The following is a 144179-nucleotide window of genomic DNA, read 5'->3' on the forward strand; positions in this document are numbered from 1 at the left end:
AATGCTTGAAGTTTATAACTAATTCAAAGAAGAAATTACTTTCAGGCAACCTCAAGTTTTTTAGAAGCATCGTTTCCATGTAAATACCTGGGATAATAGGCTAATTACAATAGTTTTTATTTATTCATTGAAACTATTTCCCCAAAACAGTCTCTTAAACTATATGTTCACATTCTATCATCTAGTTTCCTTAAAAGTAAAACAAGTGGTTTTTTAAAAATATTCAATAATTTAGATTTGTCACTAACTATGCTACTACCCAATTAATGAGGTTTGCCAACAGCAGATTCACTGGTGATGAAGCAACACCATCAGATAAAAATGTCAAAAGCTCAATGGTAAATCTCAACATCAAGCAATTCCAGGTTTTATAGAGTTGTTTGAAAAGAAAAAGCACCTAGTGGGTTTTATTTAAACCAGCTGCTGCAGAGCCCCCTTGCAGACTACAGCACAGCAGGGGAGCCATAGCCTTGTAAAGCAATTCTTTGATGGAACCCTGTGCCTTTAGCGGGTGAAGGAGCAAACACATAAAAAGTTACCACCCTGTGATGACTTGCTGCAAGGGCTTTCTTGTCTGACCACTGATGTTTCCATTGCCTGTTTCACTCTGCAAACTCTGACATCTTTTTATCTTAATAATTACAAGTACTAAGTGGCATCTCTTATGGATATTATGTGGCTGGGTTCCTCCCTCCAATTATGGTTCTGCCTCTGCTTCAGCCAGAAGTCCTCCCTATCTATCTACTTCACATGGAACTGTTCGAAAAAGAATTGGAAAAACATGTCTTTAGTGTTTTTCCTAGTAATCAGTGTGATGATTTTAGTTTTTGTGTTTGGCTCTTTGATGTGATTGTATGTAACATTACCCTTTAGGATAGAGATCCAGTGAATGAGTTTTTCTACAAATAGTCATTCATACCAATTTTTCTTTCTTCACAAAATTTTTATTCTAAAAGGAAATTTACAAACCAAAGACTGAGGAGAATTACTGACTGGGACACTGGTGAAATTAGAGGAGTGTGAATGGGCCAGGCTTACACAGAGCTGATCAGTTGTGTCTATGCCCAAATTAGCTCTAGCATCTGCTAAACAACTGAACAAGGCAATTTAGTTGTTTATGCTTGGCTTAAACTCTTTTCTGTTGTTAGACCCCTACACTGATCCAGAGAAGCCATGGTTCTCTTTCTTTAGTAACAATATTTCCATGTCTCCTGCAGGGTGTGGAGGAAGCAATAGCTGCTGTTCTTGTACATTTTCAGGCAGGTCTCTCATTTTCATTTACCCCATCCCCTTTATCCCTCCTGACCCTTTGTGGTAAGTGATGCTTCTAATTCTTTAGGCCTTTCCAGAATGCTATGGAGAAGATAATCATCTCGTTGTCATAGTTTCTCTCTCTGCAGCCTCTTAGATTTGAAAATTTTCATTTTGTTAAGTGAGGTGCTTATTCCACATCCATTTCCATGTTCATATGTTTTAGCTTACAGATATTATCCAGAATATGTGTTTAGAGTAGGTGTTTCTGTGTCTTTTTCTGTGTTGGCTGTGGGTGATTTTCCACAAGGAAAGGGAATTGAAACCTGAAGTTGAGCATTCTATCTTAGAAACACCTGAAGTTAAGTGAAACAGGAATTAAGGGAATGGGATTCCAGGAAAAGTTTTTCAAAGCCACTGGAAGGTGTATTTGTGGTAAGCAGAATATTGTCATGTCCATATTATTATTTATGTATTATTTTAAAATTTATTTCAAGTTTTTATTTTAATTCCAGTTAACATATAGCATTATATTTATCTCAGGTGTACAATAGGTAATTAAAAACTTCTATACATCACCCTGTGCTCTTCACAAGTGCTCTCCTAATCTCTATTTAAATGCATTCCCTTCCCCCAATCATCGATTTGTTCACTATAATTAAGAGTATGTTTCTTCCTTTGTCTCTTTCCCTCTTTCATTTTTTTCCTTTTGCTTGTTTGTTTTGTTTCTTAAATTCCATGTATGAGTAAAATCATATGGTATTCGCCTTTCTCTGACTGCCTTATCTCACTTAGCCTTATATACTGTAGCTCCATGTTGTTGCAAATGATAAGAGTTCATTCTTTTTGGTGGCTGAATAATATTCCATTGTGTATATATACAATATCTTCTTTACCCATTCATTAGTTGATGAACACTTGGGCTGCTTTCATATCTTGGCTATTGTAATAATGTAATAATGCTGCTATAAACATAGGGGTGCATGTATCCTTTTGAATTAGTGTTTTTGTATTCCTTGTGTAAATACCTACTAGTGCAATTGCTGGATCATAAGGTAGTTCTCTTTTTAGCTTTTTGAGAAGCATCCATACTGTTTTCCACAGTGTCTGCACCAGTTTGCATTCCTACCAACAGTGCAAGAGTTACCATTTTCTCCACAGCCTCACCAACACTTGTTTCTTGATTTTTTTATTTTTGCCATTTGACAGGTATGAGGTGATATCTCATTGTAGTTTTTTATTGTATTTCCCTGATGATAAGTGATGATGAGCATCTTTTCATGTGCCTGTTGGCTGTTATTCATTCCCATATTAATCCCCAGAATATAATACCTTACATGGCAAAAGATACTTTGCAGATATAATTAAGTTAAGGATCTTCAGATGAGGGGATTATCCTAGGTTAGTCAGGTGGGTCTAATTGAATCACAAGACAGTTAAAAGGTAAAGAAGGGAATGTCAGAAAGAATCAAGATTTGAAGAAAGCACACATCTGGCTTTGAAGATGGAGGAATGTGCAATAAACTTGGCCTCTAGAAGTCAGAAAAGCCAAGGAAACAGATTCTTCCTTAAGCCTCCAGAAGAAATGTGCCCTACTAACCCATTTTGAACATTTGACATTCAGAAATTGTAAGACAATAAGTTTGTGTTGTTTTAAGCCACTAAATATGTAGTAATCCTTCATGGCAGCATTAGAATACTAATACAATATATATATTAGTATACCAGACACCAGTCTTAATTTAAATTAATTTCTTAATTTAAATTTTACCCTGAATGACAGTAATGACCACAGAGAGATTTTAAGCAGAGAGATTTCACAATTAGCTTTGCACTTTAAGTTTTCCAGTCCAACAAAAATTGGGACGGGGAACAAATTAGAAGGGCCAAAACTAGAAGTAAGTAAGTTGATTTGGAGAGTATCTCCATAATCCAGTTAATTAATGCTATGTTTATTAGCTAAAATAGCCAATGAAATGGAGAAAAAGTGATAAGCCTAAAGACACATTAACAAAATAGAACAACTGATTAAGTCTAGAATAACTAAATAAAAACCAGAATTCTAAAGGACTCACAAATTCTGTGATTGGGAGGATCTTTTATTTTTCTGGAAGATAAAAAGTAGAGAAGAGGGTTTAGATTTGGTAAAGATACAAGCTTGATTTTAGATATTCTGTTTTTGAGGTGCCTATAAGGTTTACAAGTGAAAAAGATATTCAATAGCAGATGGATATATGAGAAATGGATTAGGTTTTTCAATGCTCAAAGATAGAAAATAAGTAACAAGTGGGAAGGAATTATCATGAATTATTTAGAGAAGCTTCCCATTTCTTTTAACCACACTTATATCCATGACTTTTACTAATATTTATAAACCAATGATTCTAAATTTATAGCTCTAGTTTTAGTTCTTATAATCTAATCTGCACGAGATCCCTCCTTCACTATTTTTGGACACTACCTTGACATTTAAAGGCCTATTAAATCTCATCTTTCATCATCCTGTTTAAGAGAACTACCACTCCTTGGTTTCCAAGCCAGAAATCTCATGTCCTCTTCAACAACTCCTTCTTTCTCACTCATATCAAATTCATGACCAATTTCTGTCCATTTTACTTCTCCAGTGTCTCTGAAGCCCTCTGCTCTATCACCACTGCCATTTCTTTGGCTCAGACTCTGATAGCAACCTTTTACTCATTAATGCATCCTCTTTTCTCCAATCTGTCCACTGCGCTAGCACAGAAGAGACAAGATAGTAAGTATCATTGCTTCAACATGGCTTCCTGCATAAGGTCTACACAAAGCCCCTGTAAAGTAGGAAAAAAAAATCTTGCCTTCTTTCCTTTTATCAGGGTGCAAATTTCCTTGCAGGAACCCAACCATTCCAAACACTTTATTGGCCAGAACCAGGTCACTTGTTCAATCCTTCACCATTCATTAACCTAGGGAAATGTTTAGCTTAGACTACTTATGCTTAATCTTATGAACTTAGCTTGTGACCTACCAAATAAAGTCAGGCTTATTTAATGGAGGAAAGGTGTGTGGATAAGGATCACGGTTTACAGACAACCAATATCTCCTGCATCCAGAAATCAAGAAATAATAAGGTGGTAGATTTCTTCCAGATTTAAAAATAAGTAAATAAAGAGAAACATGTAAATACAAAGGTTAAACAATGATATGCATCTCTTTATTTTTAGGAAGGTTCTTTCAATCCTCATTCTGGAAAAGTTTTTATACTGCTGAAAAATATGTGTATTGAATTCCCCGTAAGTATATTTGCATAAAAATGTAAGGAATGGATCAGGATAGTAATACATTTTTATGTTTAAGCATGTGAAAGCACAGGTGCACACATAGGGGTTGGATCTAAGCTCACCTAAATAGACACCACACAGTTCATCTCATGTCATTCATCCAAAGATCCTGCAAATAGTTATTTGATCTCTGTATGTCTAGTCATTCTTTTCATATTCATTTTAAAAGCTTAACCTAACACATTCTGTGTTTATGTCTGTGAATACTGCTACCATCTGCCCATTTAGGGGCAGCGCAGCAATTATAAAAAATGGTCATTGGTGTCTCAATAAAGGATAGATGGGGCCAAATGAAGAGAAGAGATTATCACAGACTTTTAAAACCAGGGGCTTCAAAATGCATTGTTTGTATGACACATTTTGAATGTCAGTAGCTTCTGTGTTATGGTTTCTTTACTTGGCCCTAAGCTGGAGCTCATTTCTGTTTTTCAGTAATGTATTGTCTTGTTAATTATTTTACTTTCATGTAAAGCATCGAACATTTTAGATATCCTCGCACATACATTGTAATAAATAATAATACCTATTACACCAAAAGGCTTAAGTTTCTTAAAGTAAGTTAACAGTACCATCTACCAAATGTCCATTACTCACATTTTTCTTCATGTACATTCCTCTTGGGTCTGTCTATTCTAGAATTTGTGCTGATAATGAGCTTTTGAATACTGATTCTATATGACACAAGGTCATATTTGAAAGCTTTTTATCAAAATAACTGAAGATGTGATCTTAAATACACCTCATCAATACAGCTGTCTCTAATCTCTGGGGATAAATAGTGACAAATGAGGCTTAGTTTTTGACTTGTTTAGCTGCTGCTGAAACAGAGTAGCTGTTTTAATGGAGCTTTTAAGTGGATAATAGGCATGCAGTAAACATTCTGAGGTATGATAATGAGCTCTATGTATGGATGCAGGACTATATTTTTCACTGTGTTTCTGCACAAGAAAGTGTTTGCAATTTATAAAAGAATCAGAAGTCTATTTACATGGCCACTGGGATGTGTGCTAAATTTCCTTATGCATTTAAATATCCCTATTTTCACACCCACTACAACCATTATTTAGTTTGCAGATTCATTAAACTGTATAATGTGTTCTTATTAACTGCCAAAGAAATCATGTCAAATTAGGTGTGGATTTTTATTACTTTAAAAAAATAGCACGCAATAATGCAACATGCTCAAAATGTCTGAATGACAAAATGGGTATGAGAAGAAAAAACTTTGCATAAAAATCTTTCATCCTAGCCTTCAAATTAATGTATTTAATGTTAATGTACTCCAATTACAGAAAAGTACTTGCTGTGATTTCAGGATAGGTTTGATGAAACCAAATCTAGATTCTCTAATTGCTGAACTCATAAATGATTACGACCAGAATACAGGAGCCATGGAATCCTGACAAAGAAGTAGAAACTCTTGCTCTTGCAAATCTAAAATGTAGTTGGTATAAAGGAAAGATTAGCAGAGGTAAAAGTAAAAGCTATGGTTGAGTGCTCAGACAATAAAATATTCTGATTTCCTAATAAAATCAACAATTGGTTTCCTGAAAATAAGATGATATGAAAACACATACAAGAACAAAAAATTTTATAAGACCTCATATTTCCCATTATATGTACCCTACTGAAGATGAGAGTATGGTTTTGGGGAAACAGCATGGAGTTTGGTGCAGACAATTCTTCCTACATATAACACTTCCTAGCTATGTGGTTGTGAGCAGATTACATATCACCCTTATTCTCAGTTTTCTTCTTATTAAAATGTGGCAGAGTGTGTACTTCTAACTCAAATGATCAGGTGACTTCTGTTTATAACCCTGTGGAGTCAAGATATTCTGAAGGGCCTTCTAAATACTAAACAAATAGGTATTGTATGTATGTATTTGTGTGTGTATGTATGTATATGCTTTTTAAAGCATTACTGGATTATAAGAAATAAAAAAAATTTAATAGCCACCTCTTAATTTTTTTAAATGGAAAACCAAAAGGTCTGATTGCCCCAGTACAAATTCCAGCATCAGAGCTGCTAAACCAGCTACAAAACATTAGCAAATCTAACAATATATGAAATATCCATAAAAATACATAAAAAGGATACATTTTGTACAATTAAGTGACCATATTAACAGACTAAATAAAAAAAAAAACCTATGCAATTATCTCAATAGATGTAGAAAAATCATTTGCCAAACTTTATCATTCAACAAAAAAACTAGGAATGGAAAGGATTTTCCTTAACAGAATAAACAACATCAAAATATAAACCTATAGCTACCATCCTACTTAATGGTGAGAGACTGAATGCTTTTCCTCTAAGATTGAGAAAGCAAGGATGTATCTTATTACCCCTGATCAACATGGAACTATAAGTACTGACTAGCACAATAAAGCAAAGAGAAGTAAGACTAGTAGATTGAATAGAAAAATTGTATTCACAGAGGACATGTTTGTTTATTTAAAAAATTCCAAAGAATCTACAAAAATAGCTCCAATAACTGAGTGAGTTTAACAAGGTCATAGGATACAAAGTTTATATATAGATGTCAATCATATTTCAAAATACCAGCAATGATGGGCAGGTATAGGATAGACACTCCCATTCCAAAAGGAAGAAAGGAGTGACAGGTTTCAACTAAGTCCAAAACCCAGCAAAGCAAACTCCATTCAGCCTTACAGATCAAAAATAATCCTCTTTGGTTTGAAGCTCTGACTTCCAGACCCACTGGAGTGGCAACAAGAATTTGGTTGGAAGCTATCTGGCCTGTTGAGGTGGTCACCAGGATGATATCTGGATCATCCTTGGGGTCCTTCTTCTCTTTTCTTGAAGGACAAGTTCACACACAAAGCCAAATAGCTTTATGGTCCAGTCCTGTAGGGTCTAAGAAGCCCAGCAACCTTCCTTCATTTCATCCCACTTTCTCTGTTCTCCTAAATTCAAACTGGCAGTATCTTCTGGTGTAATCATTCCCTATTCTTTGCCGCCTTTGAGATGGCTAATAAGATCTGTGGTTTATGCTCAAACTTAAACCTCCTTACAAAAAGGACAACCTTGGTGTTCTCATTTTTTGCGATATGGACAGGCTGAGAATTTTACAAGGCTCCAAGTTCTGATTTCTTTATTGCTAAACAATTCCATCTTCGATTTATCTCTCTCCTGTCATATTTTAACATAAGTAGTCAGGAGGAACCAAGCCACTCCTTCAATATTTTGCTTAGAAATCTCAGCTAAAAATCCGATCTTACTGCTTGCAAGTTCTGTCTTCCAGAAAAGACTAGGACACAAACACAATTCAAACAAGTTCTTTGCTACTTTCTAATGGGGATTATCTTTTCTCCATTGTCCAGTCACATGTCTGAGACCTCATTGGAATGGCCTTTACCATCTGTATTTCCACCAGCATTCTGTATGTGATTATTAATGTATTTTTTAAGAAGATGGAAGCTTTTTTTTTTTAAGATTTTATTTATTTATCAATGAGAGACAGAGAGAAACAGAGAGAGAGAGGCAGAGGGAGAAGCAGGCTCCATGCAGGGAGCCCGATGTGGGACTCAATACCGGATCTCCAGGATCACGCCCTGGGCCAAAGGCAGATGCCAAACCACTGAGCCACCCAGGGATCCCCAGAAGCTTTCTTTACAGTTTTCCTCTTTCTATTCTGAGCCCTCACCAGAATTACTTATAAAAATCTTTTTATAGCAATATTGGATTTTGCTAGCATTGACCTCAAAACTCTACAACCTCTGCCCATTATCCACTTCCAAAGCCACTTCCACATTTGTAGGTATTTGTTAGAGTGGAGAGCCCCCCCCCCCACTCTCAGTACCAATTTCTATCTTAGTTCTAGCTCGCGTCATGGGGTCTCTACTCCTATGACTGAATGCAACCTAATTACTTCCTAAAGGACCCACCTCGAAATCCCATCACATTAGTGATTAGGAAGTCAACATATGAATTTTGAGAGCAGAGGAACATTCAATCCATAGCACTGCCATAGTGCCCTACCATAAAATGTATCAAATTATACTGTTATTGCCTGTTCACTTGTCTGCCTTTCCTATTGGACTGTGGAAGAAGATCTTTGTCATTTTTATGGTTGTATTCCGTGCATCTAGCCCAATGACAGTAGGCCCCAAATAAATATTTGTTGAATGACCAAGGAATTGATACATAGAATAGAAAGATAGTAATCTTTTCTTTTTGTAATGAATATTTTAAATATTTATTAATACCTCCCTCAGGAGTAGCAAATGCAATTTTATCATTTTATATTTTTGAGTGAATTTGCATTTCTTTTCATTAATTTATAGTTTGTTATAACTTTTTCCTGAGAAGCAGAGGGAAGGGAAAAATTACTATTAGCTTATAAATAAGATCATTGAAGCTCAAAGCAGGTAATATCTCTTTCAAAAGTTAATGCTAGCTTTCAGATTGAAATCTCCTAAAAATCAGCATTCAGCACACAAAAAATGATTCTTTCAAATGTTCAGTATTATGATGGTTCTTTCTGTGATGTGGATAGAAAAAGAAAGAGCTCCATATTCCTTATAAAGAATTGTATAACTTAATGTGGAATGTGAATGATGTAATTAGCTAAGATTCATACAGCTATTATTGTTGGGGAAAAAAAAGTGTTCTCATTTTTTTCAAAACATAACCCATAGACACTGAAAATATCATTTTCAATAATTTGTTTTTTCCTTTTTCCCAGTCCAAGATGTAGTGAAGTGTTGATGAACTGGTGAGTAATTGTCTTATCATTCATTCTAAATTCTACACAACGCAGACTGCATAAATTCCAGTCTATTATTCTTACAGTATTTATTTCAGGTTGATGTCAATTTACAGCTACAAGAACATTTAATTGAATCTGTTGAAGAAAGGACGTGAAGCATTTCTGGATATACGAAATTACACTGATATTGGTAAACTGTAAACAATCAACCTGTAGGTGCCTTCAAGATCTAACATAAGAGTAATTAGTTCCATATTATTAATTTCTAATTCTGTCTTCTGTTTGTAGCACTAGAAGCATTAGACCAATATGAAAGAGAGAAAGAAAAAGAAAGAAAAAGAAAGAAAGAAAGAAAGAAAGAAAGAAAGAAAGAAAGAAAGAAAGAAAGAAAGAAGAAATCTCTTGCAATTTCATCTCACCAACAAATCCTTTGTTTTCATATTTTGTGTTTTCTGGATCATGGGAAAACAATTTTATGTGTTTGGAAATATAGTGTAGATTTTAATGTTTTTTTTTTCACTTGACATGATGTTATAGACATTTTTATATGTTGCTATTCTTCACAGTAGTACTTTTTAATGGATGGTTTCTAGCTTACAAATTGATATTCTGTTATTTACTGAACCATTTCTCAGTTTTAGACATTAAACTGCTTTCAGGTTTTTCACTGTTATGAATAAGTCAGCAATGAGTCCTTTTGCATGTGATTTTTACTTTTTCCATAAAATAACACGGTGTCACCAATAGCAACAGCAGGTCAAAAAACTTGAAAATTTTCCAAGTTTTTGCTGTTTTGTTTTCAAAAGATAACTACAGTTTATACTCTCACCAGGGTGCATTAGTGCCCAGTTTCAACACAAACTCACTTGCACATATTTGTTAATAGTTGTAAAAAGAGCATTGGATTTTACTTCTTTAATAAATAGTCATACTAGTTTTGTTTCATATGTGACTGTAGGTGTGAGGATTCATCATCCCCTTCTAGATGTAGCTCCCTGACATAAAGACTCTTAAAACAATGACAAGTTTACAAGGGCAGTTGATAAACCTCTGAGGGGAAAATGATCCCACCCCTAATTTACCCTTTCCCAATGTGTTGGTCCATATTCAACTGTGTTTTTGTTTGTTTGTTTATTTGTTTATTTTTTTTGTTTTTAATATTTTATTTATTTATTCATGAGAGACACAGAGAGAGAGGCAGAGACATAGGCAGAGGGAGAAGCAGGCTCTCTGCAGGGACCCCAATCAATACAGGACTCAATCCCAGGACCCCGGGATCATGACCTGAGCCAAAAGCAAACACTCAACCACTGAGCCACCCAGGCACCCCTCAACTGTGTTTGGTAGGGATTCATTTTTCATTTTATTCTTACCACAAAATCACTAATTCAATATTTTTTGATGTTGGAACATGATCTGTATCATTCTGCATTTCATCTTGTAGAGGAAGTAAGGATTGAGATGAGTTTCTGCATCCTCCATAATTGCATAATAGCATAAATATTTCTATTTGACATATAATCTAAAAAATCGTATCAGTAAAATATGAAGAATTACTGCACTTCAGAGCACCACTGAACTTAGTCATGGTTGTATCCATCTTTAAGGTCACTATTGAAACTTTGATTCTAAGGGATTTTTTTTTAATGTATTAAATGTTGATTTTTGTAAAAATAGCTACTGTCTACCAAGTGCCTACTGTGTGCTGGACATTTCTATATACCTTATATCTAATTTTCCCAGAAATCCTATGAAATAGATATTCATTGTCTCCGTTCTGCTGGTTATAAAACGAGGACTCAGAGATGCTAAGTGTCTTGTCCAGGTCCAGGCAGTAGATGACTAAACTGAATTTCACATCCAGTATTGTCTCTCTAACATCTATGACCTTTCAGTTATATTGAGTCATTTAAAAGGGTAAGTATATTTTATCCTCCAAACACCAATTTTTTATAATAAATTATGCTTTGACATTTGTATATTTTAATTTAAAGTTATGAAATTATAATCCAAGTAATCAAAACACTCAACCAATTTACTATTTTTGCTTATAAAGTAATAACAATTTCTTTCCATTTAAATTTTCATCTGAATGCACTAAAAAACCTAGCATAAATAAAAACCACTCTTGGGGCATTATCTCCCAATGCTTTTTTCTGCCAACTGTACTTTGTGGGTAACAGCCTCATTGGCCATTCTTTGAACATGATTTTCACCTTCTTGCTTTTAGACCTTAGCTCATTTTCAACTGCAAGCCTCCTTCTCTATTAAGGGTGCAATCCAAAGAATATCTTCCTTATAATAGCTTTATTAATCATGTCAATCAAAGTTACTCCTCCCTCTTTGCAGTAACTATACTACTTTGGTCTAAACATCTCTATATTATTTATATCCCATGCAGTGTATGGAAAGAACACGAGCTTTGAAGTTACACAGGTGTGATTCAGTATTCACCTCTAATCTAAATCGTGTCACTTTTTTGAAGATCAGTGTGTAATTGTTAACTATTGCTGGGTAGCAAATGACTCCAAAATTCAGTGGCTTAAAACAATAGCATTTTTCGGGTGCTGGGTGGCTCAGTCGGTTAAACATCTGCCTTCGGCTCAGGTCATGATCCCTGCTCCCCCACCAACGCATGCTCTCTCTCTTTCTCTCTCTGAAATAAATGTATAAAATCTTTAGAATAAAAATACAATAAGCATTTCTGAATGCTTTTTTTTAAGAAAATGAAAACTTTTAAGATTGACTTTTAGCAACTTTTAAATATACAGTATTGTATTATTTATTATAGCTTTATTATTGACTTAAAGTTCTATTTCTCTTAAATCTTGAGTAAGCAAGGTGGTTCTTTTGGGCTTGGCTGGGCTTACTTACATATCTGTAATGAGACTTGTATCAAGGGTGCAGCTTTCTTATCTTGGCTGGGTTCCTTCCCATGTTTGGTAGTTGGCTGGCAAGATGATCTATGATAGCCTCAGGTAGGACAACTGGCTCTTTCCATGTAATTTCTCATCCTCCAGTAAGCTAACCGGAGCTATCTGTGAGAATAGAATGCCAAGAGAAAGCAAGTGAAAGATTTCCTAGAGACTGAGCTCAGAAATGATAGTCAATTCTACTGCACCCTGTTGACCAGAAGCTAATCAAAAGTGAAGTTTAGATTCAAGTCATGGAAGCACTTGATGGGAGGAGCTGCCAAAATCAGCGTAATGGGAATGTCTACATTTCAGAGCTACTGTAAAATAAGATATGATTAAAAAGTACTTGGCAAATGCTTTGAATATATAAATTTGATACATGTTAATTATGTGTTCCTTATACATCTTGGTGCCCCATATCCTATGCATGGTAAGTCTACAAGAAGTACCAAATGAATGGATTATAGAAATATATAATTTAGAGGACTTTCTGAAAAGTTTTAAAAATATTTTAATAAAAATATGCAATTAAATAGACACCTTATTGCCTCAAAATTGGATTTAATTCAAGTTATGTAAAATACATAGCAAAATAAAAACTGGTGCTAAAAGCCAGGACAATTTTAACCATTTTTCTTCAAACTCTGGTTTCTTAATTTATATTTTTATGTCATATAAAAAGTAGGAATTTTAAAAGGAGGTATTTGGTCATTTTCAATATATAATTTGTGCAGGACCATTATTTTTAGCGATAGATTTTCTTTTATGAAAGTGAAATAGAGTATATAAATTCTGCATCGCATGCTGAGAGAAAATCAGTATGGCTACACACTTCTCATGCTTCAAGGATTTTTAGTATAATAGAAATCTACAGGAACATAACACCTTCGAACTTCACTGCCTCAATGTGTCTTAGACAGACATGGTAAGAATGCATTCTTGTAAGTTTTACTTGCTGAAATAAAGCACACATAGGGTTTAGTAGCCAAACAAATGTGCTGACTTTACTTACAATTTTAGAAGCTACCTTTTTTGTCAAAGAGCTTGGAACAATAATCTGAAAAAAACAAATATGTCAATTTTAGAAATGGGTAAATTACAGAAAATTGAAATACCTGTGCTTATATATGTGGTAAAACTCAGAGCCAGAATATGACTCATACAAATGGATAAAATTTCTCTCATTCAATAAGAGGATAAAATCCTCTACAATAATGAAATCCATAATTTCCCTAATTCATCTCCTCTTACAGGTTCAGATGTTTCTACAGAATCCTGAAATTCTAATTCAATGTTTCTAACATTTGATTGGCATCTTATCTTTTATACATGTTAAAGGCAATTTTTATACTCATTAAAAAATATACAAGTTTGAATATGCAATGCTTTTTAAATTAGTGTTTCAAGATTAAGTAGTTAAAAAAAACTCAACAATATTGAATACCATAATAAAAATCATGTGTGTAGCATCTGGTTTTATCATACTTTCACATTATTCCATATTTGCTTTTGTTATAGTTGGGGTTCTCTCTACAATACTTGCATTTCCATGACCTTTGCTCCTTCTCAGAGGTAGTCTCATTAATTCAATATTTATCATTTTTAATTAGGTTTTCTACTCTTTCTATACTTGTATTTATCTCTAAACAATATATATTATAATTTTGCAGAGTTTTAAACTTTATATAAATGGTATCATATTACAGGTATTATTTTGCAAAGTGCTCTGTTTTATTTAACATTATGTTTGTGATCATCATCCGTATTAATATATATTTTGCTCTGTTTTATTTATTTTGACTGCTTTATATTTGTAAGATTCTATTCCATGACAAAATCACACTATTTTTTTCTCCTGCTGATGGACACTTCAATTGTTTCTAATTCTTCCCTTTTTCAACTAGTGCTGCCATAAATCTTGAGCATATTTCCTTTTATACACATATCAGAATTTCTCCTAGAAAAGAAGCTGCTGAGTTGTAGGGAATATACACTTTCAACTTCACTAGATATTACCAATTTACAATTCATTCACTGTTTATTAGAGTTCCCTTTATCCACATTTTTTTTTTTCTAAAGTAAGTTATGTGCTTTCTCATTGTCATGGAACATACTATGATCCTTTTTCCTCTTTGATCTCAGGGTATACTCAACTATGTAACTGTCAGATTCTTTCTTCATCAAGATCATGGATCATATTACACGCGAGAGAGGAACCATATCAGTTCCTCCACCACAATTGCAGCAAGGAAGACATTTCATTCTGTGGGAGGAAGAAATCAGGAATGCTGAGTAGGGGCACCTCTCTCTGATCCCATATGAAGGAAATGTTTGAGTAAAGGACTATCTCCAGGTGAGTCCTCTGCAAATAAGCACACAGATCTCACAGGACAAGACTCTTGGTACTATGTAGCCTGGGAGTCACTAAACATCCTTACCTATCTACCCCCAGGTTCTCCTAGAAAGCCTTATATTGAAAAGCTCATTTTGTCTTGGGAATGAGGCACCTTCGATATGTGTTGTGTTACTGTCCAAGAGTTAGCAACATTTGCAATCTCCCCCTATCCCCCCAAAAGTGATAAACTGATTCTGCCTACTGATCTGATTCCTATGTTCTGTGTAGCATCAAGTTTGCCTGGTTACAGCAAGACATTAACTCCTTCAATTTCTAATTGCCTAATTTACTATAGGAAAAGCAACTGGGAATAAGAGGGAAAGCATTTTCTCAACATAGCCAGAAAGTAGCAAATCCTGAAATGTAACTTGGTCCTGCTTCTAGAAAAATGCTTTTTTTCTATTATACCATTCTTCCAAAATGATTCCCTTTACGTTCTCTAGTTTTTCCTCTGAGTTTTGTGGGTTGGTTTTGTTTTGGCTTGGTCTAGCTTTTATATACATATTTTTTTTTCTTGAGAAAATTGCGTTTATAATGTATTTCTAGAAATAATATTATGTAAACATAAACTTTAGTCTCAGTATTATATAGGTCCTCTGCATGGAATATTCTATCCCCTGTCAACTCTTACAAGCCATAGAATTTCAGAGCAAGAAGGGATCCTCAAAAAGTTGTCTCAACACTCTCAATTTCCAGATACAACAGAGATGAAAAATTAAATATAAAGAGGGTATTGCCCAGTGTTTTCCTGCTCAGAACAGGCAGAGCCACAGTCATAGTATTTTTTTCTGATTGTAACAGTAAAGAATAAAATAAAACTAAACTACAAAATCCTACCAAACAGAGATAACTACTATTAAAATATCATTGTCTGCTTCTTTAATCAAAGTACCCATTAACACAATAGGTAACTAAATTGAATATTAATTTAATACCACAATTATTATTGTAATCCACTTAGGTTTAATTTCATTCTAGACATTTTTTAGATATGTGACCTTAAGCAAATTATTTAATCTTTCTGAGCCTCAGTTTCCCCATCTGTAAATATAGGGGAATAGTTTTGAGGATTAGATGTAATACATGAGAAAACTGAGAACAATATCTGCCAATAATCAGTGCTTGATAAAGCATAACTATTCTAAGTGAAAACACAGACTGTGTGGTTCATTATAATAGGAAAGATACTTTTATATTTCATTGTGTATTCTATTTGGCTATATACACATAGTTCTACATAAGATACTCAATATTTTTTAAAATATGTATGTGTTTCTCTTTCTTTTTTATAAAGTAGACTCCATGCTCAGTGTGGAGCCCAACATGGGGCTTGAACTCCTGACCTTAAGATCAAAAGTTGGATGCTTAACGGACTGAGCTACCCAAGTGCCCTCAGTCTCCCTTTTTTATAAAGGGATCTATCAGATCAATCAGAAATTTGAGCTATGTTAAACATAATTTTATCTTAGGAGTTGGCATCCTACTGGGCCACACCCCAAAAGTAATTATGTCCTGGAACAGACAGTTCAGTGGAAGTATTTCCACCACACACCCAATCACATCTTCATCTTGAGCAGTTAGATTTATGTGTGCATTAAAGGTCAAAAAAAAAGTGACAAGGTCTACAAAATATGACCTTAGCTATAAATAAAAAATTTCTATGTTAATATTAAGAATATGTATATAATAACAAACATATATTTACATTAGGAGAAAATATACCAGGATTTTATCATGTACTTTTCTGAATTCCCAGGATGAATTATGGTACTTTTATAATAAGAAAATTCATAAAAGGAAAATGAAGGGATGTTTTCTCCCTTCTGTGAATTGTTTATATATGAAACATAATACATATTTTTTAATTGAAGACAATGACAAATCTTCAGGTGTCCAACTTAGACTGATTTAAGTACTTTATATCATGAGTTAGGCTGCCTCTTCCTGGCTTTACCTGTGCTGTCCTAACAGCCTTATCTCCTTTTCTTCTTTTGCCTCCAACACTCCATTATCACCTAAAGAAGAAGCTTAACCATATCTTCAGATATAACTTGTTTCTTCTCCTGAATTAAGATCTTATTAATTACTAATAATTGGCCTTGTCTATCTTTGTGACCTACTGTGGCTTTAATATATATATATATTATGAACCTGAAATAATTTTTTGTACCTTTCCAAGGATATGTCTGTACCTTGGGATTACAAATTCTAATTTATCCTTGTTTCCCCAGTATTTAACAGAATAGGTGCTCTGTGAACATTTGTTAAGTAAGAAGAAGAAAGAGGGAGAAAGAAGGAAGGAAAAGATTGATTGTGTTAATTTGGAAACAGACTACTGTAATGGACGATAGAGTTTCTGCCAAGAGAATTGTCTTTAAGAATGGGAAGAATTAGTCCGAAAAGAAACTGGCCCCTTTCCATGTTAAGTTTTTATTTGTATCCATCCTAACCCAGCTATGATTGTGTGTAGGTCCAGGGAGAATGAAAGGAGCTGTGTATCAATTGAAAGTTCTATTTCACTCGACTCAGTAATGATTTGGAACACAAATATTTCTGCTGTGGAATACTTCTTTTTACACCTGAACATAACATACTTCACAAGTGCAGAGGTATTAGCATAGTGGCAGCAGTAATGCTGGCTTATGCCATATGGGATACTGGACATAGTGCCATTAAATAAAGACAAAGCAGTTTTAGAGGCCAGCCCCTGGGAAATCTCCATGATATTAGTGATCCTGGCTATGACATCAGCAAATCTTGAAAATGGCTGGTATTCAGTAAGTAGTGGTGGTAGAGATGACCTGATTCTAAGGCCACTAAGAACAATCTCTGCTTAGGGCACATGTATCTTCCTGGGGCAGTATCTCTGTAGCATTGTTGAGGCTGGTGGCTGTGGATTCTTGAATATTAGTTAAAAGAATTTAATTAGTTAATTTATTCAATTATTTATCATATATTCAGCTAGTGCCTACTGTATGTAAATCATAGACCTAAGTTTTTCAAAGTGCTGGACATACACTAGGGAAGGAAACAAGTGAATTTTCTGTTCTCATGGAGCTGAAATTTTAGGAGGAAGAAGCAGAAAATAAGGAGATGAGCAAATAAGTAATATAATTTCAGGTATATATACTCAGGATAAGAAAGAAAGGAGTCAAGGATGACTTCTAGGTTTTGGAGAATGTTTATGCCATTTGCTGAAATATAGAAGCATAGGGGTTTTAGTGGGCAAAATCAGGTATTTGGTTTTGGACAAGCAAATTTTGAGATGCAGACTCAATAGTAATGGAAATGTTGAGTAAGCAGTTGGATAAGGGAGTCTGAAGCTTGATGGATAAGGGGGATCACAGCAGTGACTCTCCAATGCAGCAAGTCTGGAATTAGGGATAGGAACATTGGTAGTACAGCCTGGAGCAGTAAATACGAGCTGACTGCCGCTGGCCCTCTGGACTGACTTGTAGTCCGTAAATCCCACCTAGAGGCATTCCCATATGTGTTCAAGGACGGTTACTCTGAAAGGAAAGGAGCTGGAATTGGTGGAGAAATTGGTGGGGAGCTTGAAGCAAGTTAGATTTGAGTGCTAGGGAAGCCTGGGTGGCTCAGTGGTTGAGTGCCTGCCTTTGGCTCAGGATCCTGGAGTCCCAGGATCGAGTCCCACATCGGGCTCCCTGCATGGAGCCTGCTTCTCCCTCTGCCTATGTCTCTACCTCTCTCTCTGTTTCTCTCATGAATAAATAAATAAAATATTAAAAAAAAGATTTGAGTGCTAGTGCTGAGGTGATCTCATTGATACCTCCAACCTTAGTAAGGTATGGTATGTTCTGGTAATAAATGTACATGCAGAATGCCATATCCTTGTCCAACCAAGTGTCCCAATGTGATTATACATTTTTACTGTATAATTAATTCACAATTAACATTTATTAATGTCTGCAGATTAGTGATGTTATACTAGTGGAGACAGTATGGGATAATAGGAGGGCACTGGACTTGGAGCCAACGTAATTTTCCTTTAATGAAGAACTTGTTGCCTCAGCTTCTGGGAGTCCTGTTGGCAGACAGTATTCAGCTGTCACCACCTTCAGTGATTGCTTCAGCTGCAGAGAACTGTGTCTGCTAAGTTCATACCCCTTCCTCGGGTAGCCCTCATCCAAAGCAGGAAGATTGCGGGCAGGCCACAGAAAGAGCTAGGCCTGAGAAGCCCCAGCAGTTTTTATACTGGATGTTGGAGTCATCCCAGCCCAGGCATCAAGCATGTGAATGAGACCTGTGAGGTGACCACAGCTCTGGTGATCACATGATTGCATGGTCCCAAGTAAAGATTGACTAGCTGAGCCTAGTCAGTTCTCAGATAAGCAAAATAAATGAGTGCCATTATCTTAAGACACCACTTTAAGGTAGTTTGTTCACAGCTATTAAATAACTGCAACAATAATCATTTTATTTCTTTCAGCCTCAATTTCTCTATATATGATATGGGAATAATTGTGTTAAAACTACCTGGACCTATCTCATGAGCATGTTGCGGAAATAACTTTAATAGTTTATGTAAACTTGCTTTATAAGCTGTAAGAGGCATAGGACATGCAATTTATTGTAATTATCACCATAAATCATCATTAACTTGGAAGACAGTATACAGAATACCAAGAAAGCATGGCTTCTGATTTCAAGGAGCAGTAATACTAGCTTTCAGTTCATTATAATTTATCCTAAGCACATAAAGATTTGTGGTGCTATATATGGAAAAAAGTTTTTTTTACATGTAAATAGAAGGGTCTTAAATGGGAGGAGGGGAAATGAAAATCAAGAAGGGTTTAAAAACAATAAAAGACATTCACTTTTCCTTATCTAACTTTTCTACATAGGTTAAATCAGAAGAATGTTCTCAAGTGCACTTGTAGATGGCACAGATTTGTCCTGCCTAGCTTCAAACTTGACACTTAATTTCCTCCTTCGCACTCACTTAACATAGCCTGTATCCTGTCCTTGTTTTCTTCTCCTATATACTTCAAATGCCTGTTATCTCCAACTAGATACAAGTGTATTTAAGGAAACATTCCAGAGATTTTTCATAGTTATGCTCCAAGAGTAACAATCATAGCACTTTTTAAATAGAAGGTACCTAACAGGTGTTTATAAAATAAATACAAAATCTAAACAGTGCAAATATGACTTGAAAGTCAATAAAGGATCAGTGATTACTTACTACCAAGCTTTTTAAAAATTTCATTGAAAATGAGAATTCAGCTAACAGTTTAACCAGATTTTTTCTTTAGATTTTTTATTTTCTAGATTTCAAGATTTCCCCCGAGGCTTCATGAGTGCAGTCTGCCAATTATTCCAGCCCCTGTGGCTGTCTTGATTTTCCAGGCATCGTTGGGATTGCACTTCGTGAGCCCCCTGTGGTAAATAGTTGTGGAAAATTGTGAGTGTAAATAATGTTATTTTGGGTGGAGCTTTTTAAATTCTGGTTTTAGACCAGTCCAGAGCTCATGTTCCCTCTGGCAGAGATGTGTGAGATTCTTTTTTTTCTTTAAGATTTTATTTATTTATTTTAGAGAGCACCCGCATGCGAGCAAGGGTGGGGGGTAGAGAGAGAATCTCAAGCAGACGCTGCACTGATGAGGCATAGGGCTCAATATCCTGACACTGAGATCATGGCTTGAGCTGAAACCAAGAGTCAGTTGCTTAACTGACTAACCCACCCGGGTACCTCTCAAGTGGTTAAATTGAGAAATTTTACACACACACATACACATTTATTTAATTTCTCTAACTGCTTGAGGCACCCAGGTGCCTGAGAAATATAAGGTTCTAAGGGAGGGACTATTCCAGTAGACTACCTCCCTTAGTGATTATAACAAGCAGCAATACCTCTTCCCTCTGCTGACCTACAACGGATATATAGCATGAACAAGAAATAAGCCATTGCTTTTTAAGCCTTTGAGTATCTTTGTTTTTGTTTTGTTTTGTTTTGTTTTATTTTCCCACACATATCTTCCAGTTATAATCTTACTGATAAAGCCCCTAACACTTAGTGACCAGAACTGATTGATGGGCTTGGCAAAGCTTGAGGACAGCCGCATCGCAGCTTAAGTACAATTTCTCTCCTTTCCAGGTCTTTGTCAGTGGAATATAAATTGGTCTAGTAATTCAGCACTTAATTTGAGGTGCCAACTTGTTACCACAGAGACCAAAAGCCAGCACTTCTAATCACATATACTCTTTAGGCTTTCCAAATTCTATGTTAAATGTTGTTAAAATAGCCTATAGTGTCTCCAGTTATATCTGGAGTTTCCTTAGGGGGTTCCCCAGAGAATACAGAGAGTTCAAGAGATTGCTATGCAGAAAGTTAATTCGGGAGTGCGGTCCAGAACACCTGTGACAAGTGCAGAAAAGAGAAAGGCCCCAGGGAGATGCTGAACTGAGATGTAATCACCAGGTCCCTGCTGACTGTATAGGGAACTGTCTAGATGACCCTTTATATTTGTCTGGTTGAAGCAAAGGGGCTTTGTGTCTGTGCATCAACCAACCATTGGATGTAGCTGATCACAGAAGAGGAGGTATAATTTCCAGCTCGGCAGCTTTCTTCATGGGAGAGCAGTGTCTGAGGAGAGGCTTAGCTGTGTGCTATCACCAGCCACCGCTCCTGGCAGCTGAGGGAAATTCTGCCTCTGTCCTGAAGGGGATTCCATGTGGTACAACACAGCATCCACTACAAGAGTAATATAGATTCCTAATAAAATCTTTGGAGGCTGTACCAGGTTATCACCTATGGAAACCATTGCTTCTTAGTTTTTGCCCACAATGATCTGTCCACCTGAACCGTTGTTTCCCTACATCCAAATGTCAAAAGCATATTACCCTTAAGGATTCAGCTCAAACACCATCTAGGAAAAACCTACCAGGAAATGATGCTGTTTTCAGCCATGATTTCTTCCTTCCTCTTTTGTACTCTCTTGGCACTCTACACCAGACCTGTATTACAAGTTTGCTTTGAATGGGGAAAAGATCCACTAAGTGAATGACTATGAAGCTGCTCCTCAAACCTGAGGCATAGAAAAACTAAGATGGTAGATGGTAGGGGGGGATAACATGAGAAATTCAGATAGGATACTTCAGTGCCTATTTATTTCTCTGGGGTCTCACACCAATGACCCTAAGCCTGGGAGTCCCAGAATATCTGCTGTCCATGTCATGATTTGTAAACTAGGTTCTTCTTTCTTTCACCATATTCTATGAACTGTTTCCCCATTATTCTAAAGCTTCAGTAGAAGGTTGTATAAATGTTCCATTCTTGACTTGGCCTTGTTTCAGAGACTTAAAGGGAGAGCAGGTCACTTCAAGGCCTTTTGTCCCCATTCCCCACCCTGACCCCATGCCCATTCATGGCTGAATCCTGCATGGTGGTTGTGAATGTTAAGTATTGAAGAATTTTGCTGAGGGTGAAGGAAATATCAAAGAAGTAAGAATCTGAGTTCTCAGGTTTTCCTGTTCTTTTTCCAAGCAGAACTCTTCCCTGCAGAGTCAACCTCTGATTATGTTTTAATTTTTATTTTGCAGGGAAGTAATTTCTTTTACATTGAATTAAAATTATTCATACGCATGTTTTATTTCTTCATTAGACCTTAATTTACTTGAGATAAAGAGTAAATTTAGGAAAATCACTAGAAGAGTTAATTTTCCCATTGGCCAAATGAGTGGCTATAATTCTTCAAGGGCTCTTCTGTCTGCAGAACTTACTAATTTTACGTGAGTCCCTAAAATGATAGGATGTCACAATTCTAGAAAGGTTGAGAATACCTTATCTCTGGTTTCCATATTAGTTTGTTGGCAGATATGCTGCCTACATCTTTCTGTTATTGTCAAGTGAAATAACTGCTCTGGAACAGAGGGTGAGAATAACAAAGAAAGTAAAACAAAGAAATTTCACAACAGCCATCATTAGGAACTCAAAGGCAATTTGACCTAAAGCAGCTCTAAATTTTATTTTTTTTTCAAAAGATTTTATTCATTTATTTGACAGAGAGAGCACAAGCAGAGGGAGTGGCAGGCAAAGGGAAAGGGAGAAGAAGTAGCCTCCCCATAGAACAGGGAAGCCCAATGTGGGGCTGGTTCCCAGGACCCTGGGATCATGACCTGAGCAAAAGGCAGAGACCCAACTGACTGAGCCACCCAGCTGCCCTGCAGCTTGAAATTTTAAAAGAGAAACAGAAAATGCAATCTTTTCTCATTTGCTGTTTCTTTAAACAAGTACACTCTACCTCCCCAAAGATTTCCCCCTAAAAAGAAAACACATTGCACAGCTTGACCTGTAATTTAAATCACAATTAAGCTTCCAGTTAGATTTTTGTCATAAATCTGCCATAAATACCCCAGCATTCCGTTAAATTCCCTTACCCTCTTAAACAGCATGACCCCAGTTTTATTTTTCCTAGACATAAAATGTTGAATTTCATGGATTTATGAGTTTCATGAATAAGACTAATCCAATGGCCATTTGTAGAGAAATTCTCACCAGATACTCCTAGATCCCATTAATTAATAAAAAATATTCAAAATAAATATTACTGCAAATACTCTAAGTAGAATGCTGGCAATATTGCTTTGTATAAAAAGATGCCACTGACTGGAACTGTGAGGAACATTTCCTCCTGTTGTCCCTGCTCAGCACTTTGACCTATGCTACATCCAAGCTGCTTTTTACAAATCTACCTTTTATCCTGTCATTTATTCTTAGTGAGATACTACTTCTTCTTCACTTCCCTGAACACAAAGAAGTTGTTAAGATTTTACGTTTGTGACCTAAACCTGGGTACCCACTATAAATCCAAACTTGACTGAGAATGTCCAGCATCTGGTGAAATAGGTCAGCTGGGGTTTCAATGACTTGAGGGCTTCAGTAGTAACATGGAAAAGAAAGTTACCAGAGGCATTAAGACTGCTAGTTATTTCTAGGGCACTATAAGATTACTGCAAGAAGTTATGCTTTGTAATCAATAAAATAAGAACTGATATCCACTGTAGTATAAGCTCCGTGAGGCAGAAATTGTTGTACTCTTCACTGACATTGTAAGCACCCAAGCATTTGTTGAATAAATGGATGGACTTTAGTCCTGGCTTTTCTCTGTGATCAAAGTCTAGTTCTGTGATCCTGCTTCTTCATCTGTAAAATGGAGATAATTGGTTCAGTAGGTTAAGCATCTGACTCTTGATCTCAGCTCAGGTCTTGATCTCAGGGTTGTGAGTTCAAGCCTGGTGTTGGACTCCAAGCTGGGAATGGAGCCTACTTTAAAAAACAAAATAAAAATAAATAATTATTGAGTTACATAAAGTAACTTAGGAAAAGCGTTTGGAACTTGGCACTAGTATACATCAATATTTTAAGCAGTAAAAGTAATAAGATGACAAGCTAAGTCATAAATGAGGTGTTTTTTAAATGAGATTATTTTAAATCATTGAACAGCAATGATGGGCAAAACTGTTTGAAAGTTGCAAACCCTGTTTTTTTCCCCTAAAATGTGAAGGATTAAATTTTTAGGCATAAAAAGCCTTTGTTTTTGGAGAATCATCTGGATACTCAAGTTTATACAAACATTGAGCAATGGTTCTCTGCTAGATTTTAGATATATAGCACCAAGAAAATAAAGAGCTTTCCTTAATATAGTAACATATTTATATTAACGTAGGCAAAATCTGTTTCTCTCAAAAACATGTTTCTTTACTGTGTATGGATCTAGAGTAGTCTATGCCTGTACATTATTGCTTGTCCTTATAGAAGTCAATAAGCATTTTCTTTTTTCCAAGTAGTGACCCATAAAGATTGGGAGAGGAGAACTAGAAATGGCAAAAAAGACTGGCAGACATGATTTTCAATGCCCACTGACAAAAGATATAAAGAGAATTAGATCTGGATTGCTGAAGCTGCAATAAGCTATGCCATGAATGTCCCACAAATGCTGTATTTTGAAGGGGAAAAAAAAACCCCTCAAACTCTTAAAAATGTATTGATGTTACATTATCCTGGTCTGAAGTCCCTTGGGAAATAAAGGTCAGGATCCCACCATTTTGGGTAGGAGTGGGATTTGGGGAAAATAGAGTATAGGAAGAGTGAAGACTGAAGAATAGCCAGAGGGCTGGATATTCCCTATCTGCCACCCAACCGGAGTGGGGTATAAGTGGAGCAGAAGTTAGTGTTTGGAAGATAAGGTCAGAGTTGGAAAGGGAGGAGAGAGAGTGATCAAGGTATACCTGAGTTTCTGTGCATGTTAATGTTTGATGGAGTATGCAGGTAATTACTTAGGAATTTTAAGAAGCATAAAAGTAACAAAACAACAACCAATGTTCATTTGAAAAATCTAAAAAACAGAATGCGTGTTCTCTAGTTTCAAAAGAATGCCCATCTTTATACTATGTTCTATATGTTCTTCTGGTTGTTCCTCAGTTCAGTAAACATTTATGGAGCACAACTCTGTCAAAGAACTGGGATGGATGCTAAGTATACAGACACTAATAAGACAAGACCACTGCTATGAAAGTGCTCACAGTGAGGAGAAACAAGAATATAAATGTATATAATGTATATAATTTATAATGTATATAAATATAATAACATGTAACAGGAGTCTGTGTATGTAATAAAGGAGCACAAAGGAGGGGTAGTAATTATATTGGGCAGCAACTGGGAGCTGGTGATACTTGAATTGTACTCTTTGAACCTGAAACTGCAGCTGTTCCATGGCATAATAGAAGCTTGTTTTTACTTTACAGGTTAAAAAGTAGGATGGGGAAAGTATATGGGGCTGACAGCCTCTGAAGCAAAAAAGCTAGGATGGATATTCTATGGTAGGTTACTCAGCTTTATGATGATCACTTGGTCACTGATGGTATTACACAAAGAGAATATGGCTAGCTGGCATAAAAAAAATGTTTCAATGTTATATCAATGGGAAATAATCACTACCATTAATTTGCTGAGCCTTAAAATATTGAATAATTTGAGGAATATATTATGTATTTCAATAATCTGCATTTTTCAATGTTTCTGCATTTTTCTTTCTAACCTATTCTTTTCCTTTACCTTAATCAGAAAGTAGGAAATGAACTCCCTAAACTTACTCATATTCAACCAGTATTTATTGTCCACTGTGTGCTAAGCCCTGAGGTATGTCACAAAGATATGCCACTATATGAATAAAGCTCAGAAGAAAAATCTGATGAAAGGATTAAGAGATAAAGAAGAGAATAGGAGCAATGTTTCCAGAAATGGATTAGATCTGGGTTTTGAAATAGACATAGAAATAGAAATACACATGCGGAGAGATATGGAGAGGATGGGCATTTCAAGTTTAGCACGTGCAAAGACACAGAGATGAAGAACATCAACATTTCAAGAATGACACAAAGTTCTTTAAAATGGCATACAAAATACTATATTATCTGAGGCTTCTGTGATCTCCTGTTCTAAATCTTGATAATTTTTACATCAAGCATTATGTTTATGTTCTATGCCTTGTGCCATCTACTCTATTTATAATGCCTTTTACTCTTTCTCTGGTTATGTCTTTATACAAATCATCTCCACTCAACTATGGACTCCTTGGGACAGGTCCACATCTTATTCATCTTTATATCCCAACACCTTACACACTTCTTGGCATAAGGTAGGCATTCTATAAATGCCTTCTGAATTCATTCATTCATCTATCCATTAACAAAGTTGGCATGCTATCTTTTGTCATTGGTTGGTTGGTTGGGTGGTTCACAGTAGTGAACAACAACAAAAAAAAAGACAAGGCAATCTAAAGAAGAAACAGGAGATGAGTCTGGGAAAGAAGGCTGAGAATGAATTATGAAAGGCCAGGCATGTCACCTTAAAGAGACTAGAATTAATTCTGTAGGCAGTTTCCACCAAGTATTTATACAGAGTGTAGAGATATCATATTTTTGATATAGAAGCATAAGTATTTTGTAGAACTTTAGAGAGGGTAGAGACTGGTACTAATAAGTATTTGCTGAATTAGGAATTTAAGTCAGAATTCAAAGAATAAGAAATACTTGTGACTAGAGGACTGAAGAAGGATGTCGAAGACTACAGAAAATGTTAATTACAGAAGGGACAGAGTTTGTGAACTAAAAATCTAAGAGTGAAAAGTCTGTTTGAATCTAGTAAGAACTAACAGTAATAAAAGGGAACCCACTGGAAAAAGATCAAGCAGATGTGCATGGATTTGAAATAAAAAAGAAGATACCATCATGACAAAGAGAACAATGAAATGAGAATCACATTGGAGAAAGGGGATCCAGTAATCATCTCCATGAAGGAAGGGGTGTGGCAAAAGAGAAGGAGTAGTTTTAACTATAAACCAATATGGAAGTGATAAAAGTCAAGGATAGCTGAAAACCTGCAATTACAAATAGGAAATAAGACCTTGGATTTTATGAGTATTATGTGAAAATATTTTCTTAAAAGCTAGTTGGTGCTGGACTTCTGTTTTTTAGGAAAAGCTACTTTATATGGAATATAAGAATCTGAAAGCAATGCTTGCCGGTGCAAAACAGAGATCACTGATGTTCTTCATGAAAAGTAAATGAGAATGATGAGGGAGTGGAAGGCAAGCTGAGGACAAAGCACAAGCTGACACCCCACAAACCCCCACCGCCACTCCTAGGTGGGATATATGTGATATTCCTCAGGCATTCCTAGCTGCCCTAAAACTAAGAAAAGGAAAAAACAAAAAACAAATGTTTAACTAATAGAGATCACAGTCCCTCAAGACAGGAGCCTCTATCAGTGTGTAAAAGTCTTAGTGATTTACAAGGAAAAAGCATTCTTATCAATAGCTAACTTTCAGAGACCCTTAGACTCAATTTCTTGGAGTCCTAACAACACCTGCCCATCCATAGAGATGTGGGAAACAAAGGTAGAAGGGAATGTAAATAAAATAAAATTTCCTGGGGATCCCTGGGTGGCTCAGCGGTTTAGCGCCAGCCTTTGGCCCAAGGCCCGATCCTGAAATCCCGGGATCCAGGATGGAGTCCCGCGTTGGGCTCCCGGCAGCCTGCTTCTCCCTCCTCCTGCTTCTCCCTCCTCCTGTGTCTCTGCCTCTCTCTCTCTCTCTCATAAATAAATAAATAATAAATAAATAAATAAATAAATCTTTAAAAAATAAAAAAAATAAAATTTCCTTATAACCTGCAGCCCATTGACAAGGACTTGTGATAGTCAGAGTATAACATCCAGGAAACTCCCAACTGTCTTAATGTTAATGCTTTGCTAGAGGGAAACACAACCTTGACAATGACAAAGCCTCCGATATCTGGTAGGTCCTCTTTAGCATATAAAAGTTCTTTTGAAAACCTCCCTTCTCCCTAACCTCCCCCAACTCCTCAGTATATATAATCAGCCATTCCTTACAATCCTGATGAAGCAACTCCTGCCCACAAGTCCAGTCACAGTGCTTTAATAAAATCACCAATTTGTGCCATAGACATCTCAAGAATTCTTTCTTGGTCATCAGCTCCAGACCTCACCCCACCAACACCAACTCACACGCATTCAAAAACTACGTCATGAAGACCTCCTCTAAAATGATTGACTGAACTTTCCTTTATAAAGTAATACTGGATAAAATATAATAGTATCTTTGAAGAGGCACCTGCACCTCAATATCTATGGCAGCAATGTCTATAATAGCCAAACTATGGGAAGAACCCAGATGTCCATCAACAGATGAATGGATAAAGATGTAGTGTATATACACAATGGAATACAACTCAACATCAAAAAAAAATAAAATAAAAATAAAAAAAATAAAAATAAGGGAAAAAAGAAAAAGAAATCTTGCCATTTGCAATTATGTGGATGGAACTAGAGGGTATTATGCCAAGCAAAATAAGTCAGTCAGAAAAAGACAATTATGATATGATCTCACTCATATGTGGAATTTAAGAAACAAAGCAGAGGATCATAGCAGAAGAGAGGGAAAAATAAAACAAGATGAAATCAGAGAGGGAGACAAACCATAAGAAACTCTTAATCATAGGAAACAAACTGAGGCTCGCTGGAGGGGAGAGGGATGGAGGGATGGGGTAACTGGGTAATAATGGACATTAAAGAGGGCACGGGATGTAATGAGCACTGGGCATTATATAAGACTGATGGATCACTGATCTCTACCTCTGAAAACAATACTACGTTATATGTTGATTGAATTTAAATTACAAAAAAATTGATGTAATAATTATTATATAAACCATATGCCAAGCTCAGTAACAAAAAGCAAAAACATGACAGGAAATTCTCAGTGCCAGAAACAAACTGATAAATTGCAGCCCTCCCACATTTTATACTTGGCTTTAGGGCTCGGGAGCCAGTAGCTGGGTTTCCGTGCACAAGCAGCACAAGGCCCAGCGCCTCAGTGAGGCAGAGGAATAGGAACTAAGCCCTCAGGTAAAACCTCGAGGCTTAAACAACTGCCAGTCACTGGGCCTGGAAAAATTCAACCTACTAGTCTGGGAAAGAGGCAAAGAAGTTTGTTCTTTGCTTGTGGCTTTGCATAGGGGTTAAAAACAAAAGGTACCTGTGAGAAATAAAAACCCCAGGCCTGCAAGATATAAATTTACAATATCTGCATAATTCAGAAACCACAAGCTGAGAAATAATCATTCACAAATGCCCCAGGATATTTAAGAGCCAAAGAACCCTGGCAGAAACAAATACATAACTGTTCTGAAGGGACTCTTTCACAACTCAGGGCATGAGAGACTCCCATTAAACAAAACAACCCCATCCCAGAACAGCACCATGGGAGGATATAAATCACTATGAGTAAAATTCAGCAAATGTTGTAAACAGTAGAGTTGGGAACTCAAAAGCTGGAGTACCTGAAAGAGAAAATAAAGTTATTTTATTAAAGAGGCAAAATAATAGAAATTATGACGAAAGAATACACAAAGAACCAAACAGAACATGTAGTACTGCAGTTTCATCATCGAAATGAAAATGAATGGGTCTAACCAGATCCCATAAGTGAATGAATATAGTCATCTCCTTTTCCATTCCTTATTTTTTTAAGAGATTTTATTTATTTATTCATGAGACACACACACACACACACACACACACACACACACACAGAGGCAGAGACACAGGCAGTGGGAGAAGCAGGCTTCATGCGGGGAGCCCGATGCGGGACTCGATGCCAGGACTCCAGGATCACGCCATGAGCCAAAGGCAGACGCTCAACCACTGAGCCACCCAGGCGTCCCACCATTCCTTATTTTGGATTATGCTCCACTATATTTGTCAAACAGGTTACACTTGGTGTATTCAAAATGAGCTCCTGTGCAATACAATTTTACAATATGAACTTCCGTCATTATGAGTTCATTCCTTTGAACCCCAAATTAATCTCAACAAAATGAATCAACCTTTCCTTACGTCTGCAGGGAAGGTAAAGTCCTTTCATTATTTCTTCTGTCCTAAGTTGCGGGGAGAAAGGAATCATCTAGGTCTCAAGGGCTACTTTAGAAGTCTAAAATTAGAAATATGCACCCAGGGATAGAGGGTTCTTCCCAGTGCCCTGGAAGAGTAGACCAAATCTTTTTCCTAAGTCCTTCCTTATGGCTTTATCAGTATGTTTGTTGGTGCTGCTGCTTTGGACATAGGACTAAAACTTTACCAGCCTGCCAATCTTGAACCTTTCACAAGATCCATGGTGATGAAACAAGAACAGTGCTCTATTTCTATTACATTTACCCTATGGTCTATCCTTACTTCCAGCCCTTTTCTCTCCAAATTAGGGAGGTATTAGTGACTTTGTGCCTTGGTCTTCCCCACTTCCCTATGATCTCAGGAGGGGGCTATAAGTCAGCCATTAGTTGTTTCCTCAAATCCATCCAATTTCACAGAAATTCCTTATGTACCTGGCATGCTGGAAGACTAAAACTGATATAGATCTCTCCCTTAATAAGCAATATTCATTTTAGGAAATAATTGCAATGGAAGTAGGTATGTATATTCTTTTAACAACTCAGAATGCTCATCCAGCAAAAGTGCATTTGCAGTTTTCATCCATCTGACTTAAATATATAAGCTAATTATTAAGGGCAAAGGCTAATAGTGTCCATTTTCACTCCTCAAAAATGTTTATTTTTCACAACCTGGTAAAACCCACTTCAGGGCTTGTTGGCAAATTAAAATGCTCTACTCACAAAGTGATGAAGGGGACATAGTTGAGAGTAAATGTATGTTAAAGTTGAATAGGCCATTTGCAACAACAGGGATGGAGTTAGAGTATTATGCTAAGCGAAGTAAGTCAGAGAATGACAAATACCACATGATCTCGCTTATACGTGGAATTTAAGAAACAAAACAAACCAGCAAAGATTAAAAAAAAGAGAGAGAAAGAGCAACAAATGAAGAAACAGACTCTCTACAGAGAGAGACCAAGAAAGAGACTCTTAACTAGAGGGAAAAAAACTGATGTTTACCAGAAGGGAGGCAGGTGGGGGGACTGGGTTAAATGGGTGATGGGGATTAAGGAGGGGGCTTGTAAGCACTGGGTGTTGTATGGAAGTGTTGAATCATTATATTATACTCCTGAAACTAGTATCACACTGCATGTTAGCGATCCTGGAATTAAAATAAAAAAACTTAATAGAAAATTGAATAGAACCGGGATCCCTGGGTGGCGCAGCGGTTTGGCGCCTGCCTTTGGCCCAGGGCGTGATCCTGGAGACCTGGGATCGAATTCCACGACGGGCTCCCGGTGCATGGAGCCTGCTTCTCCCTCTGCCTGAGTCTCTGCCTCTCTCTCTCTCTCTCTCTGTGACTATCATAAATAAATAAAAATTAAAAAAAAAAAAAAGAAAATTGAATAGAACCAATATAGGAGTTGTAGAATGTAGGGGCTGCAGGATTCAAGATAGACAAAGAGAAATACTTAGCTGTTAAAAGATGTGAGGCTAGTAACCATTGACATTACAGAAGGGGGTGGGATAGGAGTGTAAGTGAGTCTTTAGTAAATAAACCAAACCCCCCCAAAAAAACTTTTTTTGTTCCTTTATAAGTAGGGAAAGGGATCCCTGGGTGGCGCAGCGGTTTGGCGCCTGCCTTTGGCCCAGGGCGCGATCCTGGAGACCCGGGATCGAATCCCACGTCAGGCTCCCGGTGCATGGAGCCTGCTTCTCCCTCTGCCTGTGTCTCTGCCTCTCTCTCTCTCTCTCTCTGTGACTATCATAAATAAATAAAAAAAAAAAAATTAAAAAAAAAAAAGTAGGGAAAGAATTTCAAAACATAGGCCCATTCTTGGTAATTTTTGGTAGTTCCACTGGTGCCCAATGCTGCAAAGCCATTCTGGGCCAAAGAAAGACCTTTCTTTCTTCCTTTTTCTTTTTCTTTCTTTTCTTTTCTTTCTTTTCTTCCTTCCTTCCTTTTTCTTTTCTTTTCTCTTTTTTCTTTCTGACATTTTAAATACGTGGTATAACACAGGGGACCGGGTGCACCGTGTTTTTCTGCATCACCTGGGGACAGTGCCCTCTGAGGCCGTCCTTCCTAAAGGACGGTTATTATCCGTATGCTCACCTCCGGCTGAAGTGGCCAGTTTGGTTAAGAACAGGACACGCTAATAAACACAGACCCCGGGTACGAGCGGTACTGGATTCTGATCACGAAGAGGACCGGTAGGTCACCATCACGAGGACGCGCTGCGGGGCTGGACGCCCAGCCTCTCCGCTCACCTGTAAGAGGAGAACAACGTCACAGGTTTCAGAGATGCTGCAGGATTTTAAAGCCCTGGGAACCCAGCCTGACACACTGAGGCTCAACAAATACTAGCTGTCGGGTTTCCAAAGAAACTCTCGGACATGCTGGCTCTGCCACCGTTTTATAAGTGCAGGGAGCGGAACACCTGTTAGGCCACCCCCTGCTGCCGGCCGCACAGCTCCCGACGACCCCGAGTACCAACCTCCCTCCCCGACGCGAAATTGGAGATGAAAAAGCCCGCCAGGCTGGGGATGCCCGGGGGGCTCAGCGGTTTGGCGCCACCTGCGGCCCAGGGCGTGACCCTGGGGTCTCGGGATCGAATCCCGCATCGGGCTCCCTGCGTGGCGCCTGCTTCTCCCTCTGCCTGTGTCTCTGCCTCTCTCTCTCTCTCTGTGTCTCTCATGAATAAATAAATGAAATTTTAAAAAGATTTTAAGATTTTTAAAAGATTAAAAAAAAAGAAAAAGCCCGCCAGGGTCCGGAGCGCGGAGGGGCGGAGCCAGAACGCGCCCCCCAGGCCTCCCAAACTCCGCTCTTCCCCAGCCCCCCAGAAAGCGCAGCCTCCCAATTTTGATAAATTTGAGCCAAATAATCAGGTAAATTCTGAGGCTTCTGCAGGACGATGAGGACACGGGGAAAGAGGCCGCCCGCCTCCCCGCCTCCACGGCTCTACAACTACCCCGGCGCGAACCAGCGAGTCCCGCCAGGATCGCGGGACTCGGGGGCGGGGCTTCTGGGGGCGGGGCTTCTGGGGGGCGGGGCCTTCTGGGGGCGGGGCCTCCGGGCAGCCCGAGGCCAGATGGGGCCTAAACGGGGGCGGGGCCGGCGAAGCGCGAGGCCCCCAGGCTGCGGTGCGGGGCTGCCCGCGGGATGCCGGACGCCGGGCTCCACACAAGCCGCGTGCTCCTTTAGTCCTCAGGCCCCCGCCGTCGCACCCCCGGAGCTGCCAGTGTCGTGACGCCCTTTCCTACCTCCTGGTCGCTTTTACTGTTGGACGGGAGGGAAAAATGTAACCTCTACGTCAGGCATCTCCTAGGCACCGGCCAATGAACTAGGCAGCGGAGGTGGGGTCCTTTGCTCGCGCCGAAATTCAAAGGTATAAATATTTCCGGCCGGGTTGAGGAGCGCGGGCTGTGCGTCGGAGCCGCTATGTCGGGGTCTGCTTGGTAGCGTCCGAAAGCCCGGCAGAGTGGGCCGGTCTCTGCTTTTGCAACCAGGAGTAGCTTCTAGGGCACCTGAGACCCGGGCGGCTTGGCGCGGCGGGGAGGCGGGTGCGTCCGCGCGGCAGGTGGGGCCTAGTCGGGCAGTCCCGGCTGCCGAGGAGGACGCGTTGTTTCTGTGTGTGCGCGGCGGGGCGGCGGGTGGGGGGGAGACGGGTTCGCGAGAAGCGACCTCAAGCTAATGTTAGTCCTGATGGGTTCCCTGGCGGAGTGGCTCCTTTCTCTCTAGCCCGGGAGGAGGGCAAACAGGTGTTGGTAGAAAGGCCTGGTGGGGCGCGGGGACACGCCGAGTGCGAAACAACCTGGAGGGTATTGACTGACCCCCCCCCCCCCCCCCCGCCCTGGAGTCTGGGGCCGAAGCCGTGGACATCAGCAAAGATCAATAGGAACTTGCATTGCGATGGTCTGGAGAGACGAATAGATACTGTTGAGTGTCATCTTGAAGTACGACGAAGGGAAAAGAGTGAGGGGATGGGGACAGGTCCGTTTTTAAATGGGAAAGTCAAAAAAGAGCCTAGTAAAGGGACATTTGAAGAAAGACGTGAGAGTGAGTCGCGTCAGTATCTGGAAACAGGGCACTACGGGCAGAGGGAGTGGGATGTGGAATGATCCGTTTCTGTTAGAGAATGATAAAGATGGGGAGGTAAGCCTGGGGAAGGAAGTCGGTGACTTCCAGGTTGAACTAATGGTTTAATTCACTTCCAACTGGTTAGATTGGAAAACGTGTCTTTTACATCAGAGGAAAGTAGCTCGGCAAGTGCCGGTTTTCTTTCTCTGGAATCTGTCATTCTTATGTTTTTTAGTCTTTCACGTACATTATGATTACAGATTTCTGTTCCACTTAATGTTCTCTGTTTTGTATAGAGCTGCTTTGCGGCCTGTTTGATTCCCAGCAGAAGTTTTGCCAGTCCTAGTCCCTGGTGACCATGCATGTCAAGTCCATCATTCTTGAAGGATTTAAGTCCTACGCTCAGAGGACTGAAGTCAATGGTTTTGATCCCCTCTTTAATGCCATCACTGGTTTAAATGGTAGTGGGAAATCCAACATATTGGACTCCATCTGCTTTTTGTTGGGCATCTCCAACCTATCTCAGGTAAACTTTCTGATGTACGTGAATCTTAAGTTTGGGGAGTCTCGAGGGAACCCACATTGAACGTAGAGACTATATTGCTAGTATCTCTTCGTTTGCGTTTTGAGCAAGTTTTATGTAAATCATTATACCTCACCGCAGTCCTTTAGAGGTAGATGTTATTACTCCACTTTCTGGTGAGAAAACAGAACTTTTGGGTTGCTTAAGGTTCATTTCCTTAAGATGTTTGGAGCAACACTCAAACTCAGGCATTGTTTAAGGCAGCCTTCTTCCAGAGTCTGGATTCCTACCCATCACTCTGCATCTGAACGGTGAAATTCTTAGATGCTGTCTTCCTAAATCTTTCAAATGAACTTCAGTTAAGAAATTAGTAGAAAACAATTCAATGGAGGGTTGGAAGAGTCCTGTGGAGAAAGGCCCTCATTTTAGGTGGTTTCCCATTTTCCTTTCCTCGCTTCTGAATGCAACTGTCCTCAGCTACTTAACAGATACTACATGGGTGCTTTTCCAACAGCAAGTAACCCATTTTTAATGCCTTTTTGTGCAGTATGGGGTTTTGTAGATGATAAACTTTTCTTTTGTTTTAGGTTCGGGCTTCTAACTTACAAGATTTAGTTTACAAAAACGGGCAGGCTGGTATCACCAAAGCCTCAGTGTCAATCACATTTGATAATTCTGACAAAAAGCAAAGTCCTTTAGGATTTGAGGTTCATGATGAAATAACAGTAACAAGGCAGGTGAGTGGCTACAAAATATTTGGATACTTAAGAACTTATATCTGACCTGTTTTTTTGGCAATATGACTTTACTGGCAAAGTTGATGAGCAAATTGATCAAATAGACTCGACCTCTTAAGAATGTCTTCCTTATTTTAAAAATTTGATCATGCAAATTCCACCATTTACCAAGAGGATTGAAAGGGATCTGGAAACCTGTCAGTCGGTACAGGCACTCAGCTGTGCTTAAATCTTGAACGGTATTTGAGTCTTCTCTGCTGGGATACCTATACTTGGGATCTTGTTACCTTCTGAGGTAATCTACTCTGTTATTGGGCAGGTCTAATTAAAAAGTTATTTCTATAAAGTGAGCCAAAGTATTATCATCAAGTTTTACATATTAAATCTGGTTCTTTGAGATCATAATCCATATTTTAATATTTCGGTTTAATATTGAGGTGTTAAATATTTAAGCTAAATCTTTCTAGGTCTTTCAACTGATAAAATTGTTTCTATTTCCTTCACTTGTCTGATTCCACTGAATACAAATTTGCGCTAGGTTTTTTTTGCCTTTATTTCATGCATGGCGCCTTAAATTGCATTTACGAGGATTAGTCTCCTTAGGACAGGATTAAGCAGAATTGTCACTTCATTTTAAGTGCGATTCTCTTTTCCCCTATATGACATTGGAGAGTTCAAAATACATTATGAATTCATATCCAACTTACTTAAAAATCACCGTAATTTTTAAAATGTGTATTAGCTGTGTTACTACCATTTCTATTTGTAAGAAGGTTTTTGAAACCAGTGCAGGACCAGACCTTTGTCCCTTTATCTTGTTATAGTCATACAATGTTCCTTTGTCAGTTTTATTTTTAAAAATTCTGTTAAGTCCTGTTTACTCTCTATGTTAGCATTATGTAGCTTGTAGATTCTGCTTTCTTTTTTAATAAAAACCTTAAGAAAAAATAAGGCATTGACTAGGTTGGGATAAAATCCTGTTCTGTGTCATTAAGCATCCATCAGATACCTTTTAGGAATTTTCATAAGTCTTCTACTAATCTACCTAAAATTCCTGTCCTCATGCAGTCCATATGCCTTTATTTTCACCAAAATTTTGTTATAGGGATTTTTAAAAAATATTTATGTATACTAGATTTCTTGTTTAAATATATTAATATATGATCTATTAGCTTAATACTCCTGTCAAGAAAAGAAATGAATTAACACTCATCCAGTAGTTTGCTGTGTGCTGGGCATTCTTAAAGGCACTGGGAAATACAGAGAGAAAAATGAGCAACATCTTTTTAAGGACCTCAAAATACTGAGGATGACATGATTATGTCCATTAAGTGACAGTATAAGGGCTATAGTACAGTGTGAACAAGCTGGTGTCTGGTAGAAGTTGTTCTTTGAAGCTCTATGGTTACTCTTTTTCTTTCAAGAATTCAAAAGTCATGTCTTTATTAACTCCTTTTAGAATCTCTCAAGGATTGTTATCAAACTGCTTATCTTTGGGGCATTTGGGTGGCCCAGTCGGTTAAGCATCTGACTATTGATTAGGGGTCGTGATCTCAAAGTTGGGAGATTGAGCCCCCTTGTCGGTCTCCCTGATGGGCATGAGGCCTGCTTAAGAGTCTCTCCCTTTCCTCTTAAAAAAGAACTGCTTGTCTTTAGTTTTTAGTATCTACGTTCTGTTCTTTGGAAATTAAAAAGTGGAGGAAAGAAGGGTTAACCTCTGAGGGTGGAAAAATTACAGAGAATGATCATGTGTAGAATATGAAAGACTCCTAACTCTGAGAAAAGAACTAGGGGTGGTGGAAGGGGAGGTGAGCGGGGGGTGGGGGTGACTGGGTGGTGGGCACTGAGGTGGGCACTTGATGGGATGAGCACTGGGTGTTATTCTGTATGTTGACAAATTGAACACCAATAAAAAATAAATTTATTAAAAGAAAAAAAAAAGAATATCGTTTCACATGTACTTGAAAACAAAGTCAGAAGTGACCTTAGAGATCTAGTCCAATGCAGGGGAGGTTAGGAGGATTGTGCTTGGTTATATAATCCAAAAGTCCTTGGATTAGAAGTCGGTTATCTTGATTCAATCTATAGTCTTTTGACCACCTCCTACTTCCTCCATTATTTACTTAGGATTGGTTTTATTTACCATTTGTTGGACAGAAGAAACAAGTGAAACATATTTGGGAATTTGTCATTTTAGTTCAAGATACGTGTGTTCATTTATATTTTTAAAAATACTTCCCTTTTAGGTGGTTATTGGTGGTAGAAATAAATATTTAATCAATGGAGTAAATGCAAACAATTCCAGAGTACAAGATCTCTTCTGTTCTGTTGGCCTTAATGTAAACAACCCTCACTTTCTCATCATGCAGGTATTTTGTTTATGGTCTTTATATAATAGTTTTGACATCGTTTATTTTAATAGGACAAGTGTTTCATTTTGGCTTTTCCATTTTTTATTTTCTGTTGCACTGGTATTTGGGTACCTGTTAAGAAGTATGTGTTAGTTATGTGTATTGATATATTCTAACATACACATTTGAAGTTTAAAGAATGTCTAGAAGTAATTTTCTTTGACTTATTTTGTTATTACAAGAATAATACATGGTCACTATAAGAATGTATTTATTTATTTTTAAAGATTTTATTTATTTATTAATGAGAGACACAGAGAGAAGCAGAGACACAGAGGGAGAAGCAGGCTCCATGCAGGGAGCGTGATGCGGGACTCGATCCTGGGACTCCAAGATCATGCTCTGGGCTGAAGGCAGGTGCTAAACCGCTGAGCCACCCAGGGATCCCCTATAAGAATTATTTAAAGTATATTGTCATAATGTATTCTTTCAGAGTATTGGGTTGAAGCATTTTATTATTTCAAATATATATTAAATTTTAAGTAATTTCCTTCCTGAGAGACTTACTCAAATGAAAAATAAGTGCTAATATTTTCTTGCCCTTATATTATCTCACTCGACTTATCCGCAAGGTCAATGGCATGATCCTGATGTGACCAAAATAACTTTATTTTTACTACATCACAGCCTTAAAGCTTAAAATTTATTTTAAATGAATCTAAATCCTTGGGATGCCTGCGTGGCTCAGTGGTTGAGCGTCTGCCTTTGATTCCGGGTGATCCCAGATTCCTGGGATGGAGTCCCACTTTAGGCTCCCTGAATGGAGCCTGCTTCTCCTCCCTCTGTCTGTGTTTCTGCCTCTCTCTCTCTGTTTCTATCATGAATAAATAAAATCTTTAAAAAAAATAATCTAAATCCTAAGTAATATGATGCTCTGAGACTTAGGTAGTGGGGTTTTGTCTTGTTTTTTTTTTTTTTTTTGGTAGCGATATTCTGGCATTGAAATAAAAGATTTTACGATTCTTTTTGAGGCTCACAAATGTGCAGTCTATTTCTAGAAATTATCTTGGAGTGTAGCCTTTAAAAAAAGACGTGTTAAACAATTATGCTAAAATTTATATATTTATATACTTATTGGACACTTTTATATCATTAATGTTGCCTCAGAAATACGGTCTGAGTTAATTTCATATTTTTTAATAACCATATCACTGGTAAGTGAAAAGGTAATTGGCAAAATTATGGAATTATAAGGTACCTTTGGTCTCAAATATAATAAAAGAAACATCTTTTCATGTAGATTAAAGAAAGAACTCCTTAAAGATTGGTATATTAGGATGGAACAGCTTCAGTGAAGATAAACATGTATGCCTTTAGGTAGGTGATTAATTTATCATTATAGTAACTGCCATTTTATTTTTCAGGGCCGAATTACCAAAGTATTGAATATGAAACCTCCAGAGGTAAGGATGCTATTTGTGGACAGTAAAAATTATAATTGTGAATAGTGTTTTAATCTTTTAAATCAATTTTTAAAAATTTCTTCCATTAAAATTCTTAGAAACATTATTGATTTAAAAGTGGCTAGTAAAGAATTTTTTTTTTAAAACTATTTGGCAAAAAAATAAAAAAATAAAAAAAAAATAAAACTATTTGGCGCTATACCTCCCTACCCATTTTTTTATTTGTTTGTTTTTTTTTTTAAGATTATATTTATTCTTGAGAGACAGACAGAGAAGCAGAGACATAGGTAGAGGGAGAAGCAGGCTCCTTGGGAGCCTGATGCAGGACTTGATCCTAGGAGTCCTGGGTCACGACCTGAGCCAAAGGCAGATGCTCAACTACTGAGCCACCCAGGTGCCCTACCACTTCACCTTTTTAAAGTTGTATAACATAACCCTTCTGATCCTTTGTTTCTTTATCCATAAATTAGAGTTAGTAGTCCATACCTCATGTCTTTTCTGAGGATTAAATGAGGATGTATAAGAAAATGCCTGGGACATTGGGGCGCAGATATTTTTTTTTTTTTTTTTTTTAATAGAGGTAGAAGTGGCATATTAGTTGGTATGCGATGTAGTGATTAAACATATGTAGATGTTGCAAAATGATCCTTACAAATCTAGTTAACATCCATAACCAGTTACAATTTTCTTTTTCTTAGGATAACTTTTAAGATTTACTCTCCTAGTAACTTTCAAATATATAATACAGTATTATTAATTATGGTCCTCATGCTGTAACATGGTGACTACCATGTATATCCCCAGGACTTTTATAACTGAGAGGTTGTACCTTTTCACCTGGACCTATTTTGCCCACCCACTAACTCCCATCTTTGGTAACCATGAATATGTTCTCTATAAGCTCAGGGTTTTTTTTTTTCTTTTTTTCTTTTTAGATTCCGCATATAGGTTATATGGTATTTGTCTTTCTCTGACTTATTTCACTTAGCATAATGCCCTCAAATTCTATCCACATTGTCACAAATAGCAAAATTGCATTCTTTTTTAAATAGCTTTATTATATGCCATTGTGTATATATGTATATATGTCACATCTTTTTATTCATTTATCTGTCAGTGGACACTTAGGTTGTTTCCATGTCTTGGTATTGTAAATGAGGGTGCTGATACCTTTTCAAGTTAGTACCTTTGTTTTCTTTGGATAAATAGCCAGAATGGAATTGCTGGATTACATGGTAGTTATATTTTTAGTTTTCTGAGGAACCTTCATAGTTTCCTATAATGACTGCACCCAACTTACATTCCTACCTGCCAACAATATGTAAAGGTTTCCCTTTCCCCATAGCATCACCAACACTTGATATTTCTTGTCTTTGTGATAATAGCCATTCCAACAGAGGGAATAGCTCATGGTTTTAATTTGCATTTCCTAGATGATTAGTGATGCTGAGTACCTTTCACATACACATTGGCCATCTGTGTATGTCTTCTGTGAAAAACTGTGTGTTCACATCCTCTCTCCGTTTTTAAATTGAATTGTTTGGTTTTTCTTCTTTTGAGTTGTATATACAAATTCTTCATGTATTTCTATGTTAGACCCGTAGCAGATTTGTGATTTACAACTATTTTCTCCTGCTCATAGGTTACCTTTTCATTTTGTTTATAATTTAATTTGCTTTGCAGAAGGTTTTCAGTTTGATATAGTTTTTGCTTCTGTTGCCTTGGCTTTTGGTGTCAAATCTAAAAAATCCCCACAATGACAAATATCAAGGAGTTTATTAACCAGTGTTCTAAGAATTTTATGTGCCCAATGACTGTATCAAGCAGCCCTTCTCAACCATTGTTCCATGTTAGACTTAAACCCTACAGAAAAAGAGTTGAGTGAAATTAATTCATTACATACAGTGGATTGCTTAGGGTATTAATACTTAATTTTAATTTTTTTCTTGAAACCCCCTTGAAAGAGTTGGTGTGAAGGAATACGTGTTTTGTACAAGAACAAAAGTTACTCTTTTCTGTTGGGAAGAACTAAGAGAAAACTGATAATTGATAACACCAGTCTGTTCTGAACCTGTAGGTTATGCATATCTTCTTTAGATAACATTTTAAGGGGAAACTTCTAATTTGAAACCTAACAAATACATAGAAATCAAAAGTTTTGAGAGAAATAATCCTCTAGAGATAAGACTTGATGATGAATTGAAGCCTCTGAAAAAGAAGTGCTGGCAAAATTGTTCTACTTATAAAATTGTAATTGATGAGTATTTACCTTTTTCAGAGTGGTTTTCACATAAATTACTTTGTGTAATTCTCAACAGTATTGTGACATACTAAGTATCCTATGGATGAAGAAACTGGCATAACAAATTAAGTTACTTGCCCAAGTTCTTAGAGCAAGTGCCATGGTTGGGATGCATATGTTATGTCACACTTCATCCTGTTGTCAGAAAGGATTACTCTAAAGCGACAACTGAATGTTGTTAGCCTTTACTTTTTTTAGATTTTTAGACTTATATTTGAAGGAAAAGAGAGAGGAGTTACTGGCTTCAATTTTATTTTTAAATTTTTATCTTTAGATAATCTCTGTACCCAATGTGGGGCTCAAACCCACAACCCCAAGATCAGCAGTCACATGCTCAGCCAACTGAGCCAGCCAGACATTCCTGGCTTCAATTTTAAAAGAGTTTTTACTCTACATCCTCAGTGTAGCATGAAGTTTGATTTTTAGGTTGGCGTAAAGGCCAGAAAAGTTTCTTGAATGTTAAGGCTATGGGGAATACATGCATTTGTATGTACTTCTTTGATCCATTTGGGGCATTATTTGGTAAGATATTTAGTGAAGTTAAGACCTTAAATGATATACTTAATGTAAACTCAAATGAAGTTCTTTATCTTGGATTCTTAAAACATTAACGTAATTGTCTTTCTAGATTTTGTCCATGATAGAAGAAGCAGCTGGAACCAGGATGTATGAATACAAAAAAATAGCTGCCCAGAAAACTATAGAAAAAAAAGAGGCTAAGCTGAAAGAAATTAAGACGGTAATTAAATTTACATAAAATATTTTTAAATATGAAAGTAATTTTAGAGTTTCTGTACTGCAAAGAGGAAATTCCCTCTCCCAATTTTTCCTTAGACTTCATAGTATTTTCCTTTCAAATTTTTTTAATGGTACTTTACATACTGAAAAATTTGATTTTCCTTTATTTTCCAGATACTTGAAGAAGAGATTACTCCAACCATTCAAAAATTAAAAGAGGTATATACTGTATAGAGGATTGCCAGCTAGAATGTCTCAAAATTGGTGACGGTATTTAAGATCATACAAATAAAGATGAAATGTGTGCCACAGGAATTTTTCTGTAGGATGAAATAAGGAGTTAAAGAGTTGATATTTGATCATCAGCCTTCTGCTTGTAGAAGACATGTTCTGCATATCTATTAATCATAATGATTTCAGAGATCACTGGTGATCCCAGAAAATGATATGCCAATCATTTTGTAATGATTCATAATGATGTAACACTTTGTTGAAGAGAAGTCTAGACTTTCTGAATAATTAGAATTGAGTGGGACATTTCTTGAGGTTATGACATTCATAATACTCCTGCTGGTAGAGTGGATAGTTTCTAGGATAATAGAGGCTATCGCTGTAATTATTGCTATCAAGAGAGTTGGTAAGTGAAGGGAACTGAAACATGTCCAGGATTTTTCTATAATTTTTAAAGTTTCTGACGCCATCAGCGTTTCAGTGAAAAAATGCATTGAGGGCGTATTGATTTTAAAGTTGTCCATTGGGACGCCTGGGTGGCTCAGCAATTGAGTGTCTGCCTTTGGTTCAGGTTGTGATCCCAGAGTCCCAGGATCGAGTCCTGCATCGGGCTTCCTGCATGGAGCCTGCTTCTCCCTCTGCCTGTGTCTCTGCCTCTCTCTATGTCTCTCATGAATAAATAAAGTCTTTAAAAATAAATAAAGTTGTGCATTTAGGAATTCATTAAATGTTCATTAAAATTCAATACTTCTCAAAGTTGTCTTCTGAATCCATATAGTATTATGGATGTTATTGGAAGGACTGAATAGTGATCTTGAAGGTATCCTGTTTATAGGCATGTTTTAGTAGAAAACACTAAATCAGAGTGAATTTATTTTTTTAAAAAGATTTTATTTGAGAAAGAGTGCACACAAGAGCACAAGCAGGGGGAGAGGGATAGAGGAGGAAGCAGACTCCCCACCAAACAGGGATGCCCCGGACCCTGGGATCATGACCTGAGCTGAAGGCAGACCCTCAGACAACTGAGCCACATAGGTGCGCCTAGATCATGAGTTTAAACCTGGGTTTTGGGCAGCCTGGGTGGCTCAGCGGTTTAGCACTACCTTTGGTGCAGGGCGTGATCCTAGAGACCTGGGATCGAGTCCCACGTCAGGCTCCCTGCATGGAGCATGCTTCTCCTTCTGCCTGTGTCTTCTCTGCCTCTCTCTCTGGGTCTTTCATGAATAAATACATAAAATCTTAAAAATAAATAAATAAACCTAGGTTTTACACCCGATTTTGCAAAATTCATTCTGAATCTGACATTAGGTCATTTAACCACACCAAGTTCATTTCTTCATCTGTAAGTTACAGAGATTTTCATTATTACTCTGTCTACGCTAGCAGGTCCTTAATGGAATCAAGTTAGTAATGTGTAAGCATATGTTTATAAATAAGTTACATAATTGATTGTTGGGTAGGTATCTTGATAATACTACTACAAAATACATGTAATAGTGTATTATTGGTGGTTGTATAGGTCATACTGATAAACTACTACCCTCAGTTTATGAACCTTTTATCTACATTTCTTTGTTAATCCCAACTGCCTGATTATATATTAGAAGAAATAGCCACATAGGATTCACTGGTGATGGTATAATGCTATTTGAAAAGCCACTAATGTTTAAGTTTCTATAATCCATGATCACTAACTGAAGATGAAAACTGTTATGGGAAGTTTTATACATGTTGCTATAGTTTGAGTCTTTCTAAATTTGTTGAAAAATATGAAGGTTGAGTTATACTTTATTGGTGATTTCTTTTCCAGGAAAGATCTTCTTACTTGGAGTACCAAAAAATAATGAGGGAAATAGAACATTTGAGTCGCTTATATATTGCTTATCAGTTTTTGCTGGCTGAAGATACAAAAGAACGCTCAGCTGAGGAGTTAAAAGAAATGCAAGATAAAGTTGTAAAGCTTCAAGAAAAATTGTCTGAGAATGACAAAAAAATAAAAGCACTTAGTCATGAAATAGAAGAGTTGGAAAAAGGAAAAGATAAGGTCAGACATACATAAGAAGAGATGATATACTGTAAAAAATTATGTATAGTAACTAAGGTTCGCTGGATGTAGTCTTCCATATTGATTTGTTAATCTTTATGATAAGCTTATAAAAAGTCAGTCTTGAAGTCCTATAAGAAAATGATGGCATGAGTAAATTATAAGTACTTTGATTGATTTGGATGCATTTGATTATAGGAAATTGGAGGTAAACTCCGATCTTTAGAAGATGCTCTTGCAGAAGCTCAGCGAGTTAATACTAAATCTCAAAGTGCCTTTGATCTCAAGAAGAAAAATCTGGCAAGTGAAGAGAACAAACGCACAGAGCTAGAAAAAAATATGATTGAGGTAAGTAAATACGGAGTTCAGTAAATATGAAGTCCATTTCATTAATATTTATTGCTTGTGTGTGCTATGGACCAAGTGCAGTTGTTTGGGCTACAGATAGAGCAGTGGACAAAATGACAGATTGGACCAGTGCCTTTTGGGTCTTCATTCCAATGAGGAAAATGATGATAAAATAGGTGAAATATATAGCGTGTTATATAGTGATAAGTGATTTGGAGAAAATGCAGGGGAGAGTTTTAGGAATATAAAGGAGGTGGGTACAATTAGGGATTTTTAAATTGGGTAACCACTGGAGATCTCATTGAGAGGGTGATATTTCATTAATAAGACCTGAAGGAAGTCCGAGAACCATGAAAATAAATTGGCTCTGGGGTAAGATGTACCAGTAGCAGTTGTCCCAGGTACCTACGGTATTAAAAATAAAAATGCAGGGAGACTAATTGTGGCCAGTTAGCACTAAGTAGGAATACAGAAAGGTAAAAGGAACGCAATCAACATGATTTTATAAGACGTGAAAGACTCTGATCTTTATTCTGAGTGACATGGGAAGCTACTGTAGCTGGCTAAGAAGAGAAGAACAAGATCTTTCATATTTTAATAGTACTTTTATGGTATTTAGAGAATAATATAAAGATAAGGGGAAGAAGCAGGTAATTCAGGTGGTAGGTGCCAATGATAGCTCTAGGATAGCGGTATAAATGGGTGTATTGAGAGAAATTATAGGATCTTATGAGTATTTTTAAGGGTAGGTCCAATAAGGTAGTCCAGACAGATTGGTTGCTGAAAGTGGAAGAAAGATCTGATGGATACTGAAGATTTTTGTCTTTGATAATTGGAAATAGCATTACCATTAGCTTAGTGGAAAATAGGAGTACACTGTGAACATAATAAGCTTAAGGTGCCTGTTAAACTAAGTAGAGATGTTGATTAGGTGGTTGAATATAGGAATATTGAATCTGATCTAGAGAGACAAATCTAAATACAAATGTTGGCATGCCCCAGGGCTTGTGCTCAAACTTCTTTTATATGCACTCATTTCTTAGGTAGTTCCATCCAGCCTGGTAGCCCTAAAATACCATCTGCATGGTGATGTTCAGATCTTTAACTAAACTGGACTCTTTCCCTGAATTCTATATTTATTTGTCCAGCTATTTGATTGACACTTATACATAGAAAGAGTCTAAAACTTAATGTATCCAAAATAAAAATTTTTAAGTTTTCCCTAACTACCCAAACCTTTTTCAGTACTGAATTTTCCCACGTCAGAAAATGGCACCACTATTAACCTAATTGTTGGATCTAGAAATTAGAATCCTCTTGCATTCTCTCTTTTTTCTCAAACTCTGTCAGAAAATTCTCCTGACTTTAAAAGTACATCCTTAATACAGCCACTTTTCATCACCTCCATCACTGCTAACCTGTAGGCCGTCACCTCCCAAGAGGGATGCTGTAATGGAGTCCTTACCACTTGCCCTGCTTTTACTCCTGCTGCTCTACAGTCTGTTCTTCACAGAAACTGAAATATAAATTGGATCACATCGCTCTTGGGCTTAAAGTTCTTTAATGTTTCAATGTCACATATATAATTAAATTCAGCCTTTACCACCTTTACCATGGTCCACAAGACTGTACATGTTAGGACTTCTGGCACCTTTCCACTCGGTCACTTTGCTCCAACCACAGTTCCTCAAACATCCAAGCATATTCTGCAGAGCTTGCGTAGTTGTGTCCCCCTAGCATCAGCATGATCACTCCTTTTATTTCATGTAGGTTTCTGCTCAAAATGTCATCACAAAAAGGCCTTCCGTCATTCTTCTTAAAATAGTAGTTCCCATCACTTTCTGTCCCTTGCTTTATTTTTTACTATGTCTTCCCCTCTAGAATATAGGGTCCCTGAAGACCTGTGTCTTTAATGTCTAGAACAATGCCCAGTAGATGTTAAATATCTAATATTTAATGAATCATGAGCTAAACATGTAGGCCAAAATTTTTGGTCACTTTCATGTAAATAATATAGCTGGATTCCCCGCCCCAGGCTGTTATCTTACCGTATATGGTGTTTTAGTGTATATAACTTAAACGGTATTAAGTATTAGTAATGCCGTTCACACAAGTATTTAATATTTAAATTTTATGGCTTTTGATAGTTTATAAATTTTCATGTACATGTTCTTAGTCCTACAATCTTCACTTTGAAGCCTGGAGTAGAATGGTTATTACTTTTTTAGAGCTCTAGAAAGTTATTTTTTAGTTTCTTCAAATGACTGGTTTGTGCTATTATTTAACTAATTTCTGAATTAGATTGTAGCATGTGGAATAAAAGTATTTCTGGTAGTATAAGGGTACATTTATCCCGAAAACAGAGAGGGTGAATTGAAAAATGGAAATAAAGTTTTAAAGTTAGGATGGTTAAATTATTTTCCTTTTAACCATGCCCACTTCAGAATGCTATGAAATTTGATGACATAAGGGCATAGGTATATAAGAAAAAATGGGAATCTTTCCTAAAACATAATATTTTCCAATCTGAAACTCTTCCTGAAGGATTCTAGAACTTTAGCAGCAAAGGAAAAAGAGGTTAAAAAGATAACAGATGGGCTGAATGCCCTTCAAGAAGCAAGTAATAAAGATGCTGAAGCTTTGGCTGCTGCACAGCAGCACTTCAATGCTGTTTCCGCTGGATTGTCTAGTAATGAAGATGGTGCAGAAGCAACTCTTGCTGGTCAAATGATGGCCTGTAAAAATGACATAAGTAAAGCTCAGACAGAAGCCAAACAGGTAAATATAGACATTAATGATTGTGTGATTGCTCTTTTTTTTTTTTTTTTTTTTCTTAAGAAGCTGCTATGCCTTGACAGTTGTTATAAAATGATGAAAATAATCAGATCGATGTGAAGGAATTTGTTATCTTGCTGCTTTATAGCACCTAATGAAATGAGGTGCTTTATAGCACAATGAAATTCAAATATGTTAACTGCTAAATATTGATGACAATAGTTTGAGATGCTATAACATTAAATACCCTCCTAGATTAGTTGAAATTGTAAATACAATAAATGCTTTATTCTATTTGTAGTATTGTATGAAATATTTGAGGTTAATTAGTTTGTTGTTTTTGCTGTTTTAGTGGCAACATAAAGTCACAGTCTTAAGCTCTAACAGGACAACAAACATCCTGCCCAATTCTGTGCCCCCACACTTAGTCCTTACCTTTCATCCTTGAGGTTATCTCTACCTCCCTCTTAGTCTTTCTAGTCTTCCATTTCCCTACACTGATTTCATAATCTTCAAAGCTTGTCATTCAGGCTTTCAAATTTGTTTAGATAGTTGTACAGCTTTTAAAGTCCTATACATGCAAGAGTTTTGAGGGCAGAAAGAAAAAATATATTTTTTCACACATTATCTTTTAAAAGAAGACTCCTCTTTAAAAATACAGATGTTTGTGTCTGTGTTGTATTACTCCTGTTCAACATTTCTGTTATGCATTTGCAACTTTTCCATTCAAAGATGATGGTCACAAGAAATTTGTAAGAGATCAATAACAAAAAAACTTGCTAGTCCTCTCAGATTTTCTGTAACTTACTGTATATTGGGAAAAGTCCACCATTATTCAGTCTTGGATGACACATCCAGTTCGATCTCAGAATATGAGTTCATGCTTTTAAGGAACAGTCCTTAGTTATATAAACTAGCATTTGAATATCAAACTTCTGGCATTGAAATTTCTCTTGTTAGTTTCCTGTTCCAGTTGAATTTTCTTATTGCTCAGTACAGTTTCTCCATTGTTAATTGAACAACACTCAAAAATACACAAATAACAAATGGGCATACGTAAGTGGAAAGGAAGAGAACTAGTGTTCTGATTACTAGATTTCTGTTGTGTTTTTAATTTAACAGCTAATGGCAGTTATTCTTCAATATAATTTTTGAACTCAGTAATGTCATCTTTTGTAAGTATCTAAAAACGGATTTAAATTATAAGTAATGACTTATGTTAAGCATTTATTTGTCTAGACTGAGTTGTTTTCTGAGGAGAAAATACTGGGAAATGATTCATCTCTTGAAATATTAATGCAAGTCACCTAATAGTTACATTTTAAGTCTGATGTTTCTTAAACCAATCTGCATCTATGGTCATTTAATCACTAGCACTATCTGCCTCAAATAGTCTATTAAATTTTCAATAACAGGCTCAGATGAAGTTGAAACATGCCCAACAAGAATTAAAGACTAAACAGGCTGAAGTTAAGAAGATGGATAGTGGCTACAGGAAAGATCAAGAAGCTTTAGAGGCTGTGAAGAAACTTAAAGAAAAACTAGAAGCTGAAATGAAGAAGCTAAATTATGAAGGTTTGCATTTAAACACCTGATATTAAATCATTAGGAGGCAGTGATTGTTGATAGAAACTAAATTAGGGATGTCTGGGTGGCTCAGTGGTTGAGTGTCTGCCTTTGGCTCAGGATGTGATCTCGGAGATCCCGGATCAAGTCCCACATTGGGCTCCCTGCATGGAGTCTGCTTCTCCCTCTGCCTGTGTATGTCTGTCTGCCTGCCTCTCTCCCTCTCTGTCTCTCTGTCTCTCATGAATAAATAAGTAAAATCTTAAAAATATAAATAAATAAATAAATAAATAAATAAATAAATAAATAAATAAATAAATAAATAAATGAAATAGCAAGTAGGAATTTTTTTTGACTCTATTAATGGATGTTAGTATAAGTATAGAACAGTTGATCCCTGAACCTAAGTTTGAACTGCATGAGTCTACTTGAGACTTTTTTTTTTAAATAAATACAACTGGGTATTATAAATGTATTTTCCTTACATTTTTCTTTCTTTCTTTTTTAAATATTTTATTTATTCATGAGAGACAGAGGGAGGCATAGACATAGGCAGAGGGAGAAGCACGCCCCCTGCAAGAAGCCCGATGTGTGGGACTCGATTCCAGACCCAGGGATCACGTCCTGAGCCAAAGGCAGACACTCAAATGCTGAGCCACCCAGGTGTCCCTCCTTACAATTTTCTGTAGCTTACTTAACTGTAATAATACAACATATAACGCATATGACATAGAAAATATGTGTTAACCATTTATCTTATCAGTAAAGCTTCTTGTCGATGTTTGGTTCATTAAGTTTAAGTTTGAGGATCAAAAGTTAAACACAGATTGAGGGATATCTGCTTCAGTTGGTAGAGCATACAGCTCTTGATCTCAAGGTTGTGAGTTCAAAACCTGTTTTGGGCCAGAGACTACTTAAAAAAAAGTTAAACATGGATTTAGAACTTCATTTAGAACTTCTTGGGACACATTCTTCATGTGTCAGTGCCCCAACCTCTCCCCGCAACAACCATCCCATTGTTTAAGGGTCAACTAAGTATAAAACAGCTGTTTTGTTTTGTTTTATTTTATTTTAAATCCCAGTATACTTAACATACAGTGTTATATTAGTTTCATGTGTACAGTGTAGTGATTCAACAATTCTATACATTACTCCGTGTTTATCATAAATGTACTGTTAAACCACTTGTTTCATTTCACCCATCCCCTTATCACCTCCCCATCAGTTTAACTATAGTTAGGAGTGGTTTTTGGGGGATACCTGAGTGGCTCAGTGTTTGGTTTGGCTCAGGGCGTGGTCCCAGAGTGTTGGGGTCAAGTCCTGGATTGGGTTCCCCACAGGAAGCCTGCTTCTCTCTCTGCCTCTCTCTATCTTTCATGAGTAAGTGGATAAAATCTTTTAAAAAAGTGGTTTTTTGGTTTGTCTCTCTTTTTCCTTATTTGTTCTTTTGTTAAATTCCACAGGAGTGAAATCATATGGTAATTGTCTTTTTCTGATTGAATTATTTCACTTAGCATTATACTCACCAGATTCACCAATGTTGCAAATGGAGAGATTTCATTCTTTTTTGTGGCTGAGTAATATTCCATTGTCTGTCTATACTATATGTTCTTTATCCATTCATCTATTGATAGACACATGGACTGCTTCCATAATTTGGCTATTGCAAATAATTCTGCAGTAAACATAGGAGTGTGTATTTTTTTTTTTTTAATTCGTGTTTTCATTCTCTTTGGGTAAATATCCAGTATTGGAATTATTGGATTATATGATAATCCTATTTTTACTTTTTTGAGGAACCTCCATCTTGTTTACCAAATTGTTTACACTATTTTGCATCCCCATCAACAGTGCACAAGTGTTCCTTTTTTCCACATCCTTGCTACCACTTGTTGTCTCTTGGGTTTTTTTATTTTAGTTAGCTATTCTAATAGGTATGAACTAATATCTCATTGTGGTTTTGATTTACATTTGCCTGGTGATGAGTAATGTTGAGCATCTTTTCATGTGTATGTTGGCCATCTGTATGTCTTGCAGAAATGTCTATTTGTCTTCTGCCCGTTTTTAACTGGATTATTTATTTTTTTAGTGTTGAGTTGTAGAAGTTCTTTACATGTTTTGGATACTAACCTTTAATGGATATGTCATTTGCAAATACCTTCTCCCATTCCATAGATTGTCTTAATTTTGGTGGCTGTTTCATTTGTTGTACTGAAGCTTTCTATTTTGACATAGTCCCAATAGTTTATTTTTGCTTTTGTTTCCCTTGCCTTAGAAGATCTATCTAGAAAAATGTTTTTATGGCCAGTATCAGAGAAATTATTGCCTGTGCTTTCTTCTAGGATTTTTTGGTTTTAAAAAAGTCTCACATTATTAGGTCCTTAACCCATTTTGAGTTTATTTTTGTTTATGGTGTAAGAAAGTGTCCAGTTTCATTCTTTTGCAGACAGCTGTCCAGTTTTCCTAGCACCACTTGTTGTAGGGGCTTTTTCCTACTGTATATTCTTTCCAGCTTTGTCAAAGATTAATTGACCGTATAATAATGGGTGTATTTGGGGGTTCTCTTTTATATTTCATTGATCTATGTGTCCACTTTTGTGCCTGTTATGAATACTGCATCTTTATAGTATATCTTAAAATTTATGATTGTAATACCTCCAGTTTAGTTCTTTTTTTTTTTTTTTTTTTTTTTTTTTTCAAGATTGCTTTGGCTATTCAGGGTCTTTTGTGGTTCCATACAAATTTTAGGATGGTTTGTTGTAGTTCTGTGAAAAATGATAGTTATTTTGGTAGAGATTGCATTAAATCTGTAGATTGAGTAGTATGGAGAGTTTAACACTATTTGTTCTTCTAATTCATGAACCTGGAATATCCTCCCATTTGTTTATGTTGTCTACAATTTTATTCATCAGTGTTTTATAGTTTTCAGAGTATAGATCTTTTACTTCCTTGTTAAGTTTATTTCTAGGTGTTCTATCATTTTTTGTGCAATTGTAAATGGAATCTTTTCCTAATTTCTCTTTCTGCTGTCTAATTATTGGCATATAGATCTTTCTGCTGTTTCATTATTGGTGCATAGAAAGGCAGTAGATTTTTGTACATTGATTCTGTATCCTGCAACTTTACTGAATTCACTTATCAGTTTTTAGCAGTTTTTTTGGTGGATCTTTCGGTCTTTTTATACGTAGTATCATACCATCTGGAAATAGTGAAAGTTTTACTTCTTTACTAATTTGGATGCCTTTTATTTCCATTTTGGCTGATCACTGTGGATAGGACTTTAGTACCATTGTTGAATACAATTGGTGAGAGTGAGCATCCTTGTCTTGTTCCTGATCTTAGGGGAAAGCTCCATTTTTTTTTCCCCATTATGATGTTAGCTGTGGTTTATTCCTATAGAGTCTTTATTATGTTGAGGTATATATCCTCTAAACCTAGTTTGTTGAAGGCTTTTATTATGAATGGATATTGTACTTTGTCAAATGCTTTTTATCTATTGAAATGATCTTACGGTTTTTATCCCTTATCTTGTTGATGTGACATATTTTTTTTTTTTTTTTTTTTTTTTTTTTATTCATGATAGGCACACAGTGAGAGGGAGAGAGGCAGAGACACAGGCAGAGGGAGAAGCAGGCTCCATGCACCGGGAGCCTGACGTGGGATTCGATCCCGGATCTCCGGGATCGCGCCCTGGGCCAAAGGCAGGCGCCAAACCGCTGCGCCACCCAGGGATCCCGTTGATGTGACATATTACAATGACTGATTTATGAATGTTTAACCAGGAATAATTCACACTTGGTTGTGGTGAATGATTTCTTTTAATGTATTGTAGGATTTGGTTTGCTAATACCTTGTTGAAGATTTTTGCATCTATGTTCATTAGAGATACTGGCTCTTATTAGTTCTCTTTTTTGTGTGGTATCTTTGTTTTTTTAATCAGGGTAATGCTGGCCTCATAAAATGAATTAGAAAGTTTTCCTTTTCTATTTTTTGGAATAGATTGAGAGAAGAATAGGTATTAACTGTTCTTTAATATTTGGTAGAATTTGCCTATGAAGGCGTCTGGTCCTGGACTTTTGCTTTTTGGGAGTTTTTATATTACTGATTCAGCTTCACTGATGGTAGTCAGTCTGTTAAAATTTTTTATTTCTTCCTGTTCCAGTTTGGTTAGGTTATATGTTTCTAGGAGTTTATTCTAGGTTATTCAGTTTGTTTGTATATATTTCTTCATAATATTCTCTTACAGTTTGTATTTCTGTGGTGTTGGTTGTTATTTTTCCTCATTTCTGATTTCATTTGTTTTGTCCTCCTTATTTTCTTATTGAGTCTGGCTTAAAGTTTTGGTTTCTTTTATCTGTTCTGTTCTTTAGTTCTATTTCATTTGTTTCTGCTCTAACTTTATTATTCCTTCTTCTGGTTTTGGGTTTTGTCTGTCTTCTTTCTAGCTCCTTTAGGTAAAAGGTTAGGATATTTGAGGTATTTCTTGCTTCTCAAGGTAGGCCATTATTGCTTTAAACTTTCCTCTTAGAACAGCTTGCTGCATTCCAACTATTTTGGACCATTGTGTTTTCATTTTCATTTGTCTCCATGTATTTTATTCCCGCCCCCCCCCCCCCCCCGCCCCTTGATTGACTGATTCATTCTTTAGTAGCATGTTTTTGTCCTCCATGTGTTTGTGCTCTTTGCAGACTTTTTCTTGTGGTTGATTTCTAGTTTATAGCATTGTGGTCAGAAAAGATGCATGGCATGAATTTGTTGAGACTTCTTTTGTGGCCTAATATGGGATCTGTTCTGGAAAATGTTCCATGTGCATTTGAAAAGAATGATGGCCTTGGTGGACAGATGGCCTTGGTGGCCTTTCAGCACTTGAGAGTATCATGCCACGCCCTTCTAGCTTGCAAGATTTGCACTGAAAAATCAACTAATAGCCTATGGAGTTTCCTTGTTTGTAACTATTTTCTCTTGCTATTTTTTAAATTCCTCTTTATCACTACTTTGTCTTGGTCTGGACTCCCTGGGTTGATTTTTGTTGGGGGCTCTGTCTCCAGATCTCAATTTCTGTTTCCTTCCCTAGATTCGGGAAGTTTTCAGCTATTATTTCTTCAAATTTTCTGTTCCTGAAAGTTATTATGCGTGATGGTATTGCTGACTTCTGTAAGTCTGTTTTCATTTTTTATTTTTTTTCTATCACCTGTTCAGCTTGATTGCTTTCTGTTACTCTGTCCTATAGGTTGCTTATCTGTCCTTCTGCCTCCTGTAGTCTGCTGTTTGTTCCAACTTGTATATTTTTAATTTTGGTTATTGAGTTCTTCATCTCTGATTGTTTGTTTGTTTGTTTTTTAATGTTTTCTGTCTCTTTGTTAAGGGTCTCATTGAAGTCCAGTCTTTCCCAAGTCCAGTGAATATCTTTATGATCATTACTTTACATTGTTTATCAGGCATATTTGTGTTTCATTTAGTTCTCTTACTATGATTTTGTCTTCTTCTTTCCTTTGGGATATATCCCTGTATCCCCTATTTTGACTAACTTTGTGTCTGTTTTTATATGTTAGGAACATTAGCTAAATCTCCTGATCTTGAAAGTAGTGACCTTATGAAGCTGAATACCTATAGTGCCCTGCAGTGCAGTGTCTCCTGTTCACCAGAACCTGATGCTTTAGTGGTATCAGAACCTGATGCTTTAGTGGTTTTATGTCATGTGTGTAGCCTACTGTTATGGCTCAGCTGCTTTTGCCTTCAGTCTAGTTGTCTGGAATGTCTCTTTGCCTGTCATGGACAGGGTTTGTACCCTGTGTTGTTAGTGGGCCAGTCTGGGACTGCTTTGGGTTTGAGCTGAGTCAGACTAGGCGTTTGCCGGAGATGGATTAGCATGGAACTGCTTGTTGCTTTCCCTATGTTGTCCCCTGAGAGACTTTTCTTGGTGGGTGAGGCTACAGTCAGACCAGATGCCTGATCCCAGCCTCCTGCTCGGGCCATAGTAGGACTGGTGTATATAGTATCTTCCGAACCTCTCTGCATATGCCCTTCCTACCCTCTTTGACGTGGTCTCTTCTCTAAACTTAGCTGTGGAGAGTGTTGTGCCAATCTTTGGGACGTTTTCTGGGTTATTTACATTGATGTGGTTGTTATCTAGTTAAATCCATGGGACATGGGGAGATTAAGATTCTCCATTTTCCCAGCTCTGAATTTTTTAAAAACAACTACTGACCATTTCCTGCTTCGGTCACCAAAGTGCCACTTGAAAACTCAAAAAGTCATTTGTATGTTCCCATTCAGTTATTCAACTCTTATATTGCTTTCAGAATGAAAATTTCTGTTATTTGTTGGTAATAATGTCTATTTGACCTTTCATGTTAAGCATCCTTTTATTTCATACCAGAAATTTGTATTTTGCTTCTAGGAATGCTTTGGAAATAGAGATTACTGTTAGTTTCTTTAAAACTATAGAATGTTTGCATTTTTAAAAGCTTTATGCCAATTTACTTGTGATTTACTGTTCAGAAAACAAGGAGGAAGGACTTCTGGAAAAGCGCAGGCAGCTATCTCGTGATATCAGTAGATTGAAAGAAACATATGAAGCTCTCTTAGCCAGATTTCCTAATATTCAATTTGCCTACAGGTAAGATATTTAAACCTTAAATTTTAATGTGGTAATAGCCAAGATATATTTTTAAGCTGGAAGACAGTTTGAAAATTTTATTAACATCAGGATTTCTGTATGAAAAACATTGTAAGCTGTTTTCCTTTAATTGGCATTTTTTATTCTTATATTCTTAAATGTTTATTGAAATGTTTCAAGTGTTGGCAGTAGGAATTCTAAAGACCAAAATGAAGAAAATTAAATCTCAATCAAAATTTTCTTTAGATATCTACGTTAACATTTTACAATTTGTTTCAAAACATGGGTATTTTTCAAGGAATACTTAGAGTAGTATATGTATTACAAAGATTATAACATCAGGAGCGCCTGGGTGGCTCAGCTGATTGAGCACCTAACTCCTAGTTTTAGTTCAGGTCATGATCTCAGGATTCCAAGATTGATCCCCATGTGGGGCTCCAAGCCCAGCAGAATCTGCTTCCCCTCTCTCTCTGATTCTCACTCTCACATGTTCTCTCTCTCTCCCCCCCTCTCTGTCTCTGAAATTTTTTTTTTTTTTTTTAAAGATCATAACATCAAAGTTATTTTAGTTTCATTGAAAACAGTATGTACTGAAAGATCTTTTGACTGAAAACAATAGTTGTCTAGTCAGCTGGAACATTTAAAAATTTTTGTTTTTCTTAAAAGCATATAAGCTTCTCTTTTAATGTGTTGTTAGGAAGAAATCTTACCTAGTAAAATACAACCTTTTCTGTTTTATTATTTCAGATTAATTTTTGTCAACTGTTCTATTTTAGAGATCCAGAGAAGAACTGGAATAGAAATTGTGTGAAAGGACTTGTAGCTTCTCTGATTAGTGTGAAAGATACTTCTACAACCACAGCTTTAGAATTAGTAGCTGGGGAACGGCTCTACAATGTTGTAGTAGACACAGAGGTAAATTAATTTTAATTAATTGGCATTTTTTACAGTTTTTACATTTTTTACATTTTACAGTTCTGTAGTTGAAAATATCATGAGCTGCTAGAATTGAGTAATGTCTCGATATTTTAAGATATTCGTAAGGTTGCTTATCTTTACAGGTACATTTATTCATTTAATGGCTTTTTATTATATTACTGATTATATTTGATTAACTGTATTCCCAAAGAAGTGTCATGCTTACTCAGGAATCCAGAATGCATATTACCAGTTTTAGACCTTTGATTGTTCACATAGTAGGCACTAAACATTTATTTTATTTATTTATGTATGTATGTATGTATATTTTTTTATTGGAGTTTGATTTGCTGACATATAGTATAACACCCAGTGCTTATCCCGTCAAGTGCCTCCCTCAGTAGGCACTAAACATTTAATTATGGATTCCTAAACTTGCATTCTTTCCCTCTGAATGTTTTCTGTCATTAATATCTTATGTTTTCATTTCAAATGCACAATGTTTTAGGTTACTGGAAAAAAGTTACTAGAAAAGGGGGAACTGAAACGTCGATACACTATAATTCCACTCAATAAAATTTCAGCCAGATGTATTGCTCCAGAAACTCTGAGGGTTGCTCAGAATCTTGTAAGTCTTCTTTATGTGTTTTATCTAAATCTTCGTTTTTTGTTTTGTTTTAGTTAGAGGAGATTAACTTGGGGGACATAATCATATGTAGAACCATAAAATGTTGTTGTTACCATGCCTTAAACATTTAAGCTTACAAAAAAAGAGTTGGCTTTTGTGAAATTAGATGAAAGGGGAATAGCAGTGGTAGAAAACTAAAACTACCTTTGATCTTTCAAAGTTGTAATGTTAAAATGTCTTTAAATCTTCAGTCAGGTTACATGACTATCACATGATAGTATTACATTTCTAATCTCTGAGTTGCTAGAATTACAGAGCTTATAAATACCAGAATTCTTCAGTTTTTTTCATGCCAGGCGCAGTTTAACTGCCCACAGTAACAACTGTTACAGGGGGTATCTATCAGCCTTACATAACAGGGCTGCTTCTCTGTGAGTTTCTCTAGGTTGCTTTCCATCCTGTGGACAAGCAAAGCAGAGAACCAGGCTATCCAGTCAGCTGCTGAGGTGGATCTAAAGTGTTATGGATATTAGTAAAAACAGACAAAACCAAAAACACAATAACAAAAAAGTAAACTCCAGAGGAACACAAGGCAATACATTTAAAAGGCAATTATAGTTGTGTAATATTGGGTAATAACATGAAGCCAATCCTTATGTTATCAGCCTTCACTGAAAATTATTTTAAAATACAGTTGTATTGACATGTATACTCTTAGGAGAAGGAAAATTAGTGCAGAGTAATTGAAAGGTAGTGTTTTGGTTAGTATTTTGTTTACTTTGAATAATCACCATTGGGTCTGGAAGGTTTTGGAAGTTACTTCATTTTTTTGGCACAAGTCCAAAGAAGTAAATGGGGATCTCAGCTAACAACAAAAATACTTTTACGCAGGTCCCTTAACCAGACCTTTTTAATGGTAGCTGCGGTGTTAGAGGGCAATGCTGAACATTTATTACACAGAACTGCCTTCATTTTGATTTCTTTTGTTGCTACTAAGTTCCTTAAAGGATGCTTAATTGTTTTAAAAAGATGGGCAGAAGTACACATCAACAAAGGTTGAGAAGAGGCAGTTGGATCAAAATAAAACAGAGATTTAACATTTTTTTTGCCCTGGCAATTGTTAGTTGTGTTTTTCTGTAACTGATAGGTGGCTGCCCTCCCGTGTTTAACTTGAATGAAAAAGTATTTTCTTAGAACAAACAAATGACTAATAATTGAAACAAAACATTTTGTGTAATTGTGTTGATCTAGCAGTTGCTTTATTTTAACTAAGATGTGTCCAAGTAATCCATTTTGGATTTAGAAATTTGGTGCTGCCTTCTGCTGTTAATAGACAGTCTCATAATGCTTGGTACTTTAGTTAAATATTTTACCTAGCCATAAAAGTTTCATTGTTTAAACCTGAAATTTTTTCTAAAACTCTTGATTTTCCATAGTATTTTAGAAATTTCAAAAGGAATTGTAGTGCTAGGTAAGTTAATTAAACTTGTAGTATAGTAGTTCTGTTTTATAAAATAATGTAAGGAAGGTAGTAGTATGTACTGTGATATATCTGTTGTTTTCCCACAGGTTGGTCCTAACAATGTTCATGTGGCTCTTTCCCTGGTTGAATACAAACCAGAACTTCAGAAAGCAATGGAATTTGTCTTTGGAACAACGTTTGTTTGTAATAATATGGATAATGCAAAAAAGGTGGCTTTCGACAAAAGAATAATGACTAGAACTGTAACTCTAGGAGGTGAGGTATTTGATCCTCATGGGACATTGAGTGGAGGTAGGTTGCTTGCTTTCTTGTTTATTTGCAAAGAATAAAAATAGCTGATATTTATTTAATTCACTCTGTGCTAGGTGCTATCCATATTTGCCTTTTTTCTCATTTATTCCTTATAACTGTTCTATAAAGTAGTTTTATTATTTTTCCCATTTTTTTTAGAGGGAATGAAATTGAAATTCGAAAAATTTAGTAAGTCATTTAGTAACTCAAATAGTGTTAGAGCTAAGTATTTTAACTCAGAGAGCTAGACTTCAGAGCTAATGTTGAAAAGTTACTAAAGATTCTTTCCTCTATATGTTGAGAACTTAGGATATGCCAGGAACCATACCATTAGTTCATTTAGCTCTAGGAAATACATAAGATTAAAAAAGGAGAAGCAGAAAATATTTATTAAGCATATCAGTTTACTAATGACTTAAAAATCTTATATTGAAGTGTAAAGATTTATGGATTTAACTTTTTAAAAAATTGTATTTATTTATTCTTGAGAAACACAGAGAGAGGCAGAGACACAGGCAGAGGGAGAAGCAGGCTTCATGCAGGAAGCCCTCTGCGGGACTCAATCCCAGGACCCCGGGATCATGACCCGAGCCGAAGGCAGATGCTCAACCACTGAGCCACCCAGGCGTCCCTGGATTTGACTTTATTTACTTTCAGGGTTGTGGGATTTTTTGGGGGGCTTTATTTTGGAGCTTAAATCTAATGAAAAAGAGGTAAAAATAAATATCTAAAAAGATACACAAGATATGAGACAAATAGCAATGAAAAGAAAGTCTGGGAGACAAGATTAATACCAAAAAAATACTCTGTACTAAATGAATTAAAAGTAAAAAGGAACTGGAACTTTCTTATACTATACACTAAAATAGACTCAAAATGGATGAAAGACCTAAACGTGAGACAGGAATCCATCAAAATCCTAGAGGAAAACACAGGCAGCAACCTCTGACCTCGCTGCAGCAACTTCTTTCAAGACAGGTCTCCAAAGGCACGGGAAGCAAAAGCAAAAATGAACTATTGGGACTTCATCAAGATAAAAAGCTTTTGCACAGCAAAGGAAACCGTCAACAAAACCAAAAGGCAACCTAGGGCATGGGAGAAGATATTTGCAAATGCCTTACCAGATACAAGGCTAGTATCCAAAAATCTATAAAGAACTTAGCAAACTCCAGAGCCTGGGTGGCTCAGTGGTTGAATGTCTGCCTTTGGCTCTGGGGGCCTAGGATTGAGTCCTGCATTGGGCCCCCCACAGGGAGCCTGGTTCTCCCTTTGCCTATGTCTCTGCCTCTCTCTCCGTGTCTCTCATGAATAAATAAATAAAATCTTAAAAAAAAACAAAAAAACTTACCACACTCAACACTGAAAAAAACAAATCCAGTTAACAAATGGGCAGAAGATATGAACAGACATTTCTCCAAAGAAGACCTACAAATGGCCAACAGACACATGAAAAGATGATTAGCATCACTCAGCATCAGGGAAACACAAATCCACAATTAAATACCACTTCACACCAGTCAGAATGGCTTAATTTAACAACTTGGGAAATGAGATGTTGGCAAGGATGTAGTAAAAGGGGAACCTCTTATACTGTGGTGAGAATGCAGACTGGTGCGGCCACTTTGGAAGACTGTGGAGGTCCTCAAAAAGTTAAAAATAGAGGTATCCTACCACCCATCAATTTCACTATTAGGTATTTACCCAAAATTTACAAACAGTGCTCTGAAGGGTGCTCGCACCCCTGTTTATAGCCACAGTGTCCACTATAGCCAAACTCTGGAAAGAGCCCAGATGTCCATCAACAGATGAATGGATAAAGATGGTGAGTGTGCGGTATATGTATGCACATACACAAATAATGGAATATTACTCAACCATCAAAAAAATGAAATCTTGCCATTTGCGATGACATGGATAGAACTAAAGGATATTGGGATGCCTGGGTGGCTCAGTGATTGAGTGTCTGCCTTTGGCCCAGGGTGTGATCCTGGAGTCCCAGGATCGAGTTCTGCATCAGGCTTTCCACAGGGAGCCTGCTTTTGCCTCTGCCTGTGTCTCTGTTTCTCTCTATCTCTCATGAATAGATGAATGAAGTCTTTTGATAAAAAGAACTAAAGGGTATTATGCTGAGCAAAATAAGAGAAAGACAAATATGTGATTTCACTTGTGGAATTTAAGAAACAAAACATGACCATAGGGGAAGCAAGGAAAAATAAGAGGAAAATAGAGAGGAAGGCAAATCATAAGAGACTCTTAAATATAGAAAACAAACTGAGGGTTGTTGGAAGGGGAGATGGGTGGGGGGATCGGTTAACAGAGATTGGCATTAAGGAGGGCACTTGATTCAATGAGCTCTAGGTGTTATATCATTCCTTTTTATGGCTGAATAATTCGTGTGTGTGTGTGTGTGTGTGTGTGTGTGTTTAACCCACACACAGGTGACCTCTTTAGCCATTCATCAGTCAGTAAGTAGACAGGTGGGCTGGTTCCATAATTTGGATACTGTAGATAATGCTGCAATAACCATAAGGGTTTATATATCCTTTTGAATTAGTGTTTTTATATTTGTTGGATAAATACCCAGTAGTGTGATTGATAGACCATACGGTAGTTCCATTTTTAACCTTTTGAGGAGTCTCCCCCACTGTTTTCCACAGTGGTTGCACTAGTTTGCATTCCTGCCACCAGTGCAAAAGTTGCTGTTTCTTCACATCTTCTTCCACATTCGTCTGTTGTGTTTCTCATTTTACCCATTCTGACAGATATGAGGTGATACCCTTATTGTTTTGATTTGCATTTCCCTGATGAGTGATGTTGAGCATCTTTTCCTGTCTATTGACCATCTGTATTTTTTACTTGGAGAAATATCTCTTCATGTCTTGTGCTCATTTTTTAATTGAATTTTTTGGGTTTGAGTTGTTGAGTTTTATCAGTTTTTTATATGTTTTGGATACTAATCCTTTATCAGCTTTGTCAGGTGCAAATATCTTTTCCCATTATGTAGGCTGCCTTTTAGTATTGTTGATCGTTTCCTTTGCTGTGTGGAAGCTTATTTTCATGTAGTCTCAAAGGTTTATTTTTGCTTCCATTTCCCTTGCCTTGGGAGATGTGCCTAGAGAAGTATCGTTGTGACCTACGTCGGTGACGTTACTGTATGTACTGTCTTCGGAAAATTTTATGGTTTCAGGTTTCACAGCTCTGTCTTTATTCCATTTTAAGTTTATTTTGATGTATGGCAAAAGAAAGTGGTCTAGTTTTGTTTTGTTTTTATTGCATTACTGACCAGTTTCCCAACACTATTTGTTGAAGAGACTGTCCTTTTCCTATTGGATATTCGTTCCTTCTTTGTGAGAGATTAGTTGACCATATAATTGTGGATTTATTTCTGAGTTTCTATTCCATTGATCTATAATGTCTATTTTTATGCCAGTACCATACTGTTTTGATTACTACAGCTTTGTAATATAACTTGAAGTCAATTCTAGAATTGTGATGCATCCAGCTTTGCTTTTCATTTCAAGATTGTTTTGACTATTTGGGGGTCAATACAAATTTTAGGATTGTTCTAGTTCTGTGAAAAACCCTGGTTGGCATTTTGATAGGTATTACATTAAATGTATAGATTGCTTTGGGTAATATGGACATTTTAACAATATTTGTTCTTCCATTTAATGAACATGGAATATTTTTCCTTTCCGTCATCTTTCATTTCTTTCATCAGTTTTTGTAGTGTTTGGAAATACAGGTTTTTCACCCCATTAAGTTTATTTCTAGGTATCCTATTATTCTCAGTGCACTTTTGTAAATGGGATTATTTTCTTAGTTTCTCTTTTGGCGATTCATTGTTAACACAAAGAAGTGCAACATATTTCTGTACATGGATTTTGTATCCTGCATCTTTACTGAATTAATTGATCAGTTCTAGTAGTTTTTTGGTGGCATCTTCAGGGTTTCTATATATAGTATAATTCAAATAGTGCAAGTTTTATTTCTTTATTAACCTGGATGCCTTTTATTTCTTTATGTTGGCCGGTTGCTGTGGCTAGGACTTCATACCATGTTGAACACAAGTGGTGACAGTGGGCATCCTTGTTATGTTTCAGACCTTAGAGTAAAAGCTCTCAGTTTTTCCCCATTGAGTAGGATATTAACTGTAGGTTTTTCATAGATGGCTATTATTATGTTGAGGTGTATTCCCTCTAAACCTCCTTTTTTGAGGGTTTTTGTCATGAATGAATGCTCTATGGAATGCTTTTTTTGTTTTTTGTTTTTTTTTTTTTTTTTTTTGCATCTTTGAAATGATTTTATGGTTTTTGTCCTTTCTCTTGATCATGATTATATGGTTTTTGTCCTTTCTCTTGATGTGATGTATCACATGATTAATACACAAATGTTGAACCACTCTTGCATCCTGGAAATAAATCCCACTTGTTTATGGGTGAATGATTTTTTTTAATGTATTTGTGGATTTAGTTTGCTAATATTTTGTTGAAGATTTTTTTTTTGAGTTGAAGATTTTTGTTTTTCAAAATCTTTTGTTCTATCTCTATGTTCATCAGAAATACTGGCCTATTCTCTTTTTTGTGGTTTCTTTGTCTGATTTCGGTATCAGGGTAATGCTGGCCTCATAAAGTGAATTTGGAAGCGTTCCTGTTCTGTTTTTTGGAATAGTTTGAGAAGAATAGACATAAACTGTTCTCTAAATGTTTGTTAGAATTTGCCTGTGAAGCCATCTATCTGGTCTTGGACTTTTGCTTCTTGGGAGTTGTTACATTACTGATTCAGTCTCCTTGCTAGTAGTACTCAGTCTATTCAAATTCTTTATTTCTTTCTGTTTCGGTTTTAGTAGTTTATGTTTCCAGGAATTTATCCATTTCTTCTAGGTTGCTTAATTCATTGGCATATAGTTCTTCATAATATTCTCTTAGATTTGTTTGTATTATCTGTGTAATTGGTTGTTTCTTCTCTTTCATTTGTAATTTTGAGTCCTTTCTCTTGTTTTTTCATGATTCTGGCTGAAGATTTATCAATTTTATCCATCTTTTAAAAGAACCAGCTTCTAGTTTCTTACTTCTTTGTGGCCTAATATGCAATCTATTCTGGAGAATTTTCCATGTGTATCTGAATAGAATGTGTATTCTGCTATTTAGGATAGAACATTCTGAATATATTTGTTAAATCCATTTAGTATGTCCATATTGTGTCTTTCAAAGCCACTGTTTCCTTGTGGATTTTCTGACTAATCGATCCATTGATGTAAGTGTTGAAGTCCCCTCCTACTTTTCTGTTAATATTGATTTGTTCGTTTTTGTTTGTTATTAACTGTTGTGTATATTTGAGATACCCATGTTGAGTTTGTAAATATTTACAGTTATGTCTTTTCATTGGATAGTCCCCTTTATTATTACATAGTGTCTGTCTTTGACTCTTGTTAGAGTCTAACTATGTCTGTTTCAGCTTTCTTTGACATCCATTCAGTATAATAAATGTTTCTCCATCCTCTCACTTTCAACCTTCAGGTGTCTAGGTCTGAAGTGTGTCTTGGAGGCAGCATATAGATCTTGTTTGTTTGTTTGTTAATGCATTTTGTCACCCTGTTTCTTTTGATTTAAGCATTTAGTCCATTAGTACTTTCAGAGTAACTTTTGATAGGTATGTATTGCCATTTTGTTTCTTGTTTCATTTCTGAAGTTTTCCTCATCCTCCTTCTTTTCTCTTTCATGGTATGCTGGTTTTCTTTAGTGATATATTTGCATTCTTTTTTTTATTCCTTGCATTTAATAGTTTTTAGTTTTTGAATACCTTTAGGTTTGTATGTAATATTTTTTTTTTTTTTAAGATTTTATCTATTTATTCATGAGAGACACACAGAGAGGCAGACACCCAGGCAGAGGGAGAATCAGGCTCCATGCAGGGAGCCTGAAGTGGGACTTGATCCTGGGACTCTGGGATCATCCCCTGAGCCAAAGGCAGACGCTCAACTGCTGAGCCACCCAGGTGTCCCTGTATGTAATATCTTCTGCATATAGCAGTCTATATTAGGAAACAGTTTGCTTAAGTTTGAACCCAATTTTACTGCTCTCCTCCCCACATTTAGGTATTTGGATATTTTACATCCTTATGTTTTGTAAATTCCTTGACTGATTTTTTTTTTTTTACAGAGATATTCATTTTTATTACTTTTGTGTTTCCTACCTTCATACTGTCACTTTCGGTCTTTCCAGTTTCTTGTAGATCTGGTTTAGTGGTCATGAACTCCTTTAATTTTTGTTTCTGTGGGAAACCTCCTTTCTCCTTTTATTCTGAATGATAGTCTTGCTGGATAGAGTATTCTTGGCTGCATCTTTTTCTCATTCACTTTCAGTGTATCACTCCACTCCACTCCACTCTTGCGTGTGCTCTTCTGTTGTGTCCTGGCCTCTTTATCCTTTAGGCCAGTCGTCTACAGAGGCTCTCTTTGCCTATTGTGGGCAGTGTTTAGTCTCTGGCCTGAATGTGGAGCACTAACTAGGTGTGCTCTGGTCTGCTTGTGAAAAGATACCTATTGCCAGTGGAACTGAGGCCCTGTAAAATTCCAAGGCCAGGAGACATGGTCTTGCCAAGGCTTTGGACTGGTCTTCTGGGGGTGGGAGCCTGCTGTTCTGGGACTGAGGCAAGCCTGACTGGGAAGGGGGAATCCACTTGAGCATGGGAGATGGAGTTCAGTATAAGCATCTTAGGTCGCAAATGTCTGCTGGGTTGGTTCCCATACATGGCTCTGTGTTTATACGAGGGGTGGGTGAGGGATGGGTGTGCTTGTTCCTTTGTTCTAAGGGGAGATCTCTCCATGAATGCTGCCTTTCTGGGACTTGCTTCCAGATGAGCTCACTGCTTCCCCACTGTGTGCTCCAGGCACTCTTCAGAAAGGTGTTACCATGTTGTTTGTTTAGGCTGTTTACCCTGCTGTCTGTCCAAAGAGCAGCTCCAATACCCTTGGGGCTCTTCCAGAGCCAAGCACATTGACCTTTAAAACTAGATTTTAAGCTCTGCTCATTGCCACAACTCATGAAATTTGGCCCCTCTCACTTTTTTTTTTTAATATTTAAATTCAATTTGCCAACATATAGTATAACACCCAGGGTTCATCTCATCATGTGCCCTCCTTAGTACCCGTCACCTAGTTACCCCATTCCCCTAGCCACCTCCTCTTCTGCCAACTCTTTGTTTTTCCCAGTTAGGAGTCTCTTCATGGTTTGTCTTCCTCTCTCATTTTTTTCCCTACTAAGTTTCTTTACTTTCCCTTATAGTCCCTTTTCACCATTTCTTATATTCAAAGCCAGTTGCTATGGGGATTTGTCTCCTGTGTGGCCTCACCCATGTGGCCTCCCCCAGGTACTAGTCTCTGGCCATAGCTCCCACCCCACCATGGTAGCCATTTCTCTCCCTAACCACATCTCCGCACTTCCTACCTTCTTAGACATGGTTTCTTTTCTGCCTTTACTTGTGGCGTTTGTTCCACCAGTCTTCAGGTTGATTTCTGGAGTATTTTGGATGATTTGATAGTTATCCAGTTGTATTCATGGTATGAGGTGAGTCTAGGGTCCTCTTATTCTGCTTCCATCTTCCCCGAAAATCTCAGAGGTAGGTTTTAGTTTATATCATTTTGTCCTCAAAATCTGTGTGGTAAAGTTGGATGAGACTTTTTGTTTTTCAAAATGGGAAATTGTGGGTTTGGAATGACTTAATCCAGAGTTTATTCCTAACTTAAGGATTCGATTTTCTTTTTGAATGCCTACTGTATCACAGCTATTTAATAATAACTGAGAAATTATGTTATAGCTCTCAAGGAGTTCATACTATAGTAATCAATTCTGTTGCTTTATTTACTCTTCTCAAGTAATCTGTTCCTGCTTTTTGTTTTTGTTTTTTTTTTCTCTTGCATTTTGCCCTATTACGATATTCTAGCCACTGGAAAATTTTTTTTTAATTCAGTATTTTTACTTTACCCTTGCTTGAGAAATGTTGAGTTCTAAATTGTGTACATGCCACTGTATTTGGCAAAAGTAAGACAAATTACATCTGCCCTTGAGATAAGATAATGATCATCATCATCTTGTTCTAGTATTTGCCACATTGAGTTTCCAGATCTCATGTTGAGTGATCAAGTACTAACAAACACTAAATAGTACTCCCTGTGTATCAGGCAACATTATAAGACTGTGCTGTCAAGTACAGTAGCCATATGTGGCTCTTTACATTTAATTAAGATAATTAGAGTTAAAAAAATAATTTACTCGATTGTACTAGTCATATTTCAAGGATTCTGTGACCACAAGTAGTTAACGGGTAACTGGGCAATGCAGATATAGAATATTTCTGTCATTTTATGATAACCTATTTTTAGGGCTTTAAATAATGAACTCCTTTCATCATTTAGCAACTGTATAATAGGTATATTGTTATCATCTGCAGTATACCGTTGTAGAAACTAACGTACAGAGTAGTTTAATAACTTGTGGGTAAATGGCAAAGCCCGGGATTTGAATTCAGGTTATCTGTTTTCACAGTTTGTGTTTTTAACCAAACCAAGAGACTGTATATATAATGCCTGTTGAGATATCACATGAATGAATCTTTTTCTAGGCCAAGAAAACAATAGCTAACAAAATGAATTCCATCAGCAAGTATCAAATTCCCCAGTATATACAATAAGAGGATTAGTATCTGTAATTGGAGGATAAAGAGAGATCAGATATTTTTAAATATGTAAGATAGAAGACACTTTTTAGATTTCATTGATTTGGATGTTCTTGAAGTTCCTTCTTTAGAGATGGCAAATACACATCCCTGTATCCTATTACCAAAGTGCTCATAATACCATTGCTACTTGATCTTTGTATTCTCCCATCAAACCTAGAGTTTTCTTGCCAGTATAACTCAATCTTTTGTCACACAATTACAATTGCTTATAAAGTGAAATCAATTTTTCCTGCTTCCTCTGCTATATCAAAATTTAGGCCAGGTTATGATGCAGTAACAAATAGCACCCGAATCTCAATGGCTTCTAAAAAGTACCTACCGTAAGTAAGACTACTTTAGCTGTAGGTCATTTATGTCTGTTCAATGTTATTCTCATTCTGGAACCCAGGCTGAAGGGAAAATAGCTCCTACTTTGAACCTGCTTTTCTAATGGGAGAGGGAAAACAAATGGTGAATTATGTGCTGCTTTTTCAAGCTTACTTTCAAAAGAGGCACATTTTCCATTTCACTGGCCAGAGCAAATCACATGGCTAAGTTGATATCGGAGAGGAAAATGGCCCTGAGAGGGATGGGCCCAGAAGGAGCAGTGATTATTTTGAGTAAACAATTCACATCTGCTTAGAAGTATTTTCTTATCGACTATGTATGTCCTAAGATTCCAATGATAAAATGAACTCTGTATCTTTATAAGCTAACTATATAAGATTTACTATTGAACCTTTTCAAGTATAATTCTTTGAAAGTTATTTATTGTCTAAATATGTAGTAACCCAATGTCTAAGTCCTCTTAAAATTTGCTTTTATCAGGTGCTCGATCCCAGGCAGCTTCTATTTTAACCAAGTTTCAAGAGCTGAAAAATGTTCAAGATGAGCTGAGAATCAAGGAGAATGAGCTACAGAGTCTAGATGAGGAATTAGCAGGTCTTAAAAACACAGCTGAAAAGTAAGATTTCTGTCAGATTAAGTTGTATTTTTAAGTTTCTTTTTGGTCAACGATTTGTATGGTAGAAAAATGAAAGAATTTTATCTAAAGAATATAATTTCTGACTTTTCTCATAATATCCTTGGTATTATCTGAATAAATTGTGAGTTGATAACTTATCAGTTACTTACTTTTTTCTGATAAATATAAGGTCTCTGTTATAAGAAAATAGGGAAAGCTAATTAAACAAGGAAGGAAAAAAAATCAGCCAAATATTTTTCTTTCCCTGTTAAGATATACTGTTAGCTTTCTCCTGGAATTGGTAGGGAAATCCATAGATACTCTGGAGGTTGATACCAGAGGATACTAAAGTCTCTGATTTGAAATGATATATAATGTAGCATCAATCAGATGTCAACATTAGCAGCATATGGCTGTCCTATAAATATTAAAGACTGCTGGGTTGCCTGCTGAGGAAGTACAGGAGTTCATGTCAGGAATTCACTGTTAAACTATTTCTAAAATTAAGAGTCAGACACTTAAGAGTGTTTCTTCTCAATGGATGTGGATATAGATATATATGTGTACCTCTCAACATTACTTCTGTTTGTGTATGATATGGGTAAATACATATTTTTATTTTTTGAAATTGGGATCATGCTATTTAATATAACCTCTTTTTGTCAGTTAATGTTATTTACTACTGAGTGTCTCCTATGTGCCAAGTATTCTTCTAGGAGCAGGAATACAGCAGTGACCCAAACCGATAAATCTCTTCCTTCTTCTTGTGTGTGTGTGTGTGTATATATATATATGAAATCTGAGAAAATGCAATAAAAAAGTTAAATTGGTAAAACATATGTTAGGTAATGCTAAGTTCTAAGGGGGAAAATGTCACAAACTTTAAAAAGTACATTATTTGAAAGTTTCTAATTTTTTCCAGTCTGAAGATGACAAATGGGAACAGAGTTAAAATTAAAATCAAACATTTTATTCAGAATTCATAATACTGAATAAAGGTTAAAATCTGTACATAGATAAACTTCAATATATATAAATTATTAGCATTTATCTTCTGAAATTATCAAAAGTTGGAATGGTGCCAAGACTTTTTAGAATATTATATATGTGGAAAGAGATGGGTCATAATCAAAGTGGCCATTCCAAGATAGAAATTGTATCAAGATGTCCACTTTCAAACATATACATGTAGAGCCTACTTTTACTTTCATTAACATAAATTACCAAAAAGTGAATGAACTTTTTTCTCTGTGAAAAAGATGGGAAGAACATTTCTGAGATCTGTGGAAGCTTTGGCAAGGCAATGAATTTGTAGTTGCACTTGACTTAGAACTGTTAAATGATCCAATACCACTGAATAAAGTTATTTTGCAGAATTGTCTTGTAGGCTGATTATGGCATTGAAGTGAAGGAAAGAAAATAGATTTTTTTTTTTTTTTTTTTTTTTTTAGAAAATAGATTTTTAAAAATATGAGAGATGCCTCAGTAAGTAAAGTGTCTCACTCTTGATTTCAGCCCAGGTCTTGATCTCAGAGTTGTGAGTTCAAGCCCCATGTTAGGCTCCATGCAGGGTGTGGAGCCTACTTTAAAAAAAAAAAAAAAAAAAATGAGAGTAGAAAGCCCTTCTTTCATGGACCATATTAAGAAAAAAGCTTATATCTTTTTTCAAGTTTCTACATCCCACATTTTTATTTTTTTATTTTTATTTTTTAAGATTTAATTTATTTATTCATGAGAGACAGAGTCAGAGAAGCAGGCTCCATGTAGGGAGCCCGATGTGGGACTCGATCCTGGGACTCTGGGATCACACCCTGGGCTGAAGGCAGGTGCTAAACTGCTGAGCCACCCAGGGATCCCCTACACCCCACATTTTTAAATGAACTGAGAAATGGCTTGAGAATTATGGTTTTAATTGCTGTCAAGCATTCTTAGGCAAAAATACTTAGGTAGTATTTATGTTATATAAGTTGCTTCCTTCCTTTTTTACTCAGACCTCATGAATTTCTGGTGCCAACTGGAAATTTCACTACTGCTGAATTAGACAAATATTTTCCAAAGAAAGAATTTTCAGCAGCTAGAAATGGGCTAGAATTACAGGATTTGCAAGAAGAGTGTGCTATAATGTTTAAGTTCAGCACTGTGCCTTTTTAAACTATTGTCTCATTATAAAATATAGGGAACTTTGCTAATAACTTGAAAATGGAAACTGATAACCAGATTTCTGAAGTTTTGTGTGGTTGTTACATTTTAATGTATTTTTTTGGTAAGGAGCTACTGTGGACTCTTTCTTCTTGATACAAATCAGTAGGAGAGACCCTTTTTAAGGAAACCTATTTATTCCAAGGTTATTTTTAGTGTTTTCTAAAATTAAGAGTATTTCTATAGTTATTACCAGTATTGGTCATTTAGAGTCATTTACCTTAAGTGACCAAATCAGACTTGAATTTGATGCTTCAAAAACATGTCATCAAAGCTCTTCTTGTAACCAGTGGCATCTTATGTTGTTTATATTGTGAGTTTATATTAGTTTATATATAGTTTAAGTGCGTATCTCAAATATCAGGAAAGTTATAATCATTTATTGTAATCTTCTCTTTTTCTAAGGTATCGCCAACTAAAACAGCAGTGGGAAATGAAAACTGAAGAGGCAGATTTATTACAAACCAAGCTCCAGCAAAGTTCATATCATAAGCAACAAGAAGAATTAGATGCTCTTAAAAAAACCATTGGTAAGATAAAAACATTCTCTGTTTAATCTATTTCTGTTAACTTTATATATTTTAGATCTTATATCTATTTGATCACCCTAAATATTTTAATTATTATATTATCATAAATTGACTGTATGCACATGGGTTTATTTCTGGGCTCTCTTTTGTTCCATTGATCGATGTGGTCTGTTTTTAATACCAATCCCATATGGTGTTGATTACATTAGCTTTGTATTATAGTTTAAATCAAGGAGTATGATTTCCTCACCTTTGTTATTCTATCTCAAGATAGCTTTGGCTATTCAGGGTCTTTTATGGTTCCATACAGATTTTAGGATTGTTTTATTTCTGAAAAAAAATGCCATTAGAATTTTGGTAAGGATTTCAACAAATCTGCAGATTGCTTCGGGTAGTATGGACATTTTAATAATATTCTCCCAATCCATGAGCATGGCATATCTTTCCAGTTATTTGTGTCTTCAATTTCTTTTATCAGTGCTTTATAGTTTTCCGTGTACAGATCTTTCTACCTCCTTGGTTAAATTTATTCCTAGGTATTTACTTTTTTTTCTTTTTTAATTTACTCTTTTTGATGCAATTATAAATAAGATTGTTTTCTTAATTTCTCTGATAGTTCATTATTAGTATATAGAAGTGCAACAGATTTTTGTACATTGATTTTATACCTTACTACAAATTCATTGAATTTGTCTCTTAGTTCTGACAGTTTTTTAGTAGCATCTTTAGGGTTATCTGCAAATAGAGATAGTTTAACTCCTTTCTTCTGTGGATGCGTTTGTTTGGTTTCTTTTTTTCTCCTCATTGCTCTGACTAGGACTTCTAGTACTATGTTGAGTAAAAATGGCAAGAGTCATCCTTGTCTAGTTTCTGATCTTAGAGGATAAACTTTCAGCTTCTCAGTGTTGAGTGTGATGTTAGTGTGGGCTTGTCTTGTATGGCCTTTTATGTTGAGATACATTTCATTTATACCTACTTTGTTGAGTTTTATTATAAATCGTTGTTGAAATTGGTCTAATGCTTTTCCTGTATCTATCGAAAACATGCTCTTTATTCTTCATTTGGTTTAATGTGTTATAACACATTGATTGCAGAAGTTAAACTAGCCTTTCATCCTTGGGATAAATCCACTTGATCGTAGTATATTATCCTTCAAATGTATAATTTAATTCAGGTTACTAATATTTGCTAAAGATTTTTGGGTCTGTGTTCATCAGGGTTATTAGGCTGTAATTTTTTTTCCCCCCCTCTGGTGTCCTTGTCTGGTTTTGATACCAGGGTAATGCTGGCCTTAGGAGTTTCAGAGTGCCCTCCTCTTCTGTTTTTTGAAAGACTTTGAGGATAGGTATTAAATCTTTGAATGTTTGATAGAATTCACCAGTAAAGTCCTCTGGTCCGGGACTCCAGTTTAAGAGGTTTTTGATTACTGATTCAGTCTCCTTACTAGTAATTGGTCTGTTCAGATTTTCTGTTTCTCATGATTCAGTCTTTGTAGGCAGTAGGTTTCTAGGAATTAATCTGTTTCTTCTGGGTTATTCTATTTGTTGACATATAATTATTCATAATAGTCTCTTGGGATCCTTTGTATTTCTGTGGTGTCAGTTATAATGTCTCCCTTGTTTTTCTGATTTTGAGTCCTTTCTTATACTTAGACTAGCTTAAAGTTGGTCAGTTCCATCTTTCTAAGAACTAGCTTTTACTTTCATTGATCTTTTCTATTATTTTTTGGTTTCTTTCATTTTACTTTTCCTCCTTCCTTTTAACCTTGAGCTTTTGTTTTTTGCTTGTTTTTAGTTCCTTTACGTGTAAGGTGGTAGATTGAGATTTTTCTTATTTCTTGACGTAGGCAGTTATCACTATAAACTTTGCTCTTAGAACTGCTTTGCTGCATCCCATTAAGTTTTATATCCTATTTCCATTTTCATTTGTATTTTTAAATTTTTTTCTTTGATTTCTTACAGTAATATTATACACTGAAAAGCAGTATAGGACATTGTATAGCCATGATCTCCAGGGTTATAGTTGTATCTACATTCTAAAACAGTGTATAGCAGTTGTAATAGTAATGTGCTCATTTTGATCTTGCTTTTATTTTTTTTCCTTATAAATTAGAGCTATTTTTTCTATGCTTCATCCTAGACATGTTTTCACATATTCTCTACCTTAAGAAAAGGCATAAATAAGCAAAGAATACAACATAAGCTTATTTATGAAATTAACTGTAATCTTTTTGGCAACTAAGTAAAAGGAAAAATACCATAGTTATACTGTTGATTCTGGTTTAGGAAGCATCTTAAAGGTACACTAAAAGGATGGCTTGTGATCTTTTAAATAAGTTACAAGTAAAGTTTATGTTACTCAGATTTCATATGCTTGGAAGTACTTTCTTCACGGATCTGTAGATAATTCAAGTAGGCTCTTAGGTAGGATCTGTGTTTCAATATAACATTTCTAGGATAAGGTTGGAACAGTTAATTTTTTAAAATTTTAGCTTCCAATTTTTCAGACCATTTCTTCTATTAAAAGGTGAATTTAATAAGACATTTATAAACCATTACCTATAACTGCTAATTGTTGGAGGAACTCATTTAGTCACATTTGCCTGCTTTATGATACAGAGGAAAGTGAGGAGACCTTAAAAAACACCAAAGAAATTCAGAAAAAAGCAGAAGAAAAATATGAGGTACTGGAGAATAAAATGAAAAATGCAGAGGCTGAGAGAGACCGAGAACTGAAGGATGCTCAGAAAAAACTGGATTTTGCCAAAACAAAAGCAGATGCTTCTAGTAAGAAAATGAAAGAAAAACAACAGGTAATAAATAACCTTTCTTGAAGTGGAAACCAACTTTTTATCATCAATACAAAGCTGAAGATGGTAGAGCATATTTGATGGCCTTACTCATCAGTATTCACACAGTATCTAAAGCACACTATGCTTCTTTAGGAGATAAATTATGTATCTTCTAAGTCAAATTAAAACATTTTGCTGAAAACCTTGTAATGGAGGGTCATAATTATAAGGATGGGTTGCATAGTCTTGCTAATTTTAAAGAGCGAGCAAAATTACCTTATTGTAAATGCTTTGCGCAAGAGTAGACCAAAGCTTCTATTATGTAGTAGAGCTGTGTCATGTCAGCTTGAGTTTTGACATTTCTATTTGGTGATCATCCATTTGGTGAATGGATGCTGTGAAAATTGATACAGGACAAAGCATGTCACATTTATAAAGTGCCATTCAGTTGTAAACTGGTGATATCTGATTTTACCCTTTGGATAGTGCCAAAGTTGGAATTTGAACCTAGCCTTTTCTGTCTATTTTAAAGACAGCTCTGAATCACTTTTCTATACAATTTTATTTAAATCTATTTTTCTTCATATTCTGTCATTAAATGCTTGCACAAAGTATTTTCTAATGAACTAAAAGGTTTAATGGGAAAGAAGAAAATTGAGAAACTAGTTTTTTTTTTGACATTGCATAATTATGTTTTTAAAAAGCATTTTTCCTCTGCTAGTTTATCTCTTATGTAGAATTCTATATTTTTCTCTAGGAATAAACGGATAAAGGAAATAGCTTATGCTAAGTTATTTAAACTATATGTGATTTTTTTTTTTTTTAAGTGTAGGAAAATAAATTTCCTTTCTCTTTTAGGGGAAACCACTTACATGTGTTCTGGTAGTTGAATAATGAAGCTGTGGGTCTTACTTGCATGAGAATCTTACTAATTTTGCTGAGATATATGTATTCATTTTTCAGTAGTTAATAGCCTGTTGAATGTGTAGATAATGTTTTTTTCTAGGAAGTTGAAGCTATCACCCTGGAGCTGGAAGAGCTCAAGAGAGAGCACACATCCTATAAACAACAGCTTGAAGCTGTAAATGAAGCTATCAAATCCTATGAAGTACAGATTGAAGCAATGGCAGTAGAGGTGGCTAAAAATAAGGTAACGTTTACTTACTATATTGGATAAATAGCAAATGTGAATCTACTTATGAAATGTTGGCTAGAAGATGTTTGACTCCAAGAGGTCTTGCTCTCTTGATTCTTGTCTTGATGAGAGCCAAAACAGTGATTACTGTGATCCAGAAAGAGTCCTGAAATTATAATACTAATTGTTTTAGTCTGGCTCTACTCTGAAGACAAATTATACAGTAATTCGAGCAGGCAAAGTTTAAATTAAAAATTCACTACAGTAGGAATTTGGAATGATGTGGGATTGATCACTAAAGAGAAAAGAGAATGCAAAATGATAAAGGAACAGCAGATACAGGGAATAGCCATTATGACCCATAGGACTGAGAAGTACTCCTCCGATGGAAGGAACAAATCTGGAAAACAGCCCCATTGCGCTTGCTCTTAATTCTTTTGATGACTTAATTCAAGTTTTTTGTTTTTTTTTTTAATATTTTATTTATTTGAGAGAGAGTGAGCACAAGCAGGGGGAGGAGGGGCAGAGAGAGAGGGAGAAGCAAACTCCCCACTGAGTGGGAAGCCCAAAGTGCAACTCGATCCCAGGACCCTGGGATCATGACCTGAGCTGAAGGCAGACACTTAACCGACTGAGCCATTCAGGCACCCAAGTTTTGTTTTTAACACATTGTCAAATCAATAGAATAACATTTTTAACTACTTTTTTTGAAAAAATGCTTCTCAGTTCTGTTTTGTGATGATTAGATTTTCTAGATTTGTTCAGTTTCTATTTTGTCTCCAAAGTAAATTTTAGTTGTTAAAGATATTTTATTTAATATGTCTTAATCTTATATTTTTTATTTCATATGAAATATTTTCCATATTTTATGCTGTCTTTCATGGATCTCATGTTGGAGAATTTTTTAAAAATTCGATAACATGTTTCTAAAGATAAAGATAAATGTGAAAATAAGCTACTCCTTTCTCAATCTAAATGAAATCAAAGTCCGAACATATACATATTTCCATTTTTCTTTATGGAAAAGTATAGAATGGATCACTTCGTTCTTAAAGGTGGTTCTTTCAGGCTCTTCATTCTAAATTGTTTCCTCTCTTTGATAAGAATAGCAAAGGACACTCCCCAGAGGCTAAGAAAAGAAACTGCCTACTAAATAATTAGACAAAACTAAAATTTCATTTCTGCTCAACCTTAGTGACAATTTCCTATTATTATAAAAAAGATTAAAATAGTCAAAATTGCAATGCAATTTTTAACCTGTAAGCATGAGAAAATCTTCATAAACATGTTTTTTTTTTTTTTTTTAGATATGGTGTTAGTTAATAGGCCTGTATCTGTTATTTTTCCCTCTGGTTAATATCACCAAACTATTTTCACTTTCTTTTCTTGTTCTTCAAATGTTTCAAAAAGCTAAAATATCTTTAGGTTTTTATATGAATGCCCTGATTTATTTTCCTTCCTCAGAAGATCTCTAATGACACAGATTAAACATTTTAGGAAATTAAAGCACTTTGAGCACATTCAATAACCTAACCATAACATTAAGTGTTCTTTGTTGCTCAAAATGATCATTTTGTAATGAGCATGCCTAAAAAACTGCTACACTTTTTTTTTTTTTTTAAGATTTTATTAATTTATTCATAGAGATGCAGAGAGAGAGAGAGAGAGAGAGGCAGAGACATAGGCAGAGGGAGAAGCAGGCTCCTTGCAGACAGCCTGACATGGGACTCGATCCAGGGTCTCCAGGATCACGCCCTGGGCTGCAGGCGGCACTAAACCGCTGCGCCACCGGGGCTGCCCTTACTTGTGCTTTTCATCACAAAGAACCACCCTTTTACCTTTCTCTTCCTCAGAGGCTTGTAGCAGATTGTCCTACTTAGGTTTTCCCTGTACCCAAACATGAGTTGAACTGGTTTTTTTGGTTTAAACATTTAATGTGATTTAAGATCTAGGATGAACGAAAGGGGTTTGTGGAGCAGGGGGTTGTTGATAGACTGAATTGCAGTTTTAATTACCACTTTGAGGATTGAATGAGTAGCTTCAGCCTTGGGAAGTAGGAGGATAATAAAAGTCAAAGCAAGAAACTTTTTCTTTGTGTCACAGATCTATTTGTTCAAAAAAGTTTCTCTTTTCTTTTTCTCTTTTGACCCCTGTGCTAGAACCAAACATTATGACCTTCCATTGTCACTGGTAAAAATAGCTTATATCTATAAAAGGGAAGAGTAGAAAGCACCAACCTGCAAACTCTTGATAAATGATATTTGGGGATCTGTCATATTGTCTTCTTCTTAACTACTAAAAAATGCCACCTTTTGAGACCTCAAAAGTCAGATTCCTATAATCCCTGCAAGTTGATCCCAACTAAACTGTACCCAGCAGAAACTTTGTCACTTCCAGCATGAATACTGCATCCCATCTTTTTTCTAGTAGTAAAACAAGTTTTCTCCTATATATAAATTAGTCATTTTAATGGGGATGTAAAATATAGAGGGTTAGGTGACCATCTGCCTCTAAACATATTTCTATCTTGCCCAAAAGTTTGTTAGATGATCTTTTAATAAACTAAAAATATGTCCACAGCACCTTGCTATATGTTGTCTTTGAATTATTTGTTTCAGGAGTCTGTAAATAAAGCTCAAGAAGAGGTGACCAAACAAAAAGAAGTGATAATAGCCCAAGACAATGTAATTAAAGCTAAATATGCCGAAGTAGCAGTACATAAGGAACAAAACAATGATTCTCAGCTTAAAATTAAGGAATTGGACCACAACATCAGCAAACATAAACGGGAAGCTGAAGATGCTGCTTCGAAGGCACGTTTGTGTTGTTTATTTTTACCCGTAATCAGATTTTTGCTTCTGAGTTGTTGAAATATTCTGGTAAACTGCTCAATGAGGAATTCAGTATAAATGGCAGAACTGCTGTGTAACATAATTTTGAGGCTTACAGCTATTTTGAAGGCTTCTCAGCAATGTTCCTTTTCACCAAATAGGATAAATGTTTGTTTCTAAATTTCAGGTATTTATTCCTATCTCCAACATGTTTTCACCAAATAGTGTTTTTTCATGGAACTGACCATTTTTTAATCCGCAAATATTCATAGACCTATTAATAGATCAGTACTAAAAATATATATTGTTTACCTTATTTCAAAATGAATTGGAAACTCACAGAAATACACATACAGGCAAATTCTAAAAGAAGGACTTCATTGGCTTCCGGATGTCCTTGTGAGAATCAGTCAATTTTGCAGCCTCATCTGAAATCTGATGTTTTGCCTACCAGCTATCTTTTTGCAGTTATCTCAGTTTTTTGGTCACTCTTAAAAAGTTTCTTCCTTCTTTGTATCACAATGTCTTAAGTACTTTAAAGAGAATATATACTTTTGCAGAAATTCATGCTTGGTTAAGAGGCTGCACTGATGAAGTCTTAGTAACTCACCCATTATGTTTTCTGAGGAGTGTGTAATAGTTTGGTGTCTTTTAAATCTTTGTTAGCATCTTGAAAGTAGAAGAGATTTAACTTCAGAAAACTCAGAGTATACAAAATAGTTACCCCACCCTCTGAAAGAGCCATGTGTTCCTGTTCAGGTTCATTACTGAGTTTTAAAAGAAATGTTTTTTTTTTTTTTTTCATAGCCACATCATTAGTATCCTAATTTATTACTGATTTCCTTTTAGCCTGGTAGCCTAATATTAGTGGATTCACTGAAATATTACCAATGTTAATATTACTGTTATCATCCTGAAATAACAAAAAAAGATACAGTTTTTTGCTAATTGAAAATGCTAGTAGTGGTGATTGCTGGGGGATTTTATTTATAGTTAAGGAGGTGAAAAGGAGATTTGCAGATAGAACTGCTAAAAAGTCAAGGATTCTTTGAAGTATATGGTTTATCAAATACTTATTGAATACCATCTAGTATCAGATGGTAGGCAAGGCACTAGAGATAAGGCTAAGTAACCTGTACCCAGAATCACTTCCTAGAGCTGATGGATCAGCGGGAAGTTTGACTGGAAGTGATCATCTTTAGAGCCTGGAGGAGAGACCATACCCCTGGAATTAATAAGGATAAACAAATTGACAAGGATTAGATTTTACCAGTAAACACCAGCCTAAACAATTTTAGTTGAGAAAGTCTCCTTAAGCACCATAATTTAAAATTTTTAACTGTTTATATTATATAAAGTATACTGCTGTGCCTTATCAAAAGAGTGGCTAAGAAAATGGAGTCACATTTAGGGCATCTTTTTATTCATCTAATAATTCTCAGAATTAATCAGTTCATCAGGATTAGGCTTGCACAAATTTACTAAGTCTATGCCTTACATATTCCCATAAGAATCCTAACTTTCATAAGTTTTGTGTGTTTTTGTTTTGTTTTAATTCATGAGAGGCAGAGAGAGAAGCAGGCTCCCCATAGGGAGCCTGATGCAGCACATGATCCCCGGACCCGTGGACCATAACCTGAGCCAAAGGCAGACATTCAACCAAAGAGCCACCCTGAGGTTCCCTCACAAGTTGTTTTTGAAGCCATTGCTTGAGTTTGATACAATCTGAAGGAGCCTTATCTGACTTATATTTTATTCTAATGGAAATGTTTCACATATACTTTATACTTGCCTGAGCTGGCTGGTTCTCCTAATGCTTAAGTAATAGGAAGATATTTTTTCTATACAACATCTTTTTTTTGAGCCTATCCTCCAGGTAAAAATATAGATTTACTATTAACAGTGAGCCTCATTTATATGAAGGAGTCGTTGATTTAAGATTACTAAATATTTAAGAAACTTTTTTAAAAAAGATTTATTTATTTGAGAGAGCATGCACAAGCAGGAGGAGGGCAGAAGGGGAGGGAGAGAATCCTCAAGTAGACTCTCTGCTGAGTTTGGAGCCCATAGTGGGGCTCAGTCTCAGGGTCCTGAGATCATGACTTGAGCAAAAACCAAGAGTCTGGAGGCTTAATCAACTGAGCCACCCAGGCACCCCAAGAAACTGGTTTTTAAATGTCCATTTGTAAACAATGATAGATGCTTCTATTATCCTCTGTAACTAGGTCTCCAAAATGTTGAAAGACTATGACTGGATTAATGCAGAGAAACACCTTTTTGGGCAACCTAATAGCGCCTATGATTTTAAAACCAACAACCCAAAAGAAGCTGGACAGAGACTTCAGAAATTGCAAGAAATGAAGGAGAAACTGGGGAGAAATGTCAACATGAGAGCTATGAATGTTCTAACAGAAGCTGAAGAGCGGGTAAACCCTTTTCCTTTGGCCACCTGAGTAGCATTGATGGCTCTCTGTGACCCTTGCAGCAAATATTAGCAAATTTTCTGCTTGATGCCTTTGATACTGGATTTTTTTCTGTTTTCCCTTTCTCTCTTTTCAGTTATTACATTGTTTTGCATTATCAGTTATTTATATATTCTTTTGTACCTTGAATAACTTTTCTATTGGCTTTGCCATAAACATATTGTACCCTTTTCTTATTCTCTGTGTACATAAAAACAAGTTTGTTCTGGTTACCTCCTCATATTTCTATCCTTTCTTTCACTTGCCTTGAAAGGGCTTTGAAAAATAAGGTGTACTCAGCTATCTGCCTCCTTACCATTCATTCCATAGCTATTGTCTCCCTTTTGACTCAAGGGTGTCCTGGAACCATTACATAATAATGACTAATATTGTTATATGCATAGCCACTCATTAATTAACTTGTAAATCCAGCTGCATCTTCTGTTTTAATGCTCACTTACTTGATAATGTTATCCATCTCCCCAACCCTGACAAAACTTTTAAAATCTGCCATGTTACTAGAAAAATCTACAGGGGAAAGCAATCCATATTCTTGACAGCTCCATAGGAAATAGCAGTCTGAGTAGTTTTATATTATGCCATATACCTTCTTTAAATTTGCAAAATTCTGTTTGAATTTGTATCATAGAATTATGAGAGCTCTTTAAAAGTGGTAATACTTATGAGCTCAATTACTTTTAAGAAATTTTTCTATAATGGGTCTTTTTTGTAATTGTTATTGACATTAGTATCTACAAAGAATCTATATTATGTTAGATGCCAAATAGGCTAATAATGTTCATGTTGTGATCTATCTATAAAATGTTCCAGCTGGATTTTATTTCTCCATTAAAGCTTTGCAATATATGCCATATATGTGGAAGAAAATCTGGTCTGAATTTGAGCTGCATATGATCATGAAATTTATTCACTTCTTTGTTTTTATTAGATATGATAACTGGGTCTAATATTTCTTTAAAAGAATTTGCCAGCTCCCATTTCCTTACCAGAGGGGGGAAGGCTCTGTTGTTGATAAGCAAGGTGGCCTTTTGTTTTGTTGTATTTTGTGTCTGTCCACATGAGAAACTACATGGAATTATGCAAGGAATAAGAGAAAATTATAGAGAGGAAGTCTTAGGAGCTTGGTCATAAAGCAGAGAGACAGCAAGGGGACATGAGCAGGATTGGCTGGAATTTTTAAAGAATTTGAAACCTCCTTTGAGGCTTTGAGGAGAAATGAATTGAGGATTTTTAGAAAGTTCTGCTGCTACTCATGGTGTAATTATCCCTTTGCAGCCTCCCTCAATTTTTTTTATCAGTGAGTTTCTACATTAACCAGGAAAGACCACTCTGAAGATATGATACTTGAGGCACCAATTATGTCAGATACAGAGAAAGCATTCTAGGAAGAGAGAAGAATGCAGAGGCTGTAAGGCTATAATGAGCTTATTATGTTCAAGGAACTGAAAAAAGACCATACAGCTGGAGACTGGGGAGAAGTGGGATACCAAAAAATCAGAGAGAAGTAAGGGCCAAATTATGTAGGGCTTGTATATAATGGTGAGGAATTGAAATTTTGTGTCACTGCTGAGACTGACTTTAAGAAGAAAGCATGCCAGGGCTACTTTTGAGTTTACATAAGACATTTTCTTTTTTGCCTTGGCTGCTAGAAAGCTCTGGTGGGGGTATTAGTGGAATCAGAATACGTCAGGAGCTCATCCTATAAATTCTCAATAATAGCAACTTAACTTTGCATATAGGTGATATATTTACTTTCTTCATGATTTGGTTTACATCATGACTCTTAATGCAGTATACCTTTCTGGTAAACAGGAGTATGTATATTATATATAAAAATTAAACCTCTATTCCTGACTGAATTCTAGAATATAAGGAAAATTTTATATTTTTCTAATTAAGTATGATTTTTTTTTAATCTTACTAGTATAATGACCTGATGAAGAAGAAAAGAATTGTAGAAAATGACAAATCCAAAATCCTTGCAACTATAGAAGACCTTGACCAGAAGAAAAACCAAGCCCTAAATATTGCTTGGCAAAAGGTATTTGAACCAAAAATATTGCCATTTATTCTCTATGAGGCAAGTATGAAGAATATTGTCAATAGGTTTATACGCTAAGATGAATTTGAAATGATTTGTGTTTGAATGAGACACACATTCACACCTTAATTAAAACCTCCTTGACTTTTAAATGCATTTGTCCTTTTAGACTTACCTACTACTGATTTGCAAAGGTAATAAGTTTGTGTTCCTTCATCATACTCTTAGTCTACTTCTCTGGGTCCTAACTTATATTAAATTTCTAACTTTCTAACTTTCTAGATTTATTTTTCATTCTTACCTTCAAAATACTATTTATCTGAAACCTTAGATTCTGTCCAATATCTGCCATACCCCACTCACCTTCTGCTTGAAGCTAGAAGCATTCTCAGATTTGCATTGGGAAGCTCTGATCACTGGAAAGCACCTCCCAAGGACTCCTTTGGTTGGTTCTAACTTCCTTGGTTTCTCTTGCCTAGACTCAGAGAGGTCAAATATTCCTTCTCAGAGCATTTCTCTATCTAAAGATTGGCATATTCCCTACCACTTATTTATTCATGAGTGACATAGAGAGAGAGGCAGAGACATAGGCAGAGGGAGAAGCGATTTCTCCCTGGGGAACTTGATGTGGGATTCAGTCCTTAGGACCTTGGGATCCCATCTGAGCCGAAGGCAGACGCTCAACCACTGAGCCACCCAGGCATTCCTCACTTAGAAGTTATTAATTGCATTTCAAAATTCATAGTTATGCATTTTGTAGGTTTTTAGTGAAGCATTTTGTACTTTTAATGAACAATTCCATAACTGATAGTTAACCATCCATATTTTATAGATGAAGAAATAAAAGCTTAGAAAGGTGAAATAGCCTAAGATCATATAGCCAAAGATGGAAAAGTAATAGGAAGGATTTACCAGTATTCTCTTCCTAAGTTAGAACCAAAGTTAAGATTGCCTTTCAGTTGCTAATTGCTGTTGCCCTTAAAAAATTGGGCAGTAAGCAAGGAAGTCTAGAATTCTCTTTCACTGGACTGTCATTCAGCAAAATCCCAAGTACTTTTTTGTCTTGTATCATAACAACTTTAGCAGATTTCAAGGTTCTTTACTATTATCTCTCTTCCTAGGCTGCATGTAATTTGTCTGCTTTAGGATAAATTCCATAGCCTCTTATGTGGAAGTTTTCCTGTATCATCCTAGCAAAAGATTCTCAGTCAAAAGACTTCAAACATAGTTACTGTGCTGTTTGGTACTTTAGCAAGCCTATGCCTCTGGGATTTAATTGGGTACTTTGCCTCCAAATAATTCTGTAACTATTTGGAATTCTGAAAACTTCATTTTCAGTAATGGCAGCACAATTATCCCGTTTAGTCACCTTGTTCTTACTCTATGACTTATTTTCAGTGTTCCATCTCCCTATGGAGTTTGCTTTTTTAAAAGGCGTGCAAAAAGTGGGTCCCATTATCTTTGTATAAGTGTGGATTTAACACTGGATTAGAGAACTTTTCTCCATGGTTCCTGCATTTAATGCAAGTACAAATTTCTTCTTTAAATTGATGTTCCCCCAATTTCTAAGTTTCTCTCAAAGCAGGTAGATTTATTCAGTGCTTATTATGTTAGATACAATTCTCATATTAATGTTCTCATTTAATCCTCAAAATAACCTATTGAGGTAAGTAGTGTTATTATCAGCATTGTATACTTCTGGGTTCCAGCACATTCAATTCAGAAAGCCAGAGTATTTTCAGCATTGGTTCTGTTATTTTTCTGTTTCCTTCTTACCTGTGTTGGATTTTCAAATTCAGTCCCATTTCACCTTTATATATGTCCATGAAGGTAATGCATTTCCTATCTTGAATAGGACTATCTTCTTCTTTACCCACTAACTGTTAAGTTTCTCTTTTACTCTTTGGAGGAGTTTCCACATGGAATCCATGGTCATGTTCAGAGTTTAGTAGCAGTCTACTGTTTTAATCCTGTTTAGTGTCTCACTCCTACCTGGACAAAAAATTAAAGAACGGAAAAAGAACCAAAGTTGTTTATAAATACTTTGCTATCTTCATCATTCCCAAAAAAGAGAGTGGCCCTCTCCATTGTGATGAACCTCACCTAGCTCCAGAAATCTATCCCAGATAAAACTAAAATCTATTAAATCTGTGTAGGGTATTACTCAGTATGTATGCAGTTACTCTTAAAACTGTATTCCTTGGTATCTAGATCTCTTGTTTATTTGCGCTTGAATTTGGAGATTTCTTCAAGGAACATGACTGTCAGATCCTCATGGGTTTGTGCCTGTGTGTGTATACGCTTTCAAATTTACTGAATGCTCTAAGATTATTAGTTGTGTATTTTTTTGAAGACCAATGACCAAATTCTCAAATCATTGATCCAAACGTGTATGTACAAAAATTACCCAATTAAAATTAGAATACTGACCCTAAATCTCTAGGTAATCTGTGGCTTGATGGGGATAAGCCAAACAGCTTCTTTAGCCTTTCCTGTTGGGGTCTAATCCTGTTCCTGTTTTTTGACAACTTCTTTGGCTGAAAAGAAGCCTACAGACAAGGACAATCCAATGTCAGATCTGGTTGTTTGATTTCATGCCTTTTTTTTTTTTCTTAGACTTCATTGTGATCTTAGGCTTTTTAAGGTTAGCTGATCACCACTGGCCCATCAAAGCAGTCAAAAGAAAACAAGTTTTATAAGAGAACATTTTATACCCAAGAGTTTTTTGTTTCTGCCACTTGCAACTGCAACTTCTGTCTCCTATATTATATAGTTGAAGGAAGATTCTGGAATCTGAAGATTCCTATAATATAGCTTACAAGAGTATCAAAATTTCAGAGTACAGTTAGAAGTATAGCCTCTAGTTCCCCTTAGAAGTTAGAGCAGAGCTCAGTAAACTTTTTCTGTAAAGGGACAGGTAAGTATTTTTGATGTTTCAAGCCATATAGTTGCAATTACTAGGCTATTGTTTTAGTTTTAACAGCCATAGACAATACATAAACAAATGAGCATGGCCAGATTTATCACATGGACCATAATTTGTGAATATCTGAGTTAGTAAGAGACAACAAAATGTATCTACTAGATTGAATATACACATACCAATATTTGACTATTCTTGGAAAGCCTTTTATAATATTTTAATATCTTTTTTTTTTTTTTTTTTTTTTATCTTTTTGTTTTTTAAATCCAGGTGAACAAGGACTTTGGGTCTATTTTTTCTACTCTCTTGCCTGGTGCTAATGCTATGCTTGCACCACCAGAGGGCCAAACTGTATTGGATGGTCTGGAATTCAAGGTTGCTTTAGGAAATACTTGGAAAGAAAACCTAACAGAACTTAGTGGTGGTCAGAGGTGAGTAATCCCTTTTCAGTATTATAATTTCTCATTCCTCTTATTTTATTATAATCCATAATCTAAGCAAAACAAAATTGAAAATTGGTGGGTAATCTTTATATGTAGAATTTAAGGAGCTTAGTATATAAGATTGAAGATTTTTATTTTTTGGAACATTTGATTAAAATAGTAGGCAACAGGGGCATGTGGGTAGCTCAATTGAGCATCCCACTCTTTTTTTTTTTTTTTTTGAGCGTCCCACTCTTGATTTGGGCTTAGGTCATAATCTTGGGGTCGTGGGATTGAACTTCACATTGGACTCCATGCTCAGCAGGGAGTCTACTTGGGATTCTCTCTCCACTTGCATGTGTTCTCTCTCTCAAATGACTAAATAAACCTTTAAAGTAGTAGGCAACAAAGGAGAAATAAGGATAAGCAACTAGAAAACTAGATGAGATATATGAAAAGTAATTATTTTTAGACTTTGGGAAATGAATAGCCCAAGAGTATGATACCTATGAGCAATAAAATAAAAGTTCTCAGCTCAGTGTTTACTCCAGCTTTCTCCATTGGAGAAGTTTCTGGATTATAGGTGTAGGGAGGGGAATCCACACAAAGCCTAGTGGACTCACTAAATTAAAGAAAATTAAAATTTGGGAGGCCCCAGAAAGCAACATCTTTGCATTCAGTCTATACTGCCCCCAAAGTGAAGGCTACCTTACACACACAGCAGAGTTCATTGCAAATCTTTAAGAGAGCAAGTTGATCCTCCTGTAACGTAGTTGTTTCTCAGAACAAAGCCCGGTGCTTTATTTTTTTTTTTTTTTTAGTCCAGTGCTTTTAAAGAAAGATACCACAATTTAGATTCTAACATAACACAATGTCTGGCATCTGATTAAAAAATACTGGACAGAAATCAAGAAAATGTGACTCATTGCCTAGAAAAAAAGTATTCCAATGGAAACAGACCCAGAAATGACAGGTGAATAAAAATGGAAGACAAGGAAGTTATAGAATTATGTTAGTTATTTCCAAAAATTACAAGGAAAAAGGAATCTAGTGGAATTTCTAGAGAGAATAAATATGCCTAAAAAAAAAATTCACCGCATGACATTAACAAGTTAGACAATGTAAAAAAAAAATTAATGAATTTGAAATTACAGCAAATAGAAACTATTAAAACTAAACTGAGAAAAAACTATAAAACTGAGCTTCAGTGACCTATGGGAAAATATCAAGCCATCTAACATACATGTACTTGGAATTTCAAAAAGGAAAAGGCAAGATAGAAAAATATTTGAAATAATGGCTCCAAATTTTCCCTTTGATGAGTTCTGTAAACCCACAGTCTTCGTTTCTGTGACCCTAAGTAAGATAAACATATCCCCCTCCTTCACACACATATGCTAACATAGCAAAGCCATGTTATATGAAATTGTGATTTTATATGCCAGTGATTTTAGAAAAAAAATTTAAAAGCAGCCAAAAGTAGAAAGACATATTATGTGCCAAGGAACAAAGATAAAAAGGACTTCAGGCTTACTGTCAAAAACAGTGCAAGCCAGAAGTCTGCAACAACATCTAGAAAGTGATAAAAGAAAAACATGTCAACCAAGAATTCTATGTCTATTCGAAATACTCTTTAAATTGAAGTCAATATAAATATTTTTTTCAGAAAAGCAAAAGCTGAAGGAGTCTGATCCCAGCAGAACTTTAAAAGTTAAAGGAAGTTTTCAGGCAAAAGGAAAATGATACCAGATGGAAATTTGGATCTACATAAAGGAATGAATAGTGTTGGAAATGGCATGTTCTAGGCTTCAGGGACCTCTTTCCCGGTCTTAACACGGTGATTCAATCGGCACACTTAGGAGGTCATGTGGCCTAAATCCTTACCTGCTGTAGAGAACCAAATAATTAAAACCTACTGAGAGAAAATTGTGAATATTCACATAATTAAAGATGGTTATTAATTTTGCATTTTTCCCCTGCAGGATATATAGTCCTAGTAGTTAAATTTTTCTCATGTGCCCTATGATGCCATCATGGAACTCTTATGTATGTAGAAAACACCAAGACCTGTTAATTTTCCTTATGAAATCCTTTGTCATTTTTATGATATAATAGTGATCCCCTGATTATAATTCATTATGATAAAATTCCTAAATATTTTAACAGTATAAGACACCTTTCAGTGACTTTTAAAATTGAATTCCATGGTTCATATCCCAATATCTAACTTTTTTTTTTGCCAAAGCCTTAGAAAATGTTTTGAAGATAACCTAAAATGAATGCTTATTTTCTTATTGGGACCTGAAAATTATTTCCATAATTAAGATGATACAAAATTATTTCTAGATATATACCATTATTTTAGCTGTATATCCAGCACAGTATAACTCTTGGTGAAAGATTTTTTTTCCTGAAAGGTTAAGTTGAAAGAAAGTTCAGTGCTGTAAACATTTGGCACAGAGAGAGCCAATGAAAAATAATTTTAGGTTGCTTGAATAACCTCCACTCCCCTTTTAGAGGTAAATATCAGTTTCAGTATTGTTTATTGCACTGTTTTTTACATGCCCTTGCTAGAAAGTTTGGTTTCTCTATTTAAAAAAAAAAAAAAAAAAAAAAAGCTTTTTTAAATAAAATTTTTAAGAAAAAAATGTAAGAATTATTATATGATTCTTCATACCAAATTAGAACAAAACCAGATATAGTTACAGGGGATGGCTAGCTAAAAGAGAACTGAAAAGGAGCTCTAAAATCTGGGGTGCCTAACTCAGCTTTTAGATAAGGTGTATTAGGGTTCTCCAGAGAAACAGAACCAGTGGGCGGGGGGTGTATGTTTGTGTATGTATATGAAAAGATCATTTTTTAATACAGAACTGGCTCATCTTACTGTGTGGGCTGAGAAGTTCCACAGTTTGTCTGCAGGTTGGAAATTCAGGGGGACCAGTGGTGTAATTCAATGTGAGCCTGAAGGCCTGAGCACCAGGAGCATGGAGACCAAATATCCATGTCCCAGCTCAAGTAACAAGGCAGGAAAGAACAAATTCTTTCCTCTACCTTTCTTACTGTTAAGGCCTTCAGCAAGTTGTAGGATATCGGATATCTACCCACGTTGGAGAGTGCAAAGTGCTTTACTGAGTCTTCCAATTCAAATCCAAATTTCACCCAGAAATGCCCTCAGAGACAAACCCAGAAATAAAGTGTAGCCAAATATTTGAATACTCCATGATCCAGTTAAGTTGACACACAAAATTAACCACATAATAATTGTTTGAACTTCTGACATTGGGAAGTAACGGGTCATAGTCAATACAGCTTACTCTTAAATGGTACCAGTACAAAAAGTGGGTATTTGTGTGCATCTGTGTATACTCATAAGTGCATGCATAGTAAAAGTTTGAAAGAGGGCACCTAAACCTGTTATACTATCACCAAGACAGTAGCTATTGTCTTTACAGGTAAGTATATAGCCCTCAGTCGCCTTCTACCTAAATAGCAATTGGGGAAGGAAAGAAAGAACCTAACATGATCTTTCCTTAAGGATAAATACCAATTATCCTGATTATTTGATTGGAAAGAAGAATATAAACCTGGTCTGTTAAAATAAAACTCATTTAAGAGAAAATAGGAGAATCTAAATTAAAAGAAACATTTTAATACAATAAAAGTGTTGAAGTTTGAAATTTATTTCTATGGTGATTTTCAGCTAAATCTGCATTACCCATAATAAGAGTATAGCAGATTTGCTTTAGTGTTTTGGTAAAAGAGTGGTAAAATCAAGTTTTGGTGACTTCTCTTCTGATCTTTTCATAGGTCGTTAGTAGCTTTGTCATTAATATTGTCCATGCTCCTCTTCAAACCTGCTCCAATTTATATCCTGGATGAGGTAGATGCAGCTTTGGACCTTTCTCACACCCAGAATATTGGACAGATGCTGCGTACTCATTTCACACATTCTCAGGTAAGAACCAGAAAAAATGTCTCCATGATAGTTTTAAGTATAGTATTTGTTTTCTAAAACTATTCTTTAGTAATGGCCAATACTAAGATATTTAGGATTGAAGAATATTAAAGTATTATGTATCTCTTTAAATATACAGTGAATATTTAGACAAACTTACATTCAAATGGATAGAGAAGGGGAAAAAAAGGGTTGGTTTCCTATTAAAGAAAGATCCAGACATTACCATTGTTGGTTGTACGATGAGGGAGAATCGAAGTTTTTCATAATTTGGAATTAATTTATGGTTGACGTTATTATTTTCTCTAGCTAGCTGCCAGAGGATACACAATCTAAGTAAGAAATCAGAAAATCATAGGGTACTTGATGGGGGGTACTCATCATTTTTCCTGGGTAGGAAATAAAAGCCCAAAGCCCTTTAAGAACAGTTTGTTTTTATTGAACTGTTGCTGTAGGAACTGGGGCTTCCAAATGTGGTTGTGTAGATCATGCAAAATCCAACGCTGGGAGCTTCACTTTTCATAGTTCTCACAGACTGTGTTTATTAGCAGGTAACAGTGAGGTGGTACCTTTTCTTAATTATGTAAATGTTCCACTTGAGCTAGTGGTAGCACTTTCAGGAACTTGTAGCCTTCTCTGATATTTTTAAAATATCACAGGGAAAGCTATTTCACCAGGGCATTTAGCACTTGTAGCAACAAAACAGTGATGCCAGCTGCAGAGGACAGCAACAAGCAGTCAACGGGCAGGAAATAGTAAACTTGGTTAATGAAGCACTCAAGGTAAAAGAGACTCCTAAAACCCAAATATAGAAAGCTAGAATCCATATAGGTGCCTAATAATAGAACTGTTACTTGGATTTGAGCATGTGCATTTGCTTTGAACCAAACTTTGAAAGAAATAATCAGAATACCTCTAGACAGTTCTTAACCCCAGAATAAACATAGTGCATTTCTTCAGATTACAAAAAATAGCGTTTATGTTTTTTTTTTTTCCCTTAAGTTCATTGTCGTGTCACTAAAGGAGGGTATGTTCAACAATGCAAATGTCCTTTTCAAAACCAAGTTTGTGGATGGTGTTTCTACAGTAGCCAGATTTACTCAGTGTCAAAATGGAAAGATTCCGAAAGAAACCACATCCAAGGCAAAAGGACCCAAATGACCACATCTGGAAGTTAAAAGTACAGATTTACTCCTTCACCTTGACCAGTTTTTTTAAACATAAAGAACTTGGGCTTATTTATGTAAAAATGTAATGTTTTGTTACTTAACCCGTATTTTCTCTTCCTTTATATAATCACTTCTAAATGAATATAGATTCCCCTTTTCTTAATTAATGTAACTGTGGTCCAATTACTGTGATTGTGATTTTATGCACGTCCTCAAATGCTTTTTCTTACACAATTCTTTTATATATGTTGGGGAGCCTGAGGTACCTGGTTGGTGGTAGATTCTGTTTGCAAAAATACAAAGAAACAGATGAAATTAAATTATAGGATAAATATAGCTGATAGTCAGCTTTTAATTAGTTTAATTCCTAAGGTGATATTAGTGTGTTTTCTGTTAAGAAAGTCATTTAGGTAAGGAAGACTTAGAAAGTGAGCATCTGGACCAACAAAGGAACACAAAGGAAGCTGTTAGGCATTCCCTGAGCTATTTGTGGTTAGTTCTATGAAGATACAGTGCCAGAGCCCTGATTTAGACTCAGTCATGTTTGGATATCATGTTTCTTTATGCTTTGTAATTGGTCTGTGCAATCTGAAGGTTTTAAAAAGTATTTATAGATTTTTAATAGCCTAGGAGAAGGTGTGGTGCATGCTGCTGTCCACATTTATCTGAAGTCTCTTCATGTTTTCAGAGACTTTTGTCAGCCTTTTCATAATCCAGTCAGTAACAATCTATTAGTGAATGAGAATGTGAGAGTGAACAGACTAAACCACATTTTTCTTTGAATCAGATACATAACTAGATCCATCTATTTTACCAAAAGAACTCAAAAGAAGCACTGCCAACTGCTAAAAGATTACTGTGTATAATTCCTATTATTTCTAAGTGTATCACCAGAATAGTGTCTCCAAATTTTGAATCTTAAAAGCCCTCACATGACCTAACCTGTTTGATCTTGAGTATGTTTTTTGGGCCCCACATCCCTTCTTTATCCTTAAGACTTAGTTCCTTTATATTATCCTTTCCCTAATATATGCTTATAGTTTTTGGCTTTAAGATTTCTTATCCTTCATTCTGATACATATCTGAGGATGTCAGATAACATCCAGATTAACTGATAAAATGGGGCATATCAGAAAGGATTGAATCTGGAATTAGTTCATGCCTGCTGTGGGAGGAGAGGGAGACAAAGCTGTAAATGTTGAATTACAGGAAGTATAATATCACATATATAAGAGGCAGGCATGCGTTTTTTTATTTCATTTCAAATGTATTGCAGATTGTTTGCCAGGACAGCTCAGTCAGTTCACACTTGTCATCAAGTCGTATACCTATTGACCACAACCTAGTCAGCACTGGCTGTAATTTTTACTTCTGATTTGCTAGTTGTAAATGGCACTTTATTGCTGTTTTAACTAGCACTTTATAAATAACTTGTGAGCTTGAGTATTTTACCAGATGAACTTTCTTTACTACAAATTATCTACTTGTTCCCCTAATTTGTCATATAATCTCACTCTTTAATGAGAATGCTCAAACATATTAAATTTTTGTGAGTCATGTTGTTCGTATTCTTTGGAAGAAATGAAGGGGAAATGGGCACATTTATTTCATACATGTGCAGTAATAGGAGTAACATTTATTACTAAGCTCTTTTATACATCAGATGCTATTCTCATTTGCACATGTTTTCACATTTGAGGTAAGTACTTTTGATCAGCATCATATATTTGAAGAAATTGAATTGAGCAGAAAAGTTAAGGAACTTGTCTTTAGTGACCATACAGTTAATAGAGAGGCAGAGCCAGGATACCAATCTTGGCAGTTGGTCTCCAGAATCTATGATACATTACCCTTCTGACAGTTTGAACATTTGTATTTATTGTACATAATAAATTTAAGACATACCTGGATGAGCAGTATGCACAATGTGAGAAAATTATTTTTAGGAAGAATGTCAAACACTTGCAAAGGATTCTTCCCCTTTTTGCGGGGGCATTTCAGGTACACTAAGAAGGCAAAAGCAAAACCTTGAGAAACCTCTTCCAATATGATAAAGTAATCAAATAGGCCGACTACTCCCACAATCATGTCATCTGCAAATCAGGGCAGGTTTTCTTCCCTTTGGATCTGTGTTTTATTTCCTTTTTTTTTTTTTTTTTTTTTTTTTAAACTACACTGGCTTGAAATTCTAGCATTGTGTTATATAAGATTACTAATGAGAGCTGGCATATTTGCCTTTTCCCCAGAATTCCGAGGAAAGCATTCAGTCTTTCACCAGCTAGGTATTGTGTTAGCTATAGGCTTTTAGTATATATTATTTATCAAAGTAAAGAAGTTTCCTTCCATTCCTACTTTGATCAGTTTTATCATGTATGGGTTATTGAATTTTGTTCATTGCTTTGTCTGCATTGATTGATATGATCATGTAACTTCCTTAAACTGTTAATATTATGAATTACATTGCTTAATTTTTTAATATTAAACCAGCCTGGTATTCCTAGATTAAACCCCATTTGGTCATGTCTATAATTCTTTTTATGTACAGACATGCTTCGTTTTATTATGCTTCATGGATAACTACCTGTTATTTTTCCTTTAAACAAATTGAAGGTTTGTGGCAACGTTGCAGCAAGCAAGTCTTCCAGCACCATTTTTTTCCAACAGCATTTGTTCTGAGTCTGTCACAGTATGGTAATTTTCACAATAGGTTCAAACTTTTTCATTATTGTTATGGTGATCTGTGATGAGCTCACTGAAAGCTCAGATAGATGATGGTTAGCATTTTTTAGCAATAAGGTATTTTTTAAAGTATATACTTTCTTTTAGACATAATGCAGTCACATACATAATAGACTACAGTATAAATAAAACTTTTATATGCACTGGAAAACCCAAAATTTTGCTTTATGATACCTGCATACCAGAAATATCTCCAGGGTATGCCTATTACAAGATTCTGTTTGCTAATAGTTTGGTCATGGATTTTGGTTTTTGGTTTTTTTCTACTGGCTTTGTTTGGTTTTAAGGTAATACTAGCTTTATAAAAATGGGAAATGTTCCTTCTATTTTTTGTAGAATTATATAGAATGTATTAGTCCTTTTTTGAATACTAGAATTCTCCTGTGAAACTGTCTGGCCCTGGAGATTAGGAGGGTAGGATGGGGAGAATGTAAAGTACACACAATTTCTTCAATAGTTATGGGACTATTTAAATTATCTGTTTTATAATGGGTGACTTGTGATAGTTTTTTTTTTTTTTTTTGTGGAATTGTTCTAGTTCATCTAAATTGTCAAATTTGTCATTTGTGTGTAGAGTTCATTATATTACCTCATTATCTTTTTAATGTCTTCAAGCTCGAAAGTGTATCACTTGTTTTCATTCCTGATATAGGTAATTTGTGTGTTTTTTTCCTCTTTTGTCAAACTTACTGAAGTTTGTCGATTTTATTTTTTCAGAGTACCATTTTTTTGTCTCATTGACTTTGTCTTTCAGTTTTGATTTCTGTTCTTCTTTTTTTTCCTGCTTACTTTAGGCTTACCTTGCTCTTTTCTAGTTGTATGGTAGAAGTTTAGATTACTGATTTGAGACCTTTTCTTCCAGCAAGCAATTAATACTACCATTGTCCTCTTATCAAAATTTGTGAGATGAAGCTAAAAGATTAGTTATGTTGCGTTTTCATCTTTAAGTTCAAAATATATTCTAATTTGCCTAGACATTTCTCACTGTTGGATTCTTTTGGAATGTATTTTAATACTACCATTGTCCTCTTATCAAAATTTGTGAGATGAGGCTAAAAGATTAGTTATGTTGTGTTTTCATCTTTAAGTTCAAAATATATTCTAATTTTTCTAATTTGCCTGGACATTTCTCACTGTTGGATTCTTTTGGAATGTATTTCTTAATTTCCAGATAGCTGAGGATTTTCCAAATTTTAATTTATTATGTTAAGATCAGGAATCCTTTTTTAAATTATTAAATGATAGAGTTAGAAAACAAAAAGAGGTACATATTTAATCTATATTTTAGATAAATAAGAACAAAGTAAACCCAAATTAAACAGAAAGGTAGAAGTCAGCATATACAGGACCAAAAAACAGTGGAGAAAAAAAATAGTGAAACTAGTATCTAGTTCTCAAAAGAACAACAAAATCAGTCTATCTCTAATTAAACCAATCAGGTAAACTGGAGAAATTACAAGTCACTAATATCAGGAAGGAAAGAAGAGTTGCTACTGTGGCTCTTACCTAAATTAAAAGACTGCAAAAATATGATTTTTATGCCTATAAATGCAGCAACTTAGACAAAATGGAAATTTGAAAAATAAAACTCAACCAAAACTTACCAGAGTAGACAAAACCAGAATAGCCTCACATCTATTAATGCAATTCAAATAATTAACTATCCTCCACAAGGAACACTTTCCTCCCATTTGGTTTCACGTATAAATTTTACCATTCAAGGAAGAAATAACCCCAGTCCTACAGTCTTTTAGAAAATAGTGGGAGAGGGGAACACTTCCAACTTGTTTTATGAGACCAGGGTTCTAATACTAAAACTTGACCAAACATTATAAAACAAAATTAGAAGATGGAGCAAAAACACAGAAAGTATTAGCAAACTAAATCTAATAACATCTGTAAAAGATAAACTGTTTTCATGGTTTTTTTTTTTTTCCCAACAGATGTTACTGACAGCAAGATATTTATACAGAAAAACATTCCCCCTTTCACAACATACACAAAAAATAACTAAGGATAAGTCATATGCCAAAAAGCAATAGTTATAACACATCTAGAAGAAAACAAAATCTCTGTGACCTTATAGGGAAAGATTTCCTAGAACACACACACACACACACACACACACACACACACATACACACACATACATACATACATACATAAATAAACGAACATTAAAATTTTAAAAATATCTTCAAAAGACTCTTAAGAAAATGAAAAGACAAAGCACAGAAGTTATTTGCAATGTACAGAACTGATAGAATTATGTGCAGACTGAAAAGAATTTGCAACTCCCATGCTAATATTTGCATGAAGGGTGGGTAAAACTGCTGTCACCGTAGCATAAACCAAGGCAGAGCAGCATAGTGTATTAGCAATACTGATTGAATTTTTTAATGACAGGCTCACTTTTAAAGAGTGTCTTGATGAAGCTGTAAAAGTTAATTTTTTATCCCATCCTCCATCTTTCATAATCTGATAAAATGAGAATTATATAAAAAGCATTTCTGCGTACCAAAACATGGTTATTTTACAGAAATGCAGTTCTTTCAGTTGGAGTCTGAAGTAACTGCTTCTTTTTTACTTGAACAGATAACTAAGACAAACTGTGGTTATAAGTCTATAGTATTTGGTAGACATTTCCTAAAAATGAACAAAGTGAGCCTGTCCTATTAACCTGACATTTGTTGCAAATAATAAAACTGTAACTTTCAAATGAAAATTAGAATTTTGACAAACTTGTATTTATTTGTCATTGTGAGCTGGACATCTTCTCAGGACATCTTCTCAATAAAGACTTTTCTGATTATACTGGTGGTAATATTAAACAATTTTTTTATATTATGAAATGTTTAATATTTTGAAGATTTGCATAACCCAATAAATGGTATTTTCCCATGACCAATGTATGATGCTACAAAATCCTGCATAGGTAAAATAGCCCTTCTAAGTACAAGAAACACTAATTTTAATGTTAGAGTACGATAATTTTATTGATAGGGTTTCAGATTCCACATGGCAACAAACTCTTAAGAATCACTTGTTGCATTGTGTTTAGTGCCAGGAAAGAATATCTACATTATCTAAAACTCCCTTTCCAACTATATATTTATTCTCAACTCTAGATATGAATTTTGAATAATTTGTCCAAAGTTACACAGCTAGAACGTGAGGAGTGGGAGACAGGAGCCAGGATTTAAACTAAGACTGTCTAGCTGAAGATCCCATACTCTAAGCCATAATAACATAACAAACTAGGAGTTAGGTATACTCTTGTGTTTGTGCCTGGAACTAACATTCCCATTCTGCCTTGCATTGACAAAATTCTCTTATTTCTTGCCATGCATGGGTAGGAACAAGAAGAGCTACATTTAAATCCATTGTAGAGAACAAAGATTGCAGTTTAATCCTAAAGCTGATGCCACTGGTCATTTTATACCAATCCAGAGAGATTCTGTGGCTACTACTATTCCTTATTTGTATGACAGATTGGTAGGCATAAACTGCCTCTTTTCTAGCCACCAGTTAAGGACCAGAGTTTTCTTTGATGGGTTGATGCTTTACATATTACCCAAGACAACTTTTCTTAGTGGTTTGTAGGATGGGCTCTGTTACTTGATGGTCATAAGCTTCTTCTAACGTTTACCTCAAAGCTCATTGCTCCTTTCTGCATATTATTCCTTGTTTACATTACTACTCTGTTTAACAGTTTGGACTTCTAAGCCCCTAACGCCTACTTTATGGAGTTCCAACCTATCCTAAGCTGCTTTTGTGAACCCCACATGCCACACAATCTACAATCATTGTCACTCGTGAACACAGCATGCTGCTTTGTTTTTGCTCATGCTTTTCATGTGGAATATTCTATACCATTCCTATCAATAGCATATCCATCTTTCAAGGTTCTATTAAAAAAATACCTCTATGGATCATTCTCTATTCCCATCCTCCTTTCATAAGGCATTTAAAAATATTGCCTATTAGTAACTGAACACGTCCTAGTTGTAGTAGATTGTAAACTGCTAAGTGCAACTCTAGAGTCCATAACCTATTAAATGACTTGGTCTCCAAGATTTCCTCAATGAAAGAGTATAAGAACTCATAAAAGTTAAGATGAAATAGCCCATGGTATTTAGCTCATGTACCACACTATGGATTAGCAAACTGACTCAAATGAGATTGTTTGACCCATATTCACTATGAAAAGTTACTATTAGGGTTTTAACATATGTAAAACATAACATATGTAATGTATTCTCACAGTAAAATTTTATAAGCATAGATTTCATGCTAGAGACTTTTCCTCCAAAGAATTAAAAGAATCTATATTATTAGCCCTTTTATGTTTTGTTACTTCCAGTTCTATTTTTTGTAGGTGTGCAAAGTTTATAAATTCTCTATTGTGTTCCAAAGTCGAAAGGTTTTTATTTCACATCCATCAGCTTTCATGAAAAATTGAAGATGACACAAAGGAAATGCTCCATGCTTATGAATCGGAAGGATTAATATGTTAAAATGTCCATACTACCCAAAGCAATCTACAGATTTGGTGCAATTCCTATCATACCAACATCATTTTTCACAGAACTAGAACAAATGATACTAAAATGTATATGGAACCACAAAATAGCCAAGGCAATCTTAAAGCATAAAGCTGGAGGTATCACAATCCCCAGTATCAAGATATACCACAGAGCTGTAGTAATCAAAATAGTGTGGGACTGTTAAAAAGCAGTCCCACAGGTCAATGGAATAGGATAAAGGGCTCAGAAATAAAACTTCTGCTTGTCTAGTCATTAATCTGCCACAAAGGAGGCAAGAATATACAAAACTTTAAATCCCTTACTAGTTTAGATCTAGAAGTTTGCATTTGTGCTAATTACTTTGGATTAAAGATTGAAGGCATATTAATTTGAAGAAGAGGAAAACAATATCTAAAAAAATGTTTGTCCTGAGATTGCTTCCAGCTTAGCCTTAGGTAGCAGGTTAAACACACCCTGATTACCTCCGCTTTGGGGAACCAAAAAGAACATGAGTTAATTTACTGCTATAAATAATTCCAATACCTTAAGCTTTATTTTCCACTGCTTCTCTCATTATTTCTATGAGGGCTAAGTGGACCAAAAATGCACTGTGCTGCTAACCTATGGCCCATGCTATTCCCTGGTTGCTGCTGAAAAATTTAGACGGCAAAATAGATTGAGTATAAAGAGAAAAGAAGACAACAAGCATACAGTGCCTGCACTTAGTTTCATCTATGACCTGATTTTAACAGCTCAGCAGAGCTGCCATTATCATTCTCACAGATGAGAAAACAGGCTCAGAGAAGTTACTTTGCTCAGTTAAGGTGCAGCCAATCAGAATGTGGTTCTCTTTCATTCCAAAGTTCATGATCTTTCAACTACACAATTGTTTCCAACACATTATTTAGTAATGTAAAAACTATTTATAGGGGAAGTCTTTTCATGGGAGATTTAAATATGTATGAGAATAAACTTTGAAATGAACTCCTTTTGCCTCCATCTCATAAAACTAAAATAACAAAAAAATACAAAATAAGTACAAACCACCACAGAAACAAAAGTTTAACTTAGCATTTAATCTAATGTGGATGAAGGGTGAAATAAACTTGTTGCTTAGATTGAGACTAGGATGCTATCTTGCAAATTCTTTTAATTTTGGCATATTAGTGTGAGGCATGACTAATTTTTCCCACTACTGCCTTCACTGTGCACCACACTAAAACCTTGTAAGTGTGCCATAATAGCATTTGGTGATCACCTACCTGGAATACACCATGTGCATATTAAGAATAACTCTTCTTCCCTCAGGCAAGGGAAACAAAAGCAAAAATAATTGAGACAACACCAAAATAAAAGGCTTTTGCGCAGCGAATGAAACCATCAGCAAAACAAAAATGCAATCTACTGAGTGGAAGAAGATATTTGCAAATGATATATCCAATAAGTGGTTAATATCCAAAATATATAAAGAACCTAGGCAATTCGACACCAAAAAACAAACCAAAAATAACAATCCTCTTAAAAAATGGGCAGAGGGAGAGCAGCCCAAGATGGCCGACTTCGAGGATCGGGTGTCGGAAGAGGAGAAGGTACACATAGCTGCTAAATTCATCACTCATGCACCCCCAGGAGAACTTAATGAAGTGTTCAATGATGTCCGGCTACTACTTAATAATGACCATCTCCTCAGGGAAGGGGCAGCACATGCATTTGCCCCGTATAACATGGATCAGTTCACGCCTGTGAAGATAGAAGGATATGAAGATCAGGTCTTAATTACAGAACACGGTGACCTGGGTAATAGCAGATTTTTAGATCCAAAAAACAAAATTTCCTTTAAGTTTGACCATTTATGGAAAGATGCAAGTGACCCCCAGCCAGAGGACGTAGACGGAGGTCTGAAGTCTTGGAGAGAATCCTGTGACAGTGCTTGAAGGGCCTATGTGAAATATCATTATTCCAACGGCTTCTGTACTGTTTATGCTAAAGCTATAGATGGGCAACAGACCATTATTGCATGTATTGAAAGCCACCAGTTTCAGCCTAAAAACTTCTGGAATGGTCGTTGGAGATCAGAGTGGAAGTTCACCATCACACCACCTACAGCCCAGGTGGTTGGAGTACTTAAGATTCAGGTTCACAAAAAAAAAAAAAAAAGATTCTGGTTCACTATTATGAAGATGGCAGTGTTCAGTTGGTTAGTCATAAAGATGTACAGGACTCAGTAACTGTTTCGAATGAAGTCCAGACTGCCAAGGAATTTATTAAAATCATAGAGCATGCAGAAAATGAGTATCAGACAGCAATTAGTGAGAACTATCAAACCATGTCAGACACCACATACAAGGCCTTGCGCTGGCAGCTTCCAGTTGCCCGCACCAAAATCGACTGGAACAAGATACTCAGCTACAAGATTGGCAAAGAAATGCAGAATGCTTAAGAGCTGAATGTAGGATTCTTCAGTACATGGAAAGAAAGGGTTCAACGTGCGGTCATATGATAAATAAGTGATTTATAAACAAGAGTGATATTTTGCTAGGGCTTTCAGAGTTAACAGGTTTTCTAGTTTTGTGGAATACTGTTGAACCGATAGCATTGTCTTGATTCTTTTGTGTTCTCTGCCTTGTAATTTTTTGTTTTCACTCTATGTACTTGTAATTTTTTTTTTTTAATTCTGCCACATTTAATGATGGAAAGAGAGACAGGCAGACAGACCTATCCTGGAGTCATTTTACTGTTTAGAAAATTTTCCTAGCCATGACGCCCTGTTAGTGATATAGACAGGTAATATGCTCAGTACATTTCTACCGCTTACCTTCAAAACACTTCTGGTACTTCAGCGGTTTTTACTGATCCACCAACAACAGCTAAAGAGGCTATGCTACAAACTAGCTGAATGGAAGACACACTCATCCTTCTCCCTCTGACTGCTTTGATCATCATTTATAACATCTCATAATTGTAGTTTTCAAAGTTTAGATTGGGCTTTTCAGGTCCTTTCGTGAGGGCAAAGGAAGTTTTCTGGAAATTCCATTATAGCCAGCTTCTCTGGGGAAGTTGTTTTTAAATCCAAAGACTTGAACCACATTCCCTGCACATGAACGTGTTTGCTTTTTTTCTCTTCCCTCATTGTCTCCTTCCCATCTAGTACCATTAGAGTTAGAGACATCTGCATTTTTAGAAGAGTTCTACCTGTTTATTATTATTTTGTATTATTCAAAAACTGCTGACCTACTAGGGATGTAGTAGAGTATAAAACTTAAAAAATGCAGATGTTGAAGGAATACTAGGTATCTTATGCTTTAATACTTTGTGGCAGGATTATACTATAAGCAGATGAGTCCAACAACTATGTAAATCACAAACAAAAAAACTAAAAATGAGCCAAAGTGAAAAGGATATGTTCCAGGCAGTATCTTTCTATTGTAACCTGTTATTTAAGGGAATACTAGTGATTCGTTCTAAATAGGTTGTAAAACTTGTTCCAAATTACTCTTCCTCAGTCCTGCCTGCCAAGAACTCAAGTGTAACTGTGATATAGAAACCTTGGCAGGTAAATGTGTGATCTTAGAATACACAGGTGACATAGATATGATATGACAACTGGTAATGGTGGATTCATTTACATTGTTTACACTTCTATGACCAGGCCTTAAGGGAAGGTCAGTTTTTAAAAAACCAAGTAGTGTCTTCCTACCTATCTCCAAATAAATGTCAAAAAAGAAGGGTGTTTGTGCTTCAGCTTTGTTTTTGCTCAGTAATACAGTCAAGCAAGTTTGTTTCCAAGTGACCTGTTGAGCTGTGTAAGCTTTTTTGTTTATTTCAAATAAAATATATTTGTATTATGTGTCATTCATACTATATCCATTCATACCACACTATCCTCTGTATCAGGTAGTCCAATAGAAATATACCTGTTTTGTTCTTAAAAAAAAATGGGCAGAGGACCTGAATAGACAGTTTTTCAAAGAAGACCTACAGATAGCCAACAGACACATAAAAAGATGCTCAACATTACTCATCATCAGAGAGATACAAACCAAAAAGAATTTTTACAAAAAAAAATTACAAACCAAAAAGAATGAGATCATCTTAACTCCTGTCAGAATGGCTAAAATCAAAAAAATAAATAAAAAGTGTCCATAAGGATGTGGAGAAAAAGGAAACCCCGTGCACTGTTGGTGGGGGAATGTAGATTGGTGAAGCCACTGTGGAAAATAGCATGAAGGTTCCTCAAAGAACTAAAAATAGAATTACTGTATGATCCAGCATCCCACTACTCGGCATTTACTCAAAGAAAACAAAAGCACTAATTCAAAAAGATAGATGGATTCAGTTACTACTATTATTATGGAATTTGTTTGATGCCTTGTGAAAAGAGGATATGAATTGAGAAGAATCTATACACATGGTGTTTTTTGAATAGAACCTTGAAGAATGGGTATGCTGTTGATAGGAATGTGATAGAGTGATGGCTCCACATTGGGAAGAGCATGAGCAAAAGAGGAAGCAAAAGGTGACACCATTCCAGAGTCAGATGCCGTAGCTGTTGGTGGGAATGTAAATTGGTGCAGGAACGAAGGAAAACATAGTTTGGAGGTCCCTCAAAAAAAAAAAAAAAAAATTAAAAGAACTGCCATATAATCATACTTGTGGGTATTGTCTGAAGAAAACAAAAACAAAATTGAAAAGATACCTACACCCCCATGCTCACTGCAGGTTTATTTATAATATCCAAAATATGAAAAGAGCCTATGCATCTATCAATGGATGAATGGATAAAGAAAATATGATGTATATATTACATATGCAGTGGAATATTATGTGGCCATAAAAAAGGAAACCTTGCTGTTTGTGACAATATGGCTCGAGTTTGAGGGCATTTTGCAAGGTGAAATAAGTCAGAGAAAGAAAAATATTGTATGATCGCATTTATATGTGGAATGTAAAATAAACCAACAAAAACCTCCAAGCTCATAGATACAGAGAACAGATTGATGGTTGTCAGAGGCAGGGAGTATGCAAAATGGGTGAAGGAGGTCAAAAGGTACAAATATCTAGTCATGGGGATGTACAGCATGGTGACTCTAGTTAGCAATACTGTATTGTATATTTGAAAGTTCCTAACAAATATATCTAAAAGTATATCTTTAAAAGTTCCCATCACAAGAAATATATCTTAAAAGTTCCCATCACAAGAAAAGAATTTCCAACAACATATGGTGATGGATGTTAATTTACTGTGGTGATCATTTTGCAATGTAGACAAATATTGAATCATTATGTTGCGTATACTAGAAACTAATACAATGTTATAAGTCAGTAAAAGAAAATGAAGCTGGAAAAGCAGTCCAGGACTGGACTGAGAAAATTATTTTACTTTAAGCTGTCTCTTAACAAGTCTGATGTGAATGGAAAATTGATGCTAAAAAATCTAATCAGAAATCAGGAAAATAAAAATTGAAAATACCTCCTAAAATATGAAAGGAAAATGGTAAGGGACGCCTGGATGGCTCAGTTGGTTAAGCATCCAACTCTTGGTTTCAGCTCAAGTCATGATCTTAGGATCCTGGGATCGAGCCCCACGTCGGGCTCTGAGCTCAGCACAGAGTCTGCTAGAGATTGTCTCCCTCTGCTCCTCCCCCACTCAAGCTCTCTCCAAGATAGATAAAATCTTTTTTAAAAATAATTAATTTTTTAAATGGTCAAACAGGAGAAAAACAATGTGACAAAAATCATTAATATGTGGATATGGACCCAAGATCCAACCTTGAAAATTTAGCACAATTCTAACAAAAGCAATAAACAGAGACAAGATTAAATCTTCCTGAATGAGGAGAAAAACACTGCAGACGCAGGTAAAAGATATTCATGTATTTTTGGCAAAACGAGTGGAAAAGAAAACGCACCTGAAACTATCCACTTCTGATTGGCTCCTTGCCACAAAGGCATCATCCATAACTAAATTGAAGCTTGATATATTCGAACTTGAATTCATGGTGTTTCAATTGTCAATGCACAAAACGGAATTGGAATTAATAGGTGTCTTTAACCTGCCTCCAGGTACTCCCTCTCTCCTTCCTCCCAGGCAAGTCCTGCTGACAAACCTGATCTCACGTTTTCACCCGGCCTCCTTTGGTCTTTAATCACTGGCAAGCTCATGTAGGTCCTGTGCCAGAATTTCTGCAGGATTTTGTTTTGTTTTGTTTTTTTGTTTGTTGTCTTTTGCCCAGAACCACAGTATTTTCCCAAAGCCCTTCCACACTCCCACACTCCTTAGCTTCTTGAACAATAGCCCAGGCTAGGCTAAGCCTTGGATCCCCTGATTGTCTGGGAAGGAAATTTGGATCCTTGTAATATTTTTAGCAAAAAATATTCTAAAGAGCAATTTGAGTCTTACATGTTTTTCCTTTCTCTAAGAAAAACATCAAAAACTTGAGCGTAATGCCAACCAATCTAAGCAAACACAGTTATTGCAGAGTCCCCTAAATCAATGATATCATGCCACTGGGGATATTAGCAAATAATCCAGATAGAAAATCTTGTCGCACATTAAGTTGATAGACGTAGCAACTTCCACAAATGGAAGACCGTCTTAGCGCTGAGTCATTCAGGGTGAAAAACATCAGATTAATGTGTTCGTACAAAGGCCTGTTTTAAGTCACGTGCGGTTTGTTACAGATTCCACTGGAATTGCAATTAGCAGTCTCTGTGTTTTTACATATTTCCTGAGAACACATGCTTACAGCTTTTCAGTTCTAGTTTTTAACTTCTCACCCAAATAGCCATTCTTAATTTTAAAAACCCTCATTTTGAAACCTAACATCGAGTAATATACACGTGCTATAAGAAAATTCCTTTTTGCAGAAAACACTCCATTTTGTATTTTCTTATAGCATGTATATATTACTTGATGTTAAAAGGTTTCAAAATGAGGTTGTTTTTTTTTTAATTAAAACCTGCAACTTCTTTTTAATTGCTATGATTCAGGATACAAAATAAGTAGGCAGCAGTTATTTTGAGAGGGAGAGGCATCACTTTGTGGATCTGTTACATTAGAAAATATGGAGGCAGGCTATGTGCTATGTGCCATTTCCTAAGAAATCAATACAGCTTCAGACAACATACAGCTTTTCCTTTCCCACGCATGTGGAACAAAATTAAAAAGTACTATTAGTAGTGCTAGGATTTTAGAATTATTCTAGGGTATTCCTATTCTTTTCAAATTTTTAGTTACATCATTAAGATCATTAAATTTTAAAAAATTTATTCTGAGTGATAAGAAAAATGGATGTGCCCAGCCAAAGAAATGCAAAATCGAGATCTATAAATTAGAAAATTATTTCTCCCTTCTCCACCTACATTCCTATTTCCAGACTAATCATTTTAGATAATTTCTGTTTTAGTCTTTCTTTTCTAATTAATATTCCCATCCCACTGTATTAGTATCATGTGTCAAGCTCTCAAAGTATCATGTTCTCACAAGCTCTATATGGCAGATCAACTCTAACCTAAGACTCAGATTTAAGTGTTCTAACATTGGTTCACTCTTACTGTAAACATAGAACATTAGTTTGTCACCCCCATTCAGTTATTTTTATAAAAGAATTCAAGGCAATGTTTTGTGTCAGGTTTTCTGCTGCTCCTCATGTATCCACTTTTATGTTTCAACAGTGAATGGTATAGTTTCTATATAGTGTGAACTTTGTCTAGATAATGAGGAGTCCATTTTACCATGGTCACTGACCTACCTCACTCTCCTCTGGGTAGAAGGAAAGTTATATTCTGAGAGAGGAACAAACTCTGTAGTCCCCAGTGCCTTATAAGGGTTTTCTTGGTCAAAACAAATGTGATTTCTTCCTTACTTATTCCTAATTTTTGATTATTTATAAATGTCATAGCTTTTAGAAGAATACTACATATGTTTACTTTTTTCCCTTACTATACCAACTAAGGTTTAGAAGGTGGTATGCTAAAATGTAAAATCACTTACAGGATACTGGTAATATGAATTCTTTATATTTGAATAATTCATCCATATTATTATTATAGTGGTATACTTCATAATATTTAAAATAATGTTTTTCAGGATAAAATTGTGAAAAAGTCTAGGAACAACCACAGTTTATGTCTTAATTAGGAACAACCACAGTTTATGTCTTAATTGGATGCTGGGACACAAAGGAAGTCAAAACGGATTCAGTGTAGAAGAAGCCTAGTGACTAATATGAAATTTCTCTGCTTGAACTATCCTTAAATCTATTTTTGTTTCCAAATCAGCCTAGTCTGAGCTGACCATACACATTTATAGCAATTTATTAGCCATCGAGAGAAAGGAAAATTCTAACAACAATGAAAGTGGATAGAGAGATGCCTGGGTGGCTCAGTGGTTGTCTACCTTCAGCTCAGGGATGTTCCCAGGTCTGGGATCGAGTCCCACTTTGGGTTCCTGCTTCTCCCTCTGCCTGTGTCTCTGCCTCTCTCTCTCTCTCTCTCTCTTTTTCTCTCTCTCTCTCATAAATAAATATTTTTTAAAAAACTGGATAGAGAGAATGTCTAAAAAATAACCTACATATGAGTAAGCACTAGGCTGTCAGAAGCTTCTAGTAGTTAAAATAACCAAAAAAAAAAAAAATCACCTAGAATATTGCATATGACATGATCCTGCAATCTATAGAATAAAGTACTCACAGTACAGAGAAAATATGCTTTAAAACTTTTTAAAAACTATACTCAAAAAATTAGGAATTAAGCAATTCCTTTTCCCAGTATTTATGAAACAAGATAAAATATATAAAACAGTATTCAATTAAATGAAACAAGAGCCTGAAATAAAACAGTGCTGAGAGGCAGGCAAATCAAAAGAAACAGAACAGAATTTAGTGGTGACACTGAAAGCAAATAGAATTAAAATTTACATTACCAGCAATTAAAACCAGTCTGAAAAATCAAATCGGTATTATGGAAAAAAATATGAGGTACTCTTTCAGTTACAGAAAAGAAAAGAACAAAGAAAAAGGAAAGAATTAAAATAACTTAGAGTTTAACCAAAATGAGACTTAGAACACAATAATTACTTCTTGAAGAGGTGTCCAGAACAAATGGACACACACAAAAAATAGATGAATATTTTCCTGAGGTGAAGAAAGATTTGAGCTGAAAAGTTCTCACTGAGTGTTTAATGCTTAATAAAGAGAAGAACACATGGATAAATCCTTTAAATACATAATATAAATATATATAATTTAAATGTAAATAGATAATATAAAAATATTGCTTCAGGGGCATGTGGGTGGTTCAGTTGGTTGGGCGTTGCCTTCGGCTCGGGTTGTGATCCTGAGTCCTGCTTTGAGCTCCCTGCTTAGCAGGGAACCTACTTCTCCCTCTCTGCCCCTCCTCCTTGCTTGTTTTCTCTCTCTCTCTCTCTCTCTCTCTTTTCTCAAAAATTTTTAAAAAATAAATATTACTTCATTTAAAATATAAAGAATTTCATAAGCATTTTGGCAAAGATGCTGTACAAAGGGAAAAACTCTGGTTTTAACAACTTCACGATATTATATATCAGGATATTTAGAATCTACATGGGAAAAAGTTGTAACATGAATTTTATATTCAACCAATTTGTTAATCAGGTGAGAAAGGAATAGAATAGCATCTCAAGTATGCAAAGTTTAAAAAGTATCACCTATTTGGTCTTTCTGGGAGAGCCAAACAAACCAACAACATTTCCAATAAATAGCCCAGCTACACAAAGGATGGATCAAAATACAGACTCAAATAGGGAAGGTACAGTTTAAGATGTTTAATGGTGACCACTGAAATGGACATTGTTGGAATTATTTTTTAAGTAAGATTACAAAATAATGCAAGTGTAAAAAATAATTACTGAAAGAAAGCCATCTGTTAACCATGAGATGTACCTGACCAACATATGGAGCACTGTAGGTAGAATCAATCTTTGAGTTGTGCCAAAATATCACATACTTTTATTAAAAAATTATTTATCAGGAACATTAGTTGGATGTTGCAGGGAAAGAGGCTTTAATCCTGCTTCCATGATGTCCTATTTGTCCATAGGAAATGGGATAAAGTAGACAGAAAACAATTGTTTTAGTTCATATTTGTGTAATATCTCCACTAGGCACTTTTCTACCTCTACTGGGTGCTATTTTTGCATACTTAATTCTTATAACATGTTGATAGGTAGTACCAAGTCTATTATGTGACAAGAAGAATCAGGCAGTTTAAGTAATATAGCCAAGGTTGTATGGATAATAAAAGATAGAGCTGAGATTTGAATGCAGGTCACATCATTCCAAAGCCTGGGCATTCCCTGTCCACATTATACCATTCCCATCAATGTCTGTTTAAATGGTTTCACCACTTGGAAACTTTTTATCTTCATCTCTTCCTAGGCTAAGCTTAGCAGTTTAACATTGAATTGCTGCCTTTTAATATACAATGTGTAATGTATAAATTATTCTCAGATTACACCTGTTTGATCAGTTTAAAAATCCATGAGGATTGTTGTCATGAATCATCACAGAGAACCATATGCTATACATATCACCTTTTAAAACAAGAAAACCCCACAATAAACATGACCTATTTGTGATTTCACACAGCAAAATAATTCCAAATCAATGTTTCCATTTAAATTTGCATATAGTCCACAATCTGCATGTAATGCAATCCCTATTAAAATACCAACAGCATTTTTCACAGAATTAGAACAAATGATCGTAAAATTTGTGTGGAACCACAGATAACCCCAAATAGCCAAAGGAATCTTGAAAAAGAAGAACAAAACTGAGATATCACAATATCAGATCTCAACATATACTACAAAGCTGTAATAATCAAAACAGTATGGTACTGGCAAAAAAATAAATAAATAAACACATTTACCAGTAGAACAGAACAGAAAGCTCAGAAATAGACCCATGATTATATGGTAAATTCATCCTCAATAAAGGAGGCAAGAATACGCAATGGGGAAAAAACAGTCTGCTTAATAGTGTTGGGAAAACTGGATAGCTACATGCAAAAGAACAAAACAGAGCCACTTTTTTATGTCATATGCAAAAATAAACTCAAAATGGATTAAGGACCTAAATGTGAGATCTGAGACCAAAAAAAGTCCTGGAAGAGAGAACAGGCATTAATTTCTTCGAAATTGGCCACAGCAACATTTTCTAGATATGTCTCCTGAGACAAGGGAAATAGAAGCAAAAATAAACTATTGGGGCTACATCAAGATAAAAAGCTTTTGCGCAGCGAAAGAAACAACAGAACTAAAAGACAGCCTACTGAATGGGAGAAGATATTTGTAAATGACATATCCAACAAAGGGTTAATATCCAAAATGTATAAAGAACTTATACAACACCAAAAAACCAGATCTTCCAAGTTAAAAATGGGCAGAAGACATGAACAGACATTTCCCCAAAGACAACATATAGATGGCCAACAGACAATGAAAAGATGCTCAATATCACTCATCAGCAGGGAAATGTAAATCAAAACCACGATGAGATCACCTCAAACCTATCAGAAAGGCTAAAATTAAAAACGTAAGAGATAGCAAGTGTTGGTGACAATGCAGAGCAAAAGGAACCCTCATACGCTGTTGTTGGGAATGCAAACTGGTTGTAGCCACTATAGTGGGAAAATAGTATGGAGGTTCCTCAAAAAATTAAAAATAAAACTATTATATGATCCAGTAATTCCCAAAAGAATACAAAAACACCAATTCAAAAAGATATGCACCCCTATCTTTATTGCAGCATTATTTACAATAATCAAATTATGAAAACAGCCCAAGGGTCTATTGATAGATGAATGGATAAAGAAAATCTCAACACACACACACACGCACACACACACACAATATTACTCAGCTAAAAAAAAGAATCAAATCTTGCCATTTGCAACATCATATATGGAGCTAGAGTATAATGCTAAGTGAAATAAGTCAGAGAAAGTCAAATAACACATGGTTTCACTCATATGTGTAATTTAAGAAACAAATAAAGAAAAACGAGACCAAAAAACAGATTTTTAACTATAGAGAACAAACTTATGGTAACCAAAGGAGAGGCAGGTGGTAGTGATAGCTCAAGTAGATGAAAGGGATTAACAATACACTTTTCATTATGTGCAGTAAGTAATGTATAGAATTGTTGAATCACTGTATTGTACACTTAAAACTAAGATAGCCCTGTGTGTTAATTATACCAGAATTAATTTTTTTTAATTGCATGTAGTCTTTATTATATCCCAGGGGGGCCCAACTTAAAAGTTTTTCCTCCTGAGTTTTAAATTTAACAAACTACCAGAACAGAATTCAAATAGGTTAGATTTACAGTGTACAACTGAGTTTCATAAAAGAGAGAAGCCATACAGCACAGTAACGTTTACTACATTTCCATTAGAAGTCTATATTCTAATTATTAAGTGGTCACAAATCTGGATTTTATGAAAATAAAAATTTTTTATAATCATAATATATTATAATTATACTACCCTAAATTTGTTGGGGCTTTAAATTTTATTAGAAGCATTAAAATGAAATTAGAAATAATTTAGCTCCCAATATACTGACATACTGTTAAAGAAAATGTCAACTTCACAGGCCAAATTGACTCCATGTGTGCATTTATGTTAATTAAGTGGATGTGGTTCCGATTGGTGCCCATGGATCTGGATTTAGGATGAATCCTTTATGCCATGAACCTGGAGACAGTCACAGTCTGGTACAAACCACTCTGGTCTAAAGCTAAGGTAACATTCAGAAGTACAGGAAAAGCATGGACAAAATGAAAACTCAGATACTGCTACCTGACAAGCTCAAAAGATTTATAAGTAATCATCATGTATAGTCACCAGTTCAAACACAGGCAAACATTCACATTCTATCCTGCATACACGCATCATAAAATAGATGGTACAAATTTTTATTGGCCTTTGCAACTTTATAAAAAGGACAAGTTTTGACCATATGTTCTTTTTCTTTTGGATCATATATTCTTAACCATGTTTTTCTTTTTATAAAAATATATGGTTCATTATTTAAAATACATGAAAGATAATAAAAATCACTTGCAGTGCCTGTCATTCCCCAGTTAGGACACTCCATACGGTCACGTTTTGGTACTTCTATCTTTTTTTTTTTTTTTTTTGGTACTTCTATTATATGCATGGCATATACATTCTTTTTCTCTTTTTTTAAAGGTGTGTGTTTTTGCAACATTATTCTTTCTTTAACAACATATGGACAAAATTGCATATCTTTAAATGTTCTTTTACTACACAATTTAAAATGATATGTATAATTAAATGCATTCCATCAGAGCATTTATTTTTATATGTGACTCTTACTATAACATACATGTTACAGTCTACGTCTGTGCTGTAACTATCATAACAGCCCTCCAACTAGTCTCTGCGGGTTAACTTGCTTCAAGTTGATGCATTCCTTGACCTGAGTCTCTTCATCTGTAGCAGAACTTACTGTCTTTGAGATTTGCAGGCCACTGGCCTTTGAGGATGAAGGACCAGACTTCCCCAGAAGATGAGCCTGACTCCATTCTCCAACAGCTGCCACAGATGCCAGCAAATCTGTTCAGGGTCATGTCCACATTCCACTCACCACCTGGGCACCTGCTTGTCCTGCACATAACCCCTCCCGTTTTCCCATGTCTTCCCCTTTAAAACTTCGCCTGGAGAGGGAAGATGGCCTTTGAGACATTACTCTACCATCTTCCCAGGTTGCCAGTTTCCTGAATAAAGCAATCTTTTCAGGATCCCTGGGTGGCTCAGCGGTTTGGCGCCTGCCTTTGGTCCAGGGCGCGATCCTGGATCCCGGGATCGAGTCCCACGTCCGGCTCCCAGCATGGGGCCTGCTTCTCCCTCCTCCTGTGTCTCTGCCTCTCTCTATGTCTATCATGAATAAATAAATAAATAAATCTTAAAAATCAATAATAAATAAAGCAATCTTTTCTTTCCCACCATCACTTGTTTCTTGGGTATTGATTTTTCAAGCAGTAAGCAGCTGAACCTGAGTTTGGAACCAGTTCTCTATCTGGTAACACAATGATGGAGTGCATTCACCATTTAAATAGCAAATAATAATGGAAATTGTTCATATTTTATATAAAAAAGATGTACAAAAGTCATGCCTTTTTTAAAAAAGAAACTGTATACATACTATATATGTATAGTGTGTATGTATAAAATAGATATTTTAGGCAATTTAAGAATTGTGGGTCCTTTGATTATTTGCAGATTTTATTAGCTGTAACTTACTTTGCAATGAACAGTGCTATAAAGAAATCTTTGCACACATCCTATATATCTGCTATTTCAATGCTTGACACAAGTGTTTATTAAATGAATAATTTTCCAAGCCTTTATAGATGTCATTTCAAATATATACCGCCTTTGCTAAGATCTTCCCAACACTGAAAATATGTTAAGGGATTCCTGGATGTCTCAGCGGTTTAGTGCCCGCCTTCGGCCCAGGGCATGGTCCTGGAGTTCCGGGATCGAGTCCCACAACAGGCTCCCTTCGTGGAGCCTGCTTCTCTCTCTGCCTATGTCTCTGCCTCTCTCTGTGTCTCTCATGAATAAATAAATAAAATCTTAAAAAAAAGAAAATATGTTAAATATGATAGTTTTATTTCTGAGATTTTTGCTAGGGCTTGGTAACAGGTCTTGTCTTTTGTCTATTTTTTTTTGTGTGTGTGTACATTGTTCACTCTACTTCCAGTATCCTAAAATGCAGATCCAACCATCTCACTCTTAAAACTCTCAATTTTATTACCCACTAGCCACAAACTAAGTCTACAAGGGCAGTCTTATTTAAACTGTGGTCTACACTGTCAGACCAGCCTCCACCGCAGGATTCCTTGGCTCCCTCTCACCTTGCTGTGAGTGCAGCGTGCTGCATGTGCTCATTCTCGCCCCACACCTCAGGCAGCATTTCTTCCTGCTGAACACTCATTCTCTAAAGCCCTATGTGAGCCTGAGTTTCTTTGCGTCATGCATTTCTCCACGCACGTAGGCTTCCAAGAAGCTAGTTCTTCCATTATAGCTCTCACGACTCTGAACTATATCTATTCATTTATATTTCTATATCCTAAATTAGACCATCAACTTCTTGAGTTCAAGAAAAATATTTTCACCTGTGTTTCCCTGGCACCTTAATGACAATTAGTGAATAATCCATTTTCTTCGGTGTGGGTTCAGAATACAGGCAGTAACTGCAATGCTTCACACACATCTGCTGATTTTTAGCACCTAGCTTTCAGTAATCAAAGTGACCAAATCCTATTACACTTTACAGAACAGAACTGGTAGTCTCAGGAAATTGGCATTTACAAAGTCCATTTTTGGGCAAAGATAGACACTATGACTGACTTCTGTAATTCACTTCTCTCTCGTTTCCAACAAGATGAATTTAAAATGTAACCTCTATAATATGGTTTCACTTTTTCTTTGCTCAAGCTCAGTATTCCTCTTTGTGTGAAAAGGAGAGAAGTCTACAAACAAACAAAACTCCACAATATTTAGAAAGTATGGCTTAGAGCAACCTCAGAGTGTCCTTTATAAAGGAAAAAAGAATTAAAGCTTCTTCCAGGGTAGCACAGTTTAGGTAGTTCAGGGTTATTTAGTCTTGTCATGCTATAACTAGTCTATAGACAATTTTTTCTCTTGTCCTCCACATTTATCATTTAAATGAGCTTTCCTGATACACAGAAATGAGTAACCTTTTCGTGCTCTGAATTTTGTCACCCCAGGTCAACTGGGGAGCCAGATCAAGACGAACTTTAAATAACAGTGCTGAATGTTTTATGACCTGCCTCTACATTAGAGAACAGAAACATTTATATTATGTGTGAAAACATGTGACACGGCTATAACAGGCTGCTGATTTAGGCATATTGAGGTCAATACAAGATGGGTGTTCAGGAGGGCACAGGAAGTGGGGCACCGCCTCCAGAAACGGACCCTGAAACAGGCTGATTTTTGAGAAAGCTCTGGGGTGGAAGAGTCCTTATTCTGTCAACTGGAGATGCCAATTAGGCAGTTATGGACATAGCAAGGAAAATCCAGGCATGATGGTAGACCTGGAGTCCCAAAGGAGTTCTGGAAACATCTTATCAGAGAAGTACGGGGTAGCCATTTTATAAAAATCATTGCTGGGTTTAACTAAGAGGCAAGACTCACCAATTTTTGGGGGGCTTTTCTAGCTGTTTGGCTTCTTTGTGTACACACACACACAAACACACCCTCCATGCCAAACAGATCAATTTATCCAACCACTGGGAAGCAATGTTTATCAGTCCCCTCAACCATGTAGACTTTCTCTTCCCAAATTTTATTTCCGCTAAGATATATAACCATTTTTTCCACATCCTTGGTGTTTTGTACTAAGCCCTCTTGTTTTTTGTTTATATTTTTTATTTTAATAAACATCTTGTTAAATGTAACGTGGTATAGAAAAGTATACAAATCATAAGAGTATAGCTTGATGAATTAGAATGAATGCATGTACCCAAGGGATTGATGACATGTTGGCTCCAGAAATATCTGTATAGGAGCAGTTAGGACTGAAAATATTATCAGGAAGGGAGGTAGTCCTGGGGATATGACTTGAGGTTGAAATTATACAGTTCCATTTCCAGGAAAGCAGAACATGAATAGTAAATAAGAAAGAAACAGTCCTAAGATCTGGATCAAGGAGGGAGTGAATAAGGAGTGTTATAATTCAGCATCTACGGGACCACCAGGGTTTACCACTGATCTACTAAGGTAGTCTGGCTACCAAGGAAGCCTCAGAGAAGACCAATGCTAGCAGTTGTTGAGAGCTGGTATGTGGGGAGGGGGGAAGAAACAATGGAGAAGGTTCTGGAAAGTGGGGATTGAGAGGACAGAGGGGAAAAAAGGGAAAGACCATCTGTCAGCTCAACATGGGATGCTGGATGGGTCAGCTAGTAGCATCTACAAGCAGGCAGGGCTTGCGTTTGGGGTCTCTAGTCAGGTGAGGATGCTACCCATGTTCTGAGGTAGGGGACTGGTAGGGCACCACCACTTGCTGGTCTCCTTGGCTGGTGAGCCTCCTGGCTGGGTTCTGTAGTCAGCCAGGGGCCCTCACTGGACTCCTCAATCACAGCTGATGGGTGGGAATGGCAGACAGTGTTCCCTGGCCTGGTGGTGCCCTCAGTGGAATTCCAAAATTGTATAGCGCTCCACAGTTACTCTTGGTGGGTGGGACCGCAGGCTGTGCTCCCCCACTGGTGGTACTCCACATTCAGGTATGACTGCAGGCAGGGCTTCCCAATTGGACAGGGACACAGGCTGTGCTCAGGGATCAGATGGGGCCATGGGGTACACCTAGTAGTTGGGCAGAGCCACAGCCAGCGCTTGCTGGAGGGGGAGACAGCTGCTTAGGCTCTGCATTTGGACCTGGTTTCTGCTATACCATGCAATTTAGTGGGGATGGATGCTAGGGTTTACAGTTGGGTGGGGTCAGTGGCTGGGCTCCATGCCTGACAGGGGCCAGGGGCTTGGCTTCACACTTGGGCAGGGCCTTAGACTGGACTGGCTACAGGGGGTAGCTGTAGGCCCGGCTCTCCCAAGAGTGGGTGTTTGTAATATTGTGATTATTGGACCTCTGTAATTGGCCCTGTCCCTGTTATTGGAACTGAGCTCCTAAAAGTCTTGGAATTTGCTAAGTGATGAGAATGATAAAGGTGTCTTTTGTTACGTCAATGACATGACTTTTGAACCACCCTTGGGTAACCTAAGGGTTGGGGCTGGTTGCTAGGGGAACCAAGAGCAGGATTAGAGGGTCTGAACTTTCATTCCTCATACCCGACTCCCTCCCTGCCCTGAGGAAGGGCTCCAGCCTCTTCCCCACCTTTGGATCTCCCCCATATAGCTGTTCATTCAGATCCTTTAAAGCCTTTGTAATAATATGGCAGTTCATTCAGATCCTTTAAAGCCTTTGTAATAAACCCATAATCTAGTAAGTAAACTGCTCTAGCAAATTAACTTAAGGAGAAGGCTGTGGGATCTTTATAACCAGTGGTCAGAAACACAGGTAACAATCTGGACCTGAAATTGATATCCGAAGTGGGGACAGTCTTGTGGGATTGAACCCTTAACCTGTGGAATCTGACACCATCCCCAGGTAGATAGTGTCAGAGTGGAGTTAAATTTGTGACACACGGGGTCAGTGCCTGCAGAGAATTGAGTTAATTGCTTGGTGGTGTTGGAAAAAATATGCATTGAAGCAGTACCACAGTCTGGGCCCCATGGGTGCCTGAGTCATGTTTCCCCAGGTCAGGTGGGGCTGGAGTCCCTGCTCCACAGCTGGGCAGGGCTTCTGCATTGGCTCATGCAGTAGCCTGGCTGTAGGACGGGTCCTGTCTGCCTGGGGTCTCTAACCAGGCTTCCAGGTCAGGCAAGGCTAGAGGCTGTGCTCAGCAGTTTACAACACATTTAAATATGTAATATATTTTAATCAACATTCTTATTTCAGACTCAATTATTTCTCACTATCCCCTTAGAAACAGGCTTAACTTGCTCTCACCCTCTATTTGTATTTGTTCCTCTAGAACACTTAGAGATGAGAATTCTGAGCTATATGGATTAAAATGAGGAATTGGAGAGAGAATAGATGCGACTGGGATTTACAATATCTCACCGAAACACACTCACAGAAACCATAGGCAAGCAGAGAGGCTTAAGAAAATCTGCCATAGAAGGGTCCTTCCCTCCGGTCGGAGAGACTTTGTGGGAGCTGCTAGGACTACATGTGCTTTCAGGGCAGATAGCATCCTTAATTCTTTTCTGGTTGCATGGCAGGCCTCTGACTCTCACTATTTAAAAAAAAAATGTGACAAAGAATAGAGTGTGATTTTTGTTCAGTGTAATGATAGTGTGTTGTTCTGGCAAGTTTTTTACATGAGAGAAAACTGAGAAGCGCTGAGGAAAGAATAGGTCACAAAACCACCGCTTGGGGAAGCTGCAACAGAGACAGGTGAAGTAACTTGGTTAGAATGGTTAGTAAAAGGTGGAACAGAAAAGGGTTTTTATTTTTTAATATAAATGTCACAACCAAGACTAAAATATTTATGAGAATTTGATAAGGTAGGAATTTTTAGGAAGCACAACAATGATTAGAAACTAAGTTGCTCCTTTTTATCATGAAAACTAATTTAGTGCATCACCAAGCCACAGTACTATGGTCAACATTCTTGCCTGGTAGGACGATTTAAAAAAATTTTAGTTGTGCAAAGAGCATATAGAAGCTATTATATAATTTATTGTGATGCAGACCTTAAAATCATTTTTGCAATAAAGCAATTTATTATCAAAAATGACTAAAACCCTTAACATTTAAGGAGTCATTACACTTAGGAAGAAAAATAAGGAGAAATTAAGAGATCTTTACTCTTTGTAGTAGAAATGTCAAACAACTGCGTTTATTCATAAATAGGTCAAATGAACCATTTGTCAAACAAACATTTAAAGTCTTTATTATGTCGAGGAGTGGTAAAATCATTTAATGCATGAGAAGAACAGAAGCCACAGGATAATTCAAAAGCCAACCAAGTAAAAATGGTCTAATAAGAAAAAGCTACTGAATGTTCCGTACTGTTATTTTTTTAGTTTCTTAAATATCATGACCCTAATTTATCAGAATAGTAATGACTTAGTAATGCTTACATTCTTTTGTGAGGTTCACAATAATCTAAATTTTTTAGACTGGTTTTGGAGTTCAAATTCCAATTAGGATGGAGTAAACACACTCCACCCTATTTTTCCCACTTATTAATACTTAATAAAAACTCTAGACCAAATACATAAAGGCACTAACTAAGAAGTCTGGAAAGTAAATAACAGCAAGCCAATTTCAGAGAGAAATTAAAACACAAAGAATAACCAATACATCCTTGAGTCTCCTGTTTTGGTTTTTACTCCCAGGACTCCTTATTCTAGGTTTTAGGACTCCCCAAGTCTGTGAGTATGAACAGAAAAAAATCACCAAGAAATTCTCTCTCCTTTTCTGGCCAAAGGTTGAGGAAAGGAAACCCTGTCCAATAGTTGAAGGGAATTCTAGTTTTAAAAACAAAACTCCCCCAGCCCAGCCCTATGCAAAGCCCCAGCCATGAAGAGTCTCGTCCTTAGCAAGGACAACAGTGATGACCACTCAGGCACCTAAAACTGTGAAATAAGATCCTTCTTTTTGACCAAGAGAACCCAGAAAAGAAGCCTCCATGGTCTAATCCCTCCATGGGACTCAGTTATTTTTCTTTTTTTCCTCACACCATTCTCTTGCTGAGGTAGACCCAATCCTAGGAAGTGCATGATAGCACAGGACACTAAAACCTTTAGCTTAATGGCCAGAGGATCAATAGAAAGGATCTCCTGGAGACACAGTGTGTGCATGGTGGGAGGAAGGGAATTCATAGGGAGGAATGATTTATAGTAAGAGATCTCTAAATCCATGTATAACGACTGGCACTCACCCTCCAAACAGCACAAGCGAAAAACTGACCCAAAGTGTGCTGTCACCCCATAGTTTAAACCATGTTGTGAGCTTGTTAAATTCTTCAGAGAACGTTGATATTTTAGCAGCAACCATTAGGTCCACATGCAAGTTTTAACCTGTCCTTTGTGGGCTGTAGTTTACATATCAATTTTCAAAGTTTATGCAGTACTATTTGTGCCAATATGGGAACTGGTCCATGGTTTATTTTTATTATTTTTTAAAGATTTTATTTATTTATTCGTGAGAGATACACAGAGAGTGTCAGAGACACAGGCAAAGGGATGAGCAGGCCCCTTGCAGGGAGCCCGATATGGGACTCAATCCCAGGACTGGGATAACACCCTGAGCCAAAGGCAGATGTTCAGCCGCTGAGCCATCCAGGCATCCCTTGTCAGCGGTTTAAATCCAGTATAGCAGTAAAAAACAAAAAACAAAAAAACAAAAACAAAAAAACAATCAAAAGTACCATATCCCATGGGATCGGTAGCAATTACTGTCAGTCTTAATCTACAGAATGATGTAGGGTTGGTGGTCCAGACCTTTCACTAGTCTGGCTCCTGGAAAAAACAGATGGATCCTAGAAACTGGCATTACATTATGGAAAATTGAACTGAAAAGTTGTCCTAATTACAGCCACTACAATATCTTTATTTAAAACAGTCCTAAAAAAAAATAAAAATAAAAAAAATAAAAAATAAAAAATAAAACAGTCCTGGTCACCTGAAATGTAGCCACTGATTTATCAAATGTATTCTTTTCCATCAGAATCAGCTTAGGGGATCAGAAATGGCTTGAATTCAGATAACAGGCAACGGTATATATTCACAATTTAGTTCCAGGTTTATGTTAAGTTTTCCTTCTGCTGTCATAATATATTGCAGAGAGATCTGAATCATCTAAATATCTTGCAAAATACCACATCGATCTACTCTATCAAAGACACCATGTGTATTATGCTAGAGGAGCAAGAAGGGCTAACGTATTAGGGAACTTGTTAAGATATATATACTCCAGAGCATGGAAGGTAAACCCTATGATGGCTCCAGTACACCACATTAGTAAAATTGTAGTGCTTTCGTGGTCACAGGTATTCCAGGACATACCATGCAAGGTAAAAGATAAATTAATACATATTTACCTTCTAATATGAAGAACAGGGACTAATAGGCCTCTTCAGATTCTGAAGGCAGTGTATTCAACAACTAGGAATACCGCATTGACAAGTGACATAGAAGCTTTGAGCCAGGCCCCAAACAGGAAAAGCTCTTTAGCAAAGCCAAGGTATGGTGAAAATAGCTTTGCCACCTGGAGCATATAACCAGGCAGATCCTGTGCTATTACCAGCTGTGGTAAAACAAACAAACAAACAAACAAACAAACAAACAAACCAACCAGCTTGTTGGAACTCACAACAGAGACCCACAGGCCAGGGCCAGCCACCTGCAGCAGAAACCCCAATATCTTCTGAAAAACAACTCCTGGTGTGCTACTGAGTCCCCGTAGAGATGGAGTACTGAGCCATGGGGCATCAAGTGACCACACAGCCCCAGTTGCCTTTCATTAGCTCAGTTTTGTCAGACTTACCAAGTCATAAAGTCAGGTGGGCCCAGCAACAATCCATTTTAAGACAATATTGCAACATCAAGAATCAAGCACAAGTCTCTTATCAGCTACCTCACCACCCCCATGTAATTCACCACTGTTACACTCCCCTCTTTGTGCACATCTGGTCAATCTCATTCTCACCTGTTCAATCTCAGGAGACCACGTCAAATGATTTTCATACACCAAATTTCCCCCAACCCAATGATCAGAGTCACACTGTAATGATGGCTCATCCCGGGGCCTGGCAAGGAGTGAAGGACACAGGCAAGTAGCCAGAGTCTCACCTTCCAGGATGCCCAGGTCCTTGGTGGCCAAAGTCCCAGGATACAGCACAGGTTCCAGGGGTGAAACACTTAACCTCTGGTAGTAAGGTCAAAGTCTGTGGCATCATGATCACATGGTTACACTGTCCTTGGGGTCAATTTTTCCTCCCAGCAGCTACAAGATGTCTTGAATTCATCACAGGAGACCTTTGTGGTCTGCTCCTCTGGCCCTCCCCAGGACAGCATCAGCTCATTGTTCTCTCTTTCTACCCAGCCTAACTGCCAACTCCCTGAAATGCAGGAGATAGCCCCTCCACCCAAGCCAGTCCATCAGGAAAGTTTCTCTTTTAAATACCATGAGTGACACTGGAAAGCCAGAACCAAGGAAGGGAAGGGAATGTGAGCCTTCCCAGGAAGGCAAACAGGAGCCCAAAGGGTGGACTACATGGCTTAGGGTATGTGGGGGAGCAAGTGTGGGTCCAATGGAGACATAGGGAGAGGATGGGCTGGGATGCACCGAGCATTAGCTCAGAGAATGGCAGAATTGGACACAAGGTGCTGCTACCATGATGATTCTTCACAGAGAAAGCCCAATCTTGGGGAATCTTGGGAAATATAAGGGAGTTATATTTCCCAAGGGAAAATATAAATATAAGGGTGGCAAGGGAGGCCTGGGATGGGAAACACCTGGGTGCCCCAGGTTCCAGAGATCTCCCATCCCAGACTCCTCCTTTGGCTCCTTAGTTTGGCTTTTCCCACCTGACACAATAGGACTTAGTACAGCAGGGTCCGTGCTTATGACCAGTAGTATGAATTTTCAGTTACCAATGCTGATTGAGCTAATTCTGGTACGGAGGGATATTTACAATGAAGAGTGCTGGCCACTGGTGGAGGGAGATAATGAGTATCAGTTGTGGCTCTGAGACCAGCTGAAGTGTCTGTAGTTTGTCCCACCAACTTTCCCCCCTGTAAAATTCATTTAAGAAGAAAGGTCTACTAGAATCCTATAGAAGTCGCTCCCAAATTATATAAGAAAAAGTAGATTCAACTTGAACAAGGGGTGATTTGTAGACACCATATATCACCCAGAAGTCCCTTCAATGAAGGACTTATTAACCCAACTGTTGGGAGTGCTGACGATTGACAGCTGAAGGCTACTCAGGGTCTGGCTCAACCACCGGGAGTCACCTTGCCCAAGGGTGCGTTCCTTCCTGGGGGAGTCTACATCTAAGGAACAATTGCTAAAAGTATATAAAGGCCTGGCCATCTTGACCCACTCAGGACAACTGTTAAGGGGTGTTCTAGCTCCAGAGAAATTCTGGGAGTAGCCTGAGGCTGCCATTGGTCCTGGCTGCCTCTTAGCTTGACCTATGTGTCTTCTCAGTTCTACTTCCTTCTCCTTTCCACAGGGAGGCCTTTAAGGGAGTTCCTTAATAAGCACTCAGGAAAGTAACCCCATCTTAGAGTCAGCTTCTGGAGGAAGACAACCTGTGACTACACTTCACACTCAGTTTAATTTTTTTCTTTTTTGTATTTGTTAATTTCTCTCATTTTCTTTTAAAATTATTCTTGGGTAATTTCTTTGTGTCTTATTCTCTAGATTGGAGAAATCTAGGACTGAAAGAGACATTACTGTCCATCTACCTAGTTTTCTTCTTGTGTACACTTTCCCCCTCTAATGTTCCCAACCTCAATCTGTTGAATATTTTCAGTGGTTACCAGATTAAACGATAATGCACAGCTGTAATGTTTACGTCTCCTCCTATGATGACTAGAAATCTGCCTGCTCGTGTCCGCTACTCATTTGCCTTTGGTTATTAATCAACTTCCAAATGACAGCTTCAAATAAATGAAAACATCTAGCATGACCTCTGCTGAATCTTCTTGAGGCCGGAGGAAATCCAGTTTCCTTAACCACTCCTTATATGTTTCAAGATCCCTTCCCACCATGGTTTCGCCTCTCCTGCAAACTTTGTGAACTACTCATTCTTTAGCCTAGAGATAACTCAGCTTTTTGTATTGTCCTGTCATCCCCTTATCAGAAGCATCTTGTCCAGGGAGGATATTTGCACAAGCAAACAAACAAATGTAGATTGACTGGACAGATAATATTTCGAGTTATTTGATCATTTTTTGAGTACTAAGATACATAAAGAAATATCCAAACCTTTTGATTTAATCCTCCTAATCCATAAATATAATGATGTGCCCATAAATGTTATGGTGGGAATTCTGGTCCCTTTGTAGGACTAATATGATTTATTAATGGTATCCTTCCTTCGTGGATTTGACAAATCAGAGGTAATTCAATTTTTCATTCTTTTAGTTAAAAGTGAGTGACTGATTCTTATTCTGATTGGCATCACTAATGGTAGTGTGAGATTCAGCATTCTGTGCTCTGCTTCAAGGACAGCAAAAGGGTGAACTAGCTGCCAACTTGACTGACATTTTATGCAAGTGACATGAACCAATATATCTCTTGTACATGGCTCATTGAAAATTATAATCGTGTATTTAAAAATGTATACAAGCCGTATTTTATATTGGTAGCATGTGTTTTGCAGAGCAGGTAACACATGACAAGAAACAAACATCCCTAGGTTGTTAAGGAAATCAGGCTGCTATCTATGTTAACACACATAATTTTCTGTTTTGAGAATGAAAAGTGTCCACTTCAATGAGAAACTCTAATTATTAAATTCACTCTAAGTTCCATGGAGGGCTGAAATCCTCGGCTTTTGATAACTTAAATGGCAATTTGCTTTGGACACTACAATGATATGAGGCTTATGTCATTAGGAAGAAAAACTCATTAAATTAATTCCCAGTTCCTAATTTACTTTAGGAAATTATTAATGTTGAAAAGATTAGCTGGGAAGAAGATTGATGAGTTTAGTTTTCTCATGGAACATTGAGGTTATAAAAAAAAAGTCAACTGATTTATCATTTTTATATTGTGTGTACTTCCTATCTTAATGAACAAGTTGACATTTTGTTCACTCGATTTTTATTATTTCATAGTTCACTAAGAGAGTAAGCTTTCCACGAGTTTCCATCTTTGACAAGGAGATATATGGCATTACAGATACAAGTATAGGCTTTAGAGTCAGACAGAAGTTTAAATCCCAACTGTGCTGCCTATTAGCTATGTGACCTTGGTCCAGTTTTATTTTACCTTCATCAGCCAAGTTTTTCTCATTTGTAAAATCAGAATGGCAGTACTATTCACTTAATAAAATTGTAAGCATTAAATGAGATAGTACACCTATATACCATAAGTGTTCTCAAATGGTCATTATAGTTTGGATGGAGTAAGATTCAGGAGCTGTGGTACAATTAAAGCTTTCTATTATTTAATTTTTTCTATATTAATAAGAAAAAATGACTCTAACACAAATGTTCGTTAATACTTAAAAAATAAAAAGGAGAAATTCAGATATTCTGACTCCAAAGGCCATTGTTCCCCACATCTTAGCACAAAACACAATAGAGTGTCTTAAGGAGGGAAGAATAGTAGTAGTTCTTGAGAGAAAGACACAGTACATTTTTCTTCAGGGCACCAGAGAGAAAAGTCACAGGTAGACTGCACTATAAATATTTAACAAAGAAATCTTGAGAAGGAATGAAATGAATATTGATTTTTTTCCTGTGTTCCAAACTCTGTGATAAGTATTTGTTTAAAAATCAGTATGACCATCATCATCTCATCATCAGCCTAACATAAAAGCCAGCTGCCATTAACTAAGGACCTGTTACACAGTAAGAACTTTACATATGCTATTAAATGTTATCCCTACAATGCCCTTATGAGGTATACATTATTTTGTCTAATTTATTGATGAGAGAAGGCAAGGCTTACAAAGTTGAGGGAACTTGCCTCAAATCTTCTTGCTGGTGAATGTTGGCACTAGAATTGGAACCTACTTCTATCCAACAAGGACCAAAAAGAAGCCATGACTACTCTATTTCTGTTTGCTTTACTTCAGGTTCATATCAACACAACTCAAGATCCTCTCATACATTTTGTATTGTCTCCTAAACATATGACCTTTGGATAGTATTGTGGGGACCACAATGAGGGACCAGGTGAGCTACAGGCTCAATGCCAACAGGCTCAATGCCAACCCCTCCATGGTTTTACAATCCCCTTGAGTTTTGTTCAGCATCTGTAGGACATCACTCATCAACCACATGGGCATGTCTTCCACTTAGGCTTGCACTTAATAACTCTGTTGCTATATACCAGTCACTGCTACAACCTCAGCTGCTTCCAGGGAGCCACCAATCTTGCTGAGCTCTCTGGTATTCATAAAAATCTTCCTTGGCTAGCAAGAGCTTTGCCCCCAACGAATGGCTGAAGAGCACTTATATATGTAGCAGAAGCTACTAAACCTTACGATTTATTCAGGTACTTGCTCCTCAATTGGTAGTTCAACAGCTTTCTTGGATTTTTTCTCTTAAAATACATACCATGCAAGCTTCCCTAGAAAAAAGAAGTTTCAAGCTATTCCATGGTTTGTATAGGGGTTTCTCTTATGGAGACTTTCTGGAACCCATAGAAACCCGGATCCAACTTACAGCTCAAAAGTCTAATAGGCTATTTCCTCCTTACGAGGTTGCCTCTTAAGTGAATCACAAAATTCTGTTGTGAAATAAATATTGAAAATAAAATATTGGCCTCGTAATTAAAAAGTAACATTTTATATACTTTAGGTACCAGTTAAATTTACATACATGGTCTCTAAAGCAATTTGGGCTTTTAGCACAGACTGCCAGTATCATCTATTGTCTTAAATCTATAATGCTGCTATTCAACATCAGGAATAATTAGAGACAACAGAAGATACACAGGGATCTCAGAAGGCAAATTCTGTTGAAAATACTAACAAACAATATATTATAGCAGTATCTTTCCAAGGTACAGAAAAATGGCCCAAGATACTTTAACTGGTTTCTTATCTGAGGCTCTGAGATCTCAATTGTGAAAGATATATCACTGTGGAGGATAAAAAGAAAACATCCCAGAGGCTCCAGTGAGTGAAAGGGAAAGGTCACTAAGGCAATCCAGGTGAATGATGCCTGTATGATGCCCAAGGTCTGGACTGAGAACAAGAGGAACCCAAGGTTTACTGACTTCAAGGCAAACCTCACAGCTTAGCCAGTGGGCTGCAAGGTCAGTGGAGACGTGCAGTAAATCAAAGCCATTTAGTTCCCGATGCATGACTGCAATAGTAAGGAGAGCAAGTGGCATTTGGCAATGGCTTCCTTCACTGGCAATGTAAGCTCATTTTGTATCACAACATCCTTGGTGTCTCTTTGAACCTTTATTACATTCTCACGGCTGAGCTGGGACTACAATATTTAAAACTACTTTGGAACAGATGCTGTTTTGTGACAAATGGAAGAACCAGAAGGGTTCAAGCTTGATCCACAAGGAAAGTTTGTATGGAAAAGTGAGATAAGAAATAATAAGAACATACAATCTTGTAACTTATAGGGACCTTAAATAACCATCCTGCTTTGTATTAGTTATGGTCACTGTAACCCAGAGAATGTTGCTCCACATCACAGGATCAGAGCTTGGACTGAAACCCAAGTCCTTTTTATTCCTATTGTAACATGTTTTTTTCCAGTCCAGGAAATGCTAGAGACAATACCAAACAAAACAAAACAAAACAAAACAAAACAAAAACAAAACAAAAAGTGCATTGTAAAGGAAAATGGCCAGGAGCTCACTGGAGAATCTTCCTGTGATCATGGACAATTTTTGCCAGCATATTCTTAATTTAGCAAATATTTACCATGAGCCAGGCACTTTCTTATTTAATCCTCACAATGTTCTTGTGAGGTAAGAATTACTGAATTTTTTAATAATGACACTGTGGCTCCAAGAGGTTAAATAACTTTGCTCCAGATGCCAAGTCCAGTGAGTCTTCTCTGAATATTTAAAAATTGGGTTTTATGAGTAAGTCTGACCCGGCTCCAGTATACAGCTGCCCCAGTCAGCTTCATAGGGAACTCCTGAGTTTAAATAGCAATTCAGAGATTTTTATGAATTGAAGCAAGTGTTTCAGACATTTGTTGGCAAATGTCTGGCATCAACCAGCTACTGGGTGTCAGCTACAGCCTTTGGCCAGGATTATTCCCTGGAACATTAACACATGAAAGCAATATTTCTATATTTGCAACACTACTGGGGCATTTTCAATAATTCAAACTAAACCAGGGGGCTGATGAATTATAACTGTAGAAGAAAACAAATATAGATTATTAAACTGGACAGCTAAGAAAGGACTTTAGCAGAAATTGCTTCACATAGTTCAAAAGGGATGTGATTTTTTTCAAAAACTTGCTTGTTATGGCAATGTGGATAAAGGACCCTCCTTTTACTTTAGATGAATGCTTCCTGAATGTTGGCTTTGACTAAGCCCTCTGTCTGATTCTGGAGGAAAAAGTCTTACATGAAAGGTGAAATTATTCATGTCAGTCATTTTGATCTGCCAACCGCCTGTAAACAAGGCCTATCCTCAGATGGGAAACTGGAACTCTTATGTCTGACTCCATTTTTATTATAGGAAAATTTAAATACATAAAAAGAACTATCAAGAAGAAAATAGAACGCATAATCACATTACCTTGAAATAAAAAGCTGTTAACCTTGAAATAAAAGCTGTTGATTTTTTTTCCAGGAACATCATAATTTTATAATAAGCATTCTTTTAAGTAAACTTTATATGCATCCATTATTATTTCCTTAGGATAACTTATTAGAAGTTAAAAACTGGAGTCAGAGTTTATGCAGAAATTGAACACTTTGGATATGCTGCAAGACTTCCCTCCAAAAGACTAGGTGAACTAACATTACTACTAGCTCTATCAAAGTATTAATAATGTAGTCTTTTGCATTTCTTCAGAAAAACACCAGATAGCTCCTTTATGGTGGAGATAAACTGGGTCTCAGGAATCATGGAAATAATAGGAACTGAACTTTGGGAATATAAAAACATTATTTTGGATTATTTGTGAGAACTACACTTAAGGAGAAGGTGAATCTAAAGATTTGGGAGGACAAAATGAGGGCTTTCGGTGAGCTGCTCAGTGCTACCTGGAGGGTTGTGTGTGCATGTGTGTGTTTGTGTGTGTGTGTGTGCACGCAAAATGTTGTTTTCTCAAAACATGGAGGGTCCAATGGTTTGAACAGGGAAGTATTCCTTTTATTTTTCTAAATTTCCTTTCCTAAATTTTAGGTAAAGCAAGATATTATTGCAATACAGCATAATTTATTAATAGATTGGTTTTAAAATGGCATATTAAACACCAAGTGAAAAGATTGGTGTTCAAGATTTTAAATCAACTAATATGAAAAAGCACTCATAGTTTTCTTTCTTTCCAATTTATTAAAGCATTGTATGAGAAATTAACTGCTGTGCAGAGACACCATGTGCTTTGAATAGAATAATAAAACTGGACTTGCATTTCTGGAAATGAGTCGTGTGGCTTCAATGGTGGATAAAGAGGGCATAGAAAGAAAGTGTTTGAATGACTTTGGCTTTGAGAAAAGACACAACAGAACAGACCCAAGATCTTATTAAATAAACAAGAACATTGCATTATTGAGGATGAGATGCTGACACACATTATATGAAGCAGGAGTTTCTAAAGTGAACTAGGAGTAGGTTTCTTTATGAATTTTGCCGGTGTGAATGCAGAGGTTTTGTATTCATAGACCTGTTGGGCTTATTTATAATAAGAATTTCTGTCCTCAGAGAAGCTTTCAATGATAGAGACAGTAAAGGGGTAAAAAATGGTAAGTATGAGATGATATCCCTGTCTTTAAAGAAACTTCAGCTCAAGGCTGTGAATGAGGAAGTGCGGGAGGGTAGAGAGTATTGAGAAGAGGCTGGATCAAAATGCCAAAATGTTTGAATGTATATATTCTGAAAAATGCATTTCTCTGACTGTAAAAATAATAGTTTTTAAATATTTGGAAAAAAGTCTAAGTATAAAGAAGATAATACAAATTATCCATCATCTCACAAGCCTTTTGATTCAAATGCTTATACATCATATATTGTATATACATACACATTTTAACTTTATATCTTAATTTGGAAATATGTACAGGAGTGATAACAACTCAAATAATTACTTAGTTGCACCAGAAGTTTGAAGGATAAATTTATTCTTATCTTGTTATCAGTCTTTGTGCCCTATGATTCTCACAAAATTATTGGAAGTGTTATTCTCACCTCTGAGCTAAGAATTTATTAATATAAAATCCTTTGTTGTGGATTTGTTAATATGCATTTGAGCATTATCTAAAATAATATTTTTTAAAAGCGCTTGTTAAAGATGCATGCACAAATCGAGTGGTTTGCCTCAATATCAGGCTTCTTTTGCTTAGAATCATTTGCTAATTGGAAAGTTGAAGTTAAAAAAAAAGGAAATTTGAAGTTAATACTTCTGGAGATAGAAAGGTAATTGATCTGATGTTAGCCTAGGTTCAACAGTGTTGAGAGGTTTCTCTGATCCACTCTCAAAAAAGATCTTTAATCTTTCCAGAGCTAATGTTACTGTCTCTATTTTCCTGATATATAGCATCTACATAAAAAATGATTTAAGTTTATTCCTCCAATATATGTAAAATTTAAAGAATTGTTGTAAGTTATTTCTCATTTTTTGGAGATGTTGAACTCTGCAAGAGATGGTTCCTCTTTTTTTCTCGATCACAGGGAAGCTCAAATCAAATTGGTATCATGCCTTTAGTACATAGAAGACATAATTAATGGCTTGAACTTTGCGTTTAATCTTATCCTGCCTTATTTCTCTATCTTTATGTCCCTTCCCCTCATTTCCTTGTCTATGTTATTTAACTTGGTTGTATATAAGATTAGCCAGATTTAAAGCTGAAATCCTAGTGGCTAGCCACAACAATGGTTTGTTTCTTGTTTATGCACATTATAGGTTAGGGGTCTGCTCCATATGTCAGTCAACAACTCATGCTAAAGTTTTACCATCTGTAGCTGCACCATCTGGTCATTGTAGCAAGGGAAGAAGAGTCTGGAAAGATGCACATGCTATTTTCATTGTTTTAGCCAACAAGTAACATACTTCAGTTCACCTTTTTGTTGCTTTATTGACCATACTTGGCTTCACGGCCCAACGCAATGGCAGAGGAGCCAGGAAAAGTAAGGTTTTGACTCTGTCTTGGTGGAATTTTTTTTAAAGATTTCACTTATTTATTTGAGAGAGACAGCAGGAGGAAGCATGTGGAGTGGGGAGAGGCAGAAGGAGAAGCAGACTCCCCGCTGAGCAGGGAACCCAACATGGGGCTCAATCCCAGATCCCTGAGATCATGACCTGAGTTGATGCTGAAACTTAAGTGACTGAGCCACCCAGGTGCCCCCATCACAGTGTAGTTTTGACAGGATTTTGAGAAGTAGTTTTAGAATAAAGTAGATTATAAATAATATAAATATTGTCATTTTTGTAGGTCAAAAATGGTTAAATATCAGCAGTTTTATATAGTTCAGCCTAATAAATAAATGCATAATGTCATAAGCATTTTACTGAGTTAACACTGTCCTTGCCCTCAAAAGAGAGACTGCCTATCAGCAGGAGCAAGTCTGCATACAAATAACTGCAATTCATTCAGAGGAGAACTGTGACAGAAATGTGTGCAAAACGTCATGGCAACAGAGAAGAAAGCAATGACTGGTTATATAAGAGCTTGTTAAGGGAGGTGTCAGTTGTTAATTTTGTTAATGGTCGTTGCAAGGAGAAAGTAACTAATTTCTAGACAGAAGGAATGACATGCAAAGAAGCATAAAAATGAGGAAGGGAGCCTTGTTTAGAAAAGCCTAATACAGAAAGAGTAAGAAAAAGGCTAGCTTGAAATGAGGTCATAAATATAGATGGGATCAGGCTAGAGATGACTTTTTATGTCATGCTAAGCAATTGTCACTTTTTTGCTGATGGCAATTTGAAATTACTGAAGGCCTGGTGTGATGGGATCAGATCTGTCTTTAGGGAATGAGGAAGGAATCATGCTGTAGGAAATACTGGATGTTTTAAAGAAGAGTTTCTTTTCAATATGGACACATTCTTTAAACTATGCAATAAAATCTCCCAAACTTAAAGTAATCAAATATCACAAAACCTTAGGCAAGAAAAGACATCAATGGGTATGGTATAGACTGGACTCTGGCTGATTTTGGGGAGGAAAGTGGCTGGTGAAATATTTACTATAGTTCTAGCTTATCACTTGAAACTGGTACATTGACACCCTCCAAGTTTCCTGCAGTATTAAAAATATATATATACTGTTTTTGGAATCTTAAGGGTTAGATGAAACTTGAGGGGTTTCAAGGTCCACACTTGTTTTCCATGTGAGAATTTTCCTTATATTTAATAAACTTGAAAGTGGCCATTGAGTCTTATGCTTGAATAGGCCCTTGAGAATCTAATTTATTCTCAGGACAGATCATTCCATTAAAAAATAGTGAAAGCGTCTTGCTGTTGTTTGCCATTACAAAAAATGATACTTGAAAAATGGGAAGAAAGATGAGAGTCTGGCTAACAACCCCAAATAGAGCCTTTTCCATTATAAACTAAAATACCTATAATGATACATGACTCGCCTTAATGGGAAGAGAAAGTCACTTAAAACTATAATGAACAATAACCACTTCAACCTTTTAATATCTTTGTGTATTGTGGAGACAATTCATATCAGAATAAAAACAAGGCTCTACACTGTCCTCTTCTATGGAAAAGTTTAATAGGAGGAGTGAGAATAAACAAATGATATTTCAAAGTCTTTGCCAGTTCATAATAACAGCCCTAATGAAGGTAACACCAATAATGATCCGAAGGTGCTGGAGATGAAGAATCCGGAAGGGCCAATCGGCCCACATAATAAAGTGGGGGGAGATTGTGTTGGGTGAGAAAGTCTGAGTACGAGCAGCCCTAATCTTTCATTACAGGCTGCTACCCACTCAAATGCCTATGTGACTGATGATTTAGAGCTTTTCAGAAAAGTTCCATTAGCTTTGTAAAAATGGGAGAATTCTCCTCTGGATCTGGCAATGGCTTTTGTTGTTATTCATGATGTGACTTAGATGTCAACTGGGATAAACTAACATTTGAGATTGGAATTAAAATGACTCAATGTGAAATATACCTGCCACAAGACTTCTAAATGATTATCTACTTTCTCAGGAGATTCCACGTGCCATGAGGGAGCTGGAGAACCATTCACGTTATGGTCTGATTACCGGTAGCCATTGTAACACAAATGGGTACCTCTTATCCATCACACATTCTCAACACAGATGATTTCATTTCCAAGAGGGTGAACGTTTGTTCTTATTGGAGGGGGTTAAGGGAAGAAACAAACTCTTACTCTTTTATGTGTGAAGCACAGACATACATACAGTACAAAAAGGGCCATGTGGCATATATGTGGCCTTCAAATTCCATGAGAAGGCAATAAGGAAAAAAATATCTAAAAAGACTCCCTCTGTTTTACGTCTATATAGACTGTGATATGCATGGCACCTCATGTTGTTTTACAACATGGTAATTCTGGGTGGAAAGGGAAAGGATTTATGACTCTCCTGAGTCATGCAATTTCTGAGCTTCTGCTTCCCTTGAATTGGATAATTTTCTAGATCATTCCTCCATGGCATGCATGCTGCCCATCTTTCTTCTAATGTCACTGTCACTATGGAATACTATTTCTTTTCTTATCCCGTTAAAAGAGATGGGAAAAAACCTTCACCATTCTTCTATCTTCTCCTTGGTTCATAAACATAAGGCATGTGGCACTTTGAAAACTGGATAAAAATAAAAATATGTTATGCTCTTCATGAAGCCCTATTCTGCGTATTAGAAATGAGTTCTCTCATCTCTTTACCCCCCTAGCAATTATTTTTGCACCTCAAAAATCTACTTTTGAGATTACTGTGTATTTTTCTTACTCTTTCTTCTATAGCTTAAACTTCCTAGCATCAGAAACCATAATCTTCATCATTTTCATAGCCTCTTCCATGTCTTGCGTGATACCTTAAATAATATTATAGCAATCAACTTCATATAAATCTGGGAGGGGAGAGGGAAGGGTAGACTTGGGAGCAAGAGAAACTTTTAACAGTGGGTTTCAAGACTAATCAAATTTGAGATGAATAATGCCTAATATGGAAAGGTTCTATTAAAATGGGGCCCTTCTGTTAGGGGAGGAATAATGTATGTTTATTTGTAGGCAAAATGATTCAAGCCCATGCTAGCTGTGTATCATAAAAGAAAGGATAAAATGGAAAAGTGAGAAAAGTAAGGAGACATAGGTGCAGAATTCTTCAAAGAGAAACGAAGAGACACACAAGGAGGCTTCGGGTTGTGGACTCTGAGCAGATGTGCACACGGTGTTGTGGCCAATTGCGGGGGATAGTGTCTGGCTCTAGCAGGGCTTTGACTTTATTGATGGCTCTTTATTTTCTATCTCTCTGCTCTACTTCTAACATCTATCCTACTTCAGTCCTGTGTCCCATCACATTGCTTCCTCCAAAGTCTACAATCCTTAGAACCCAATTCTCACTTCTCCTTGTTTTAATTAATTTGCACACAAGTACGGAGTGCCTTGTGTTTCGGGCTATTTGTAAGGCATGAAGAACACATGGAGGTATAAGACACCACCCCTGCCTTCCGGAGGACTTCATAGAGGAAAAGGCTTTGAAAGTTATCCATAAGCTGGATAACTATATCAGGAGAAAGGAGGAAAGGTATTTCAGGCCCGGGGAACAGCTCAGAGTTGGAGCCGGGACAGTGCACACTGAGGCTAGATTGTTGGGGTGGCCTGAACCCCCCGGGAGGCATGAACAGAAGTTTTTTCGGGGAGCTCAGCTAGTTTATGCTCGGTTGGCTGCCTGAGGGAAACCTGCCACACGGAGTTCTTCATTTCTACTGAATCTCTGCTCCTCTGCCTTTCAACTCTAATCCTGAATGTTCCTCCAGTTGTTCCTAATCCTAATTAAGTGGCATTTGGTAACTCGGGGGAGAAAAGTCATCTCTTTTTTACAGACCAATTATTACTGTAGTTAATTAGCTTACATTTATAAAGACAGTGCGTGCCTAATTACATCAAATATAGCCCCCATTCAACCAATTAATTATTGAAGCAAATGTTTTGGGGCACATACGCTGCATCGAGAATAGTTCCATCATTCGGCCCTTGAACTCAGGAACTGAACATATTATTCTTACCATCTCTACCTCCCACTTTTTTTGCTTTTAAAAATGAGAATGACTGTATCTATCTCTCAAGATAGTTTTGAAAATTAAAAGATAATTCTTACAATGCACTCGTGTTGGTTGCTTTCTCCCTCCCTGTTCTGTCCGACTTCTCTGCCTTCTCCACCCTCTTCTGTGCCTCAATGTTGATCCCTACACACTGCAATGCCCACACGCCCCGGGGCTGGCTGGTATCTGGTTGCTTCTGGCCAGTGCAAGGCACTGATAGGAGACAGGAGAAGAGGAGAAGGAAGTTGGTCTTTCTTTTTGGCTTTCTCCCTCCTTCCATGTCCTTGTTCTGGCACATTATGGCAAGAGATTTGACCCTCTTCCTGCCCCATGGCCCCTCTTCCACTGCACCAGCTCTTAGCAACACTTCTACCTCTTGTCCTTTGGGATTAAGAGCCATAATTGATGGCTTTATCCTGTTTGTAGCCCCTGGGCCCTTCAGCATCTGTTGTTCAGTGTCTCTGCCCAGTCCTCTGTAAAGAGTACCTTCTTTAAAGGCCCTTGAGTTGAAATTATCTGAGTGGAATTTTGTTTCTTGCAGGACCTTGGCTGATGTAGCATGTTACCAGTTGAGTGTACATCTGGCATGTAGTTTATCCTCATTAAATATCAACCATTCTTATCTTCATTCATTCTTTTGTCAGGCTTATTTAGTACATGTGTCTTCCTTGTGCTCAGTTCAATCAGTGTTACTTAAATTTATAGTGTTACCTGCTTCTTTCTCGAACACCCACATTACTCAGCGGCTTGTGGATCAGAGACAGACATCCATCCATCTGCAACTTAAACCAAGAAGGCACTGAACATTTCTATGAGAACTTTCTCCCTTACATTTCTGAAACAATTAACAAATAGACTTTGAAACCAAGGATCAAAGTACCGGCTTTAAGTAAATATTCTATTAGGCTTACTACAGAGAGGAGCTAGGAGAGGAAAAGGCAATGAATATGTGTAACCCATAGGGCAAGTGGATCTTTAGAGAAAGTCAGTGGCCTTTCTCCTGGTGATCACCTTCCATTTAGTTAAGGCCTTCCTTCGTTGCAGAGCATGAGTGACAACGAAAAGACAGAACAATTTTTGCTTATATTTTCAAGAGGATGGCAGTTCCTATTTTAGCGTCAGATGCAGGGACCACAAAGTGAGAGATAAGCCTGTCTTCCTTATAATAAGGGGTTGCATGAAAAAAACCTTTTACTGTGCTTATTGTCTCAATAAGAAAATGCCTTTTGTAAATCTGTGTTGGTGAAATTATATACCAGTGAGATGGCAGTCATCCAGACTGTCTTGGAAAGTCTCCATCTGGAACCGACAGAGACTTAAAATTTTATACCAAGGTTTTATGCCATAATCCTTATACGCCATTCCATTAGGATGTTCTCCATGCCTGCTCCTGCTCCGCCTGCAACTCTGAAGCATTTTTGCTGAGTTGTTTCATGCCCAAGGGCTGTACTCTTTTCAGACAAGCAAGGAGAGTAGGGTCTTGGGAGACTGTGCTCTACTCTGCAGGTAGGGTGGGACAAGAAGCACACGTGTGGTGACAATGATGTTCAAGATGACAGTGATGCAGGAAGAGACTCTTAACACCAGAGGCAAACGATGAAGGCAGAACTTGGAAGAAAAAGAGGCCTCAAGCTCAACACTGAGAAAGTCCTCAAGGCTTTCTGCTCCAATGCTCATTGTTGAGAACCTGAAGCTGTCTTGCACCTGTGCCTACTCCAGGTGAGAAAACACACGCTGTCAACTACTGTGTTAAGTAGGTTGGAATTCTTGAGGTTGCCTTTGACCTGTATTTCATGACAGTTCTTTCAGGAAACCTTAGATTGCATTTCTGCCATCATTTCTGTTTGAATTTGCAGTTACCTGAAGGATGTATGCTTTCTGACCACATTGATCCAGGAGCCTATAAGAAGAAACAAAACTCTTTGTTTGTTTGCTTGCTTTGTTTTTCAGACATTGAGAAATTGTGACAGAGCTGGTCAAATGTACAAATGTGATGTCTACAATTGTGCTTGGTTGTGAAATCTTCTGATGTTTTGTCTCAGTTCATTATCAATTGCAAAACTGCTGAAAAAAAATATAAAACTCTCCAGTGTCTTTAGCAGGATAAAAAAAAATATTTCAGGCCTTAAAACTCATGACAATAGCAAACCACTTATTTCCTTGAAAGAGCAAAAATGTGTGTTTTCCCCCTAGTGCTCCCGACATCAAAAATTTATTCTCGTCTAACAATTTCAGTTTAAGGGCTGGAAATTACTTAATCTCTACATATAACATCCCTATTTGCACCATATATTGATTCTGGTAACCTTTCACACCTATTTGATCATTCAATTTTCAAAATTGACTTGCAACATAGCAAATAAAGGCATCAGCAAACAACAAAATGGTTATTTTTAAATTACACACACAAAAAAACCTCAATATGCACCCAGAGGTAAAAATCTGATCTCTGACAAAAGTAAATAAAATAAGAACTAAAGCCTCCTAGCACCCAATTCCCAACTTTCACAGTACTATATCCTTCCTGGGTTATAGCCATGTTAATAGTTTCTTCGATAGGTGCTCAGAACTGGACACATGCACACATAGATACCCATGTGTATAACTGTAGCTGTACTTATACTCACACATAAATATACACTTTTTATAAAAATACTACTGTAATTAATGCACTGTTAGGCAATCTGATTTTTGCATTTAACAATAGTACACAAAAATCTATCATTCTTTTCAACAATTGAAGTGTATTTTATAAGAAAACAATTTTTCTATTGATGGACACGTAGGTTATATTTAGTCCTGATTTTTATTCACTCAATCGTTCAACAAATTTTTATTGATTTCCTATTATATGCCAGATTTCTGCTAGGGGCTCAGCTAATAGTGAACAAATCAAATACAGTCCTAGCCCTTCAAGAACACAGATTCATGTGAGGGAACGCACACAAAAAAAGTCAATCAGACATTAAGTGACATACTTACAAATGGAGTTCAATGCCATGAAATCAACAAAGATGATAAAGAGATAGAGAATAATGGAAGTTTCCATGTTAAATAAAGTATTCAGGAGGGACTTTGGTGAGGAAGTATTTGACATCCTAAGGACAAAGGAGCATCCATTTGAAAGGTGGAGAAAAGAGCCCTTCAAGCCTACGGATAGCATGTGCGTATGTTCTGTGGCAAGAGCTCGGCATGTTCAAAAAGTGAAAGAATGCCAGTGGTCTGGGGGTGCTGAGAGAGGCAGAGAGCTACAAGCTATTGCAAAGGGACCAGATGGCACAGTACCTCATATGCCACAGTAAGGCGTTTAGATCTTATCCTAAATGAAATGGGAAACCATTAAGTAGTGGATTGCCATGACATGATGTCTTTTTTTCTAGCTTTACTGATCTATAACTGACATATTATGTAAATTTAAGGTATACAACATGATAATTTGATACATGAATGTATTGCAAAATGATCACCACAATAAGGTTACTATCTCTAGCACTTCACATAATTACCTTTCTTGTGTGTGTGGAGAGAACATTTAAGATCTACCCTCTCAGCAACTTTTAAGTAATATATGATCCTGTTAACTGTAGTCTCTATGCTAAACATTAGATCCCCAAAACTAATTCATCTCATAACTGGAATTTTTCCCAGGTGACTAACATCTTTCCATGTCCCCCAGCCTTCAGCCCCCGGCAACCATCGTTCTACTCATTGCTTCTAGGAGTTCAGCTTTTTAAGATCCCAAATATAAGTGAGATCATACAGTATTTGTCTTTCTCTGTCTGACTTATTTCACTTAGCATAATACTATAATGTATTTTTAAAGAAGGTATTTGGCTGCTACGTAGAGAATGAACTAGGAGTCAAGAGGGAAAACTAAGAAGGGTGATTGCAGTTAAAAATTATTGTAGAATTGACCAAATACAGTCATTGACTTTTCCAAGTCAGCAAGGCTCCAAATTATGAGATTCTCAGTCAGAGTGCCAGCCTCGGGCAGAGAACATCTCATGTGCTATATTTCATTCCACCTCTGTTTGCAGATAGGCTCACTTAGCCTGAGTTTGCTAGAGGGTTATATTGTGTCTCACAGGCACATTTTGAGAATGGTGACAAAGTAAATACTTGACACTTTGGGTTTCTTTTGTAATAAGCTCACACATGCTTCTAGGGTTTCCAAGTTTTCAAATAAATATAAAGAGTACATTAAAAACTTAGTTTAAAAATTTTAAATTGTAGTAAAATATATATAACATTAAATTCATCATCTATTTTTAAGCATACAGTTCAGTGGCATTAAGTATAGTTACATGGTTGTGCAACCATTACCTACATCCATCTCCAGAACTCTTTTTATCATTCAAAGATGAGAATCTGTACCCATTACATAATAAGTCTCTATTCTCCTCTCCCTCAAGTCCCTGGAAAACACCATTACTTTCTATCTTTATAAGTTTGACTATTCTTGGCACTTCACATAAGTGGAATTGTACAATACTTTTCCCTTTGTGACTGGCTTATTTCACTTAGCATAACGTCCTCAAGGTTCATCCCTGATACAGCATGTGTCAGAATATCCTTCCATTTTAAGGTTGAATAATATTCCATTGTGTGTGTATATATAGTAATTTGTTCATCCATTCATCCATCAATGGACAACAGAAGTTGCTTCTGTCTTTTGGCTACTATGAATAAACTGCTATGAACATGAGTTCAATATCACTTTGAATTCCTGCTTTCAATCTTTGGGGTAAAAACTTCACATGTTTTGATATTGATTTTTTTTCCGTAGTCACAGCTCCAAATTCTTGTACTGCTTAATGCATGTTATCAAATTAGAGATCATGAAAATGAGGGATCTAAGGTATAACCGATGAGGGAAACAGTGTGATGTCATAGAAAACCGTACATAATGTAAATTCAGCATAGCATGAGTGAAAGTCTAGATCCAACTCTTTGTAGCTTTTTGACCTTGGGCAAGTCAATTTTTCTGAGTCTCAGTTTTCTCATCTCTAAAATGGGATAAAAATGCCCACCTTGGGATGCCTGGGTGGCTCTGTGGTTGAGCGTCTGCCTTCAGCTCAGGGCATGATCTTGGGTTCGGGATTGAGTCCCAAATAAGGCTCCCTGCAAGGAGCCTACTTCTCCCTCTACCTGTGTCTCTGCCTCTCTTTCTGTGTCTCTTATGAATAAATAAATAAAATCTTTAAAAAAAAAAAGGTCCACCTAAACTAAATGTCCACCATGAAACTGTTATGAGAATCAAATGGGAAAATGTAATCAAAATACTTTAAAAATTGAAAAAGTAAAACATATATATGTAATATTAGGTGATAGTTCTGCAACTATTTGTCTTCAAAAGCTCTTTAATGTCCATTATTAGTACTTCTTTTTGTCTTGTTTTTAACAGATTTACCAAGAATTTGTCAATATAGCCCACATAATAACTGCACGTGTTTAACCTGTACAATTTATTAAGCTTTGGCATATGTATACATTACCATCAAGATGATGAACATCACCTCCAAAAGCTTCCTTATTGCCTTTGTACCCACCCCACTACCATCACTAGCGAACGATGATAGGCTTTCTGTCTCAGAGATTTGTTTGCATTTTCTAGAACTTTATGTAAGTAGAATTATTCAGTGTGTAGAATTATTCAGTGTAGAATTATCCAGGTCTCACAGGATGGGGTTGCAATGCTCTAGTTTCCTTCTCACTTGTTAAATGATGTCTTATGAGCCCATCTGAGCCTGCTGACTTCCTCATAAAAGAAAATCAAGGGGAGATATAGGGGGCCAGAACACCCTGAGAGAAAGAGAGAGAGAGAGAGATCATTAACATCATATGTACTTATGGCCACACCATTTATACTGCAAGAACACCTGAATCATATTCTGAGAGAATACTACTTTGAGATTAAGCATAGAAAAGGAGATAAATTGACAAGAGTGCAAATGTGAAGTTACAAGAATGTTCACTGCAACTTGAAACAGAGAAAAATAATTGAGAAAAACTTAAGTGCTCATTAATAAGTGGTTGTTTAAATAACTTAAAACCATGTAAGGACATATCTGCATTCATTGCCATTCAAAGATATCACGACTTCAATTTTTTGAAAAAGAAAGCTGAAGAATAGGATGGGTGATATGCTTTAATTTATATAAAATTATCCACAGCAAACTCTCTACTAACATAAACTAACCACAAATGTCAAATGCATTCTGGAAGGATAACCACCCGAATGTTGATAGCAGCTCTTTTGAAATCTGGCTGATGAGTCTGGTAGTAATGATAGTGAGGGGGTTCTTTTTACTCGATAGCACTTCAATTTTCTACAAAAACTATTTTCTTTGAAAGCAGATAGATAGAAAAGCATGAGGTGAAAAGCATGAGGTGCTGCTGTACCAGCCAGATCTACTCTCAGCTAGGCATTAATTTTAGAGATATACGCTTAGAAGATGTTTGCAAGGGGTTATATATAAAATATTAACAATAATTATGTTTGGATAGTGGGATCATGGATTTCTTTTACGTTAAAAATTTCTGTATGATCATTTTTTAAAAAAATCCAACCCTGCATCAGTGATAACAGTAAATACCTTCTGCTTGGAAAGTAGAATAACATGAAAAGACATTCTAACCTGTACTTCTGGTCAATAAAGTAAAAGAACAGTTCTGTATCTTTGCATTATAGTAAAAGGGAAAAAATTTAACTACTTCTGGTATAATAATGGATGTATTTAAGCTTCAGACTTTTTTTTTATCCAGTATTTGAAGGATTCTCTAAATATAATGGTTATTTTTGTCACAGAAATGCCAGCAATTGTCATAGCATGGGAAACCAATATCAAACTCTCTAATTATTGCACTAAGAAACTCATTCATTGTAATGATTTCTCTGCTGTTATTGAAGAACTAGAAATTTAATAAGAGTATCTATTCATAGTCATTTATTGACCTCAAACTGCCAAGTCATTTAGGACAAGAATATAGGCCAAATGAAGTAACTTGTTAAAGAAGTTACGAGTATGAATAGCCACCCTCTCCTTTATTTAAGCCCATAAAAAGATTTTTTTAAATATACTGAACATGGAAAAGATATTGTAAAATGAATGAAAACACTCTGCCAGGGTGAAGAATTTTAAGAGGCATATGACTAAATCAAGTCTTACCTTCTTCCTTATGAGTAAAGCATCAGGGAAGTGTATAATTTTAAATCATATTTTGGCAGATACAGAATTGAACAATTACAATAGGAAAATGCTCAGAACTGAATTATATATTCTTGGGAGTTTCTGAGATATCTAAAAAGTAATATCCTTTTTTTATTATTTTTAAGATTTTATTTATTTATTCATGAGAGACAGAGAGGCAGAGACATAGACAGAGGGAGCAGCAGGCTCCATAGAGGGAGCCTGATGTGGGACTTGATCCTGGGACTCCAGATCACTCCCTGGGCCAAAGGCAGACACTCAACCACTGAGCCACCCAGGTGTCCCAAAAGTAATATCCTTAAGGAAAGAAACCGTCCTTAATTACTTTGAAATTTTAGGCTTTAGCTAGGCAAAACTGCGAAATGACTGAATAAATAAATTGGGAATTTATTGATTACATATCTAATCTGCTGAATAGGTATTACGGTGAAGTAATGATACTGCCAATACCATTAAGGTGTTCTCTCATTAACCTACTCTAATTAAGCTTCCATTCTTTCTGTTCCATCAAAACTACTTTTGCCGTGATCATCGATGGTCTCTAGCTTGCCGGATCTGGTGGCCTTTATTTTACTCTGTTTTACAGTTGTTGGTAGGCTAGATTGTTCTTCCTTTCCTGAAATTATTTTCTTTGCTTCAATGACAAAATATTATTCTGTTTGCTCTCAGTTTCCTGTGTTGGTGTCTCTTCTACTAATTAAATTGAAAATGTTGGTGGGCTTGGTAACCAATACTCTGTCCTTTTTTCCCTTTGTTCTCTAACCACAGCCCCTTGATCTCAACTGGTTATAAATACTGACTGCTCTCTTCCCTGTGTCCTCACAGTGCTGATCTCTTCCCTGTATTCAAACTCAGCTATCCAATTGTCTATTGGATCTCTCCAGCTAGATTTCTAGTAAGCATTTCAAAAGTAAGAGAACGTTTGATTTTGGACCCTGCCCCCCACCAAAACTGCCCTTACTGCCTATAAATGACCCCACTTTCCACCTACTGTCTTGAACCAAAATGTAGGAGTCAACTTTGATTTCTTTCCTTTCCTCATTATCTCACAATCAACTCAATTCGTGTTAGAATTGAAAAAATGTACTAAGTCCTCTCTTGTTTCTCTGCCTTCAAACTACCACTTTCATTCAAGCCACCATATTTTTCCTATACTTAAGTAGTTGTCTCCTAACTGGTACCCCTGTTTCCCTTCTTTCCATCCACTTTCATCCCCAAACTATTTTCCACAAGAAATGGCATTTTTAAGTGTGAATTAGATATTGTTTCTCTGCTTAAAACTTCCCATGATCTTCCACTTCCTTAAAATGAGGTAAAATTTTCCTACCAAAGCTCAAAAGATCCTTTGATTTTTGTTCCTGCCTAACTTCCCAACCTTGTCTTCTATAATGATCTTCTTACTATGCTTGATAGACCCATTGGACACCTCTCTGTTTACCATATTTTCCAAACCTAATTCCACCATGAAATCTCTGCATTTGCTCCCCTCTTTGTATATAATAACCTCCCTTCCCCCATTCTCTTTTCAGGGTAGGCCTCTATATAATAATTTAAAAGTTAGCTTAGATGTTACATTCTTACAGAGGCTCCATGACCAGAATGAAAGCTCCATGAGAGCCAGGAGTCTAACAAGTTCATCTTCCATTTCCATTAAATTGCCAAACTTTAATCATATTTATTTATTGAACACTTCATACAAAGGAGAAAAGAAAAAAACATCTTTAAACATTCATTCATTCATTCAACATTTATTAATTGCTAGGCACCATGCTGGCACTGAGTATATTGTGATGAACAAAACAGACTTGGTGATCAGAGTTCTCATGATGGATTGATATAGATATATAGAAGGATACAAATATAAAACAATGATACACACAAATATAGTTATCAAGTATGACCACTATTATGAAGGAAAATAACGAGGTCTATGAAAGAAGATCTCTGGATGAGTGGGGGGATGGAATAATTTAAATTGAATCAGAAAAGTCTTCTATCACAAAATGACATTTCAAGTTAGATCTGAGAAATAAGTAGGAATTAGACGAATAGGTGGACATGTAGATTGGGATTCTCATAAAGCAACTATTAGCACTACAAAATCTTATGACAAACTTTCATATTAAAAGCTATCTAAAAGGGTAGTCATGTTTCATATAACTCATACCCTATGTGATCTGCCATTGAGTCTTCCGGATTTTACTGCCCTCATGGAAGGAGTTCTTAAACAATAACCTGGTCTTCTTGCTGACTTTCCTATTCTGAGCCCCACTCAAAATGGTAAGTTTTTTTTTGTTTGTTTGCTTTTGATTTTAAATTTGTAGTAAAGATGTCTAAGTAGTATTCACAGCTTGAAATATGCTACTTCCAGAACCCAGAGTGGCTTGCTCACATTGGACTTCCTCCTTTGTGTCAGAAGATGCACTGTGCAATAATTTGATTTTATATACATAATATATATACATATATATACACTATATATATACATATACATATATATGTATTTTAAGAGAGAGAGAGTTTGGGGGGGTGAGCTGAGGGGGAGAGAGAGAGAGAGAGAGAGAGAGAATCTCAAGCAGGCTCACACATAGCATGGGAGCCCGACTCAGGGCTCAGTCTCACAGCTCTG

The 144179-nt window shown here is 36.4% G+C and overlaps 2 protein-coding genes and 2 long non-coding RNA genes across 7 annotated transcripts; 3 read left to right on the forward strand and 1 right to left on the reverse strand.

Moving 5' to 3' along the window:
• The first annotated feature begins 7754 nt into the window (after window positions 1-7754).
• Window positions 7755-19014, forward strand: LOC111098113. Of its 2 annotated transcripts, XR_005366435.1 has the most exons (6): window positions 7755-7975; window positions 9281-9310; window positions 9388-9516; window positions 13738-13791; window positions 14362-14572; window positions 18548-19014. It is a non-coding gene; the product is annotated as an uncharacterized LOC111098113 (long non-coding RNA). The 2 variants fall into 2 exon arrangements; XR_005366434.1 differs by lacking the exon at window positions 9388-9516 and having other exon boundaries at window positions 18548-19012.
• A 3724-nt stretch (window positions 19015-22738) lies between these two features.
• On the reverse strand, window positions 22739-33109 carry LOC111098114. Its single transcript, XR_005367071.1, has 3 exons — window positions 32584-33109; window positions 32202-32356; window positions 22739-27331 (listed from the first exon to the last, which is right to left on the reverse strand). It is a non-coding gene; the product is annotated as an uncharacterized LOC111098114 (long non-coding RNA).
• A 369-nt stretch (window positions 33110-33478) lies between these two features.
• On the forward strand, window positions 33479-96900 carry SMC2 (structural maintenance of chromosomes 2). 3 transcript variants are annotated; one of them, XM_038552987.1, is made up of 25 exons: window positions 33479-33669; window positions 34466-34695; window positions 35280-35429; window positions 37676-37798; window positions 39205-39243; window positions 42174-42284; window positions 42458-42502; window positions 44325-44558; window positions 44757-44906; window positions 47451-47684; window positions 49097-49256; window positions 55749-55866; window positions 56643-56781; window positions 57293-57412; window positions 58982-59186; window positions 68733-68868; window positions 71473-71597; window positions 74216-74409; window positions 75395-75538; window positions 78142-78336; window positions 80580-80780; window positions 82762-82878; window positions 86072-86232; window positions 90031-90178; window positions 91181-96900. In XM_038552987.1, the coding sequence occupies exons 2-25, from the start codon at window positions 34528-34530 to the stop codon at window positions 91337-91339; spliced, it is 3576 nt and encodes a 1191-aa protein (XP_038408915.1). In that variant the 5' UTR covers window positions 33479-33669; window positions 34466-34527; the 3' UTR covers window positions 91340-96900. The 3 variants fall into 3 exon arrangements, with proteins under 3 accessions (XP_038408915.1, XP_038408917.1, XP_038408918.1); XM_038552989.1 differs by having other exon boundaries at window positions 33479-33652; XM_038552990.1 differs by lacking the exon at window positions 33479-33669 and adding an exon at window positions 34027-34045.
• A 3230-nt stretch (window positions 96901-100130) lies between these two features.
• On the forward strand, window positions 100131-102464 carry LOC612266 (F-actin-capping protein subunit alpha-1-like). Its single transcript, XM_038551638.1, is given in 2 exon segments — window positions 100131-100747; window positions 100750-102464. Coding segments are annotated over 2 exon segments (888 nt in total). The 5' UTR covers window positions 100131-100162; the 3' UTR covers window positions 101053-102464.
• The last annotated feature ends 41715 nt before the right edge of the window (window positions 102465-144179 follow it).

Source organism: Canis lupus, chromosome 11 (assembly GCF_011100685.1).
Source record: "Canis lupus familiaris isolate Mischka breed German Shepherd chromosome 11, alternate assembly UU_Cfam_GSD_1.0, whole genome shotgun sequence".
NCBI lineage: Eukaryota > Metazoa > Chordata > Mammalia > Carnivora > Canidae > Canis > Canis lupus.

Excerpts from the sequence above, each read along its gene's own strand:
- SMC2 (XM_038552987.1), top strand. The coding sequence starts at position 34,528 with ATGCATGTCAAGTCCATCATTCTTGAAGGATTTAAGTCCTACGCTCAG. Across the intron at positions 42,503-44,324 it reads CCATTCAAAAATTAAAAGAG|GAAAGATCTTCTTACTTGGA; the intron begins GTATATACTGTA and ends TTTCTTTTCCAG. Across the intron at positions 59,187-68,732 it reads TCATGGGACATTGAGTGGAG|GTGCTCGATCCCAGGCAGCT; the intron begins GTAGGTTGCTTG and ends TGCTTTTATCAG.